Here is a 143,426-nt window from a genome sequence, read left to right as displayed (position 1 = left end):
ACAAATATTACCAGAAATGGAAGATTATTTTATTATTAAGTCAATGCTGTTAGTAAAACCAAAAATATTCCACTCAAAAATTATAACACAGGTAGAAAAACTCTGTCCTGTACGTATTCTGTCATTATGCCTCCTTCTCCTCCTCTCCACAGTAACAGTAGTCATCTGTGCGCAGTGCTCAGCTGGTTAATACCTGCCCTTCAAAGGTATTATTTATAGACGCAGTTACCGTCAGAAAAATTACCTTCAGGTTTGGTAAATCACAATGCACGTGTTAAATAACATATTTGCATTTTCTCCTCCCTGTATTTTGCACACTGGGGTTGAAACGCCCCATATTACATATTCATTAAGGCAAATGTACTAAATGGACAGCACGTATTATCTTACACAGTTGCAAGACGCAAACCTCAGTGCGCTGCGTTAGTAGATCAGCTTGCACATTTTTTGCGGGTGTTCCCTATACGCAAAGTCAAAATGTCACTTTTTTTACCTATTATCAAACAGTGAGTTGAATCAAATGTAATCTCACAGATGTCTACTGTCTGCTTAAAATGATTAAATGTCATGGGTCAAGGTGAAGCCAGTATTTCTACAGACTGTGCTGCTTCACTATAGGCTCTTGGATGTATGTTAAGTCTGCTGCATTAGCCCAAAGCAGGTTTGAAAAAATATTGGATTTAAATGTTGGTTTTGTTCAGGGAAGTATGTTATCATTCTTAGCAGACTGTAGACCTCTGTGACATCACATAAATATATTTGAAGAAGCAATCCACTGTCAGATAACATGTGAATCAGAAATGGGCCAAGAGGGCTGTTGTATTTGATTATATTAGAGTCTACTGCTGCTTTCGTGTAACTGCTCCTGTTAGTGGCTCTCTGTTTTGTTGCATAACAGGCAATTGAGTTTGAAAGATTCAACTTTTTATAACTAATTAAAAATAAATAAATGTGTAGGTGAGCACAAGACCACTGATCTGTGTAATAAATTTCCAGTTCATATTTGCAGGATACCTGAGCCCGCTTGGTGGTTGTCAATACAGGCCCCAGGTGGTCACTAAGAGCAAAACACAAGGTCTGTTCCGAGAAACAAGTTGAGTTATCTGAACAGCTCACACCGATATAAAGCATCTCCAGAGAAAAGTTATCCAGGTAACTTAGTAAGACTTGAAACAGGCCCCAAGACAACCATGTTCCCTATTCAAAGTATTTAGCCTACAGAACATTCATGCTTCTCAGGATTATTGAAAGTATAACTCAACAAACTACAAGGCAAAACCTTGAACAATATTTTAATACATTATGAGAGTTGAGATTTTTCTTCGACCGCACTTGAGTACAAACATTTACACAATATTCCCTTAAAGCCCTATTATCCAACATAGCCCTCAGTTTTGCAGCAACCTGACATATTACAGCGTGAGTGTTTGCACCTGAGTAAAATATTTCAGCATCATTTAATGTAGAATTGCTTACTGTACAAGGATATCCAGCAAAATGCCACACTGCACTGCTATATTACTCACGCAGAATTACTGGGCACAACCTTAGCATAGCTCATTAATTGTAATTGAAATGTTGAATAAACATGGTGACAGAACAGACCCCCACCTTATTTTCTTCAGAAACTACTATTGAAAGATGAGTCATCTCTCGGCCATGAGAGGTGCATGTCATTACTGTATCATTACTGCACAGCTCCAGGAGCACAGCGCTGTTATAATTCAATCGATACTGGCCTTTTGTCTAAACTTTACAAACCAAGCATCTTTTCAAGGGCACACAACATCCCCCGTGGGACAACTACGAAGGCATGTTCAAGTTGACGCGCATTTCTCGACCTGCCGATACAAACAAAGCCTAGTGCCCTGGTTATGCAGAGTGAAGTGCTTTGTGTTAGGGCTCACGTCCATGATAGCCCACAGCAGCTGGTGTTCTCACAGACCACTGCATGGAAAATGGGCTGATTTCAGGATTTAGTTTCCCATGGTGGATTTCTCATTCAGTGCTTATTGGAGCCAGAATCATTTTGATATGGACTTGTGCAAGATTAAGAGCAAGATTCAAGTCTCCAGTCCCTGTTTTGTTAGATTTGGGTCAGTGTTGCTGCCGTTTAGCGACATTATGCAGCGCTGACAAAAGCTGCCCTATTAGCATACAGCTATTTAATATTTGCATCTGAACAAACAATTCAAGCTCTGATGCATCTGTTGTTATGATAGTTGCGTCTGGAAGAAAATAACATGTCGCATCAAACATCAAAGTCATTGCATCACTCTCATCAGTATGGAAAGTCAACATTTTGTGGTTATAGAAAAACCTAAATGTTGCTGATGGTATCTAAAAAATATATTGATGTACTGTATTACATCTAAATATACAAAAACCTAAACAGGTCCATCAATCAAAAACACCACATCTGGTGTCTATCAGCTTTTATTCATTATACACTAATTGAGAAACAAAAGAGTAACACGTTTTAGAGGCACCGCACGGCTTCCTTAGCAGCCTGACACAACAAGCGATACCTAAAGTTTTGATACTTGGATAGCTGTGTTATACACAGAATTATGATGCCAGTGTCTCATAGCTCATCAGCACTCTGGGCACCTCCTTTGCTTATCTTTGCATAACTACACATCCTGGTCATGTTTCCTTTCTCCTCCTGACCATCTGTTCCCTGCTGCCAATCTTCTGAGTGTGCCAGCTTCTGCCTCTACATCCTCTCCCTACTGAGTCAATCTTAGTATTGATATCATATTCTCCCTTGCTCCGTGTCTCTTTGTTTCTGCCATCCTTGTCTCTTTAACATACAGCAGTCTGAAGTGTAATAGAGCTACAATAGAAGTCTTGATTGATACGGGGTTATGTTATACGGTTTATAATTTGTTACACATCTCAAACTTTTATAAACTGGCTTCTGGCTATACGCTGGGAAAAAAATACATTAAATGTTCTTTGACAGTAATAAGGATTAAACGTTGTTGGGATTTAGAAATATGAGCATTAGTATTTAAAGTTATAACTGAAACAAACTGAGCTATTCTGTTTCTTCTGCATTTTTTTAACTTAAATGTAAAGAATCAAATACCATAGCTTATATATATTTAGCTGTGATTCAATAGAAAGTTAAATAAATAAATAAACTTCTGTTGTTTCGTTGTAGAATGTGGTAAATGAATAAATAAAACACTTTCCGTGATTACATGTTTTGGAGCAGGAGTTCAGTAGTAATTACAGTTTCATATGGTTTGGTGTTTATGTGGGTTAGATGGTATGATTATTTTCTCTAAATGAATTAACTCAAAAGGATTTGTTGATTTGCTGTGTAAAAATATTACCAACACAACGCAGATGGTTGCTTAATTAGTCATGTTGTTATAGACAGATAATACTAGTTGTTCATTATTCCTGGTTATGGCAATATTGCTGAAATCAACACCACAGTATATCTCACATAGTGATGTGGTAAATGTATGCAAAGTCATCTATAAATGTAATTGCATTCATGTTTAAATATAATTAACTGTGTTAGCCTAGTATGATTTACATTAAACACATAGATAACCCCTTTCTGTAGTTTGAATTATAATTAGCTTGAAATCATTTGTTAAACTTTAACATTATTTTATACCGTTGTGATACAATTCTGAATTCTTGAATCATCACACAGTCTAAAGTTACTGAGCATCTCTGTTGTTCCTGGAAAAAATAAAATAATAAATAACAGCAATATTAACGGTGGTGTTCTGCCTCAACTTAACAGCCAATCTGGAACCAAGCATTGAAATGTTCAGCCACCAGCTTCCTTTCAAAAAGTACTTAATTGTACTATGAGCAGTCAAATGCAGGGAAAATAAATTGTGCAGTTGTAATACAGTATGTGCAGTTTCTTTGTTAAATCCAAATTCAACCCATATCTCTAAGTAAGCCTTCTTGATCAGGTTGTTCATCATTCGACTACACAAGCTATAGTAAGTGTCACCTCAACATCATGTAACAGAGAAAAACATTTTTTTTTTGCAGATAACATATTTTTATGAAGACAAATATTTATGTGCCTCAGAAGATTGTTGTCTAATTTAAAACATAACCTTACTGTGCTTTTTCCTTGACAGTCCTCTACACTCACCACTTCCTCCTGGAGCCAGCGGCGGGCGTCCACTTCACTTGTATTAAGAACTCTACTGCTTGCCTCAGGCTTTAAAGGAATGACTAATATGCTCTTTGCAAACCACTGAAAGACTGCTGTAAAATATCTCGCCCCTAAACAGAGTGATGCATGTGGGTGCAGTAATACACTGTGGTCAACACATTTAACAGAAGTCTGCTTATCCTGTAACGTTCTGATCAGAAAGCGCTTGCAAACATTATTATAGTGTTTGGGGGGAAAAAGGGTTGCTTTGAGTTTGTTAAATAGAAGCATCAAACATATAGACGTTACCAGATGATATTAAAAAAAAATAGTTTCTTAAGTTTTGTTTTGGAAAAAAGTGGAATTCCATCAGTACATTATGCATAACTAATACATAATTCATACACAGATGAAAATTTCATCAAGGAAACATGATGACTGAGGTACACGCAATTACAAGCTTTGCTCACATCAAAGTAAAATAAACTGATATAAATAAGTGATGGGACGTAAGGAAACATGCATTCAGGCTAATTGATGCTCCATGAGAATACAGAGTATAAGTCGTATAATGATGTTTTTGGTCAAGCAGACTACCACACTGACAAATTACTATAGTATATAACAGCCTGCTGATGTTTGAGGGTTTTTTTTCCCCTACTTAAACCAGAATTTGAAAGTACATTCATATTTTAGCTGGTTCAAACTTTAAGATGCATCCTCCAAACAGCTTCCAGACCACAGCAGGGTGATGAGAGTCTGTTGTTGTGCTGTGTGCTAAACGTGGCTCTGTTTGCAGACCTGACAAGTGTCAAGCCAAATCCATTAGGAGGCATTTGCACCTCTCGCCTAAACAGAGTGTTTCGATATGGCCTCTTTGGTCAAAACAAAGCTGGCAGAGCAGTAATGCCAGACCTCAGAGGATAAAATGGTTTTCTGCCAGGTAAATATCTCACTGAAAATGATCACATCGAAGTAATGATCAAATGAAAAACTTTCTCTTAATCCTCTAGTTTAAAGTTCCCTATTAAGATATTAAATTAAATATATGGCATTTACGTAAACATTTATTTTGGTCAGTATATTTACTTTTGATGTCCTACACCATTCAACATTTACTTGGGTCTAATCAACACATTTTTCTCTCTGATACAAGCTCTGCACTTCCCTTAATGTTCCATTTACAATTTCACTTTTTTCACTTTCACAAAGACATCTGTTTTAGAGGTGAATAAGCCTTTTCAGCTAATGGCTAATTCACCTCTAGAGTCTATTAGTCGGGTGCACTACCTGCTGTGTCTCAAACTGTGCAGCTAATTTTAGATGACTCTCTAGCCGCTGTACATGTAAAACAAGGTGAGTCACAAAAACAAAAACATACTTAATATAAAGCTTGTATTTCAGCATAACACACAAATGGGTGGATTTTTAATGTCACATATTTTCGATCAAAATATATTTTCCAATTTGTAATTGTCATAACCAGTTAGATTTTTCACACTAAAGCACCCGAAAACAAAACTAGCCTTGCAGATAATAATAATTTCCCCCCCGAGTATAACCTCTCACTAACAGTGCAAGAACAAAATCTTGATTAGTTCTCCTGTGATTTGTGTGGTGCTCTGATATATCTCATTTACTTGATAAATATTCCAAAACCATTCCCATAAAACTTTTGATTTCAGCAGTTTAATTTGACACATATCATGCACCCTTTTTGCTGGTAGATTTTGATTGATTTCTCCAAATGAAATATCAACGTGTCATGGATGAAACCAGTTCCTAGATGTTCCTATTGTTCCCTGGAATATTAGGAAGGAATTCACCTGAAAAAAAGAATGTATTTCTGTGCATGGGTGAGGCAATACATCAAAATGCTGTGGGTTTTTTTCCCAGACAGAAAGCAAATACTGATGTTACTTTCAGCATGCACGCATTTCATTTCACCAAGGAATTTGTCAGTTATCTCAATAACACTCTTTCTGTCTGTGAATGCGGGGTTAGATTCATGGTCCTCACTATTATGAGCCAGAAATGTGTTGTTTTCTGTGTGGTACATTGCAATGAGCCATTTCCAACTGTGCTTAAGTTTTTCAGAGTTAGCCCCAGGAAATGAAATGCTCCCTGTATCACGTTGAATGCAGCGCATTGGAAATGATAAATACTTCAGGTGTTATAAACTATAATAAATCTAATAGTCTCATTCAGCAGTGTGGAGAGGAGGGTGGGGGGGCGGGGTGGTTACAGCAGCTAAGTCTGCTGCTCTTCTCCCAATCAATTAGATCTGTGAAATCCATTTCTCTTGGCATGTTTGCTCTTGTTTGCAATCATTACAACCTCCACCCCAAACAGGCATGATAAACACCCTCTGATTTAGAAGTGTTTGTTCAGATCGGAGGGACCTGCTGCTTGTCTTGCTGTTTATAAACTGTGGAAATCTACAGGGATTACACAGGCTCATCACCATCTGTGGCATTACTCCAAAACAGGTCTGCACAGAGAAGAGCTATCAGGGCACTGAATGGAGGAGGCGAAGTCAGACTGATATATAATGGGCTGCTCTCACCTCATCTGGAGAACAATGCCATCGCCATTAATTGGGCTGTTAGCAGTCACACACACACACACACACACACACACATAAATAGTGTCTATGGATATGTATTTGAGGGATTATACAGTTGCACAAATATTGTGTTTGATTTCATATCTTTTAAATATAAAACCACAACTTTTCTCTTTGCAATACATTACTAAGGTAAGACAGAAATTTGTCTACAAAGGTGTTTTTATAAAAACAAAGAGTTCCTTTAGAGTTTACAGTGACCCACAGGAATTTCACATGCACAACAGCAAAACTACACAATACTTCCTGGATCACAATGCTTCATAACAGACATACATCATCTTGTTCTGATTTGTAAGGGAGGGGTTTCTGGTTCTTGAAGTCTACAGGATTACTTGACTTTTTTTTATTGACAGCTATCACAAATCAGACTAATAATGATTGATAATCACTGCTGACACTTATGACAGGAACATTAAAAGCTTTGACAATAATAGAACATTCTCCAACAATGGTGCTCCACTCTAAATGTAGCCATCGGGAAATCAAAATAAATGTGTAGCTCTATTTATGATGGGGTTTAAAGTGTTCAGAATGAGGTTTATTAATAAATTGGCTCACAGATTGTGCATGTATGCCCAGTTGTTTATAAATGCATTTGTATACAGTACAATCTGCATATGAATGTTATGCAAAAGGTAGAAAGGTAGCATTTAAAGAACAATATATATTTGATCTTTGACTATCCATATGCTTTGGGGAGTCCTAACAGTTAAGAAAATTAGCATCAGCATTTCCATTAAGACACTTCTGTTATCTACAATGTCTGTTCTTGTTATCAAAGTAGTTAAAATGCAGCTTCTTATCTCAAAGGCCCTGAGACAAACATTTGTACATAGATCCACTCTGAACTTTGTATGCAAAATCATAATATTTGATTTCTTCTGCAGAGTGTACGTAACTCTCTCCATATCAATAATGAATTGCCTTACAATCATGAAATAACAGTCTCTTCTATATCTAATATGTCATCATGTTAGACCTTACCAGACCTTAGCAAGATGTGGACAAGTTGTCTTTTTTCTCCTGTTTTTATCTTAATCTCAATTTTGTAAAGGTGGGATTCGGTGAGAGATAGGGTTAGATAAATAAACCTTCAGGCAGTATATTACTGTTCACTTGTGATGTCTATTTTACCAAACAGTACATATATTCTGTCTTCACACTGGTGTAGCAGAACAATGCTACACAGATAGCAAACAAAAACTCCCACAATCCGTCTGGTTTTGTGGTTTAATGTTTCTGTAAAACTGACACAACAACAACAAAAACAAATCAATACACATTGTACACGATACATATATGTACATGAAATGATGAAAAAGCAAACACTTACAGCTTTAAAGCAGTCATTAACTTATTGTAGTAGCATATTGCCCTTTTTACAACAACTATGAATTTTAATCAATTGTTGTGGCTAGTTTGATGGCTAATCGCAAATTTTAACGTCTTTCATGTTAGCAAGTGACTAACCAGTTTGGGTGTATTTTCAGATGCCGAATGAAGTTTGAGGTATAGTTGAACCACAATCTTGTATCTTTTTGCCGCACTCTTTGCACACTGCTGTTCGCTTTTTGGCTGTCTGTGTGAAGGCATTGTAGCCAAACGTAATGATCCGAGGGACTCCTGGTAAACTTGTCGCACTCGCCATTGTCAGTGTCTGTCTGATACTGAAGATGCGCGCTTCACACATGGCTCATGTGCGTGACGTTGGCGTAAACTTACATCTAGCTCAGAGTCAGAGCTCATACAAAAAGATGAATGACAGATAAATAATGAGAATAATAATAATAACATGAAATAAAGGTTGTTCGCGAGTCTCGAGCCTCGAGTCGAAGTCAAGTCTGAAGTCTTTTGAGGTTGAGTCCAAGTCGAGTCTGAAGTCACAGTTTAGTGAGACTAGAATCGACGAGTGCTGTTGTGAATGTATCCAAGGACGATTTTACTATCCGTGTAGAAGGTGACTCTGTGCAGATCAATGTCGCTCTCCTCTGTAATCAGTTCAGCCAGTTTGACTGCTAAGACGGCTGCACATAGCTCCCAGGCAGAGGATCAGCACTCAGGTCTAAGTCCTTGAGATCATTGTCTCTCTCCTCTGGTGGGAATGCATTCATTACCTGTGGGTGATTGGAGGCTATTTTGTGAAGCCTGATACTTGACTCTGCCATCATGCTTCTTGCATGTTTCAAGAGGTTGATGGCTTCCTCTTCGCTGGGGACAGAAGTTAGTCCATCATCCACATAAAATTTCCTAAAGATGAAATGCTTCGCGTCTGAGCTGTATTCCTCTTCACCCAGTTCGGCTGCCCGTCTCAGCCCATATATAGCCACGGCTGGTGAAGGGCTTTTACCAAAAACATGCACCTTCATGCGGAACTCAGCAACATCTTTAGTGAGGTCATTATCTTAGAACCAAAGGAACCTGAGATAGTTCCTGTGGTCCTTCCTGACCCTAAAACAATAAAACATTTGCACAACATCGACGGAGATAGCCACTAACTCCCTGCGAAAGCGCAGCAAAACACCTATCAGCATGTCATTGAGATCTGGTCCGCTCAGGAGTGCATCGTTCAGGGAAATCACTTCACACTGTGCACTGGAGTCGAAGACAACCTGAATCTTCTAATAAACTCCAAAAATGGGGAGATATCAGGACTCCTCGCCATGTGTCAGAGATGGGGCTGCTTCTGCTTGCTCTTTCTCAAACATTTGCTTCATGAAGTCTTGCTTGATGAATTGTTCTCTCATTTCTGCCTTCCTCTGAAGCATGTGCCGCAGGTTGATAAGACGCTTCAGAGCATGATCTCTATTGTTTGGAAGAAACTGTTGAGGTGTTTGGAAAGGCAACGGTGCCAGCCAGTGGTTCTCTTCGTCAATGTAGACCTCTCTGTCCATGATTGGAAGGAAGATTGTATCATCAACTGACGGCGCTGGTTTATAGTCATATGGAGTCCTTTGGAAAACTGTATCTTCCAGGTTATCTGTGTTGGTGACTTCAGCCACTTCAGTGGGGTTAAAAAGAAGCTGCTGTGTGGGAATGATGAATTTCTCCTTTACATGGACTGATCCAGTATATGGCATGATAAATGAGGTGCGTCCATTTTGTAGCACATTTGTCCTGTAGACGCTGAACATACGGTGTGTTATGTGGACCATTGCGCTGTTCTTGCACTTCATGCACACTCAGAATGTCCCGTCCTAACAACAGAAGAATAGGGGCACTGAAGTCAGCTAGTCACATTTTGCCGGCGACTGGTACAAGATGAGGGAAGAACCTAGCAATGTCAGGGGTGGAAATTTCTGATCTATCTTCCAGGATCATGTTACACTCAAGAAGTGCTGTCTGGGTTTTCCCGTCTCGATTACACCTGAGCAGGTCTTCAGAGTGTAGCAAGATGGAGGTCCCTTGAAACCAAAGGTTAAAGAAATCAGACTTGGCTAGTGACCGATTACTTTGGTCATCTAAGACCGCATACATTTTCTGAGCCTTGTCTGGATGGTTAGCAGGGTATACATGGACTAGACAGATCTTGGAATAGGATCTGGGACCAGGAGCGTTGCCACAGATCTCTGTGCACTTTGATGTGACTTCAAAGGAAGAATAATTTTCTTGCTCCCGGCCATGCTGTTGGTCATTCACTTGAGCCTCCTCCAACCAAGGAGCCAGACCTGGATGCAGTGCAGAAATGTCTGTCGCTGCTGCATTCCTTGCACTTAACTACAATTTTACAGTCCTTAGCCATATGTCTTGTGGATACACAGCACCAAAAACAGATAGACTTTTCCTTAAGGTAGGCCCTCCTTTCATCTAGGTGTTTGCCTCTAAATCCACAACACTTTGCTAAAGGATGTGGCTTGTTTTGTATTGGACACCGATCATGTGGTTCATCTGTTGTCTTTCCAGATGTGCTTTCCTGGCAAGCCAAGGGAAGGGATGACACGTCAGTTTTCCTTACTGAGACAGATCTCTGACTGTTGTACTTCCAAGGTCTCTCTGTTTTTGAATGGCTGAAGCTATTGGGCATAGAGAAGGCAAAACTTGGGTCAGTCCTGATCTTTGCTTGGTTGCAGATGAAGTCTACAAAATAACTGAATGGTGGAAAGCAAACATGATGTTCTTTGTATTTGGAGCCTTGTACAACCCAGCGTTCTTGCAGACCATATGGAAGCTTTTCTATGATAGGATTGACTCCTCGAGCAAACAGGTAAGTGGCCACCTGCTTTTGCTGACTATACCTCTACCAGTAAGTTTTCAAGTTCTCTTAGATGCTGGCTGTCTTTGTTGGAGATTCTTGGAAAATTCTCCAGTTTCTGTAGCAGGGCATGTTTAGTGACCTCAGGAGAGCCATATGTCTCCTCCAACCACCGCCAAACCATCTCAACACCCGCTAAAAGACTGTGGACATGAGCTGGTCTGATCCTCATCGCTTGCGAAGCCAACTGTGGACCAAGCCACTTGATCAGTAGGTCAAGCTTTTCTCTGGCTGATAAATCAAGCCCTTTTGTAACATCTAGGAAGGAAGATTTCCAGGCCCAGTAGTTTTCTGGATGATCATCGAATTTTACTGGAGCTTCACGTGGATAGTTGTGAAAGCTGGCAGCATAAGACATTGGGGGAGGTGGCGGATACGAATAATGTCTCATAGTTTCATCTTTAATGCTCAGCTTGGAGAGAAGCTTCTCTGTCTTAGCAGGTGGAACAACATGATTTGCTTTCGGTTCAACGTGGTGAGGTGTGACAAGTGGTTGCTGTATGACTGGATCATATTGTTCAGTGTTTGATGGCAAAGAATGAGCCTGAACATACTCACTTGAGCATCCAAGAGCAACCTGGGCTAAATCATCGACAGGCTCAGCTTTGATCTCTGCTGCCACTTCATAGACTGCTGCCTCAGCTGAGGCTGCAGTAGCACTGCTCTCTCTCTGCAACATGTATAGTTTGGCCTCTAAGTCCGCTTTGCATTGTGCTGCTTCAGCTAACATTTTCTGGTGCTCTGCCTCAAGTTGTGCTTTCTCTCTCATCACTGCAACTTACTCCGCTTTGGCCCTTGCTTTGGTTGCTGCTGTGCTGACCTAAGACCTACTTGATCTGGATGATGCCTTAGAGCCTGAGACCTCTGACCTGATTTGCAAACAAAAACTCCCACAATCCATCTTCTGGTTTTGTGGTTTAATGTTTCTGTAAAACTGATACAACAAAAACAAATCAATACATATTGTACACAATACATATATGTACATGAAATGATGACAAAGCAAACATTTGCAGCTTCAAAGCGGTCATTAACTTATTGTAGTAGCATATTGCCCTTTTTACAACAACTATGAATTTTAATCAACACAAAAAATATGAATTTAAACAATATCTGAGTTATACTCACGGCCATATTTTTCCCAAGGCTATAATACACACTGTAGGCTGCTAGCTCATCAACTGAGCAAATGGTGAGAAAATGAAAACTTAAGAGAATTAACTATACCAAAAAACTACCAGCAGGTGGCGATAGTTGCGGGATCAGCACAACATAGATAGGTAGTTGCTGCCAGAAATGTCTTTCTTTGAGCAATATATACCCATGATGACCCTTTGTTAATCTGAGTTTGTATGAATGCCAAGAAATAAAAGTAAAATGATGTTCAGCATGATCAGAGCACAAGCCTGCCTTTCCAGCTGAGCTATATCCCAAAGCTAAGCGCACTGACCCAAAAATCAACTCACTAGCTTATGAAGACTGTCCAAGTGGTTTCCACCATAATTACATTTAGGCTGATACTTCCATCATTCAATTGTCAGTAACTGTGTACAATGCAGTGTAACTGTAACTACAAAGTCTTGGAAGAAGACAGAAGCAAATTAAATTCCTGTCGTTTATCAAGGTAAAGACGATGATAGGAATATGTCCACTAACAGGTACCTGTTGTTTAAAAATAACTACAGAATACATTCTTTTTAAGTTCCCATCTTGTTACCAGCTTATTCTCTAACTTCACAGCTTGCTCCCTTGTACCTATATGTATACAGGATATACCTTATTGTTATGCTGTTACCACAGGATATAGTTTAGAACTCAGACTGTAATCTAAGGCATTACCCTGAATTTAATATTTTCTCACAAATTAAATTATAATTGCAGTTACATAATTTCATTTCAGTGTCTCAACATTGTTTCAGTTTATTAAAATTCATTACAGCAAATATGATTTCTAATAAACAACTTCCTAATTTCTAATCTAACTGTATAATATTTGTAAACAAATTCTCAGATTACATGTTTTTAATTCTTTCAGTCATTTCACAGTCATTATTAAATCTGAAACTCTATGCACAAGCACCTTGTTGAGTCTTTATCCGTCTTCCGTTATGTGATACGGCCAATACGTTGAAAAAGAAAAGAGTCATAATTTTAATGTGCTTTGCCCTTTAGTCCTAGTATTGTTTAACTGGATATTGTTCATGGATCTCAATGCAAAGCAATTGTATCAGTTACTGCTTTACTCCACCTCTAAAATGATGCACCTACCCAATGTTACATTTTATTTTAGTCTTTACAGCACTTCCCAGTTCTATTACTACTGAGTCATAAGAAAACTACCACGAAGGCTTGCATACACCTTATTTCACTACTGTATTTAAAAGTATAAAGTCACAAATTTAAAGCCTTTTCCACACTTGGACACCCCTCTTGTGACCTCATCAACCATTTTAAATTTTTCAAAGAGGCCTTGAAAGCAAATCATTGGTTCAGAGGGCAAAGGGGGAATGACAACTAATTCACCTTCTGCAAAAGTGAACTTGAGACTTGTGAAGATAATCATCTCTCTTTGTAATGAACCTCTTTCATTGGAGCCGAGCAAATTTGAATGGTAGGATGAGACCACAGAAGGAGGTCTTTAAAGAGTGAGTGCAAAAGCTGAACTTAAATGGAAGGTTATTAAACTGCCTTTTATGGCATCACAAAAGACTTGTCATAACACTATAGTCCTGTTGAGAGAAAAATATCTCATAACCACTGTGCCATTTATGGTGCTGAAGGCTCACTTTTTCATTCAAATCTTGAAAACATGATTACTGTTGGTGCTATAATTAGTAATGATATTAGGGTCCTATTAATTTTAGTATTATTATACAGTTTTTTATATTATTATTATTATTATCAATAGGACAAGGACAATGTTGGCCAATCATAGTTATTTATGGTCGTCAGAAAGAGAACTATCAATGGGGTGATGATGATGACTATAATTAAAATTACTATTATTGTTGTTATTGCCATTACAAGTGGTAGTGGTGGTGATAGTAGTTGCAATTGTAGTAGTTGTTGTACTAGTAGTATTAATTTAATTTAAAGACAAAGACTACATCCCCTGCTTTAACAGAACCCCCTTTTTTCTCTCTCTCTCTCGCTACCTCTTCTTTTATTCTTCTTTAATAATACAAAACCATTAATAAATAAATAATAACATCTTAATTTGGTGGCAGTTGATGAGCATGGCCCTGTCTGGCAACTAGTGGAGATTTCAAACTTGGTACTGGAATGTAGACAGAATGACCAATCAGGTTCCTCTTTATTGTGTCACCTCACTGCTCAGTGCCTCATTTCAGTGTCACTTAAATGCCTGAGCTATTGATTGAAATATCTGGCCCATGGTGCTCCAAAAGTAAACTTACAGGCAAGAAAGGCATCACCTCTCTCTCTCTCTCTCTCTCTCTCTCTCTCTCTCTCTCTCTCTCTCTCTCTCCCTCTCTCTCCCTCTCTCTCCCTCTCTCTCCCTCTCTCTCCCTCTCCCTCTCTCTCTCCCCCTCTCCCTCCCCCCCTCTCTCCCCCTCTCTCTCCCTCTCTCTCCCTCTCTCCCTCTCTCTCTATGTCACTAGTTGACAGTTTCAGCTTTCTGTTTTTCAGTTTAACCTCTCTCTCTTGGCGTAGAGAAGAGGGCCCTTGCTGAGCCTACATTACCCAGTATGCTTTGTGGTCCAACAAAGTTATCTGAGGGTGATGATGGAAATGTTGAGCCAGATAGTTGTGATTTTCTCTCTAGGACTGTTCATGTCACTTTGTTGACATTTAATATATTTTTACAGTGATAACAGTATATTATTACTAACAGTAATTGTAGTAATTATATTATGACTATACTCTTGTTTGTTTATTTCTCACTCTTTCCTTTATTTTAATTCTGCAGCCCTCCCACCTGAAACATACCCAACCTAACCACACACAACACTTCACAAACATCACAGCTAAACAACTCAGCCTCCCACACTAACTACTTTAAATGTAACCTTAATGCTTAATGTCTTAAACTGTGTTTCTGCTCTGACACTGTCCAGCTGTCTTGTCTAATGTTGCACCACTAAAAAAATAAAAATAAAACATTGTAGGGGCACTGCAGTATCTTCTCCTTAAGTTTTACTCTTTTATTTTTACCTCTATAGTCTCTTCTACATGTAGTACTGTAGTACAGTTAAAAGGTAACTGTAATTCTTTATTGTGCTTCTTGTACAGCTGTACTGATTTTCTTACACAATTAATACATGCAAATAAATGCAGTTTAACTTCATCAATTTAGTTCAGTTCCACAAGTCTTTTAAGTCTTTGACTAATTCATTAATTATTAATGATGATTTTATTTATATATATATATATATATATATATATATATAGCATCATTTACAGCAGGGGCGATTAGGATCAGACCTTTAGAGGGGCTCAGCTCCTAATGAAAATTTGACATTCAATGCCCTGCAAGTGTTTAAAACCCCCCCAAAAAACCAACAATAATTCAGTGTTTCCCACATCATTTTTATGGGACTATGGTATCCTGAGAGGCTGGGTGATGGGGTGAAATTTTTACCCTTTATTAAGCCACATGCTGAATGATTCAATGTAAATACTGTAGCACCAAACTAACGGAGAGACACTTTTGGTAAAGATGGTAAAAAAGCTTTTACATTTTTCTCATATTCCAAGCCAAAATCTTAACTTCAGTGGCACTTTGATGTCAACAATGTTGTCTGAGGTGGTGATGGCAACGAGATGCGGTTTATCATGTTTGCACTGGGACCTGTACATTTTGGCTTGTACCTGAAGCTTTTTATAGACTTTCTCATCAAAAAAAATGATTAATATATCCCTCCAATGCGTAGTTTAGACCCTTTTGGTGACTTCTAGATGATATCTGATCTTTCTGTCTCCATAAATCATCAATGGCCTCCTGTGAAATGTCTCCTACTGTGACACCTGCCATAGCGCCTGTCACTAAATGTTGATTGTTTGTCCGAGTGAGTGGAGGGGGGCGTGGCTTTCTGTGGCTGCACTGTTGTGACTGTCACCCAAGCCAGGATGCAGTCACAATTGTCCTTTAACTCTTTCCATCCTGCCGCAAAACACTATCTTATGTCATGTCTCAGAGGATTTAAAATCAGACTTAAGCATTGACTTGTAGAATTTAAGCGGTTTATTGCAAAGCACCCAATAAATCCATCATGCATCTCATATTTATACACATATTGGATGTCATCAGCCGGAACACGAACATATCCTGTTTTTATGACTTTGCAAGGCTTTTGCATGCAATGGTCTGTCTTTCACACAACCACTTTTCTCTTCTCACTCCACAGAGCCCGATCTCAAGTCTTTCAAGATTCAAGCTGGCTTTCTGTTTTCCTAGAGCCTCACCCAAAATGACTTTGCACAAACCATCCTATTGTTAACTTTCACTAGAAATACTTTTATCATGACATCATTTCTGAATCTTGATCTGCACTCTTTGGTATTTCATTAATTAAAGCTATACTATACATCCAAATAGCTTTTTGGTATTTGTGGTGTGTCACACCAGTTGCTCATTCAACATTCAACAGTCAACAGTTTCTTGAAATTCAAATTATAAAGTTCTATATAGCACTGAGACAGGCCTTCTTAAAGTAACAAATGACCTTCTTTTAACAGTGTATGCTTGGGAATGTTCGATCCTAATCCTTTTAGACCTCAGTGAGGCTTTTGATACTGTAGATCATGCAATTTTAATTGACTGCCTCAAGCACTGGGTGGGTATCAGAGATATAGCACAGTGCTGGCTGAGCTACTGCATTTTCCATAGAACCTTTTCTGTCACTGTGGGCAATTTATCATCCTCCTTGCCAGACATAACTTGCGGGGTCCCTCAGGGTTCAGTTTTAGGTCCTATCTTCCTGTATATATTCCCACTTGGCCATAACATCCGTAAAACCTAATGTCTTTTTCAGCTGATGTAACTTAGAGTTTCCTCATTATAAACCCTCATATCTCCTTTTGTCTCTTTCCTAGATTTTTTAGACAGCCTAATAGATAAATCACAGATAAATGTGTCATAGGAAATAAGATTATTGTTAGTTGCACAATTTTCAAACAACTGAAAATTAATTTGATCTACTATCTGTTCCACATGAATCGCAGATTATCTTCCAGCCTGTTACACTGAAAAACACCAGTCCAGATGTTTTAATTCACGTTAATATTTAACACGTCAGGTTCTGCCATTGAAACAGACTGACTACACAGGAAAAACTTATGTGTCAGAAATCCTTAGACCATGCTTTACGGAACAGACCAAACACCATTGCATGCGCTTGCAAACCACAGCTGTTGTGTTCACTGTTACTGGTATACACCGACATGATCAGGGAGACATTCAGTGAGTCTACACATCCAGTGCAAATTGGCAGGATTGAAAATGATGTCAATTGTCAATTGCAAATAATGGTAGGGAACACATTTCCATATTTCATTACTGAATTGATTGATCTAAAGGCTCTGACCTCACACCCATACACTGAGCTGAGCACAGGAGAGACTGTTGTGACAAATACATACAGATGGCATACAGTACAGAGATGGACAAACTTAAACCCAACCTGAAGCAGCAGGCTATGACACATCAAACAAAGTAGCAGAAAATGACTGAATTATTGTCTATAAATGCATGTTAAAATCACAGAACTTCACAGGTAGTTATAACGTTATAGCTTTGACCATCAGTATGATATCAGCCTGAGCAGAGCTGAGTGTAGCAGCAGCATGAAACAAAACAGGAGCAGCAATTTAGATGTAATTATGATACAAAGAATAATAAAGCCTGTTATCACAGAAATATTCTGAATGCTTTGCTGAATATAAAAGTAAGTTTTGTAAACAAAATGTTACTCTGGCTATTTATTGTTTGACAACAACCATGATTTGTTGGGGTCACACAGATAAATAACAGGGAGGAAATGATCCCAAAACACATACTGTGATACTCAAAATCATACACATACAAATCAAAATTTCACATAGCTTGAGAGCATCATAATGCAGGTGCCAACTACAACCCAAGATGAATTAGCTCAGCCATAATCCACAACATACAAAACCTGCACATAGCAGAAGCAAAAAGCTCAAGCACACAAACACCAACTCAACAGAGCCAAGACATAATGGAGTCAAAAAGAGTGTATGTTAGCACAGTCAAGCAGTACTTATCTATGAAATGAAGCTGCCGACAGCAGGACAGCTAGCCACTGACTGAAGTTCATCTTTTTTGCTGACAGATGAAAACGGCCAATATTCTTCCCGTAAGCAACATCTTTAGACTGTCCAAAGGCAAGATAGCTTATGCAATGCTACATCAAAAGTAGCAATAGCAGTAAGTTTAAAGCAGCATTATAAAAGAGCAAGAAAGTGAGCAGTGCTGCAGAAGCAAAAGTTTAAATAGCCCTACAATTTGCAAAGGGTGTGTTACAAGACCAGCTCTACTCTATCTCTGACTGACTCATTGCCTTTGTATGTGAATACATAGACATGGAATGGACATTCTTATACAATTCAATAATCCAGTGTGTGAAAAAAAGAAAATACCAATCAAATGACATATGAAAAAGTAAACATAATAAATTAAACATAAAGCATAACGTATCTAAACGTAATAAATAAAGAAAAACTTTTCCCCTTAATCATAGGGGAAAAGAAAATCCTTTTTTTTTTCTTTTTGTTTGCCATAGGGGTTTATGGATCTATGTACCAGAAAAAACATTAAGGCTTGTGAAGGACTTAGAGAATCTTGCCTTATGTATGTCAACTAGGTGGCAGCAAGGCATAAAAGCAGGCTATTTTTTTTTACCGTTAATTATTCAAGGAAGTTTCTCTGAGAGAAATACTCTCTTTTTCAGGGCTACCCTGATTCACAGTTACACATTCATACCTGGAAGCTGCCCAGTACAACCGTCTGATCTGCCAGTAGCTCCACTGGAGCAGTTGGGGTTCAGGGCCTTGCTCAAGGGCACCTCAGTTGTGATCATGAGGGAGTGGAAAGGACTGCATCTTCAATTTCTCCACGCAGCTTTATCCTGCTGGTCCTCTGGAATGAACCAGCAACCAGCGATCAGTGCCTATAGGGTGGATACAGGAGGGATGAAATCATTTTTACAATAATACATAAATTAACAATAAATGAACAAGCAAATAATACAAGCAATGGAGGGCTAGACTGCACTATCAGAGGGGTTAGTTATGTGTGGAGTTGTGTGTAAAAAGAGGAAATTGTCACAAAATGTGTAGGGAGATCATCAATTAATCACTGCTACACATAAACCAATTTGAGTCAAATCGAAACTGTTCTACAACACTCAACTTTGCCCACAATGAGCTAAGGTGACTCAAACCACACATTAGAGCTCACATGCAGAATGGCTACTCTAACTCAGCGCCCCTTTACCACAGCAGAAAGACCCACAAGACCCATAAAACAGAAAATGGCTCATTCAACTGATTACTTAAAGGCACACTGAAATGTAATAAATCTAGGAACGACAGTGGTTGGCTTCACTAGTAGTATCTTTGTTTAAAAACTAAAAGAAACAGAAACACATTAATATAAAGAGGAAACTTTACAATAAATATTTTTACAAAACAATTCATGTAAAATGAAAAATATACCTTGCTAAACTGGAACACAGTCTCCTACCCCAGCAGGAGACCTGCAGGTTTGACTGGAGTCTAGATTTTTAAAGAACCATGCTGATATTGACTAAAAAGATCTCTGTTCTAACAAAATGCAAATGTAATACCATGAGCTAAAATTAATATTTCATAATGCTACAGTTTCATTGTTAAGCTCATGCCTTTAAACATATTTGGAAAAGAGGAGCCTACAAAATTAAACACCAAACAAATGCTGGCCTCAGCTGCTCCCGCAGGTGTGTATCGACACGGGAAGAACCCCTTTTTTATAGATTGTGCCCCTTGCCTGGGTCCTGGTGCTAGACAGTTTCTTACCCTCCCTTCCACACAATTGTAGGATTTGTCATGCAACTCAAAGTATATTATTACATTCAAATGGCCGAGACCCGCCATAGCTGCAAATAAAAGTAACGCTGCAAACAAAAAACAAACGCTGCTGCAAATAAAAAGAAACGCTGCTGCATATAAAAGAAACGCTGCAAATAAAAAGACACACCGCAGCAAACAAAAAAAAAACGCGGCAAATAAAAACAAACGCCGCTGCAAATAAAAGAAACACCGCAGCAAACAAAAAAAAAACACCGCAGCATATAATAAAAAAAAAACGATGCAAATAAAAAAAGCCACAACGGAAGTGGATTACCGGGGACTGTTTTTGCCGAAACACCCGAAGAAGAAACAACAACAACAACAACAACAGGACTACGAATTGGAAAATTGATTCATGGTTGTTCTCAGCTCAGTTGACCAACTTATTAATGATCATGGCTTCTTACTTTCTTATGAAGAATTTTTGTTAAAATTTCAATTCCCAGTCACACCGAAACAATACGCTGTGGTTTTTGATGCTTTAACTCAGGGTGTGCTTCAGCTTCTTAAAGGGACTGAAAGAATTACTGCTGTCCCACAAAATTATACTTGCAATATGTTTGTGGGCGGAGTAGATATTACAAAAAGACCCTGCTCTAACAGATTTTTGAGAAGCTGCTTACAAACCAAGATTCTACCTGGAGGTCAAACTAAATGGGCTGCACAATTTGGAGAAATTAACTGGAATAAAGCATGGTTGGTTGGTGAGTAATTCTGTTTCAATAATAAGGTGAAAGAAATCTCGTTTAAAATTTTACATCAAATCTACCCTGCAAAGAAAACCCTTGAAAGATTTAAATTAGATCTTGAATATGTATGTGATTTTTGTGGACTTGAAGATGAAACCATTTCTCACTTGTTTTATCATTGCACCTACAGTAAACCTTTTTGGAATGATGTTCAACACTTTGTGCAAGAGAAAACAGGAAGAATGATTCATTTCCAGGAAAAACATATTTTTATTTATTATGACGACCAAGACAAAGACTGGTGCTTTTTCTGTCAGTTAGTTTTGAGTTTGGGGAAATTTCACATCCACAAAAACAAATGGGCCAAATCTAAACCGAACATTGTACTCTTTAAACATGAACTGCACCGTTATTCTGCCACAATCAAAGATATCAGTAGTAAGAAAGCTGCCAAAACATACTTTATTATGGAGAAATTTTGTGCCAATGATTTGTAAAAACCTCTGACTGTTTTATGTTTGTGTTTTGTTTTTTATTTTTGTCTGTTGTGTTGTATGTGTTGTTTGTCTTATTGTCTTAATAAAAAATTAAAAAAAAGGTTGTTCTCAGCTCATTTTTGATTCTCCCCAAATGAGAAAATGAGCGCTCCCCCTCACAGTTTGTCACCGGCAACATGAGCAACATCCTCAAAGCCACATAAACATTAGGGAAGACTAACTGCAGGCCAAACTTCAATATGGTTTTCAGCATGTTTGAGGGTGACTTGTTTCAGCCAACATGGGGATGAGGATCGGAACTGCAGACACTTAAAACACGCTGTTCCGCTTATGGGACGGGTTGGAGGTTGGGAGGTAGCCACAAGTCCTTCTGAACGTTTTAAACACCAACCCTTAAACATATATATATTGTTGTATACATTGTTAGAAAGCTTAGGTTGCCCTGATTCATTCAAGACCACTCACGAATTATATTGGTTGCTCACAGCCGTAATAGTATTAGCGATTGGCTCGGCTAGCCACTCAGCTAAAGTAAAAACAGCTATAATCTCTACATACCTTCAAAGTCTTCCCTTTATCCACAACGATCATCTTATGACTCAGGACTTTCTGTACAGCTCGCCAAGTATCCATTCTTGTGAAATATGAAATCCGTTTCCATAACATCGAAATACCTTCCTCAATATGTCCATGTATTTAGTCCAACACGTAACGTAATAACACAAATAACAAACCATATACGGTCCCTTTTACGTCTTTTCCTGACCTACACGTACAAGCAACAACAACAACGACAGCTCAACTTCAAACCTGGGGCTACATCGCCTGACCAAATAACACATTAAAAAGTACATGTAGCGACATTAAACACTACCGTTTTCACTTACTTTCTAGTTCGTTTTCAAATTCGTAGTCCTGTTGTTGTTGTTTCTTCTTCCGGTGTTTCGGCAAAAACAGTCCCCGGTAATCCACTTCCGTTGTGGCTTTTTTTATTTGCATCGTTTTTTTTTTATTATTATATGCTGCGGTGTTTTTTTTGTTGTTTTTTTTTTGCTGCGGTGTTTCTTTTATTTGCAGCGGCGTTTGTTTTTATTTGCAGTGTTTTTTTTGTTTGCTGCAGTGTGTCTTTTTATTTGCAGCGTTTCTTTTATATGCAGCAGCGTATCTTTTTATTTGCAGCAGCGTTTGTTTTTGTTTGCAGCGTTACTTTTATTTGCAGCTATGGCGGGTCTCGGCCACCGTACAAATGTAGTAATAATGTTTTAGATATCACTGTTATAGAATGTCCAGTCCTGGGTAAATGTCATGTGAGATTTAATAATTCATTTCTCTAATGTTGTTTGAAGGGGCATAACCACGCTCTGCACAAGTTTATATGATCTAATTCTCTAGGTTCTTTTCTTCCATGCTTTCTGTACATTTTATGTCTGTTAATTTTATCCCGCCAACTTTTAAACAAAGCACTTGGACATGAATATTTTAGTTATACCTGTGGAACAACAATTTGATCAGAAATCCATTTTTTTTCACTTATGCTTTTATTACCATAACAGCATTATTACCATTGTTCCAAGTTATGCTGAAAAGTTATGAGCATTGAACATAACATCTTTTCCAAGACAGTAAAGCCTGTGAAGAGAACTTCTGAGTTTTGCTGGCAATATAGAAACAGCGTAGTTACACCCCATTAGAAACTTTATGCCACCTAAATGTTGAAATGTATTGTGTGGTATAAAATTCATAATGATTCAAGGAGTTCCAAACATTTTTAAGCCATATGATCTTAAAGGTGAGATTCAAACCTTAAACCAAAACTTTCCTTTTATAAGACAGAATACGACATTTCTGTTTGTATGCATTGTCATAGATCATAGATCATGTATAAAATTAGTACATTGTGGATATATGATTCACATATGAGGGTTATTCATCACTGATTCACTGTAACAGAGATAGTGGCATGCATGCTATTCTTGCCATCACCATTGAAGTGCAGTGGTGCCATATCATAAACTCAGTTTACCTGAAAGATCAGAAAAGGAAAAAACTTTCTTGGTGACTCAGTCTGTGCACTGAATCAACATTATTGATTTCTCCGTTATGTAGTTGTCAGCATACAGTGATGCCAAAAAATATAAGTCAGTTGATTCTGTGGACCAGTGCCAATAGTGTCACCTACTGCAAATGTTGTTTGACAACAAGCAACACAGAATAATATTTAATCATTCCTGCATACAAGTCTAAACAGGAATTAAGGAAATGTAATGTTTTTAATCAATGTTCTGAGTTCTTTCGATTTTATGAACTTCAGTGTTCTGTAAAAATTCAATGACTGATTAAAAAACTGAAAGCATATAAGTCATAAACTGCAATAATACTCTAACATTTCCATATCCATGTCACAGAAGATACAGTTTCTATGTAAATTTAATCTTTTTTTTAATGCATTAAAATTGATGCACTGGGGGTAGATCAACATAATGGGTTAGTTAAAAGTAGGTTTTACTGTTGCAACATACTGTGAATATACTTACTTGGATTAAATATGGATATAAATATGGATTAAAAGAGTTTCTTTTGCTTTGTTTCAGTAAAATTAGTTTAAATTAATAACAAGTTATCCGTTGTTATGTGGAAACATATCATTAACTAAGAAAATAGACATCATATCATTATGATTAATAAGAGAATTTGTGCTGATTTGAAAAAGTTCACTTCAAATGTGCATTATAAATTAGGTTCATTTTCTGCACTTTTCATTAAAACTAATGGATACCTATAAAATAATTATCTTTAAATATACATTTAAGCCTTGCTAATACCCACATTTTCTTCTACTGTGATAAGTGACAAATAAAGTCTAAAAATATTAAGGTACATTTTTGATGGAAGAGTTCTGAGTTCAAAACAGCTGGCCCTTGCTGAATGGGTTAGAAAGTACCTTATATTAATAAACACGTTCTGTCACATTATGGGCACTCTACTGAACTCAATTGAATTCAAATATTCAAGGCATTCATGCATCCATTGAGGCTAATGGAGGACATTATGTGCCTCTTAAGTTAATTATTTTAATGTAAATGTTCACTGGTTCAGATCGATCACTGTTTTGTGCTTAAAGACTTGTAAAAAGAACTTCACAGACTTTCACAGCTGAAATTTTACTTCATTACGTTTCCGGACAATATTTAAATAGAACAATCAGAGGGATACTCATTCTCATGTGTCCAATCCACACCAAGGTTTCTCTAGCTAATGTTCTCCTTGTAATGAATAAAAAATATATAAAGCTCTTTTATTCTGAGTATTTATGTTGTTTGATAGTGTGTCTTAATTGTCCATGAGTATGTCCTTTGGTTTTCCGAATAGCATTGAGCTAAAAGTGATCTTCTCTCATGTCTTTCACAGATAAGGTGTTGATCCATTTTTGTTTCTTGTTCTGACTGAGATACTCCTTTGTTTCATGGATTGAAGGGTTGAGTTACTGGATATTTAGACTGATGATGATATCAATTTTTAGGAATGTTATTACAATATATCAGCTGACAGATTTTTTTTCTTTTTTTCACATAACATGACTGAGTGGCACATTTTACAGTTGAAGAATAGATTTGTCTCTGCTCTCAGGCGTACTAGTAGTGTTTCTTAATTACCTCAAACCTACTTTGGCATTTTTATAATACAATTACTTGTTATGTATTGACCAGCATATACCCAATATACACCAATACCAATATACTGTATATGCAGTACACTATTATTGACCAATATATCAGTCTGGCCAGTTTATCAAACTAGCTTCACAATGAGCAATAATATGTAAGTACAGAACATTCAATCAACATTTCAGACGTCCACATGGGTTTAAGGTCTGGATGTTAAATGGTGACAAAAAAGTCTTATGTTGACTTTTGAGACAAATCTCAATGAGTGTTTTAACAGCTAAATCTTCTCCAGTGGAAGAGCAGAGTGGTTCAGGCTATGGACGAATACAATAAAAGTCAAATCTATCACATTCACCATATCATTTTCAAATTTTAAACAGAGTACGATTGAGGTCATTGGGGGACTGAGTGACCAAGAGCAAAATAATATTCTCATAGTGTGGAATATAAAACAATGAAGACCACAGCATGTTGTGAGTTAGATATGTTTTTTTTTTACATTGAGAGGCCAGTGTAATTATTTTTTCTCTAACCTTATCTCACAACAGTCTTCTTGTTTCTTTTAATAAAGTCTTGGCTTCCTCTTGCTGAGGACCAGTTGAATTTTGGCCTCTTCACCCTCTTCAATTGTCTCCTGAGACCCCACTGCTTGATTTAAACCATTTGGCCTGTTGTATTGTGAGGTCAGGTGTTAACAATCCACTCTTTCTGAAGGGGCTGACTAGTCTGAAATTCATAAATGAGTTCTGCCAGAAAACCCTAAGTGTGGCAATACAGGTTCTGCTTACCATTTCATGTCCTCCACCTACTTTTGCAACCGTGACATCAAACATATGAAACCACTTTGAATCATATATTTTAGACTCTGTTGCTTTCACTGCCAACGTGAGGCTTTCCATACGAGGACCATAAGAGTCATATCATGTAGAAAATCTCAACTCCATAAAGACATTCATGCACTTGACAAGCTCAAAATCCACCGTCAGCACATGCTTTGTGTTCTGTCTCACACATACACACTGATGTCACCGTTTCCGCCTTCTCTAATGTCTCTCATTAAAGATCTCTTTCCTTTGACACGAGGAGAGAGAGATCCTTTCCAGTCCTTTCTGAGATCCTAGCTCCTCCATCCTTGAAATTGAAGGCTGAAGTGAATCTTATCGCCTCTTATTAGCTTCATTCCCATTCTCTCTCGCTCTCTTTATTGCTCAGTGTTAACCTTCTCACTCGGTGGCATTCATGGAGAAGTGGTGTCCTTCCCTCAGTGGAATTATATGAGTTGCAATATTTCAACACACTGATCCCCGACATCTAATTTGATCCCTAGCAGAAGGCGGTTGTCTGCATTGTGCCTAAATCCCATTCCTACACTGAATTACATTTATTTTAATTATCATACATTTCCATTTTGTGTTACTGAGACCTGTTACAATAGGAGTGTATGAATAGTTTCATTCATACAGCTTTCTTTTAGAGGGATTTTCCAAATGAAATGCATCATGTAGTGTACATATTTTTAGGTGTACATAGAAACACCAGAACATTGTCTGAACCCAACTGTCTGATGAAAAATTAAATAATATTCAGTTCCACAGACTCAGAAATCAGCATGAATTCAAGACAGAAAATGTATACTAATTATGCTGTTGGATGAATGGAGCCCAAAAACCATTGCCTTATGCTTTTGTTTATTTTGATTGATATGTTTTGCATTGATGCAAATAAATAGGCCTTGTTTTCCTCAATTCACAAAGAGAAGAGCTGACTCTGCTCCTGTCTGACAGCTGGAGTCGGGAGATGTCTGTTGTTTTGAAAAACCTGTTTCTCTGAAAACATCCTTCTTCAGTAGACAACTGTGACAATGTCCATCAGTTGCATAAAAACAGTTGTTCCCCATCCAAAATCTTAATCATCTTAATCTTAATCATCAGATTCAGAATTGCAATCCTCAGAGACTGTGTTTGTCAGGCAATCAAACTGGCTGCAAGTATGAATTAAAATAAGACACCAAGGTCCACTGCTCATCTATCATCTATCCTCTTTATCTCACCATTTGGCCACATCTGCACATATTGTGTTACATTGTTAAAATAATTTCAATTACTGGTTCTCAGTTACATCTCCCAATTTTGTAATTTTATAAATATTTTTTTCCTCAAAATAGATCAGGGTCATACAGGTCATACAGCGTTGTTGTCATATAATAATAATTTGGAGCTTCTCTGTCTTCTTTTCTTTGTTAATGCTGATATACTTACCCATTAGTGTTTCTGTGCATGACCCTCAGAAACACTGCACATGATTTAGCATTTAATTTCCACATCAAACTGTCAGATCCTCTGTTGCCAAGATATTTTGAAAACCTGTTTTTCTTCACTTATATGTAAATAGCACATTTATCTGTGAACGACTGTACATAAATGGCCTTCTTCAAAATGGATCAAACGTGCAGGCTTTTTGAAACAAAAATATTGAACAAACGGGTACAACGACTTTCTCGTGTCACAAGTTCAACATTTTCTCAAATATCAATTGCATTTGCTTCCTCTCAAAAATGATGTTCTTTATACTGTATTAACTTTTATCACGTGTGACATATTTTGTTTTTCTTTAAACATTGTTTATCCATAATTTCTGCCTTGTAAACTATTTTTCAGCATGGCCCTGCCTGTTCATACAGTCTGGTTTAACATAGTAATACTGTATGTCTGGAGCTGCCCAGTAAAACTACTGCGACATAGTAAGGAGACACTACTGCTGATCATTATTTTTGATGAATAAATATTTGTAGCTGCTGTACTTTGTCTTTTCATATGACAAGTATTTCTTTTTAAAATCATTTTCGTTTCATTATTCACTTATCTGTTTAATCCTCTGTTTTCTAAGAGTTTTCTATCATTTTGCCTTAGAGGTGTGTTACTATATGAGGGCTGAACACTGGAAAGTAATTCTCTCAGGTTGGATGCATTATAATGCTTTGATGAATAATTGCAGGTATTGAACAAGTGATTGTATTTTTTCATTACACATGATATCAGTGCAGCATGCTTGTATACCCACATCAATTAAGTCAAATACGAAGCTTGTTTTTGTCGGCTTCTGTTAAAGTCAAGTAGTGGCATTTCATTTAATTGTGTGATGCATGTCTAATTCAATGTCTTTCCAACTAAAACAGACTTCTGTTGTGGGACATACACAGTTCAGTGCCACAGAGTGGCATTCTGGATCTGGATTGAATAAATTATAGCTACCCAAAGTTGTAACCGTGGTGTCTTGGGAAAAGGAAACAAGATTTCTTGGGTTGAGATTTGGGTGAACAAGATGGGAGGAAAGGAAGCATGTTTTTTTTCTTTTCTTTTTAAAAGCTGTGATGGTTGTAATTTTACTGGTTATATAATGTTGTGATTGAAAAAAAGGTTTAATCTGCCATTTACAGGATTCATTAGGGAATAACAAATTTGATCCAGGCTGTATTTAAGGAGTCGCCTGAAAGACATCTTTGTGCAAGCACCTAAATGCGGTAGACACAATAACCTGAAAAGGGCTCTAACTCTCATGCTAGGTCAGGTCAGTCAACCACAACAATAACCACATAAATGGAGCAGACCCACAGCAACACCGATACAAATTCTGATACAAAGCAGGGTCACATTAGACCACGTAAGTATGTGTCATCTCCTTATATAAAGGGTAATAGTCTGTTGTAACCCTGCTGTGTGTCATATGTTCTATGTCATCATTTTGTGAGACTGCCCCTGTTGACCTGTTAAATTATTTTGCAGTGTTTGCCCTTTTCAGGCCAGTCAGCTAACTCATGCTGGGTCCACCCATTTGTTGTAAGAGAAATATATCTTTTCCTATTTAAATGAACAACATCTACATGTGGAACATCTTGTCTATTACAGCTGAGAAAATAATATTACTAAATCAGATGGCCCAGGTGGTATAAATTGTCGTTGTTGCTCATTTTGTCATATTGCTTTCAGATAAAATCAATCAACTACTTACTTCAGCCCATCAAGCTAACATCCTTCAGATGAAACCTGTCTGTTGTTGTCACTGGGTATTGGGTTTTTCCACATAATCCTGTAAACGTTTATTATTTAGCTGTGAATCACATAGACAAGAATTTATTGGCATAACCTTCTAGGGTGGACAGTGACACACTTGTTCCATCTATTTCCAACAGATGGCTCTTTAGAATGACACTCACTTTGTGACCTTTAGCTTGAACAGTTTTATTCTGTGACAAGGACAGCACTTTCAAGAGCCTCACTATTTCTTCAGTCAGCATGCATATTTATCAGGTTTTTTCAAGAGGAGTTTAATCTAAATTATAGCAAGGTTATCCTCCTTAAGTCCATTAAGGTAGTTTTGCCACTTCTGTGAAGCAGTTCGTGATAAAAATTATTAATGCCAGGGACATAAGATCCAAGTAGTATGAGCACTTAGTGTTAGAAAAGTAGAATGACCAAAAGGAAAGAGTTTGTTTTGGTGTCAGAAACAGCCCCATACAGTTTTGTGACAGTGACCCTTGACATTAAACAAACTTTGCTCAAATTAGACTTTGCTCAAATCAGTGTGATCTTGCTTCATGGCGTCTGTCTCAACTCAACTTTATTTATATAGCACAATTAACAGGAAATAAATACTAAAATAATTGTTTATTGTTTTTAAAACAAATTAAAAACAATAAAACAATAATTAAAAAACACAAAAAAACAAACAAACAAACCATGAAACACTAAAACAGGAGCAGAGTCTCATGCTGGGTTGAAAGCCAAGGAATAAAAATGGGTTTTAAGACAAGTTTTAAAAATGGACAGTGAGGAGGCTTGTCTAATATTTAAAGGAAGTTTGTTCCATAATTTAGGAGCAGTTACAAAAAATGGTCTATCCCCTCTGAGCTTCCGCTTTGGCCTCGGTACCTCCAGGAGCAGCAGATCAGCTGACCTGAGGCACCGAGCAGGAGTGTGGGGGTAAAGGAGCTCAGAGAGGTAGTGCGGAGGCAGACCATTTAAAGATTTAAAAACAAATAAAAGAATCTTAAATTGGACTGTACAGGTAACCAGTGGAGGGAGGCCAGGATGGGAGTTATGTGCTCCCTCTTACGTACTCCAGTTAAGAGGCGAGCAGCTGCATTTTGCACCAACTGGAGACGTGCGAGGGAGGACTGACTGACTGAATAAGCACTTTCAATCAATGTGTTCTCTGCTAATAAAGGTTCAGTTTCATTACTGGACATGGAGTATGAAAAAAATTATTGCAAAGAGTAAATGGATTAATATGTGCAATGCCTTTTTTTTCTATCATGTCCAACAAGTTTTTTGCTCTCTTACTTGTGTGTGAAGGGTTTATAGCATGGTCCATTACCATTTCATTTTTACAAAACATTTTACAAAATCTCCAAATCTGAAGGATACTACAAAACTGTACAAATATTCAATTGGCTTAAAATGTCATGAATAAATGACACACAAAAATTACTCATTACAGTAACTCAGCTCAACAATACTAAAGGTCTAAAGCCCCAGTAGTGGTCCTGAGAGGCTGCACTGTTCATTACACCTCACATTATGAAAGCACTGGGCAGAATAAAGAACATGCTGAGGATGTTTTCCAGCCAAAGGGTCATTAATAGCAAAATGGTTCATCCCCTTAGGAGCAGGAATGAATTTTATTCTAATCTGTCTAGTGGATTGTGAGAAATCTTGCATGCAAAGTTCACATATTGGCTGGAAGTTGACAAAGGCTCATGAAGTATCAAAAATTGGTTCATCTGCTGTGGAGAATGAAAGTTCACAAAAATAGTCAGTTTAATATTTTTTGAGAATGGAAATTGTTGCCTGATGATGGCAAAAGAAAGATGTCAGGAGATCCATCAACATTTTTGGATTCACTTTCTAGGGATACTAAATGTCAAGGAAGAGGATCACAAAGAAATGTTGAGCACCTCCGCATAGAAAAAAGGTAATGAGGTCACCAACATTATTAGGAGCCATCCTTTGAGGATCATGAATGTATGTACTGAAATTCATAACACAGCAGCCAAAAGGTCTAAAAAATTATTAGAAATCCTTTTTGAGAATAAATATTCAGAGGAAATGCCATGATAGCGTTGAATAAATGGATAAGTGACAGCGAGTCAATTCTACAGTCATACCATGGGTGTTCTGTACATATATCGTACATTGCTCTAATACTACCAAAGGCAGTCAAATAATTCATACAGCACCATGTGCATTTGCAATAGCCTACAAAGCAGCACTTCTGCATAATAATCTGAGTCATCTTCCTCTGATGCGCCAGATGTTCTTCTTCTTATTGTTTTTTTTTTTTTTTGTGGCAGTCGGTGTCCAAAATGTCACATTACCGCCATCTACTGGATTTAAACTAAAATCTCCACTGACAAAATAAAAATAATAATAACCCCTTCCCACTTTGCTATAACTTCTGTACTTTTAGATGATTGCAAGAAGCTAAAAGCATCCTTCTACAGTTGCTGCATACTTACAGAAACTCCCACAGCACTCAGAATTCTCCTTGCTGCGTCAACAATCTCCATTTTCTTAGATTTTCTTTCTACTCAAGCAGTACAGTTAATTACCAAAAAGGCCAAAAACTTCCTTATCCTGATCCTTACAAAACAAAATGTGTTATGCTTTTCTGACTGATTTATTCTTTTTGTCTTTTTGTCTCACATCACAATATTTCTTACTTTACTGTGGTTAATTCTCTTCTTAGATCTAACCCTGATTATTTCTGCCTCGTGTACTCTCTTTGGACAGTTAACCTCCCATGCTGTATGATCCCCTTTGCAAAGATGACACTCTGGATTTTTCTCACAGTCTCCTCCACAACCATTCTCTTGAGATTTACAGCATATAGCAAAATCTTTCCTACATACAAACTAACTGTGACCAAACATCCAATCATTCTTGCACTGCAAAGGAAAGGAACATGCTGCCTTACTGGGTATGACGCGTGATGCAAGAACACTCTATTAGGCAAGTACTCCAAATCAAAGGGAAGCATAGCTGATTTAGTTTCATACAATTCATTAACTAATTTGTCAAACGTTTTCATTCCATAGCTGCCTGTCACCCCTTTACACTCTTTAAACATCCTTACATCCATCCATTTCTTGTTATAGGCGTAAAAAAACACGCCACTGGGTATAAATCTATCCCGGAACCAAACACCAAGATTGTCAAGGCTTTTTCCATCTTCCCATCTGTGACATACACTTGACGACTATCAAGCTGAAGCGTTTCATTTCGATTAGTTTAACTTCCCAGTGAGCATTTTCCCTTTGAAAAGACGTTTAAAAAATGGCTATAGTCACTGGTGAAGACGTTCAAGACAGTTGGCAAGACAAACGATTTAAAGACGTTGATTAAACATTCACATTTAGACCATATTTCACCAGGTTCTGCAATACTGGTTTACAGCTAGGGATGCATGATATTGGATTTTTTTTTTATCCAATATCTGATATGCCAATACTTTCCAACTAATTAAGGCAATTACTGATGCTGATACTAATATATGCACCTTATTTTTTTTTCCACCTGGCTGAGGAGACTATCATGCATGCATGCACTGTAGATTGTACAAAGTATGATCACAAAAGGAAGAATTTAAGGAATGTAGTTAGACAATCAAGATTAATGGGAAGGATTTAATCTCTAGTCCACACTCTGGAGCAGAAGATGGTGGTAATGCACTTAATATGCTGGTTGCCAACCACAGCTTTTTTTTTTCAACAGAGTGGTACATCCCATCTCATTTATTGTTGTAGCTGGTGCTGTTTTGTTCATATATGGTTAGTTTTTACTGTAACTGTAGAGGCATTTGAGTCCATGACAAATTTCCCTACGTGGACAATAAAGTATGGTGTCATATCCTGTCAGCTTGGGTGTTTCCTATCTGGGACTATTTCACAATAAGTAATTTTCATAACTTGAATAACACACTGGGGCTCAGTGCTATGGTTGGATCCACACAGAGAACTGGGGCTAGCTGCGGGGGAGGGGGGGAGGGGGGTATGGTTCCACAAGCCTGGGGAGCAAACACTGGCAGCAACAAGGTGAAATAGTCTGCAGAGGAAATCACAGCCGGGTGATGGAGGAGGAGGTGATGAATCGGTCTGTCATCAGTAGAAATGTTAATTTTAGGCCAATGCTGATGACATATTGATATTATCAACAATCCCTATCTACACCTGAGGAATTTGGATGTGGTTTCTTGGTTAGGCTTCATAACGACAATAGGCTATTATTTGCACATTGTAGACGATGAAAAATGGCAACTGTTATAAAGCCCACTGACCCTGCAAGAGGTCTCAAACCCCAGTCTCACAGACCACATACAACTGCACTGATCACTTAGCCAAAGCTCGGCTACACCACACTGTACATCCATGATAGTTGTGTTTGAAATCATTTTAAAAATATTTGTACAAAATAAATATTTTTGAAAAACCCACAATTGGTACTTTTCTAATTAAACTACATTCAGATCCACCCCTACATTTCTATATTTATGACATTTTATATCAAACATTATGTGTGTTAAATCAGCCTACATTTCACCTGGTGCAATATGACTTTAACCAATATCATCAATCAATGTTACTGTCATCTCTCTTTCAAGCTATAACTGAACAAATTATTAAAATGATTGAACGAAACGTTGATGGTGTAAACATATTTTAGCATGTTGAAAAGAGGGTGACAACAGGTCCTCACACTCAAACACATCTCCCACTTTTCAACAGGAAATCATTAGTGGTTGGTGCTGGCTGGGTTTGCCACACTGCTTTTCTTAACAAAAACATCTTGCACCTTCTTTCCTCATGTTCACTCTCACTATAACTCAATGAATCAACTTTCTTTCTTTTTCTTCCCTGAGGCTCCCCGCGGATTCTAACTTCAAACTCCTCATCTTCCATTTCCCTTGTTCCCTCTCCATTTCACAACTCCATCCACAAAGTTACCACACTGACGCACCAGATACGTCCTGTGCTGTCATCTTAAAGTTACACTGTATCCCGGCAGTGGACGACTGGTCCCTCTTATCTCTGACCCGCTACATAAACACAGCGTGTAGTGATGGGACGGGCTAAACACAAAGCCGTCTGATTCGCTGTTGTCTCCGGATGCTCAAAAGCATTCACACAGTACACTCCTGCCTGTATATTGTTCATGTCACTGTCAGTGCGTCCGACCAGAAGCAGTCGGTGCTCGATTAGTTGAGTCTGTTGCAACCATGGCAGACCAAGAGGATAATGTTACCATTCCCAAGTTCGACTGCCTTCTCCAAATGGATCCCTATCTCAAAGCGTACGAGAAGGACTTCAAGCGGAGGTAAAACCGTCTCTAAAGGTGGTTTTGGGGGCAAATTGTCGCCAAAATCAGCCTCCGGCGATGCGAGCTAATGCTTTGCTTACGCTGGCTAAAGTGTCTTCAAATAAATATACATGACTAACAATAATAAGTCGATGTTTGCAACCCACAAAGTCATCTGTGTGTCAGCCTTGACATTTTCAATGAATAGAGGTCGCATGGAGCTGTGTTTCCCCCCCCCCTCTCCTGCGCAGCACGTAGCTTATCTCCCCCCAGTTCTAGCTTGCTAGCTCTTGGAGGATGCTCAGCTTTATGCAACATTAATGAACAGCTACTTGACAAGAGTTGTTGTAACTGACAAGTTGCGGAAGAAGGGGGTTTGTCTCTCAACTTGTCTGACAGTTTAAAGAAGAGGCATGTGTTTCCTCGTCAGGTGATGTACACGTTGCGTTGTGAGGTGGTGCTTTTGGCTGAAACTCTCATGTTTTTCAGGCTGCTGTACCTCACAGTGGCTCAGCATCACAACACACTTTCCTAACTGCAGGCCCTTATTAAAAATATATTTTACTAATGAGTTTTTTTTCTTAATTCTGTGCAGTTGTTATCAAAGCATCATGATGATCATGAAAATGTGTTCTAAGGCTGGAGTTGGAGGCTTGCAACTCGCAGCACATACTTTACACTAGTTGATAGGTTTGCTTTGGCTCTTGTTGTGTGAAAGACCCTGAAATACAAACAACCCCTCAGACATTAATTGACTTAATGCAGTACTCATATGCTGCATGATTTTGTTCCCCCTTCAGCCACGATTTGGCCCCCATTCAAATTAATTATAGGGTGTAAATCTTACTCTGTAAGAGTGTGTGGCACCAGTGATTGTGCTGTGTGTGTGTGTGTGTGTGTGTGTGTGTGTGTGTGTGTGTGTGTGTGTGTGTGTGTGTGTGTGTGTGTGTGTGTGTGTGTGTGTGAGAGAGAGCTAGTGCATTTATTAATCTGGGATTATCTCCAGCATGATTTCTAATCACACTTTCTTCTGCACTTCTAACAAGTATGATGGTTGATGGTAGGATATCAAATCACACTTAGAAGTAGATTAGATTACACCATTTTATGACCAGACTAGAGTTTGTTTGCAAGATGCATCTTTTTACCTGAGTCATATATTTATGCTCTAATCAAAGTGGGATGTTATGATGAATGAAATAGCAGCCGTGTTGGCTCACTGGAAGACATTTTAACAGCTGTCTTCAAGATTTATGTCACTGTCAGTGAGGGCCACACAGTTGGTAATTAACCAGCATCCTACTTTAATTTCACTGCAAAATGCATGGTTTCATCTCTGTCCCCCTCTCTCTCACTCCATCAATCGATCTGTATTCTCCTTTTGACTTATTTCTTCTGGGGCTGCAGCTAACGATTATTTTCATTATCGATTAACCTGCTGACAGTCTATGAATTGTCAGATAGTGAAAAATGCCAGCTATAATTTCCCACAGCTCAGGGAGATGTATTCAGATGCCTTTGTTTGTCCCTCCAAACCTCGCAGATATGCACATTACTATCACATATGAAAAAGAAAAGCAGAAAATCCTCACATTTGAGAAGCTCAAGCCAGGCAATTTTTTGACTTTCCAATTAAGATTGACTAAAATTATGAATTGATGAAAACGGTTGATGATTCATTTTCAGTGGATTGATTGATTAATCAACTTATCATTGTGGCTTTATATAGTGCATTGTTCTCGTTCCTTGTCACTTGAAGCTGAATTATCACAGTGAATATTCACAGCTAATTATTCAGTGAATATTTACTTTTAACACTGAAATCAACATGTTTTTATTCTATGTGCTTAAATTAGGACAGTGTTGCCTCATAATGATCTGAAAGGAACAACCTGGTGTCCTTCACAAATCCAATGACCTTTTGACCTCACTAATCTTCAAAAGTAAATAGACGGGCTTTGTAAGTCAATAGGCTTGTCGTCTCACAGTTCACAAAATTTTCATTTATTATTCATTGATTTTTGGTCCTTGTGTCTTTAATTGCTGTGAGTCCTGGTTTTAACCTGATAAATGATCTGGAGTGCACTTTAAAAAATAATAATGACAGAGTAGCAACAAAATGTTCAAGTTAATGAATATTGATTTCACAATAGTTTCTGTTTCTTTGGAACGGTAGCCTCTTTCCTGCATGTAAGGGCATGTGGCTCACAGACTTGACAGTGTTATTCCTCAGCTCCATCATCCAGCTCATGTACAACTGGCCTTACCTGCTGCTGGATTTCTTTTTTTTAATGAGTGTAATATATTTTGCTTAAAAGTCGACAGTGATAATGAAATACACTCACATTGCTGCGGTATCTGCTCATTGGCAGGTCGTCTCAGAAGCCAGACCTTAAAACTCTGCATAGGGGCCATATAGTTTTATCCGTTTTCATTACGTGTCAGATCTTGTCTCTAATGTGGCAGGTAAAGGGACCACCTGCTTTGTATTTGAAGCATGTGAGCAGGGCTCTAGCCTTGCAGAGAGATGAGCGTGTCAGTTCCATCTCAGACACAGCTTGGGATTGCTAGGCTTCACCGAGCCCTAGACATGTCTCCAACGCTCCTCTCGCTGATGAAAGTTGCACATAAATTATTTTACATGTAGGAGCACTGCTGTGTGAAGGTTAATTCTTGATAAGCCCCCTGTGTTCTAAGCCCCACAGTCCAAACACCATATCATGAACACAGGCATGGAAATCAAGAGCTTTCTCGGGCTGTGGTGTCACGCTGAGTCCTCTTGCCCAGCTGCACAGTGCTAAGAATTCATCTGGCTTATCAGAAATAGACCTATGACCACACAGAGTGATTCTTTAGATTTCCCCACAGTGTCATGGCTCAAGTCTACTCACATCTCAGGTTTATTGACCTTTACCTCGCACCAGTTACAGCCAGTCTACATAAACAGGACACACAGAGTTTTTGCTAGGCTCTTATTCTAATTAGCTATTTCATGGTTGCTGGCGGCTTTATTTTATGTTATCAGGATGGCAGTTTCAGATTGATTGCGAAAAACAAACGTTGATGGTGCACGCAGGTTACAGCCCCAGTGAGCAGTGCTCTGTCGACATGCTTCATTATTTACCCTTCCTGTTGTGCAAGTCTGCAGTTAGTGCAGCGAGGACTGTGCAGCTCGTGGCGCTATGTATCTCGTAAATTGGGCCAAATGAAAAAAAGGAGCGTTGGGACCGTTGCTTATTATGGCAGTAGGATTTTGCAACAGTTTTAGCACGTCGTCACAACTTATTGCAATGTGAAAATGCAGCAATAAGTCTGAGTCTTATGCTCGTTGTGGTGAAAACTGACTATTGACTTGAACACAGCAATTAACCTTTGGTGGAAAACTTATAGTTCCTTGATTTTTACATTTGTCACATTAGCACAGAAGACAAATTTAGCTGAATTATTACAATGACTGGATTAAATTTCTGAAATGGTTTTATAGTGAATAGATGTTTTATGCAGCTTCTTTAAAGATAGCTTTTACAGCATTTATTTTCCTGTCACCTTGCTTGAGGGTCAATTAAGTAACGAGGCTAGCACAGAACTTAAGCTTCCATTAATCAAACCGCCCTGCAAATGTTCAGGTCTCTATTTAGCCTCCTCATTAATGCATTTAGTCAAAGAAGGACATTAATAACATTATTTGAAAGTCAACTTCCCGCCGGGCTGTATGGAAGCCCTTAAGGGTAACTGAGATCAGAGGGAGAACAGCCTTTCCTACTTGTGTTTCTCCAGGCTGTTACATACAGTCACGACACCTCTGATCTTCAGCTGTCACCATCAGTTATACACAACACAACAGGTTGCAACATTCAACCCTATATTTAGATGTCCGATTGTCTAGTTATCTAGTGTGTCTAGTGTATGAACAGGTTATTTAGGTCAGTTGCTCCTTGGGGAGAACTTAATAAAGGAGATACTAAATATAACCAACGATTTAATATTTTAGTTTAGTTGACATTAAAACTGGTCAGATGTCCAATTGAAACATATGTTGTCTTGTTTTTTGTTTCTCTTTTCTATTGCAAGCATCATTTACAGTAACACTTCATACCATATCTAATACTTCCATTTAAAGGTTTCATAGAGGTTTCATTTTAATAGACTTCTCGGATTCATCCAGCTGTTGTAAACCAGTTTGAATTGAATCGTTTGATTATTTGAAACTACAACCGTAATGTAAGTCTCAACTTTGGCCTGGTGGTGGCGCTAAAAGGATTGTTAGAAAATGCAAATTTGTACTGTGTAGATGTTTTGAAAATGAATGTATCTACTTGATGGATTGGATGGACTGGATTGTGAATTTGTTGAACTGAATTGTACCCCCCCCCTCTTTTGTCTGTCTTTTCAACCCAATTATTTGCACTTTACAACCAAAGGATTTTGATCATTTAAATTAGGGTTTTTAAAAGGTTTATTATACACCTTAAAATAAAGACATCCCAAAGATTCCTTTCACATACTGTATGATGCCAAATGAATTGGCTGGAATTGACTAGACTATATGCAGTGAACTTCTCTTGACCTGAGGAAGTTTTGTTGAATCACAAGTTTGTTGAGTATAGTATGATAGCACCTTTTGTTTGTATATTTATCAATTATGGATGCATCTATACGACTCATATGTCCTACAAAATGTTTGGATTTGGCCTTGTCTCTGTACAGCTGGATAACCATGAAACTATCAACACAAGAGCTTTGCTAGTAACATTTCTTTCTTGGACTTTTTGTCTCCTGATCCAGGTCTGGGATTCATGCTGCTCTGTATCTTTGCCCTTTTATATTTTTCCTGCAGAGTTTTTCTTTGGTCCTGAGTTAGTCAAGCTCTCCCTCTGTCACTAGAGATGATGGATGATCAATCCTCATCAGGCTTCAGAGCTGAAGCCATGGTCCTCCAGCTGCTTCTGAACTCCTTTCCTCTTGTTCAGGAAGAGTTTCCCCCAGCTGTTCTTCCATTTTCTGAAGGACCTTTACTTTTGGTTTTCAGGAGAGCTTCTTAAACTGATCTGCTTTCTCTGGCACCTCCTTAGATAGTTTTCTATACCTGAACAACTTCTCTTATTTACTCTCAGGAGATGTTTGTACATAATTTGCTTGAAGTAGAAAATTCTTGCTTGCAAAGTCATGCATAATACAACAGGGCTATATGAACTAAACACAATCCCATTTGAAGGCACAGAAAATTGCAGAAATACTTCAAATCTGCAACATTGCCAAGAATTTACAAGTTGTAGCGAATATTAAGTTAACCAGATAGTTTGAGAAGAAGCAGAAAATATTGATTCAGTTATTTGACAGGTGGTTGATGTCTGTCACTTACAATATTTCTGTGTGCAATAAAATCTGTAAAAGTAATATCTCAGTTGTGCTATATGATATTTCCTACAGTATCTTCAATGATAAAGAACAGTTACCCAAACTGTGAGATAAGGGATCTGGGACAGATTACTGACTCACCTCTATAATCGCCTGCTGCTCCATTACCACTGAACAGGAGACAGGACAAAACTCTTTTGTAATTTCAGGCTGCAGGAATTAGTAGTATTTCTGGTGCAAAGGCAAAATTAGAAATGCTGTGGTATTGCTTCGGTCTATTGAGAAGACTGATAGAGTAATGATCTCTCCAAATTGCCCAAAAAATCATTTTAATGCAGGTTTAAGGTTTTTTTCTTTTTTTTATTGAGTGAGAATGTCAAGCATGAATATATTATAATACAGTACATCACCATGAAACTGTGACACCTATGACAGTCTAGACATGCCTCTGCCAACAGTCCAACAGTCTCCATATAGCATCTTTGAAAGTCATAGGAAATTGCAACTTTTCCCAGCCTGGTTTAACATTTAAATATTTAATGTGTTCAACTTGCATATGGGGAATATATTTCACAGCAGCTGAATGCAGTATTATGTGAGGAATAATATACTGTATTCTCATATTAAACGTAAGTACTCCTATCCTACCATCCGACTTGACACCTTTTAGAAACATTTCTATAATCTTAAAACCCCCTATGTGAAGGATTTGACCATTTCTGACTTTGATGACTCCCGGGAAGATGCTGTGGCTGACAGCAATGCACACCAAACACGTATGCCAGCAGAATCATTTTAATGATGCTATAATCACATAGAATCTCTTAACTTCTTCATAACTTACCAAGAAACGAGATTTTTTTTGAGGTGAGGAAAGAGAAACAGCATGACTTTAGCTCCAGTTCTGCTGTGCGAACGCTGACTTGTCGGTATTAGGAATTCAGGGCCAGTGCTGGAGGAAAAAAGGGTTGCCATATGTGATGAAATGGTCACACTCTGAGGCTTTGCTCTTTGCAGCTTGATGAGAGAGTGTTTTATGGCCAAATGTTGCCTGTGGATATTATGTGCAGTCCCGTAAACCAAAGAATATTGTAGTAAACTGAAGAATTAGCAAATCATAAAAAGGGGACTAGATATAGAGATGAGGCACCAGTGCCGGGGGTAGGGTTGAGTACATATTAACAAACAAGGATGCTCACAGAATATCTAATTAGTGGTAATAGTTAAATAAAGTTTTGATTTAGCCTATATCTTCAACCCTATTGATGACTTTCAGAAATGAAGTTGGTCTTTCTTGCCACTTTAATTGTCTGATTGCGATGTGTGGTCTGCTCTCGCCTCCTCGCTGTAATCTCAAGTGGAAACAGGCACGAGAGATGTGCAGAGAATACTGCATCCATACAGGATTTTTGGCTCACTATTCCCACAGGTCCAACCCCCTGGAACTCATTTGTTATAATCATACGCATGACTTTCATGCATATTAATACTGTGGTAGTGGAGCTCTGCCCTCATGTGAATCTTTCCTTTGTCCTTCCTTTCGGTGTAGTCTTGAAATGGTGACAAAGTGGCAAAGGAGGCATGTGGCAGCATTGGTTGGACTTTAAAGGTTTACATTTGGCAAGCACTGTCTGTATCCACTAGGCTCAACACAGGGAGCAGCTGCTGAGAAATCGCGCTGTTAACTTCAGCCCATCATCACTAGCCCCAGGGCCTTCACAGGCCAGTCTGAGCTTGGCTTCGTGGCTATAGGGGAGAGAGTGCACTTAACTCAGCTGGCTGAAAGCGTCTTTCTGTACCAGGGGGAATCTGATATGGACACCAGCTGGCTGCAGGAACTTAAGTGAGATAAATTGCAAAGTAGTTAGTCTATCCTTCCCAGTTGAAGGTAACAGACAGAGGTTTATCTCCCAGGATATGCCTGTAGTCACACATTCTTGAAGGAAAGAGGCAAGTCTGCATCCTGAGGTGGGACCTCAAAGAGATAACGTTTGCATGGAAACATTATGATGCAGTACCATGCACTGCTACACTGTGTTTGCTACAATATTTGAGAAAAGCTGGACACTTGTAAATCATGTGCAAATAATGGAACTTTGAAAAAAATATCATTCATACAGTACACACAGTAATTAAACAGTTTAATTAGTCTAAAAATCATGAATGTGGTGTGTATATTTGTGTGTATATTTGTCCACACTGAGACACTAAATGGCTGCTGAACAGGTGAAGAAACATCTCATCAGAGTGCATATTTATGTTTGTACTGCAGCTGGACTAAATTGATTGAATTCAAATGATCTTTATCCATCACCCACCATTATTCAAGATGGCTAGTGTTTTAGTGACTGTAATTTGACGGTTTGCTTATCAATATCTATTGTTACCATTATGAGTAGAGAACATGAAAAAACAACTATCATTACTGTATAATTTCCACTGTATTATCCTTCTAGGTAAAGTGTAGTAGCCGTTGTTAAATGAAGATGTGGAGTACCATATAATTAATTGATTATGCTACGTGAACATTTTACATACTTGATAATTGATCTAAAAAAGCGATGGTTAACAGAAGGTTTCGTGTCAGTAATTCAGAGTCAAAGAACTGATTATACATCTTCCTGCATTCACTATATTTACATTGACATTCACAGCAGTGGCACCAGAGAGAAAGCTGGAGAAACTCATTGTTATCCTGAACTGACTGAAATGCCAACTGAAATACAGTCTGAAAATAACTGAAATGCATTTAACATTACAGGGTGATGATTTCTAGGCTACAGTAGGTGTCCAAGAGATTATCAGTCTCAAGAGTAGATTTTTCATTGAATTCCTGTTGTCTGTTCCCTTTTTTTTTATTCAGGTATGAGCTGTTCCAGAAGCAGCTTATACTGCTGGAAGAGGTAGAAGGCGGCTTTGACCAGTTCACACGCAGCTACAATTCCCATGGTGTGACGCGGGGCCCTGACAACAGCCTGTTCTTTAAAGAGTGGGCTCCAGCTGCAGAGGCCCTCTTTCTTACCGGTGAATTCAGTAAGTAGACTGTTTACAACCTGAGGAGAACAGTCAGCTCACTAAACAGTATGTCAGCAGTGTGATGTCCAGGTCCAGGTTGTTTCCCAAAGCTCACAGAGTTTTATTTCTACTCATTTATTATCCTCACTCTCCTGGTCTATGTTTAAAGGTGCTTCAATTCCTACAGAAGTGATTCAGTATAGATGTGAACGCTCTCAAATAGAAGCTGAAAGTTGGTCCTTTAACTTTGTATTTATGATATCAATTCATTTAAGTAATCAGTGTTCACCTTTTCTTCAAATAGTGAATGTTTGAATGGTTTGGGAAAGGTTTATTTTGGCATGACAGAAATTCTTATTGTGTTTTAAAGAAGCATGCAGCAGCCTGACTGATAAAAGTATGTTTCTATAATAACAATTACAATTAGAGTAATAAATCCAATAACTAAAAGGAAATGATACTTTTAATATAAAGTTATCTTCACTGTTGGGGCTAAAAAGGAAAAGAGATTTCAGTGCAAACACAAAGGTTGCATATCTTCACGGTGCATTAAATAAGATATATGACATTACTGCACTCTTGAACACAAAAAAGCCAGAAATTAAGAAAAAATGGAGTCAACCATGGTACAAGGGTATCAGCCCTTTTGATCAACCAACTTGGGAGAAGAGAATGTGGAAAATATTGATTACACAGGATAAACTTGCATACTGAGGGGGGTTCTTTTTTTAAATGTGGGAGTGTTTGTTAATATTTTAGTAGCTGGTTATTTCATCATGCCTGCAAAGTTGTTGGGAGAGTGCAACCTCTGTGTTTGCGCTGAAATCTCTTTTCCCTCCAGTACTAACTTTGGAAGTCATTTCAGGTTAATAGACTTTTAAGTTTTATATTCAGTTAATGTGGGCTGTGAAAATCCAACAAAATTACTTATTTTGATCATCATTAACAAGATTAAATGAGATTTGCTCTCATCTGTCGGATATATATACAATAAGTATGCTCTCAGTGCCAATTTGTTGCCTTTTTATGTCTTTTTCTCTCCTTTATCAAGTCTATTAATGCATTTAGATTATTATTACACACACCAGTAGGATATTACTCTCATGGGAGATACAAAAAATAATAGAAAGTATTAAAAAAAATGTAGACTGTTGCATGTAGCTCAAATACAATTTGTCAGACCACACCACACCACAAACACTTCCCTCTGTGCCGCAGCCATTCTGAAATAACTAACACCCTGCAGGCAATGATAAAGGAAAGCAAATGCTAATAGTAATACCATCAGATTGATACTGTGTGCAAAGCCAGAGATTTATCCATTTGTTTATTGTCCCTACACATTTTATGTGCTAGTTAGTTCTGTTGCTGCCATTTCCTCTTTCCATATTTCTGCCTTTCCTTTTTAATTATCTTCCCAGGACCTTGGGCAGCAGCTCAATTCCAACATTCAATTCTGTGAGAGATTACATTTTGACACGGCTCAGTCATATTATTTGATTTCAATTTCATAGTAAATGTGGAAACAGCCCAGCAGCCCTAGCCATGAATATGGTGCAGGTTGGATGCATAATGCACAGTTTTTTTTTTTTGTAGAGGAGTTTAAGCAAAGGGAGATAAATAAATTGTGAAAAAATATGGCTTGGCCTGCCTATGAAAAGAACTGGTGTTGTGCCCGGTCACTTCTGGAGCATCACTGCCATTATTTTTGCTCATGAATAGCAAGCAGATATGGATTATTGAATAAAAAACAGCGTTCTAAATTGACATGCCGGGATGGTGTCTTTATAATAAAAGTTTTGTATCCTAATATAGTCCTGTCAGTCAATGACAAGTGGTAATGTGTTATCAGCAAGTTAGGAATGTTACACCTCTCCATTGTTCCCTCGGAGATATAATTCATTGAGCAGTGAAGTGGTATTTTTTCAGCTTTTCTTTTAGATGATGGAGCCTGCTGGTTTACTCGCTGTTACCAAAGCCACAGAATACAGGAGAGTTATTCAGAACACAAAAACAACAAGAAAGAATTATGCAAAAGGTTTTAAAGGACAGAGTAAGGAACAAATAGTGTGGGTATAGAAGTTAAAGAAATAAAGAGGCCCTAGGCTGTGACCACAAATTGATATTGAAAATGAGCAAAAGCCCACAGTGGTTACTATCAGTTGCAAGCTGTTTTAGCACCACACTACTGTTATAAGGTAGAATGTAACTGTTAATTGTTTTATTTGCAATCAAAAATAATTGAAGAGACTGTGGTTGGGTTTTAAAATACCTGACATTGGCAAAGTGGTAGTATCAATAAAAGAAACACATAATTATCTCTTTTTCTTTTGCTAAAAACTAAAACTCATGCTACTTACTGTAATAGGAAGCTATAGTCATGTAGTAATTATTACACACATTATAATATCATCTCTGGTATATTATCACTCAATACCAATATTACTCTTGAACATAATGTCACAAATATTTTATTATATATATTTTTCTATTATTGTCCTTATTGTTTTTTGTACTTCTTATTTATTGTTCTTTATTATTTTTCTTCTTGCTGCTCTTCTATTTTACTGTCCACTTTGCTGCTGTAATAATGCAAATTTCCCCACTGTGGGAGTAATAAAGTCATATCTTACCGTATCTTATTATTTTATATCAAAATAATAGGTCAATATCAGTAAGTAAACTGCATGTTACTCTCCCTGCAGCTCATTTTTAGGCATTTATTCTCTATACATACTGTCAGTCTTTCATATCAGTATTGTTGTTTGTATTTTAAACCAATTAATTCGATGTGGTTTAAATCCTCTCTGTTTTTACCCATAGATGGCTGGGACAAATTCTCCCACCCTTACACCAAGAAAGAATATGGCAAGTGGGAACTGACTCTACCGCCCAAGTTAGACAAGTCTCCAGCTGTGGATCATAACACCAAGCTCAAGGTAGAGAACAGAACATCTTCACGCCGATTTTCACACACTCAGTAGGTGCCATCTTGCAGCGGCGCTACAGGGACTTGTCACTGTAATGTGAGAGGGAGATTCCCTGTCATGTGTGGTGTCTTATGAACCAAGTGAAAAGCTGGCATGTCGCCGTCAACAACATGTCATACTCACAGTGCGCAGACGGGAGATTACTGTATGTACACAATCTGCGCAGTGGAGGGTAGATATACCTGAGGAGTCCAGCTGATGGCTTTTATTTCAGTTCCCATCTGCGGCAGATATCCCTCAGGAACACTGTGCTGTGTTTGTTCAGTGCAAAACACAGCCCACTGTGGGTGTAAATGATTGTTTTTTAGCTCTAGTAAATAATTCATCAGGGTTAAATGTAGAAGACACACCTCCCATTATGCATTGTCTCCCAAGCAAACAGTGCGGATGAGAAATAATCCTGAAATGAGATGCCAGGCATGGAATGGATGGCATTGCAGCGCCACTCTCCTTGGGACCGGGTCATCGTTGGCAGACTCCTGCGCCCTGGACAGGCTGCCCAGCTCCCATTGTCAACGGAGGTCAGTCTAAGGACGATAAGAAGCAGATGGAAACGTTGGCACCTGGCCTTTCCTTGTGCACCCCCGCTGCCTATGAATGGCTGTCTTGCTGTGAGCTCCACTTTAGAATTAGTTCCACAGCACTCCCTCGTGGAAGCACAAACCTAGCTCCAATCTCTCTCCTGTAGAGCAGCTTGCCCTTCATCCCCTTTATTCAGGGCCCAATTTGTCTCTATAAACAAGCAGTGTCCTTTTGAGTGTACAGTATTTACAATAAGCTCTTGATGTTTCGAGTATGCAAAAACTGAACTGAAGTGTTATCGAAGGGATCAAACGCCTTTTTTTTTTTTTTCATTCCACACCTAACTTCTCGCATATTGCCTGGTTCTTAGTTGTTTATCCCGTTCATGCACTCGCTCCTGCCCAGTAGTCTGATTTTTCTTTAATGTTCCTAATGCTGGCCAATTTGTCAGAAGGACCAGTGCTCTGACAGGATTAATGCCAGTCCACTTATCCAACTATCTTTTCCTAATCCTATAAACTGTGAAGCATGTCATAAGGGGAGCCAGGCAGCTAACCCCCAGGTGGTCCGGCCATAATGAAAAAAACCCAGAGGGGGGTCTGGCCATGGGCTTGCAGGTAGGTGGCATTGGAACAGTCATTACTTCACAACAGTGGCCAGAATTAGTCGGGTACTAATGCTCGTTTCTGCAGGGGACAAAACAGGGCGAACACATACTGTGGCTAACACTACAGGATCGATTTCTTGGTGGGTTTTTCCAACTCTCACGCTGACTTCCTTCTTTCTTATTTGACTGATGGAGGCAAAGTAACTTGTCAATTAGATTTCCTAACTATGCTTATTTGACCCCCTTCCAATCTTGAATTGCAGACATAATAGATAAAAGATAATGATTTAGATTTCCTGTTTCTCTAAATTGCTCCCTAGCTCAAATCCTGTTTCCAGATGAGCCAGTCAGTCTGTTCCAAACCAATGAAGTGGACCCCTCACAACATAATTACCATTGAATCAAAATTCACAGCAACAAGTATTCTGATCAATACTGAAGCTTTTTCTCTACTACACCACTTAATGTCCTCGGTGCTTTCAAAGAGCCCCGTAGATGTGGGATGTAATAGTTTTAAAGCTGTGAGTTTTTGCATGGTAGAGCAGGGAGCTGTTCTCTGGAAGAGGGTCGCTTTTGTTGTTGACATTTTGAAAAATGTTTGGTTTATTGGTTGAACAATCTGTGCCATCTTTCTGTATAATGGATGGGAAGTAACAGCATGGTGTTGTGATGTACAGTTAGCACTTCATGCCTGGAAGATGCAAATAAACGCTTACTTTAGTATCACTTATATGCAGGGACAGAAACAGGCAGGAGTCACAGAGGACGCTGAGGCCCTTGTTGATTTGTTGCCAGGCCTTGAGGACTGGTATCTTTTTTTTTTCCTCTCTCTTTTTGCCAATTATGTTTTTACTTTTTCAGCACTTCTTATCATCTTTAATCCTTTCATTAGATATTTTTTCAATTCAGATATATCATATGATCCCTATCCTTTGTCTGCTTTTTAGAAAATGTGTGTGTGTCTCCTTCACTTAGCTTATGTAAAGTGTCTTTATTGTCTTTTTCAATGTCCCTCCTCTGTGTCATTGTTTTGAGTGCCCTTGCTAAAACATTACACTCATTTGTCTTATTTTCCTAGGTGGTAGTTCACACCAAGGATGGAAAGCGACTGTACCGGATCTCACCCTGGGCAAAATATGTGACCAGGGAGGAGGGCCGTGTCATCTATGACTGGGTTCACTGGGATCCCCTACTACCTTATATTGTAAGTATGGCATATTATTATCATAATGCTAATAAAATACAGTATACATTTGAAATCTGCCTTACATCTCCTATCTACAGCTGGTGTGGCCATTCTTAATGGGCCTACTTGAAGCTGCTGATGTGAGAGGGTCTGAATGTGTCTCAATGCTACTTTACATGCTCAGGACAAGTGCACAAAAGCAAAACAATAAGAGGCTGTTAAAGACCACCTTGCTTTTTATTTTGCACCATTTGAATTAGATGAGTCCTCTTACTGGCTGTATATTCACTGTATTTACAAGTGGCTCAATCATGTACTTCAAATAGTGGGATCACAAGGCTGGTCGGTAGCCATCAGGAAATCTGCTCTATGTTTAAAACAAATCCCTTTTCAGTTATGTAACACAGACAGAGTTACTCATGTGTCTTTTAATATTTAACAGCCTCTTTGGTGAGATATTGGTGGAGGGACCCAGAAAACCCACACATTGTCTTTGACCTTGTAGTTCGTAATTACTCACCAAATGTATTTTTAGGAAAATGGATTAGACTCTCATATATGATTTCATTTTGTCCAATTTTGGTATCCTCTTCAGCAAATCCACCCTCGGCCAAAGAAACCCACGAGCCTGAGAATATATGAGGCCCACGTGGGCATCGCTTCACCTGAGGAAAAGATCGCATCATACACCAACTTCATAACCAACGTTCTGCCTCGTATAAAAGACCTGGGTAAGACCTTCTCTTCCCTTTTCGGCCTCCTTGATGTATCATTGGCTACTCAAGGCTTCAAAATGAGTGCAGCAATGACCCTGTTGTGATTCTTTTCATCTAAGTGATTGTCAGTCAGAGCTTTTATTGACTCAACTTATCCTGCCATGTACAGGGAGGAAGTGAAGCATTAAGATGATGTTTGTATATATGTCCCTTCACACATCAAATCTGACAAACAAGAGTCGAGGGCTTCGAGAGGCTTTTTTTTTCTTTCCTTTTTTTGCTATCTCTTAGTGTCCGTCTCTGTCAACATTGGTTCATACCCCAGTAGACATGCCATGCAGCCTTGTGTGCCACTGTTCCTCCAGTACCAGTATTTTCACTGGCAGACCTGTCACACTCCCTCTGCACAAAGCCACATCAGCAAGTCAACATCCTGTTTACTGGCATGACCTGAAGAAATCACTGACCGTTGGACAGCGTTTTGTAAAGGGGGCTCCACAGTCTAAGTCACACACACTTCACAGCTGAGAGTGGGCTGCAAAACTGACAACTTGTTTCGATTTCTATTATCTCGCTCTTCACTAGACAGCCAATAGTGGAGAAAAAACATCCTCCTACACCTGGCATCATTCAGTAAAAAAATATCACACTGTTTTTTGCTTAGGGCTGGACATGACCTAATCTTTATATAATGATACATGTTTCCAGTAACAGTAAGTATTTTTAAATACAGAATGATATTTAAATGTTTTTATTATGCTATAAAAGAAATTAAGAGGCAAGGCAATATTTTAACACAACATGTAAAATGAAGTATATTGAATCTTTTGCAAGTTTTAGGTTATTTGTTTTGTATTTCTTTTCCTCTTTTTTTCATCTGTTTTCTCTTCCTTCTGGTTTCTTCACCTTGCCATGATGGACATTATCCAAATTAACTCAGACTAAACTCTCTTATCCTGATGGTGGCGCTATGGTAACCTAATGATTTAAAAAAAAAAAAAAAAAATCTGAACAATTTCTTAAAACCATACATCACCATTCTTCTTTCATGACTAATTTGCATACAGCTTTGATTGAGATGATTCATACACACATACACATGTGACCCAAAGGTGAGAACGGCCTGAAATGGGACGTCTGATTCATTTTCATAATAATCTGAATGATAACAAAGCACAGGATTCAATTGTAACTTTAACCCTAACGGAGCAGTTCCTTGTCTCAGTTTGAAACTCGTCTCCTTAACAGATGATATGAGATGTGGCATTATTTTGCATTCAAATACATGCCTGCTGCACTGACATTATTTAAAGACACAGATACGACTGCCACGGCAAACCAGGAGCAATCTGATAAATGCTGTTTCCCTGGTCGTGTCATCCTGTTTAGTTGGAACAAAACCTGCCAGAGTAAATGCTGTCAAAAAATCTACCTGCAGCAGCTGGGGGAATCTGCACAATAGGATTCTGAAGGAGGCTAAACTCCAGCGTCTCTGCCTTTGCCTGCCATTTCATATTCTTGACTGTGGAGTGAGTGTGTGTGTGTGAGAGTGTGTGTGTATATAATATAATATATAATATATATATAATATATATATATATATATAAACTTTCTCTCACCCCAGTGCTTTGTCACACTCCTTCAAAAGCCAGAAGTTTTTTCTCTCTCTCTCTAGCCTGAAAAGAAGCTGTGATATAAATAAATAAATAAATCTGCTCCACACAACAGTGAAAAACCGCAGGGCCTCCTTCTGGAGTGCTCAGTGGCAGTTTAAAAGCCTGTTGTTCTCTTATTCATAAAAGCGGTTTTTCGCAGGTCGTTTTGAAATGTTGTACATGACCTCCTGACTCTGATAGCTGGTGTTTCCCTGTTGCCACAGCTTGTCTGTAGGATGCTAGAGCTTATGTCAAAAAGGAAATACAAGTAATATTTAAAGTTTGATTGACACGGATCAAGTATTAATACAGCAAGTCGTAATCTCTCTGGATGCTTGCTGCACCAAATTAATGTGGCCAAACATATCAGAGCAGTGGAGAATGTTTCAGTTAATGTTGTCAGTATTTCTGAGTATTCAAAACTATTTTATTATCTATCCTGTGGAGCCAACTGAGCACAACCCAGCACATCATAATACTAATTTGTACTTTTCACAAGCCAGCTAGTGTTATTTTAAAAAGAATCATAATAAAAGAGAAGATGCCAAGACATAATAATCCCCTGCAGTTATAACAGGGAAATGAGGCTATCCAAATACACAGGATACAATGCTCCCTTTAATAAAGAAGCACCAGGATGTCAAGCAACAATGAGCCACGCTGCCATACATATCTAGCACATATTTTCTTATCATACATAATTTATTAGCTTATCCACAGATATTATCTGAATGGCATTAACATCAGTTAGACACATTTTGCTCCATTATCTGATTGGAAAGCTCTAAAATGTGTGTTTTTCTACTCTGTCCCCTCTGTGTCCAGGTTATAACTGTATTCAGCTGATGGCTGTCATGGAGCATGCCTACTATGCAAGTTTTGGGTATCAGATTACAAGTTTCTTCGCTGCTTCCAGGTAAATATTTGGCAATTTTAGTATTGTTGATGTATTTGCCATGTGTTTTTATCGTAACAAATCATTGTGACACTATTTATAGTCAACTGTTTTGTTCAACAGTGGTCAGTGTGGGTGTATTTACAATCTGTAATTGCCTCTCTGTATTGCACTTTTCATTGTAATTGGCAGAGGATTCAAGCAATTCCGAAACAAATCATGACAACCTGTTTATGATATAAAAGGCAAAGCAACAACAGAGTTTGGTTCTTCTTTGGTTTTCTCTACTGAAGAATTTTCAGTGTTTCAGATGTGCAGCACTTTACATGCCTCATCTGCTTTTTTAATTCAAATTATTTCTTAGAAATGTATGTTTATTTGGAATGTTGAGTAACTTCACACAGTCATCAAGACAAAACTGTATGAGCAACTTCCCACTTCATAAAACAGTCACCTCAAATCAAGGTTAGGAAGCTTGAGACCAGCAATAATCTCTCTGTAAATACATTTGCTGCTAATCCAGAGAGTGGAGGGACTCCTAAATAAGGTCGGAGGGGGACTAGTCAGACTATTTATCTTCTTTCAGAGGTCCCCCTTCCTTGCTTAGAGTGGAGCACAAACTGCGTGTAATGTATATAGTGTAATTTCACCCATGATTGATCTCTCAGTGTCATTTAAAACCTGAGCGGTTGAATACTGGGAAGCGAGGTAATGCTGTTACTATTTGTCCTGTTTTGCAAGCGAGCAGATATAATGATAGCTGGAAGGTCAGACAAGACATTGTGGGACAATATGATAGGTATACACAGAGATGTGCTTATAGTGAGGTGTGCATTCATACATACATACTCTCTGTACACATCTGTGGTTTTCTGATTGTGTCTCAGTTCTGCAGTATCCTCTTTACAGACGTTTGAATGGTAATAAAGAACTTTAGAGAGTTATAATGTTCTACAAAATATATGAAATGACAAAACATCTTGGAAGACCCCTTGACAGCTACAGTAGGTACTGATGGACCATCTTTAGACTAAATTGCTCAAGGAGGAGATAATGTTTGTGAAATGATATACTGCTCAATAGTCTCATGGTTATATGAATTACAAACACATTGTAATGAAACTGTGAATTTAGAGTGTTTTCTCAAAACGTTTTGATTAGGGACCCCCCCTCCCCCAAAAGAACCCCCCAAGGTAAAACGTGTCGATCATTATGTTACACAAACCAGGTTTATTGTTGGTTGGGGGAACAAGTTTAAGTTAGGAATCAGATATACTGTTGTTTTATTTTTATTATAATTGGGTTCTTTTTTTAAATCATATGTTTTTATGCTTCCAATTCTTCTGTTAAATGTTTGTTTTTATGTAAAGCACATTGAGTTGCCCCTGGGTATGAAATGCGTTATATAAATACAGCTGCCTTGCCTTGCCTTGCCTTGCCTGGGAGATGTAAAGAAACATGAAGATTATTGTATTGTCAAGGAAATAACATTGTAACACACAACATAGAAACAAATACATATATACTGGTGTTTAAGTACTCTATGTAATGGATTATATGTATGTAAGCATGTGTGAAGAGTTGTGTTCTTGCATTTGTATAGATATATACAGAAAAAAAGTTGGGCAAATCAATCAATAAATTATTTTAATGTAGGGTTAACAACAGGATTAAGGGTAGATTTAAATTTATTCCATGAAGTGAAAAAAAGGACAGTGTAAGGACGTACTGAGCTAACATGTGTGTCTATGTGACTGCAGTCGCTATGGTACCCCAGAGGAGCTGAAGCAGCTGATTGATGTGGCTCATTCGATGGGCATCGTGGTGCTGCTCGACGTTGTTCACAGCCACGCCTCCCGGAACACCGAGGATGGCCTCAACCAATTTGATGGCTCTGACGCGTGCTTCTTCCACGAACCTCCCAGGGGGGAACACAAGCAGTGGGGTAGCCGCCTCTTCAACTACTCCAGGTACTCCTTGTCCGGGTGTAGTGTACTGTACTGTACCTCATCTTGAAATTACTATCAGTTCATCACACTGCAGTACATGAATTGATTTGACTTAAAGTAAACTCAATGGTCATTAAGGGTAGATATTTTTAAAAATAATTTCTTTTGCCTTTCATTCATAGTGAGAATAACCCTTATCCTCTAATTTTATGTTTTGTTTATGTTTTATTAAATGTATGTGTGTTTTAAGTTTTAGACATTCACGGTACATGCTACCATTTCTGGCACATCAAGATAAATTAACAACACAAGCTGTTTCATTTTAGCATAATTAAGTTTATTGGCATCACTGCACAGCATATTTTTTGGATGTGCATTGATGCATATGGTTAATACATGGTGTTTGTTTGATGAGTTTTTATTGTAAATCGCAATTTACATTTTCAGTCTCAGCAAAGTGGGGGGAAAAAACATTCTGAAGGAAAATTAACTAATTAATTAAATTAAGTTATTGGGAAGAAGTTACTGGGGTAGTTGTGGCTCTGGAAGTAGAGGTGGTTGTCCACTAATCAGAAGGTTGGTGGTTCGATCCCCACTGCCTCCTTCTTGCATGTTGAAGTGTCCTTGGGCAAGATACACCTTCATCCTGCGTGCTAACTTGCTGTCATCAGTGTGTGTGTGTGTGTGTGTGTGTGTGTGTGTGTGTATGAGTGAATGTTTGAGTGTGTGTGTTAATGGATGAGTGAGCAGCAGAAACATTGTCAATCGCTTTGGATAAAAGTGCTATATAAGCAGTCATTTAAGTCTTTATGGCGGTTCAGAGAGTCTTAAAGAGCATATTCAATACGGGAAGCTGTGCTATGTAATTAAATCAGAATGCTATTACTAACTGATGTACAGTAGTAGTGAAAATGTACCTGCTCACAATTTTGTGTCATTAGCAGTAGCTCTGCATTTACTCAACAGCGTGGAATTCCTTTACTTTGACTTTGTATTACTATAATTTTAATATAATTAAATCTGACATTCAGGGTTTTTTTGTGTTTTTTTTTCTTTTCTGAGCCTGTAGGAAAGGAACTGTCCACTGACTACTGCAATTTATCATCAACTCACATTATGCTCTAGCTGTGGAGATAAAAGGTGCACGTAATATTACATGTGACACTAAACTCACGAAACAGAGTGCTCCTGCTAACATTTAAAACAGACACAGTATACAGCCATGGCAGTATTAGATATACATAAATGTTTACCGTTGAAGAACAAGAATGATACATGAGCACATCAGGTTTAGTCCTTCTGAATTTAACTAAAATGTGTAAGGACCATATGAACAGATTGATAAATGAGGCCAAATGAGAGATGACATACCACTCTTTATTTATTTTTTTTCTGAGACTATCTGATACGACATGATGTGTTCAAGGTCAAAAGCAAGACAAATGGCCACGCAGTCAGGTTTAATGTTAATCTGATATTCCTAAGGCAGAGAATGGGCCATTAATGGCAAATTTAAGTTTCCTCAAATGCTCTTGATTTCTACCTTTTTACACATTTGGCCAGACAGGTGTTGAATATTAATGTGCTATGAGTAATGATTTGATGTTACAGTGCTGGCAGTCTTTAGTAATGTTCATATTTTCAGCTAATTACAAGTGTGAAGAAAAACATGAAAGGCTTTAAGTCGGCAGGCTGTTTTTTTTTTTTTTTCTAAAGTCTGCTGGTGCTCAGTGTACACCAAAACTATTGATTGGTGTTGTTGTAGGCCCTGTTAATTAAGTATCTCTCCCCTCTCTTCTGTAGACAGAAAATGATCCCAGCGTACATTAAAGAGGAACAACTACTGTGGAGTTTATCAAATGCCTTTTTTGAACTCTCTTTTAATAAGTGTGTGTGTGCGTGTGTGTGTGTGTCGGTAGTTTCCAATACATTATACAATGCTTAGTGTCAGGCATGGGGACTATAATAAGAGAACAAGGTTCTTCTTTCATTAGTTATTGAACTCTCCTCATATCTGAAGCACTCATTAGACACGGTGCAGACTTATGCCATGACTGGGAGGCATATGAGGAGTCATTTGTAAAAGCCCAAAGGAGCTCCGCAATGTCATAGCCAGTTCATTTGTCTTCTCTGCCTCTCACAGGTTGTTTGGACGTGTCGTTTGTGTCAAGATTTTTGTGCTCCCCTCCTTTTGGAAGGAAATGAACCTCGCAGGGTAGTCGCGAACCTCATGTGAAATACAGCCCGTTTTTAATCAAGCAGCCCTGCTATCAGCCATCAGAGTCTGACCATGATGTTCCTATTAAGTTGACAGAAGCTGACTGATACAGGCCAACGGAGCAGAGATATATATTTTTCCCAGTTGCAGCCCCTTTGCTCAGCTTCCACTTGTGAATCTCTTTTCAACCACCTTATTTTGTTGATATGTTTCTCTTCAACTTTTTTTTTCTCATAAAAAATTCAACTCAGTCTGGAGAGAATGGTGTTTGGATAGATTCCTCGTGTCCAATTTGTTAACTCGAGTTGCCTCTCAGTCAAATGCGTCTTCATTCAGTATTAAGAACGCGTGGCTGTGAAAATATCAGTTCCAGGCCATAGAAATGCAAGAAATGGTTGTGTAGTTTCTGAATACCAACTTGATAGAAGGACCAGGCTGCATTGAAACTATTTAAGGACATGTACTGCAAACGTTTGTCCTAGCTGAAACTATAGCTGGTGGATGTCAAGAGGTTCTTGGCATCGCTCTATAGAGAATAGTTTGTACTCCTGCTTTATAAAATGAAATGAATTATTCGAGCATAATGGTGGAAGCTAGCTTGACCTGAAATATTCCAAATGCCCTTGAAACATTAATGGATGCTGTGCTTATTTTTCAATTGACCACCAGATAAGACTTTTCAATCTCTTTTAAATCTCAGAATGTACAGTATATGTAAATACAAGTGCATGCGCCTGACACTTGCTGTGATGAGTAGAAATGAATTAGGAGAGCATCGGCATTATTCATTGGCAACTGTTTCTTTCATAAACCTTTTCAAAGACCTCAAAGTCACCTTGAGACAGTGACCAAGTAAATGGAGCCCACGGTTTGGCGTGTCGGGGGTTGGCAGCCGGAGAAGCCAAGCCTGTTTGCAGATCAGGGCCTTCAGATGAGAGAGTTCTGAGAAGCTTGATGTTGGCTCGTTCTGTAATCCCCCCCCCCTCACCCACCCACCACCACTACATCACACCACCTCTCTCAGGATCATTTGCATCCATTTTTCATCAATCTTTGTGTGGATTCTTAAGATATGAAAAATAGGCCGAGGGCCAGGCTTTTGAAAACTCTTTTTAACTCTTCTCCATGCTCTCATGCTGAGAGATCAGCCCCGTGTTTGAGAACCAAGGAGTAATAATAGACTCTTTGACAAGATTATTCCATACATATGTTTTTGTTAGGTTCAAATATTTGTTAATTATGTGTGGATGGGAGAAATATAAGCAGGGAATTTATCTGTGCCTCTGTGCTGCTGTTGATCCTAAATGAATGGCGACAAAAGATAGTTTATAGACATTCACTAAATGAGATTAACACTGCTTAGATTGTACTCTTAGTATAATCTATGGGAGCTTAAAGAAGGCAGAATCAAATCATTTGGGTTCTCTGATGTATAATATCATGCTAAAACCAGTGATCAAGCTATGTTTTTAATCCATAACCTTGATGTCATGAAACTTAAAGGATTCATTATTACAAGCTACTGTCATATAGTGATATATTCTTTGTATTGTATTGTCTTGACAGTATCAATATTGTGGTGTTTTTCAAAGAGCAATCTGTGAAACATGGGGCAGAAATCATGTCTTGAATATGACTTTTGTAAAGTCTAAAATGAACTAGCATTTAAACTGAAATCAATGAAAATCACAAGTGTACACATGGAAAGACATGGAGGAAAACAAAGAACCTTCCTGCTGATAAACGGCAGGCTTTTATTTTAAAGAAACAGAGCAGAAACAATAAAAAAAAAAATCTTACTCCCCTTTGAGCATTTATCCTTTTACATTCTTCGACCTACTGTGGACTATAGCTGGGTGCCCGGCGTCTGTCTGATCAATCAATGAACTCACACTTGAAGTGTCAACTCAGTCCAAATGCAGTAATTTCAGTATTAAGTACCCATGAGTTATTTCCCCTGCCCCATCAACTCACACAGCAAGGGGAAAAGCTGTTTTTCCCCTCTGGTGAGCTTCAGCTAATGAGCTCAACTTGGCTGTAGGTGTGCATGGCGGTTGGTTGGAGCTGCCTGTAGTGCTTCCAGTAGGTGCTGGATGCAGCCAGTGGTTAGGAACGTATAGCAGCTCTTCACCTTCATGCCCCTGAGCCCCTTAAAACTATCCGACAAATAGCAGAAAAGTTTAATTGCCGGAATATGTGAAAAAAGCCTTCTGATAGTAGTCAGGGGTTTCCTAACCCTTTTAATGTCCATCTACCTACAATACATTCTTACAACATTTTGTTAATTAGCACTTGCACATTTGAAATTAATTGTATGTTCATCTACCACTGATGTGAATCCTACATAAAATATAGTACACACAATATAGGTAAGAAAAAAACATAAAAAGTTCCTTCTTTAACTTGGACATAGTAGTTATACAAAGTGATACTTTGTTTTGTTAGTGAATTCATTCATTCACAGCTAGTTTAAGCAAGCAAGCCCTTTTGTAACAGATGTGGAATTCCATTATAATCAATACTAAGCAAATAGTATGTGCTGTTTTAGCTGCCTGATATCACCACTTACCAAATAAACAGTATTTCTCCCCAGTGAAGACTGTAAGGCAGCACCCTCGCTTTGTTCTGGCTGCCAACCTCTTTTTGTAATTAACCAATCCCAAGAGGTGAGCAAATTGCAACACATGTTGTTGCCATTAGGTGGATAGCTAGAAGATTCAAGAGGTTCAAGAGCTTTTATTGTCACATGCACAGAAACACAGCAGATGGCAACATTGAAAGCAGTGAAATTTGGCTTCTTCCAGCACTAGCTCTAATTAGAATTTATAATTGGAACATAATAAAAAATATTGGAATGTAATGGTTGTTTATTTCTTATGAATAAAAGGGAGTGGGAGAGAGAGAGACAAATTAAAATATGGGCATATATATATTATATTGCACATTGGTGTGCAGGTGAAGTATTGCACATCCATGGTAAACAGATTAGTAATTGTATTACACATAAGTGATGGTTGATGAATACTTGAGATGAAAAATATTAATATTATATTTAGTGTAGTAGGGAAGAGAGTGTGAGTGTTTGGTGGCGTGATTTAAGTGTGTAGGAGCGGAAGAAAGAGACAGAGAAATTTTGTGTGTGTGTGTGTCCATGTATGTGTGTGTTATGTATGTTCACAAAGTCCCAGAGTTCAACAGTCTGATGGCTTGAGGATAGAAGCTGTCTCTAAGCCTGCTGGATCTGGCTCTGATGCTTTTCTACTGCTTGCCTGATGGGAGCGGTTCAAAGAGCCTATAGCTGGGGTTGTTGGGGTCTGTGATGATTTACCCAGCTTTCCTCATGCTCCTCTGGATGTAGAAGTTCTGCACAGATCTCACTTCAGACCTGGTTATACACTGAGCAGCTCCCATATCCTGCTGTGATGCAGCTAGATAGGAACACTCAATAGTGCATATGTTAAAGTTACATGGTACGCTCCTGTCCTAGCCAAACCTCCTCAGTCTCCTGAGGAAAAAGACAGGCTGGTTTGCAGTCCTCACCAATGACTCAGTATGAGCTGACCTCTTAGGAACCTGGATGTAGTTGGGGTTGTGTGCTTCATGCACTTTCCTGAAATCAAAAACCATTTCTTTTCAACATTGAGTTATTGTTCTAACCCCATGATATAGGGGCTCATACATCCTCTCTGTAGGTTGACTCATCACTCCCAGTGATCAGCCCAGTGATCAGGCCGATGGGGGTGATGTCATCTGCAACCTTAATGATGGTGTTGGAGAATAGCTATGATTAGCTGTGGTTGGACACATGCCTATAATTTACATGCTTTTTGTTATTAAGGTCATATCGGTTAGTGACCAAGGGTAATTGGGCATTTGCTATTAGAGCTCCCACACTATGGACCATATTATACACCTTAAAAGGTTTTATGCCACTAGTTAAATACAGTCCATTGTAGAAAACTCCTGTGGGGTAGCATTGGCCTGTCAGACTGCAATTGATTTCTGAAAGGCAGCTAGTACAAGGTAATACTAATTACAGGCTGCTAAACATATAAACAGTCTCACAGGCAGCAGCATATCCCTCCTAGGATGCCAAGCAAGAGCAGCTAGCTGCCAGGCAGTCTAAAAGATGCCAGACAAATGGCAGATATCTGACACAAAGCACAGCAATACAGGGACAGTCTGTCAGACAGCTAGATGAGTTTACCTCGGATGGCTGCCAGCGTCACCAGACTGCCTTGAGGGCCGCTTAGCAATGCTATGCAAAGTATCAAGACTCATTTCTCATGCAAGTCCAGCACAGAGCACATACCTCATGCTGGTTGGCTCATTGAACCCTTTTCTTGTACTGGACTGCAATTTAGTTGGTATTTAATGGAAGGATTGAGAATGCGTGACAACTAAGCATTTTTTCTTTTTGCATACAGATGCAAAATAATACAATTTAAGGTATATCCTTTAAGAATTTACCTTCCATATGTGTATGTAGTTTATCCATAACAATGCGCTTGATGAAACACTTACTGATTGAGTAAATGAATAAATCAGGCTTCAACTAAGAAATGTGAATTTATTGCAGGCGTCTCTCCTGTCAGTGTCTCTGTCCTGGACGCATTAATGGCTGCAGGGATTGGAGAAAAGTTTGAAATGCTTTAAATGAGGCACCTTATTTGTCCTTTTTGGTCCAACAAATGCACACCATCCATCAGGCTGTCTGGCGTCGTTGTTTGAGCATCACACTTCTTGTGGAATGACCTGTCAGCTTCTTAAATTTATTTGGTCTTATCTGCCGCTTACCTGTGATGTTGTGAAAACAGGGACTTAAATCTTTCTCTCTGCCATCATGACAAGTTGCCTTGACCCCTTATGCAAAATTGACTTCCAGAAACAGAGCCTTTTGATATCTACACTGCTTGCAACTAGATGTAAATTCCATAATATGAGTCTTATTCATTTTCAGCTGGAGGAGGAAATAAGCTCTGATAAGGAGCAACTAAGCATGAAGATGATCTGGAGAGAAAAAAAAGTCTGCTATTTGAATTGGCTTGTGGTGGCTTTTATAGCAGTGTGTGTGCTTGCAGGTAAAACAAGACCACATATGATAGATTACCTTATCTTACTCTACAAGCAGCAATATTAGAGCTTTACTCTATTAGGGCTGCTTAACAAGGTTTCACTGTCACTGCTGAGCTTTAGCATGAGGACAGTGTAATATGCAATTTGCTTTTGTATTAACACCACAGACCAAGTGATAACTTCATTGAACTGCATAGATAAGCGGTGTATTGCATCAGGTATAGAGATCTAACTTTCTCACTGTAATTGGACCTGATGATGAATGGCATTGTGGGTCCTAATGTGGCAGTATGGTTTCATCTTGGGCCTGTGGCTCTCACTGGCTATTATCTCCATCCCGTGAGGATACATTGTGTCTGAGCCTTTGTTGGCTCTGCGCACTGGAGTGAAGGACCTAATCTATTTATCACAGGGCCTGCGTGACCACCCAGCCAGGCTGCTATATCGGATCATACCAGGCTCCCTTGTGCTCTTCCTCAAGGGAAGGAGGAAGCACCGATGTAACATGCAGCTTCACACCTGTCAAACAGTGCTGAGGTTGGTCGTCCCTGAGGGATGGAGCACAGAAGGGAATGCATTTAAATATATTTTGGGTCATGGCTTACTTACAAAAAAAAAAACAAAAAAAAAAAACTGGGATTTTGTCTTTTGCCATGGAAGATGTAATCCTCAGGGTTTAGTGTTTGAACATGCATGGGATGAATCAATGATACATTTTAAAGAGGCGGTATTATTGAGAACGAGAATTGTCAAGTGTTTGGGTGGATTTTGCTCTTTTGAGATGTTATTGAAGTTCTGTTGAAGCATGAATCTATGACTCATCACTGCTTCAACAAGTTTTTGACGTGAGGAAATTGCATCATTCAAGCAAAGAAATGTTGAACTGCTCTTCAGCGTGGTGTCGCAACTGAAAAAAAAAATCCTAACAATATTCAGTATCTAACTTTTCTAACTTGAGGTCTGAATCAGATTTGTAAGCTGCTATGTAGATATAAAGAGCCAACCTACTACATTTTTACATTTTTAATAACACAAATCACTAGAAATCCAGCCCTGCAGCATAACCTTTCTCAGCAATCATGTTATTCACTCTATTCATTCTTCTCAGGGATAGTAAATATTTACAGAAAAACATCTTGTGATATTGTTTATTTCATATTTTTTTGTTTTGGTTGCTCAAATGTCACCAGCTTATCATGCTGAGGCAGGACAAGTGGTGGACTATTGTCAGTTTCACTTATCCATCCAATCATATAATAGAGTATAACAAAAATAGGCATAAATGGTCTTTTTTGACAGCGGTAGTAACTCAAAACTGAATATTTGGACATGAGAAGACATTGATGACTATGATGATGTAAGAAGAGAACATTGGTGCATATATTGACTTTATTGCAAATGTTTCTGACCATTTTACATTGGTTAAGAAGCCATTACAATAATGTTTTATGTGTGCTGCCATGCCAGTAAAACATTGTTGAAACTACTAGTGGTGGGGGAAGAAATACAGCATAGTATTGCGATATTTTGTGTGGCAACATTGTATCTATACACGGACGCCAAGTAGATGGCTCTACTTTGTTTTCTGGTGAGGTCAGCAGAGGTGACAGTCAGTGTGTAGGAGGAAGTTCTACTTTGTGGACATAATTTGAAAAAAGATAATGAATTTCAATATATCGCATCATATCACAATATATTAAAAATGGCAAGAATATTGTGACACAATTATTGCGATAATATCATATTGTGGTGATTCCCAACTGTAGTTTTCAATATTCTAACAAATAAATTGTCGTTTAAGTGTTAAAATCCCAGATATTTGGGGGATATTACCTATTACTGGTCCATAATGATTGTATTACCCATGTTCATACTTACAAATACTTGAGAGTATACATTATATTGACTGTAATCTGTATTGGAATGTCCATGTGAATTCCTTATAGACTATAGTCTTCTAAGATCCAACGGTAACTCTACCGGGGTGTTTGGAGTCAAACACAGGGTAATAATGTTATTGTATCATGCTATTATAGAAAGTATATTGCATTAGGGAATTTCAGCTTGGTTTGATAACACATCAGTTAAGTTAATATCACAAATAAACAGACTAGTCCACACAGCATCCCTCCCTCTGAATACTCTTTGTGAAGACTATATTTAAAAGAGGCTAAGAAAATTATCACTGACCCCTCTCATTTCCCGTGTTCTTAATATGATCTGCTCCCATCAGGCAGACGCTACAGGGTTCCAATTAAATACAGGAAAAGATGCCTGCATAGGTATAAAAAAATCTTTCATGGCTCTATCAGTGAATCTCGTAAACTCAAGACATTAGGAAGGTGTGAAATGAGGGGCTGTGTTGCACACATTTGCATGCATTTAATGTCTGCACTTATCTGTGATATGCACTGTATGTTTATTACGGCACTATAATTGTATGTATTTTTTATGTGGCAGCGTTTATGTCCAAGACAAATATCCCTAGAGACAAATAAAGTAATCTCAAACCTTGAAAAATTATGAAATTTTAAAATTATAAAGCAAGTACTGTACTGGATAAATCCCAGAAACATTTACTTTTTTTTAGAAACAACAATGAAAGGAACCGTTAATGAAGTCTTTTATTATATTCATTAACATGAAAGCAGCTCTGCTTCGAAAACTCAATGATTAGGTGAAAGCAAATGTTTGATAAAGAAAAATCTCATCAATGTGCCTCACAGACATACAGTACATACTACTATATGCAAAATGATATGAAATAAGGAATATGTATTGTATACAGTTGTGTATATAGGTACACCATAATTATATTCCTGCAGCCATTGTTGGAGCTGAGTTTACAGACAACATCTGAATCGTGAATTTCAGCCAGTTCATGTTTAATCAGTGTCATAAATGTGTCATTCCCCTCACATTCTCATTTCTTTGCTGCTGCTTCTCTGCATGGCATCCATGTTTACAATGTTTCATTTGGTGCTCATTACGCACTATGCATAGAGACAACCAAATCTTGAGTTTTAACTGATGTTTCCATGGCAACACACCACTGAATAGAAAGAGGTGAGATGTATAGTGTACTTCGCCTTGAGTGGCTGTTCAGATCCGGATGACTTTCCCATCACTCAGTCAGGAATGGGGACTGGGGCCATTCATGGAATTCACCTCCTCCAGCCTCCACCAACACAGTCCAGTCAACAGCCAGAGAAAGCATTTGCATGCTTTTGTAGCACACCGAGAGCAAGAGTACACAGCCAAAAGTTAAGCTTCCATATTCAGATAGTTTGTTGGTTTCCCCCATTTTTTTCCACATGTTTGCCCTCCTGCTTGTAGGACAGAGGAGCTTGTCATACATTGAAGATGGAAGCCAAAATGGGAAGAAGCGTATGATTTATCTCAACCTCAGGAGAGGGAACTCAATTCCCCTGCATGGTGTTTGTTTACCCAAGTGTAGCATGAAATCCTATCAGTTCAAATACACAGGGATGGGCCTGGCTCTGCTAAACGCTTGCCCAGTGGTCATGCAAGTGGTCTGATAGAAATCAGGAAACTTGACTGTACACTATAAGCAGCTGATTTGTCATCCTGACAACTGGATATGTGAAAGACAGCGTCTACTCTGCAGCGTACAGTAGTTAATGAAAACACCATCTCCTGTCACTGACACTCCATCTCCAGTATAATGAAGCTTTGCTTATCAATATGTGAATGTCCTGTAGCGGTGAAAATTAATCTCTGGTGCCTAAAGTGCATGATGAGATGTGTGAATAATTCACAGATTCTTGTTTATCTGACCTTGAGAGTGTGTGTGTGTCTCTGTGTGTGTGTCTCTGTGTGTGTGTCTCTGTGTGTGTCTCTGTGTGTGTGTGTGTGTACCTGTGTGTGTGTGTGTGTGTGTGTGTGTGTGTGTGTGTGTGTGTGTGTGTGTGTGTGTGTGTGTGTGTGTGCCTGCCTGTGTTTGTTTTTCTAGTTGGGAAGTGCTGCGGTTCCTATTGTCAAACCTGCGCTGGTGGATGGAGGAATATCGCTTTGACGGCTTCAGATTCGATGGAATTACCTCGATGCTGTACCATCACCATGGCATCGGTAAGCCTGGTCTATGTGTATCTAGCATGTCAGGACTGGGTGTGTGTAAATGTGCATCCTCCTCTCCTATAAACCACATAGTTTGAATTTCAATTTACATTAAAGAATAAGGACAAGAAAGGTTTAAATGACAGGCCTTTCTCATCTCATGAGTCAATTATCTATTATTGTCTGCATGGGGTGTTTCATTAAAAAAACACATGGTCAGTATTTCTACTAATGGCCTTTTGTATTGTACAGGAATGTAACTGTGGCTTCAAACATTTTCAAAAGGCTCAAGGAGAAAAAGCATTTTTTTTTTTTTTACAAATGATGTCTTTTATTTATTTACATTAGTGAGTCTAAGTCTTTAAACCACTTAATAGTTAAAAAAATGAGATCCTTACAGTCAGAACAGCTCCTCTGTTTTAAATTAGCTAAACCTTCTGAATGGAGGTGTAATTTTATGTGATGCAAAGTTACTTGTTAGGAAAGGTTTCTAGGACTTTTTTTAGTGAGGAGTGCCAATCAACTTTAGCTCAAAAGTTGACTGAAAATGTTTTGTGAGGATGGAAATGCATTTGACATGTTTGTCAGGGCTTCAGGATACAAACACAATGGGCCTCTTGCAGGAATTCATTTTGTATTCTTATCCTAAAGCTTATTTTTTTCTGTGAGGCATTGCAAGTTGAAACAAGCTTTCTCAACTTCACAAACTTGAAACTTGTCATAAATTGCCTGTTTCAACCCAATGAACATCACCTCTTCACAGGTAGGTGCCAGTTAATAAAATGTGATCATTAGCATAATTTATGTCCCTAAAACTGCTGGATAAAGAACTGTTGCCAAAGAGTAAAAACAAGAATTTTACAAATACAAAAGTAAAAAAATCTATATCAAATATACACTGCCTGGCCAAAAAAAAGTCACCACCAAAAAAAAAAGGTCACACACTCTAATATTTCGTTGGACCGCCTTTAGCTTTGATTACGGCACGCATTCACTGGCATTGTTTCGATAAGCTTCTGCAATGTCATAAGATTTATTTCTGTCCAGTGTTGTATTCATTTTTCACCAACATCTTGTATTGATGATGGGAGAGTCGGACCACTGCGCAAAGCCTTCTCCAGCACATCCCAAAGATTCTCAATGGGGTGAAGGTTTGGACTCTGTGGTGGCCAATCCATGTGTGAAAATTATGTCTGATGCTCCCTGAACCACTCTTTCACAATTTGAGCCCGATGAATCCTGGCATATTATCTGAAGGCAAATTTATGGAAGTTATATATATATATATATATATATAAGTATATAAGGGGGATCAATAAAGTTACCCTATACGGTATACCTATAGGAATAGCATGCAATACAATATTAACTTTGTAAGAACAAATAACATAAAAATACAGTATGTATGTTGTTACCTTTACAATTGTAACTGAACAATAACTTTTTTTAATTGGAAGAATTTCACACATTTTGAATAGTCATTGTTGAAGTAGTCACATAGTCTGTAATATATCATTTTCTGATGGATCTCATTCAGAATATTACTAATTCTGTTAAGTGCTACTTATACTCCTTGATTAATATTAATCCTTGAAGTGGCATCTTACTGTGTACCTCTTGTACTTGTGAATGAAACAGGACACTGCTGTTTGAGTGTGAAATGCATTTTACAAAGTGCCCTGAACAAAAATCCAACAATGGCACAACATATGTAGTATTTATGGTAGTGTTTAGACCACTTGCTACTAACAATTTCACAGCATGTTATGTTTAATGATTCAAAAATTAACTTTGTGTGATTCAAACCTGTTGGTGATGAAAAGGATAATGTAATCAAGCTTGAAGTCTTAAGTGCTAATTAGAGAAAACTATTTAGTGTATGGACAATGCATTAAACTGTAATAATCCAAAGGTTAGAATAGTGAAATAAGGTATTTTTAAAATGTGACTATTGTTATTATACATTTATGTTTTAAAGTTGAGTACAGTGCAGAAATGTAACTGTAATAGCACTTAAAAATAGAGGAGTGAAGGATTTCTTAAGTGTAGTTGGTGGAAAACATGACGTGTGTTGACTGTGTGCACGTTTGCTCCTCAGGCGTACCCTTTTCAGGAGACTACAGCGAGTACTTCGGCCTACATGTGGACGAAGACTCTTTGACTTACTTGATGCTCAGTAATCACATTCTTCATACCCTTTATCCTGACTGCATCACCATTGCTGAGGTAAAAAAAAAGACCACACACACACTTTCAGCATCCACTTATTTTGCAATGACACTGCCCAAAGCTACTATTAATTAAAAGCACTTATTCATTAGGCATAGCTTACTTACATATTCATAGGTGTAATTAAGAAGTAATGCAAAAGGAAATGGGATGTCACTATTTTTTGGCCTGTGGTGTAGGATTTTCACCTGATAATATGTGAATTGCTGAGTGGTATTGATGTGATCTTGGCTGACTGCTGGGATAGAAACCTGTGCACACAAAAAGAAAATGTGATATGACATAGTGTGACTTCTCTGCAGGATGTGTCAGGGATGCCTGCTCTCTGCAGAGCAGTGGAGGAGGGAGGACTTGGTTTTGATTACCGACTATCTATGGCTATTCCCGACAAGTGGATTCAGGTGAGATGATTTTCTTTTTTTTCTTTTTTTAATCTACCTCTTTCTTTTCTTTAACCCACAGCAACTTTATAAACTCTTTGTGCTTGTGTTGAAATTCTAACAAATCAAAAGAAAAGTGAAAGTGTTTGTTTTTTTCATCCGTGGTTTAAAAGCAAAGAGAAAGACAGGTCTTGTTAGGAGGCATTAAACACTTGTGTGCAATATGCACTTCACAATGCACGTAAATGTCATTCAATACAATGGTTATCTTTATGAGGCCTATAATGAAGGTTACGATATTGTGACCCTAGTTATATTAGCACAGGCGTAGACCTCTACTGAACTCTATGGGTATAACCCTCCTCCAATCGCATACATGCGATGGCCCACTGGAAAATTAGCATGTACGTAGCCAGCCAATAGGGTGTGCCTGCCTGACCTGCCCTCTCCGGGGGGTATATAAGCAGGTGCATTGCCATCTGCCCTCATTCCACCAAACTTCAGCGTAAGGCGAAAGAGCGGCAGGGCCCTATGTAGAGGGCTACACTGCCTGTAATTCGAGGAGGTTGTCCTCCCCAGGCAGGTGCCTCCCCACCCCATCCGTGAACACAGACGTATATGAGGTCACTTGTCCCAGCGGTGTCCTGGTCAACAAATGTTGTGGGGACCCACAGTACTGCAGGTTGCCCTGCACCATTGGGGGGACCGTCAGCAGCGGAAACTTCTGCCTCCTGAGGTCTAAGTGTAGGCTGAACCATATCTGCAGGTGACGCATGTGCAGCAGTCCCAGTGGAACCACCGGGTGAGCCTCCGCCATGTGTCCCAGTGCCTGCATAACGGTCAAGGCTGTAACATGTGGGCCCCGATGCAGCTTGAGCAGCCCTCAGGCTGACAGAGTTGAGCACAATCCCCAAGTACTGGGCCCACTGGCTTGGGGGGTGCTCTTCTTCCAGTTGATGGCGAATCCCAACTTGGTCAGGTGAAGTATCAACTGAGCTGTGTGAAAAATGGCCCGTTGTTTGGACCTGACCATCACAATAAGGTCGTCTAAATAAAAGAAGACCCTCATCCCGTGGCTGCGCAGCAGTTGTAGCGCCGCGTCCACACACTTGCTGAACATACGGGGGTCCAGGGAATAGCCAAATGGGAGCCTGTTGTATTTGTAGACTGTTCCCTGGAAGGCGAAACGCAGGAACTTCCTGTGTTTCGATGCCACCTCGTTATGAAAATAAGCGTCCTTCAGGTCGATGGTTGTAAACCAGTCACACGGTCAGACAAGTTCCAGCAGCCTCCCTATGGTTAGCATGCGGAACGTTTTGCAACCAATACGCTTGTTGAGGACAAGGAGGTCCAGGATGGGTCTGGAATCCCCCGTCTTTTTGGGAATCAAAAAGTATGGGGAGTTTCCTGTTCCCTGTTTTGATAGCAGGTCCTGAATTTCTCCCTTGAGGAAATCTACCTCCCGCTGTGAGGATAGACCCATCTCCTGTATGCCCCTGAACACTGAGAGGAGCCCCCTGAACTGGAGTGAGTATCCTAGTCTGAGGGTCCTGTCCAACCAGTTTGTCAATACACAGCTGCTCTACAATGCTTCTTAAAACAACGTGAGAGGGCCTGCGGGCAGCTGTGGAACGGTTTTCAGAAAGCTGTGGTACGCAATTTTGGCCATCTTCAGGTATTTATTTATTATATGTTGTAGGGCTGCAGTTAGTGATATTTTTGTATCATCTGCATCGTACATTTTGCTGGTCAATTTGAACACAATATTGGGCAGATTAACTGTTACAGTAATACCAACAATACTATACAGTAAAAAGAGAATGGAATGGAAAATCGAAAGTGCTTTACATAAAATTTCATAAAAACCCCATTTAAATTCAATGCAAAGTAGAATACATTTTTCAATAAGCAAAGCTACAACAATTTGAATTTGAAACTGAGGGATAAAATGGTGATATCATGCTTTATTACCTCTCATTTATAAGCAATTGTATTCTATTCCTATGAAACAGGTCATAATGAACAGATTTCTACATTCACTGTCAAGTGTCAACTGAAGTACCACATTCACATGACATTCACAGAGGTACACAAATGTACACAAGTCCCCTGGTTTTCAGTGAACAGCAGTCTAAAGTCTATTCATGTGTGAAGAGACTCTGCACTTGAATCTTTTTTTTCCCACCTGGAGCTGTGAGAGGATTTTTATCAAGCTGAAAAATGTCTTTGTGATTTCTTTAAAGCAGGACTAATTTCTTTTCCCTTCTTAATCCTACCTGCTGTATGAATGGGAAGGTCATTATTTATACCCTCAAACAGAGTTATGAATAAGTGATGGAAGAGACATAATTGTTATTGAAAATAAAGGCATTTGACTTATTCATTCACAGTGACCCTTTTCTTAGATCAGTTATTATTCCGAGTCTTTTGCATGGATGTACAGTGGAGTCCAAAAGTCTGAGAACACATAGAAAGTCTGTCATTTTTTGAGGATTCAGAAACAATTTAAAACACACGTTATGACATATACAATTAAGGAGAAATATGTTTTTTAAATTTTTTATTATTATTATTTACTATTTTTAGGTCTGCAATCAAATAGAGAAGACGAACATTTCTGGCATTGACCAATTTAACCCTTTGTACAGAAGGTCAGATTGCCTTGATTTGTAACACTTCCATTTAAGTGTTCAGATAACACTCAGGTGGATTTGATGTACTAATCAGAGCCTCGTTCAAGTAACTTGACTTGCAGTCACTGTTCACCTGTGATCAATATAGCTGTGCCTCAAGTTTCCAACAGATTAAGTAGCATTGTGATAGTAGGAAATGTGGCATAACAACTGAAATTGTTATTCTAAGCAAAGAGGTTTTCTCAGCATCAAATCGTGGCTTAGACTAAAGGTTTCTGGGGGGGGGGGCAGTGCGTGTAACTCTAAAACACTTTGCAGAAACTGCTTCAGTTGTATCCAGAGCACGATCAGGCAGACCAAAAGTGACCATACCATCAGAAGATCAATATATCAAGCTTAGTTCCCTCAGAGATAGAACAGCAACTTTAGCACAGATACAGAATTTGCTAAATAGAGAACGCAAGATTCCAATCAGCAAAAGTACTGTCAGAAGAAGGCAGTGTTGTAGTTGTCTCACAGGACGAGAAGCAGTTTCTAAACCAACAAGGCCAAAAGCTTGGGGTGGGTTAAGAAATAGCAACATTTCACAGTGGATGAAAATATGTTTACTGATTAATCCAAGTTTGAGATTTATGGGAGTAACAGAACCTACAGTTAAACATGGTAGTGGTAATATTAAAGTCTGGGGGTGTTTTGTTGGATTTGGACACCTGCAAGACAAGGCATGTTTATGTGTATAGCACATTTCCACAACAAGGCATTTCAAAGTGCTTTCCCTAAAACAGAAAAGGCATCAAGATGGAATGCAAAAGCAACACAAGGCTATATGAAAAGACATCTGAATATAATTTGCACCAAATTGATTACACCCTGACCAAAGAGAAGTATCATTCTTCAGAGACATACTATACACCCTCTGGTGTCCATCTATGTGGATGAGGAGTTATACTGCAGCAGGTTAATGACCCCAAACAAACCTCAAAGCCTTGCAAAAACTACTTGAAGACCAAAGAAAACCAAGGAGTCCTGACTGTCATAGACATTCCATTTTCCATTTGAAGACTGACAAAGCTGTTACATCACAAGAAGCTTTTGAAACATAGTCAAATCGTGTTTGGTTAACATGGGTCATCAGATTAGGCACCCTAACCCTAACCCAGTTTGAATCTTGAAAGCAAAAGGGGAAAATATGTTACATATGTTAAATATTCTGACTATGAAAGTACTTTTTTTTTTTTTTTTACTCAAATTATTAAACTGATATTCTCATTTATAATGAAAAAAATATAGTATTGCATTCAAAACAAATGCAAAATAAAAGTATCTTGACTTAGCCGTGTCAGACTTTTGGACCTTACTGGTGCATTTTCATCTGCAAGTGGGAAGAAAGACAAGCTTTAATAATGTTAACGTGAAGGTCATCTATTCACTGATCCAGGCTGAAATGTCTTTTGAGTTGTTTTTTTTGTTTTTTTTTCTTAAGTGGCGCATTTGAGTAGGTTGACAGTCACCTTAACATTTCACTTTGATTCATTATTCAGTCTGAAATGTCTGTCCTTGCCGTAGCTTTACATGATGTCAAAGCAAAGGTTATTTTAAAGTTTGAATTTAATGCTCTGTTTATTCTTCTCAACCAGTCAGACAACCTGCGTGGAATCAGTAACATTTCTTTCCCAACAACAAATCCTCGTCCTAGTAGCTTTATCATCATCCACTCTGTTACAGGGGAAGCACAGAGGATGATTTCAGTCATCATGAATTGAAGAGGGACCTTTTTTCCTTACTACTAGAGACAGAAAGCCATAAAGAAATGTTTTTAATTGATGCAGTTTCCATTAATGCATTTGAATAACTGGCAACAGAGTGTGGTAGTTTACAGTCAAAAAATGTTTTATACTATGCTGAGAAAAAGCTTGTTTGGAAGAGAGAGGTCTCATGGGTAGAGCCAGTTTTCTTGCCTACTGTCGGAGCTTTTGAGTTTTTTCCATGTTTCAAGAAGGTTACCATCAGTCATACTATATACAATAAGGTGTAGCTATATGCTCTGCTATCTTTCTGACAAAACCTGTCTAATGTGTGTGTAGTCAAACACAAAAATATGCAGACAAACATCTACTAAACAAATACATTGAACAGTCAGTATGGCAAAGTACAAAGCACTGACACACTTGAATTATATGATATGCTGATAAATGCTTCATTTCATGTTGATAAAATATTGTTTCATAATGAATGTGCTGCTGTTGACTTGCAGAAGTGGATGCAGAAGATAAAGAGTTACGCTTTAAAGCTACCCTTTACCTTTGTTACATTTTTACACTTTTTTTGTTTAGGTTAAAATGCTGTTAATAAGGTAATGGCACTCTAAAATATTAGAGAGATCCACCAGGCATAGAAACAACTCTGGAAGAGAGTCTGTTGTGGGTCCATGGCATTATAATACATCCATGATACACAGAGATATCCATAAACAGACAGTATAACGGCTGACAATGACAGACAAAAGCGGGCCACGGCTTCCACCTCGAGCCGTTCCCACGGGGAAAAAGAAAAGTTTATTAGAAAAAGCCACCACAAAGACAACATTGGCTCTGCTTTCGATGAAGCTTCATCCAGAACTATAAGGGGATGAAATGGTTGCAGAGTGTCTGCTTGAAAGGTATTTTTATTTGCATAATCTAACATACAACATCTGTAGCAGGGTATGTATGTGGTCTGGAAACAATATAACAAACGGTAACATTAATCACCATGGCAACAATGGTATACAATGTAACTGGAGGCTATACACATTCAATAAACATAATTGACATAAATAAACATTATAATTTCTCTCAAAGTAATATATCAATGTGTTAATGGTGATAAAATGAGTTGTTGCTATTTATTGCACTAATAACAGAAAACCATTATAAACGTTATAGAAATGCTCTAGCATAATGCTAATGAGTGCTATAACTGCCGTTTAAATTCTATAAATGCCGTCAGTTTTACATAAATCAATAAACAGGTTATAGTCAAACAAACAATCAGTGAAACTTCAATTAACATAACTTACTTATCATTTAAGGACGCACATTAGGGAAAATAGCTGGCAACAATAACCAGGCAGGGAGGAAACCATGGCAACAACAAACTTAGGTTCCGCCTTCAGTCTTTCTAACATCATGTGATAACGTTACATTTGACTGTATTTGTTGTAACATTACAGTTACCGGATCACGTTTTAACTTTCTGCTGTAACAACCTGCCCACTCACGTTACTATGTGTGTGTGCATGTGCATTGTCTTGGTCATCAATATTGTAGTGCGTGTTCGCGGGGGTGGGACATAGGAGGGAAGAGGGGTTGTTGCTGTTCAAGTTTTTTCAATGTGCCGTGAGAAATGCAAGAAAGGTAAGAGTACAGTAGCTTTAATGTGACACTTACTACATTGTATTATGTTATTATTTTATTTAATCTCTATAATAACAGTAGCTGTACTTTATTATTACAGTTCTTCTGTCCTCTCTTCAGTTTCAGATATCAGCCTATCTTTGAATGGTAGCTCAAAATGCCAGAAAGATGAGACTTGAAAGACTTGTTCATTTTTAACTTAAATTGTTTAATATTATATTAAAATAATTTAATGTGGCTTTACTTAACAGAGCATATGACATTAAAGGGGAAATCTCTTCACTGCTCTCCACATTTATCTAATGCTTTACATTTCATACATACTTGAAACCCGAATTTAATTTGGGCAGACCTGCTGGAAAAGGTTTTGATCTGGGAGGATGTGACTTTTTTTTCAACCTCACTTTATGATTAAGATTGATTCATAATTTTATATAAAGTCTATGGGGCTATGAATTGGAGCTGTAACACTAGATTTAACATATGAAATACACCATTACCCAGAACAACAAATGATGATAAAGATTTTTATTTTTTTTGCTAATTTAATCATACTCACACACATTTTGGAAGGGTGATAGCAAAAGCAGAAACTTGACTTTTTAAAAGGGCAACTTTACAAAAACAACTTGAATATTGAATATCGCTACTGAAATAGAAGCAGCACTTTTTATCACTGATCATTACTGGAAAACATGAAAACATCCCTGAGTGATGTGTTGCCGTCCAGTGCTGCTTCAGACTGGATGGGAAATTCTGGGCACCAAATATTCTCCATCCTTACACAACAACTGTTGAAGCACCCTTTAGCTTGCCACTTCAGCCCAAACTGCCACTGTGAAAGTACTTAATGGCCCACGATGGGAAAACATTGTTTATAACAGTGTAGCCACTAGGTATGAAAGTCCATAACTGTATGATGTTGATGCTGTGCAGCACAGGAAAAGAACATGTATATCCAGCCATCCATCCAGAGATAAATAAAGGCTATTATATATTTCCTTATCTGAAAGTTTGTTTTGATCCTGTTTGTTGTTATGGCACCGACATCCCGCTGTACATCTGCAGACGTGCTCTCTCAGAAAGCTTTGTTGCTACCCTGTTCTGGTGCAATGTTTACTTCTTCTGGAGAACTTGGATAAATTCACTGGAATCTGCTCATAATTTATTTTACAGCCCTCCTTGGAGTTTTCCTCAAAGCCTTTTATTAATTAAGTTAAAAATTAAAAATGCTACCCATTCATCATTAGTATGCGACAGTGTTTTTATGAAATCAGCAAATATTACTTTAGAAAGTACGTTTGTAGGGAAGCCTAAAGGGAGAAGGTGATCTCTGGGGATGTGTGTGTTTAGGTTGGCTGCTGGATGAATGTGGATTGTTTCGTGTGTGTGTGTGTGTGTGGGTGGGTGTCTAGAGCAAGTTGAAGCCTTTCCTTCTTTGATATTGGAGAAAAAAAGCTGTTTGCTGAATGCAGGAGGTAATATATTGTAAGATTCATGTAAAGTTCTGCCTTTTTATCAACAAGCCCAAACTGAAAGTTATATTTACTCATATTTTGGTGAAGAAGAAGAGCAGAGTGTGTGACCTCGGCGCAGCATGCATCCTCTCACACTACAGTTTCTTGTGTTTCTCGATGGGGGAAGCCTATGCATCGTTAATCAAGTCTGTCTCTCACAGCGGTGGGTTTTTACTCAGTAGCAGGGATGGAGGGAGGAGAGGAGAGGAGCAGAGGAAAGGAGGGAGGGGGAATGAGAGAGATAGTCCCAGACTTGACCTTCCTCGTTGATGCTTGCACTAGCTGTGCGGCAAACAGTGCTGTACCGCTGAGACGCAAGTCTCCTCCACGGTAACCAGAGGTTTCACAGGATTATTCTCGGGATGCCTCTGGAGAGGTTGTTGCTGCTTTTACTTTTCAAACAATATTGCTTGCAATGCAATATTCGCTTAGATACTTCTTCTGGTTGCATTTTTTCAATTAAATTTGTTGCCTCCCTGAGGAGACTTGACTTGAATCGTAAAGCTGAAGGAGAGCAAGTGAGCAGCGAAATTCATGTATTTCTGTGCAGGGAAGCATTCATATGAACATGCCTTGGTATAGTCAGTGAAGTGCACTCAGGGCTAGCCTTGCCTCTTCTCACAGAGTGTCAATTAGGGAAGGATTTGAATGGACTGAAGTGGAGCCTCCAGTGAGGTGTGTGTTGCAGAGAAGGAGACAAGGAGCAGGGAGGACTGGCATTCAGGAAGACAGACAGACAGAAAAAAACAGAAGGAAAGAGAGACAAATAGTCAGAGCCACAGAGCTGTGAGCTTATTTATAGATTCACATGTGTGCACGAATAAATCTCTCTCAATTCCTCGAGCAGGGCCTCACACTGTGTTTTGTCCTCAGCATGACTGATTGATATGACTCATTTACTGGCTGCAGAAGGCTGTTAGGACCAACAAGCTGTGAAAAATTAAGATATCCTAATGAGAAGACCAGATAAGGCGCATAGCACAAGTTTGGATGATTCAATCTGATTATAACCATAAAATGCTGTCACTCCTAATGGATAATGTTACAAAAGCCCTCTAATTTAACAAGCACCCTTCCCTCCAGCTACAATAGATTGAGATGTAATTGAAACAATTAGAGGAGGAGGAGGTAGAGGGCTCACTGGTCGCAGCTAGGATAAGGGAATGCGATGTGGAGAATTCTCCAGCATCCCTCTGCTTCTCTTAGCTCTTCAACTTGACTGACCTCCGAGTCAATTGTCCCATTTTTTGTTTCTGTTCCTCCATTTATTTTAATTGAATGAAAATATAAGACTGCACAGCTCTCTCCTTATTAGTTTGAGAAATCCATTTCTGGTCCACATACTTTGCTCTGTCGATCATACTGGAAACGCTTTCAATTAACATAAGTTAATAAAATTCAGGCTGCAGGCAAGCGATGATGGACTACAGTTTGTTTACGTAAACATGTCAGCGGCTTCACCGCCAGTCTTTAAAGGGCGCCCACTCTCTTTGACCCCCTCGCCTGGCGTCACCCGCCGCTCGTCTTCTATAACGGCAGCGTTAAGGCTTCATCTTGCTTTATTTTATCGGCTAATTGCCCTCTGTGGCCTCCCTGTATGGTGTTAACTGGTGATGCAGGATTTAGACAGCAAACGCTTCTTCAGTGAGGCTTATTACAAGAAAACTGAGGTGAGCTAAAGAGTGGCTTTCAGCTGAGTGAAGACTCCGGCAAAGACATCTGTGTGGGCAGAAAATTCATTAATTTCCCAAACTGTAAATATATACACACACATATATGTGTATATATATATATATATATATATATATATATGTTGGGCAAACTTTCCCATTCATTTGTGTATATATACTGTGTGAATGTATATATGTGTATATATATATATATATCTTGCTTCTCTACTCACCTCTGGGGCTGGCACGATATGTGTGAGGAGAGGATGTCCCCATAGAAATGCAAACTCAAACACAGTGTTTGCAAAGACAGGAGAGGCAGGATGCTCGGGCAAGAGCTTCACACTAAACACATCTCTGCCAAAGTCCTTCCCAGCACCGTGCGATGGTAGTAGAGAGGCTCTTGAATCAGTCACAGCATGTCAGTTTGCAGTGAGATGACCTCATCTTGTACTGCGAGATTTTTTAAATTTTATTTCTGGCTCTGGCTAATTAATCTGGGCACTCTGGTGGCTCCTGACAGCAGGCTTGTAAAGTAAGATTTGTGCACTTCTCATTATCATTGATGAAGTGGAGTGTCAGCAGTGCCAGTGAGCTCGGCTGGTTTGGGCTGATGTGGGTGAGCCGGTGGTAGAGAAGTCGTCAGCCCAGTCACCCCTGTTTCAGCGCTGACACTCCCACTTCCAAATTAATTGCTTCCAGACCACTTTTGCGGTTGAATTGAATTGTAATGATTCATAAGGAATTGTAAAATGTCTGATTGGATGAGGAGGCAGCAAGGATGATCTCGGGGGGTATATCCTGCACATTCCAATGTTTAGCTTTTATATTGAAGCTGGTGAGGAAAAAATGAGTCAGTTTCACATACTGACCTGGGGTATTATTTGAGATGTTACCAAACCATCTGCCTTAATAAGATACTTTTCATTCGGGAAAAGGTTTTGAGAAGGTCTTGACCCATACCTTGATGTCTAAGAAATTGTATTTATTATCTATTCATAGTATTGATATTTTTCACACATGTTTATGTATAAGTATCTTATAAATATATGTATGTAGCTCATAGCTCCTTGATGGTTGACTGGACTGCAACAGCAACACCATCCCTACACACTCCAAAGACTATCATTGACCAACTGTGTGAGCCACTGACTGAGTGATGAAGTTAGACTATTGATTGGCTGAAGCTAATTATCCCAGAATGCATTCCAAATCAACCAATAGCAAGCGGTAATGACAGAGATTAAGCTGTTGTAATTTTCGTTGTAGGACTGTTAATTATGTGTTTTTGACCAAGTCTTGTTTCAGTCCATTTTTAGACCTTCACTCATTTTCTAGTCAGCCTTCAAAGGACATTTATCATTTATCTTATAGTCATACTTACCTTTACAATATACCATCACAGTAAACTTAAGGCTTGAATTGTAAAGTCATTTATTTTGTGTTGAACATTCATTAAAAACAAGTAGCTCATTCACAGTGCCAAATAATTAATGCTTTTCTAAGCATTTTATTTCATTTATTAATCCCTTCTTTTTGATTGTACAGTGTGTATTCCACCTGTCCTTTTCCTTCTTTCCTATTTTCTTACATCTTGGGGAGGACTTTGTGTAAGCCCCATTGGCATTGTTCTCCCTTGCACATATCCAGTTAGTTTTAATATTGTATGTCTTTTTTGAAAAACATCTTTTCAAGACCTAGATTCAGAACTACATTATTTTTCTAAAATATTTACCCACACTGCTGACAGTAATACTCCTTTACAAAATGTTTAGAATAAAAAAATGATCAAACCCTTGGTTTTCTCCTGAACTTGCTCTAGCTATACATAATAGAAATAAACTTTTTTCTATTGCTAGAGCTTCTGGCACAGACACACACTGGCAGAACTTTCGACAGCAGAGGAATAGTGTCATCACCTTTTTAAAAGAAAAGCTAAATCCAGCAGTTACTTATCTGCCCTCTCAAAGTGCTGCAGTAATGGAACCACATTCTAGAAATTTGTAAAAGAACTCATCCCCCACACTGCTCCTACCAATAATTAAAGGTGAAAACAAGCCCAGTGCTAATAAAAGTGACATAATTGAAGCTTTTGATAACCATTTCATTGCATAATGACTCACAAAATGCTCACAAAAACCCAACTTCAACCATAGTAGCATGTTTTTTTACTCAACATTTAAACACAGGAAAGTCTCTCTGTTGAGGATAATTCTCCTAATAACCTCATGGAAATCAGCTTCCATTGCATAAAGGTGGTAACACAACTATCAACCTATATCCAAGCTGTCCCATCCGTCCAAAATCACAAGTACATGTTCTCCTGGTGGATAATAATGTAATCCAGCCTCAGCAGTCAGGCTTTAGACAGGTTCACAGTACAATAACTGCTGGAACTGCTGTTGTGGATGACATTATCGACTCAGTAGGTAAAAAGCATCATCATGCCACACTATCCGTAGTATCTGCTGATTACAACATTTTGTCTAATAAGCTGCTGTCTGTGGTTTGTGTTTCAAGTCATAACTGTTGCATAGAGTTCACACTGTTGTTACTGTTGGTTTCAGATTAAGCCTTCAAATTACCATCCAACCCACTGTAGACAGGATTATGGAGATATCATGTATGCCATGGCCCTTAAGTCAAGGCATGTTATCTAGTACACAGTGCCATTGAAATCATACACAAGACCACATGCACATATCTGTGTGTTCATTTAGAAGGCTTTCCTATCTTAGTTGTAAATATATTAAACATCGGATTTAGACGTTTTTCATACAAACTGGGGAAGATTGGTACTATGCACTATACTACTGGAATGAACAGCAACACTGCTTGAAGTTGGAGACACTCACTTTAATATTTTACCTGCTTCATATTGTTTGTTTATTATTTTGATTATATTATTTATATATGATTTGTTTTTGTACATGTGTGATGATTGTTTTATGATTGTCACATGACTTAACCATCTTATTGTGATCCTGTGTATATGTAATCTGGTCTGGTAAGCCTTACCTGAATAGGTAAGGCTTAATGAACTTTAACAGTGATAAATGATACTAAACTAAGCTATAGTATCTAGAACATTTCGATATGACAAATGAAAACACAATAACATTTTTTTAAAGTTAACACTCAAAATCACAAGTAAATAAATTGAACTATGAACAGTTCTGAGACAGTGTTAGGTGTTTTGAAATCTGTTTACATTAAATTCTTGTACACTGGAAGAAACCTGGCTGGGATAGGAAAAATGCAATCTTTGTCAAAGGCTGCTTGTTGACTTGTAATTTAAAAAGTGGTTATATAAATTATATTGATGTTTTTTTAGTTTTGTTTTCACAGTGTAAGCTTCTGAGGCAGCAGGGCCCCGATTAGTTCAAACCATAGAATAGTTGAGCTCGGTTTGAGGGTCTGACACAGCATACTGAACTCACAGTGAGTTAAAAGGTCTGAGAATTTGTAGATGAACATGCAGATGATAAGTGCCTTGCTGAGGTTTTCTAGCGGCATTGGCAATGACAAATATGGCCACACAAGGCTAAGGTGAAGAAGAGTGAATGTGAACAGATGGTGATATATAGAGTGGGGTAGCCTCTATTTAGGTGGAGCAGCCAGTTCATCTCAGACATATTGATCGGCACAATTTATTCTCTTTACTCAGAGGATTATGGCTCTGTAGAGTAATATAAAGGTTTCCTGACATGTCAATCAGCTGTCACGGTCAATTCCACTGAGCAGACTTAAGCCTGTCACTGAGATGGACTTGCTGACTCCCCCACCAGTCAGACAGGCTGCATGTCTATTACCAAGGGTTCTTGTAGGGCGTAAGTGCAGGGTTTTTTTTTTTTGTTTGTTTGTTTCATTCAGGATTGATATTGATAGCTTCTAGCTTTCTAGCTTCTATGTAGTTTATTAAAGGAGATCTATTATGCTCATTTCCATTTCTATATTTTATCAGAGTACTCTCCTAGAGTAGTTTTGCATGATTTACAATTCAACAAACATATTTATCTTAATACTGGCTATTTGTGCAGCCCCTCAGTTAAGCCTCTGTCTCTTCGAAGGCAGTCTTAGCTCCTGTCTCTTTAAGCACCCCCTCTTCAGCCCAAGCTTATAGAAGCCTTGAAGGCAAGTGATAATTTTTCACCTGATGATGGAAAAAAATGAACTTAGAAAGATTATCCTTTTCACCTGTTTTTGATTCATAAACACAAGAGAGAACATTTTTCAGATCTGACTTAGAGATGGTCTCTAGAAAAAAACAAAAATCTTACTAACCTCTCAGGACTTCCATAACTCTGGAGTGTGAGAGTTGGGAGTGTTCAGAGCAGGTATTACTTCTACATACATGTTTACCACATTATTTGGCCATGTTTAATATGAACAACCAACACTGTAACATTATATTTATGACTGAAAATATGAAAAGCATAATAGGTCACCTTTAAATGATGCCTTTGTCCACAGCTGTGCACATGGTTTATGTTGCCCTGTGCTCTCGCTTGCTTGTGTAACTGTGTGATCAGGAGCAGCCCTCGTGACCATATACAGTAGCAGCACTGTGTGGGCAGATGTGCTTTTGGTGACCCTCTGTTTCCTTCTGACCTCTGAAAATGACTCCCTGGCAGGAAGTGTGCATGTAGGCAGGCCAGAGGCAGGGCATTGATTCCATGGTTGGATTTATTGTCGAATCCCTCCGTTTGGATGAGAGGCTTTGACCTTGCCCATCTCAGGTGGGGAGAGCTGATGCCTTACTACCCATGGTCTGTGGTGAAGTTATTAAAAACTCCATTACCGCCATTCAAAGGTAGACATAACTCACAGTGCGGATATAGAGATGTCAAAACAGAGATTGATCTGAGAAAGAAGTGTAACCCAGAGAAAACTTAAGAAAGGTAGAAAGACTGCCAGAACAGAAATACTGAGCTTTAGACATCAGTCAGACCCTGAATGGATCTCTTAGCTGTACATCTATCATACTCTTTTTTCAATAAGCTTTCTCTGTCATTGTGTAGATCCTAAAGGAGAAAAAGGATGAGGAGTGGGACATGGGCAATATTGTCCACACACTGATCAACAGGCGTTACGCAGAGAAAAGCATAGCCTATGCAGAAAGTCATGACCAGGTAGGTTATTTTCTATATGATCCTACTACAGCATCAGTAGAGTCTGCATTACCCCGCATTGTGGATAACAGAACATGACCTGCCTTTCCAGGCTCTGGTTGGGGATAAGACTCTGGCCTTCTGGCTGATGGACAAGGAGATGTACACCAACATGAGCTCCATGATTCCCATGACAGCCGTTATTGACCGCGGCTTGCAGCTCCATAAGATGATCCGCCTCATCACTCATGGCCTGGGTGGAGAGGGTTACCTCAACTTCATTGGTGAGTGATCATGGTAGCACACAGAAAATCTGACAATCCACTTATATATAAATTATACTCTATATTACAATGAATAATGTTAAGTAGTCAGTGAGTAATACTGTATTAGTCTTGTTGTCTACAGATCAATAGGATCCTACCTTTTGGTAAGTCTCTCATTTAATGCTCAAATGATTAGTCCATTGACCAAGGGTGTAACTTTGGTTTGAGAAGTGTGGGGGGCATAAAACAAGGGATCTGGGGGGTCCTCTGCCATAAAAATATTTTACATTTTGGGACTATGGTGATAAAAAAAATCCAGGAAATATTTAAGTTGGTCATAATAATATATTCTTGCAGAAAGTAAAGACTGGTAAAATTAATCTGGACTGGATTAATACAGAGAGGCCTCTAGAAGTCTCTTGTGTGAAGTGTAAAAGCTTTATTCTATTTGTTAAAATGCAATAAAGGGGATGTCCCCCCTGTCCCCAGTGGAAATTACGCCCCATCCATTTACAGAAAAATATGATCATTCAAATCACTTGACCAACAAAAATGCCAAACATTCTTTGTTTCTAGCCACTCAAATGCTTTTTGTTCTCCAATATTATATTAAAATCTAATATATCTAATTAATTATTCACCAAAAAAAAAAAAAGAAAGTTGCAGCTATAATATACTGTGCATATATTTTGCGCAGCTGAATTTATCTGCACGCATTCAAACTCGAAACTCTGGCATTAAATTTGCAAAACAATGTTGAACTCACAATCCAATAGTCAATTTAGCTTTACATCGTGTACTATATGACATATGACACAACATATCAGATCGCATCATATTACATGTCATATTGCTATTTGCGGTCACAGAAGCATATCTTATCTCCTACAATCACACGATCAGATCATATTGCTGTATATAATCCAACCTCATGTCTGTGTGGCTCCACTGTCATTGAAATGCTGAACAGTCAGGAGGCGATGGAGGTCATGAGTATGAAGCAGCGTCCTTCTGTTTGCCTCTTTTTTTATTAAAATGGGGGAGGGGAATAATTTCAGATCCCTCTCATGCACTGTATTCTTCTCGAATTTGAGATTCTCCCTTCAGGCAGACACAACAATCTTTAAGTATTTACCCAATAAATATAAACACACATTTAATGGCCTGTGCATCCATGTCCTCCATAGATCACAGACAGCAGTATACATATTTAATTGATAAGACTATCCTTTCTTTGTTTGCATTTCTGTTAAGGATGTTATGTTTTCTGCTATTATGTCATTTAGTTTTGGACATATCATTATGTCATAGTGTATATATGAGGGTTTTTTTTTACTTCAAGGTAAGACCAGAAAAAGCTTGTACCTTTTTGAAATCTTGATTCATTAACACGTAAAATAGCTTAATGTAGCCCTTGTTAATGTTTCTTTTTTTTCCATTTGGGGAAAAGTGCTCAGTTATTAGATTTGTTCGATTTCTTTCATAGATATATCTCTGAAGTAGCTTGCCACCAATGAATCATAGCTTAAGATAAGCATAAAAGGAACCTTTTGAAGTGGGGTTCACATTGGTTAATACTCACTTTCCAGAGCTGATTGTGAAATACAGGACAAAAGATGTCTAAGATCAGATAGTCTCTTTTTTTTAATGGATCTAATTCTCAGTCACTGTTGAGATGCTCCTCACTTTCAACACATCATCTTAGCTATGGCAAGGCTCTCTCAAGGCCTGCTGGTAAAGATAATAAAGTGATAATTAATGATGTTAGAAGCTGACCTTGGTTGAAGGGAATGTATTTCCTTGCTTAATGTAAATACATCGTACACTTCCACAGCATTTTAGCTCCACCTGGTGACTAGGTGATCCAGTCAAACTCTGGGTCCAATGAATAAGTATATGTCTGTGCTCACAACAGTTTACAATCTTAAATGAGGAACAAAATAAAACGTCTTCTGAATTTCTGCCTGGATAGGGGTGTGTGTGTGTGTGTGTGTGTGTGTGTGTGTGATGGAGGGGGGGGGGGCACAAACAAAGCAGCTGTTCTCGATGGACAGCCATAACAGGGCAGCTCATAATGAACAGGGTGTCAGGGAATTGACCTCATGTGGGCGTTGAAGGACATTTGATAGTAATTACATTCAGTTCTCTTGCTAAAGTATTGCTAAAAGGGACACTCTGTTGTGCTCAGTGCTTTGTCTCCTGTCGATTTATACATTTACTCTTAAACAATCAGTGCAGTAGGAACTGATGAAAAAAAAAGAAAAAATGTAACTGTCAATTTGACAATGATATTATTAAGGCAATAAATCATATTTTGTGAAAAAAAAAGATAAGAGGATTTGCCCATTCACCATCAATCCTTATATCACAAATCACATATATTATCATAAATTCCATAAATGCACTGTTGTATAGATGTGTGTCAACATATTAACAATTTTTAATGAATTTACATTTAAAAACATGGAACACCTGAACTGGACACCTTATGTTGCCATTGCCAAATCCAATTTTACTTTGGAACTTACTTGTTATTCTATGACACATGACTTTTCCCACTCCCTCTGTTATTTCGATTCCTTCCAAATATTTATGATGACTTATATGCTCTTTATTGTAAATAGTTAGGAAATTCAATGGGGCAGTAGTGACTTTTGTGTAAATCTTCAATGCATCAATTAATTCATCAGTTTTCATTCATATGTTGCATCATAAATTTAGGGAAAGGAAAACTACTCTGTGGTATTAACAGGGAACAGGAAAAGTAGTCAAATACAGTAAAATGAGATGTCCCTTTTCAAAAAAAAAGGCTAATTGTGTTTTATTTTCATCAAATCAGCTTCAGCAGAATTGCTCAAAATTCAAACTTTAATTTTTCATTTATGTCAAGCAGTGCTGAGCGGTTTGAAGAGCAGAGATATAGAAAGCAGACTAATATTAAGGCGGCAAAGAAAGGAATATTGTTCTCTTTTGAGAACTGCTGTCTGCCACACCAAAAGAATAGTGTCATCATCTTTTTGATAACAGTAATAATGTATGAAATCTAAAACTTTTCTTAAGAACACAAAATCAGGGGACTGAAAAAAAAATCTACAAAGACAGAGTGCAAAAAAGTTCGACACCAAGAACTTTCCAAAGTTCGGGCCACTCGGTGAGCATTAGGCAAATGCTTAAAAAAGAGAAAGGAGAAAAAAAAAAGAAAATCAAGTAAATCCGAGATGACATGCCGTGTTAATGGATCAATGACGGCCGACTCATTTAGCCAGTGCTGAGCAAGAGTAAATTGTTTGAGCAAGCAAATCAATTTGAAGTGCCGAGCTTAGAAAAACCCATTTATTTACTCATGACCAATGGCAAACACTGCACAGCAAAAGGACAGAGGGAACATCCGTATTTGAGATGCTGAGAGATGGATACTGTAAAGGATGTTGGAGTGTCAATGACATTAAAGCACCAAGTGGCGTGGCAGTAATGAAACGCCTCAGTGGTTTTATCATTACATCAGCAGGGACAGAATGGAAGCACTCGCACTTCCTGACTTTCAGGCTCACAGAGACTCGAGATAACCTTGCAGATTTACAGTCTAAATTATTGAGCTAAAAACTTCTCTCTGCACTCAGTATTCATGAAATGCTACAATGCAACAGGCAACCATTATACTGCAGCCTTGGATGGTGAATTGAAAACCAGCGCTTCCTCCCCACACATTTCAAACAGATAATCTCACTGAGAGCTACAATAACTGGGCTTTCAGGCTGGTGGTTTTGGATGAATGTGCCAATCCCTCCTCTGCTGTTGGACCAGTAACACTTATTTAATGTGCAAACTGGGAGTGGGAGTGTACGTTAACACTGCAACAAGAAATCAATCTAGCAAGTGCAAATAATCATTGCATCATGTCTGAAGCTTTTTTTTTTTTTCTTTTTTTTTTGGCATTGCATCTAAAACCTTCTGTGACTCTCGCCTTCCAATCCTCTCTGATTCCCTCATTGATCTTCCTTTACTAGAATCCGTCCAATGGAAAACACATTGATCCTTGGCTCCTTCTTGTGCTGCTAATTACTGAGGGGACTGTGTCACTGTCAGGCCCTTATCTCATGCAGGGCTGCGTAGAGGAGTAATGGGACGTGCCAGCTGAAAAGCTGTCTGACATAACCTTGTGTAAACATGGTTGCCCTGAATTAATCATATCATTATTGAAAGCAGCCTAAATTCACGCATGAAGATTATTCAACAAACTTTTAGATTGTTGAGATTGCTAAAAATCTGGAACATGAGCAATCCAATGATAGGACAGGCTTTTTTAAACTACACCCTAAATTGTAAACTCTAGACTTTCCAATGATTTTTCATTTTAATTAGCAACTCTGACTTTTTTTTATATGCCTCTGTGCTGGTCACACCACAGGGGCATAAAGTACTGGTGGCATTATGTTTTTGGGTTGTCCATCTGTCCATACATACGTTTGTTCTATTCTAGTGAATGCAATATCTGTAGAACAGCTTGAGGGAATTTCTTTAAATTTGGCACAAGCATCCACTTGGACTCAAGGATGAACTAATTACTTTTTGGTCAAAAGTCAAAAGTGGGACTTCATGTATATCCAGTTCTCATGAATGCGATATTTCAGGAACACCAGAAGGCGAATTTCATCAGGTGTGCTCACTTTCAATTTTACTTCTAACTGAGTTAATTGAGATCATCTGGCCTAGTTGTTACAACCTGTCTGATGGTCCATGGTTCCTTTTTTTTGGTCTGACTTTGTTGTGGCAATGCTGTTGTGTTCCTAAAACTCACAACAAAAAAAAACAAATAAAAAACATCCAATTTGTTAACTGGAATTATCCTTTAATGATCTCCACAAAAAACATCACTTGTATATTTTATCCGAGAACCCCTTGCAGTATATTTTGGATCACAGAGCCCTAGGTATATTATGAGACACAATTGATTTATTTATTTATGTGTATATCATGGTAGGAATCCATCATCATTGCACAGAATATGCTATCTGGTTTATTTCAGCTGTGAGGAAGCAGAGGAAGGTGATTATCACAGTGATTAATGCAGGCATAAGGGAGGAACGTTGCTGTATTATCCAAGAGGAGAGAGAAATGATTATCTCATGGAGGTGTGTCCAATGTATTTATTTAAAACTGAAATGAAAGGAAAAGTCAAAGGCCTCCACGGGGCACTGAATCAACCTGCACAGGGAATCAATCATCTCCACTAGTCTTTATAAAATAATAATACTGGAAAACTGATAGTAAATACAAGTTAAAGAGGCTGGTGCACTTAACACCGTTAATGAAGTGTAACTCTTTTGAAGCTTTTATGAAAGTACAGGCCTGCATCTAAGTTAGCCATCTAGGGCAGAGATTGTTGTTTTTGTTTGGGGTTTTTGCTCTAACCCTTGTTAGCCTCGTACATCACACACACACACACACACACACACACACACACACACACACACACACACACTCATAGAGCAAGTGGGTGATAAAGAATAGCATAATGATGCCTGCTCATTAATGGAAAAAGTCCACTTACAGTAAACCTTTTCACACTGTTAAGTAACTGTTACTTTGCAATTTTGGGTACATTTTGTTGTTTGCTGGCGGTCCTATTTGTGCAGGGCAAGTGTAGGCCGGTAGAAGATTTGACACTGTGTTGAAATATTTCGAGTGCAGCATGGAGTAACAGCTTCTTTATATGCTCATTATTTTGCCCTGACTGTGTTCTCATCTGTAGTTCAGTTCTTTCAGTTTGAGCCAAAGAAAAAAAAAAGATCCATTGTTGCCTTTTGGTTCTAGGCCATTAAGGGTTCATGCTGACTTATTACAAACAAACCAAGAGTCATAAACTAAAGTCACGTGGACTAACAGGTAACTTATTCATTGGACAGTTTCGGTGACCTATTCTGCTTCATCAGTGCTGCATGGGCCTGTGGGGTAAAATGAAAACAACATTAATTTCATTGACTGACAGCAAGTGATGCTGTGCTTACCGGCGCTTGAAGTCAAAATATATTTCCCCTGGTGGTCACAAAACACACGCACAAATAGCAATAGGTGGTCATGAGCAATAGTTCACCCTTTAATTTGTATTTAATAATGATGAAATATTAGGAACAGCAACTGAAATGACATGTATTGTACTGCTGTATAATTAGAAGAAATTATTGTAAACAGCAAATGAATTATGTACAATTGTTATTACATATCTATGATCAATATCTGTGATCACCGTGGAAGTGAACATTGACCAAAGGAAACGTTTTCACCTGTAAAGTATTTGTCACATAAACACATGAAAAGGTGCAGTGAAAGCAATGGCTTCACTCTGGCCTGCAGCGGTACAATGCATCATGGAGGTTTCTGAGGGCTGAGGACAACCTCCACACAGAAAGAGCTCAGCTGGCCAAACAACAGTAATAACTACTGCATCACCATGCCACCAACTGTAGATCAGCCTGGATTCACAGTTAGTATTCAATAAATCAATATATCTTCCCATTCTGTACTGATAAGAAGGGATAAAAGGACAGACAGCTGGCAGATGTCAATCAAACTTTTAAAAACTGCTGACAGTTAAACTTCACAGAGAGAAAGCAAAATGTTTTCTGCAAATTTCATACTTTTTTTTTTTCTTGAGATCCTACCAAAGCCTTTTCATCTAGCTTCCACAATTTGTTTACTAGTAAATTAGCAGCAGTGGATTTTATTGCAGCTGCTAATAGCTCCTCAATTTCTACCGTGCATTACATTTTGGGACAATAAAGTCCATAAACAGTACAACTATAAATCAAATAGATTCAGTATGCACACTGACATCTTTGTGAATACTAATTATGTCCCTTTTTTCAGAGTGGATGCTCTACATGCTCAAAACATGATTAGTATATATAACTTTGCGCATGGTTGAATATTTGTGTAATGTAGCTGTACTTGTAGCTCATATCTTTATAGATCTGTTGTCAGTGGCATGTTTGCCCTGTAAAGCACTTTGTAACTGCTGTTTTTTTATCAGTGCTACATAAATAAATAGGTATTATTATTATTGGCAGTAGTAGTAGTTGTAGTAAGTACAACAACCTTTTTGATGGTTTGTCAACAGTGCATTACACACTGTTACATTGATCCATTTCTCCCTTTTTTCTTTGCCAGAAAATGTGCAATGCTACTGTGGTTTCTATCACTCTAACCACCTACACACACTGTATGCAACACAAGGCAACACAGAGCCCATTTCCTTAGGGGATGTCCAAAGTCATTCTGGGAAATTTAGGAACTCAAAAGTACTGTTGATGTTGATGCATTGAACATCACATATTGATGCAGTGAAAGTGAAATCTGTATTTAGATTTCTTTTTCTCTCTCCTGAAAAATGATATCCTTGAGGTAATCATGGAGCTTATTCCTAAAGGTGCTCCTTAAAGGGTGAAGCCTCTAGCACAGCGATTGACAGTATTCTTCAATACCATTGCTTCCACATGACATGTCCTGGTGGCATGTGAATGCTACCTGAACACAGAGAGTGGCATGCTTACTGTGATTTCAGTTGTAGAATGAAAAAAAAAAGTATTTCTTGAAGGAAGATTGTCATATTGTATTATGTCCTGTATATTTTTCCATTGTAATTCTGGTTCTGTGATTACAAGTGCAACCATCAATACAGCTACTCGTTTCCCCTGTTCCACAGACTGAAATATGCCCAGAATGAGCTTATTCAACAGAATGGGGCAGCCCTAATGAAACAGGAGCATTGATACATACAGTACAAAACCTCATCAAATAAGTCTTACTTGCCTGATGGAGGATAACTTGTTACCAGGCTCCTCCTGCCAGCTGGAGTTGTCATGTGCCCTGCTGTTAAAACTGTTGTTAAACCTCACACAGGCTTTTCCCTCTAACACAACCAGTAATGATGTGCCACTCACTTGCCCATCCCCCAGCCCTCCTTTAAAACAGAATAAAAGGGACAGCCAGACCCCACACTATCCATTAACACCAGATTAACTGCAGACATTAAAGAAACTTGGTTTCTTAAATGCATAGCCAGCTTTAAATGGTTTGCTGTGCACCTGCATCTTGGATATTGTGCACAACAGCTGCTATTAATCCTGTACACACCACTTTGCCCCTGTCAAGACCCAACCTTTGAGAGGCAGTCTTGCCACTGTGCCTGTTTCACCACTGGCCTGCAACAATGCCCCCCATTACCTGGGGTTGTACATCTCAGCACCTGAGTCATTTCCACATAACACAGTTGCAAAGGGTAGCTTTTTCAGGGTTAGGGGTCTAAAGGTCTTAGTATGCTTCAACCTAATTAGGTCTGATAGCCTTCACACGTGTCTGACCATGTCTGCACCTGTTTTGAAAAGCCACACGAAAAGCCTTTTGTTATAAACAGGGGTAAGACGTGATGGATCATACAAATGGGGATAATGGCCTTTAGGACAGTTTGTCAGCTGTCAGTGGTGTTGTACTCGGTTGTACACATGAAAAGTGATGGAGGAAGTGATGTTAAAATGAAACATGGGCAGTGCAAACCCTGATTACATACATACCTCTGGACACCTGTCCCCTTCCTGCATGAAGTGACTGTGATTGTTAGAAACATACTCAGCACATGGAGGCTTTAACAGTACACTCAGAAGTTAAAGTGGGCTGAAAGCATTCTGGCACCTTTGATTAATAAGGAAATAAATGTGATTGTCAGTGTCATACAGTACATAATAATTTTAAGTAACTTATTTTCATGTGGTACAGCATAAAGTGCCCTCAAATTGGGCAATTGAGTATTTTCCAGTTAGAAAGTGCATCATTAACATTAATGTTACTCTCAAAGATGGAGAATCATGAAAGAAAGAGGACAGAGGAGTAAGATGATAGATTATGTTCAAGGGTAATGACTGCTCAGCAAATGACATTTAATAAACTGGAAGAAATGTAAACCTTGCATACAATAAGTAAGGTTATTTAACAATCTATTAATTGTTTTAATCAGTCAGTGGATTTGTGTTATTGGAGTTGGCTGGTTAATTGAAATGCAGCACAGCCCAGAGTAGCAGCACACACACAGAACAGGATTTGCCAGATTGTTTGCGAGTTTCTCAATATGAATATTTCTAACAAATATATCCATTTATTTCTGTCTCATGCAATAAGTTAGGATTCTCTGTATGCAAAAGTGCTACACCACTTGGTGTTCATCGAAAAGGATCACAAAGTCACTCTTTTTCTTGTGAATGGCAAAACTACAAAATGTATCTCAAAAGCCAAACAAATGACATCATTGCACAAAAAAATACTTCAACACAAATCTTCACAGAGTTACAAACAGGCAGTTGCAATACTTAAAGAGATTAGAAAAAGAGTTAGATTTACTTAAGGCACAAGAATAAGAGAGAACAAATATTGCCTGGTTGTGTACTTTAGGTGCTTGGTTAATAATTCTTCTTTTTTTGGAATTGGTGGAACTTGATCTAATGCAGAAGGCATCACTGAGGCTCTTTTCAACTGTTTAATAAGTCATAATGCAGAAGGCATTACTGAGGCTCTTTTCAACTGTTTAATAAGTCATTGCCTTGATGATGCCTTTCTAAATGAGCGTTTGGTTGCGTTTTGCTCTGATGGAGCTTCGGTGATGTTGGGGAGAAAGTCTCTCTTAGGCTGAAAGGCAAGTTTCCACATCTGATTGGCTGGCACTGTTTAAACCACAGACTGGAGCTTGTCTGTTGGGGATGCTGTCAAGCACTGCACTGAAATTAATAATTTAAAGTTAGAGTTTTATGGATAAATCATATTGTCTGTATCACCAGTCCCCCTAAAATCTGAGAGGACTGAGCTCTGCAGCCTCAGAAATACAGTAGACATCCTGATTATAAAAGACTGGTTGAGTCCTAGGGGTGAGATGGGTGGCTTCATCATATAGGAGCTGTTTGGACAATGCATGGTGCTCTTTATTGTCATTTGTGCAAGGCTAGTGAAGATACTGAACAGAGTTCAAATAACAGATGCATGTGTGAGGGATCTGCTACAAAGCTGTCTTCAGATGACTTCACAAAGAACATTGGTCTTATGCTTCATGCTCTGGAGAGGCTCAAAGATTTGTCTAAAAGGTTGCAGTAAAGGGACATAACATTATCTCATGCTGAACATGATCGTTTTTTGGCAAGACAACTCATTCCTGGACAATACTACAGACAGGCTGTTGAAGCTGTTGAGTGTGAAAGCTTCCATTGGTTAACCGTGCAAAATGACTCAAAACAGAAATCAATCAACCCCCATAAATTTAATGCAGCATTCACTGACAACATGTGCACATGAATGGTGACTGAAAATTAAACATTAGTTTAGTTCTTATGCCAAAAGCATACTGTGACGGTCATCACCTTTACCAGTGTTTTATAGGGGGGTGGAGGGGGGGGGGACATAAGACAGCTCTATGACCTTTTTGACATCAGCTTTTCTGGGGTCAGACAGAGATTTCAAAGAGCATCCAGAAAATGCTGTGACTTAAGGGGTGCACAAACTGCAACAAGCAGTAAGATTACTTGCTGTTAGCAGTGCTGAGAGGATTCTCTGAAATAAACAATATAATAGTGTCACTATGGACACAACTACAAATCAACAAGGTATCAGCACTGATGTCCATGTCTTTGGTTGGGCCTTGTTTGGATCAGTGTGATCCAGAAAAATATGTCAAGAAATTGGTGCTTTAAAGATGGTCAACTGATCATGTAGCCTGTCCACAAAAAAATAAGTGGACCGGGAGCTTACAGTAGAAATCAATTATTTTGAGGTGAGTCATTTTTCCCTGCTGTATTGCTACACTGGGTCTAAGGGTTCCCCACCTGCCAAATCCCACTTTAACCCCTGAGTGCAATGTATCCTATTATATCGATCAATAAGAGGGTCTCGGACACATAGAAAACCCAACATTTCACCATGAATTTTGTTCAAACTGTGCAGTAGTTGTGCAGCAGAGGAGGGTGGTGATTTAGACAGCTTAGAAAGTTGCTTTAACTTAGTTATTTCTTCCACCAGTCTCTTAAGACACTGAGCAGTTGGGGAGATTGTCACTTAAGACACCTCCTAGTGGCAGCAGAGCACTCAGGAGATCTCCCACATATTTTTCCTTGAGGACAGTCATGCCCAGCAGACCTATCAGTTGTCACTTGTAGGTAGGGCCATGATACAGCACGCAGTGGTTGTAACATCCCTGGTGAAATAGCTAATTTGCTGTCCAACGCCTTTATCTAAGATGGTAACCTTAATCTATAAGAAACTCCTGCCATGATGCCTTCATGCACTCCTAGATTGCTTCGGGCACTGAAGTTATGAAAATGTTCTTGGCGATACCCTCTATAAAAAACCTTTGCCCAGTGAAGAGGGTCTTAAAGGTAAAGCTTACCGCTGATGGTCTTAGACACAGACTGGAGAACACATGGGAAGTTCACCTCACCATCATCCTAGCATGAGAAAAGCAAGAAGGTGTAGTCTTCAGTCCTCAAGAGATGTGAAGTCGTGTTTATTTACTAAGGGAGGGCACACTAGCAAGGATCTAGGCGGGGATCCTTACAAAACTGTGGCTGCACTACAGTGTAGTGATTACACTGGAGCTTCATCAATGGGCAATGAAGGGAACAATTAAACCACCACTGTCTTCGTATAATTTGATGACAAATCCAGGCAGTCCATATCTTACATTATATGCCAGTAGCAGAAGGCCACTGGTGAGCAAACTGAGACAGGAATGAAGAAAAGTTGATGAGGAGCAGCGCCACTGCTGCCCACTCGCAAAGGTTGGATAGACTCGCCCCCATTGGTTGAGCACACAGTGCAAGAAAATGTTAGTCTCCTGTGGAGCAGAGCAGCTTGAAGGACATAGCCTGTCTGAAATTGAACTACTGTACCATATGGTATCAGTTATCTTCTTATTCTTTGAAAGAGAATATTGTGAGAGTTACTGAGAACAGATTGGTGTGAAACTTAACCCAAGAGTCATACAGTCCCAAACGCCATCCCATGAAATTTACAATGTTTGATTTTTTTCACAAATCCTTCACTAAACACAGTATACAATATACAAACTGTGCTTGGTGAGATTGTTTCCTTAGGAAAATAACAATACAATAATTTCAGATGCACAATGAATTGTGTAATGTACACATACTTCTTGGTGGAGTGAAGGGGAGACAGTCTGCCTTTGACTGCCAGTGGAGCAAGTCTGAGGTGTAATTCTCTCCTTTACATTTCAAGTTCAGCTGTGTGGGAGGCTTGTTATTCATGCAGATGTCGCAAGAAAAGGCTCTCCCTCTCTCTTTCCCTCTCTCCTCTCTCTCCTCTCTCTCTCTCTCTCTCTCTCTGTCTCAGCATGTCTTTGCTGCCCTAATTCCTAGGCAAGTGCTGCAGTGGGCTTGTTCTGTTGGCAGTCCAGGCCTTATTGTTTGCTACTTCTTTAACACCTACATAATGTATTCCATTAGAATCTGCTGTCAGTTCCACTTCATACCATCACTCAGATTTTTTTAAAGGAGGTGGGGGCTCTTAGCACCAAATAAACAACTAGCCTCTATTCTGTTGTCATGCATCTTCCTCTGTCTCTTGTCTAAGTGTTTCTTCCTCTGCAGGGAATTCAATTATCCCGGCTGTTGTTTTATGATGTTGTTGTGACATCCAATGACGGATTCATTATCTCATCTCCCGGCGTGACAGGATAGTACCATCAGGACTGTTGTTTCCTACACTTCTGCAGTATGCACTCAGCTTTACATCTGGACTCTTTCTCTGTCTTTGATGCTAGTCTGAAGTTTTTACCCTAGCCCTTGCTTGCTTTCCCTTTCAATTAAAATTAGATGAACAATATCCTGGAGTCGTTACATTCAAAATAAAATAGTAGTGGTCATAGTTAGGTGGCAGAATATTTTGAAAATGTAGGTAATGTTTTAATAAACATGAATTAATCAACAGTGTGATAAAGACAGATCTCCCTCAGAATTCCCTTGGTGTGCTTACTTTATGTCTGACTTGTGAATGATTCTCTGCAGTTTCTCATTTCCAAGATTGACTTGAAGATGCTCTCTGTTATGGAGAAATATTATATAAATATGTCTTGGTGAATTATTTTTACATATATTAGTTGAAAAAGTGAGACTCAAATGAAAGCAATGGGATTCATTTGCACAGTCTTTTCACTTGTGTTGGCTTTTTTTATATATATATATATATATATATATATATATATATATATATATTCATGAAAAGGCATGTTCCTGGGTGACATGAAGGCTGGCACTCTGCAGTTGGTGAAAATGTTGCGAGAGCTTTGGGGCTCTGTTTTAATATGGAAAGTACTAACCTCTGCTGGGGTTATAAGAAGGTCACAGACTGTCGCTGACTGTGGTAGCTTTGATGTCTGTCTTTTTTTGTCTTGTTAAAAATTGAACAAGACCTCATATAGCACGGCATGGTACTTTAGGCTATGCTAATTTACAGGAAATCTGCCTTTCCCTTCATTATGTACATTCTCTAATAACATTCTCTGTGTTACAGGGAATGAGTTTGGCCATCCTGAGTGGCTGGATTTCCCCAGAGAAGGGAACGGGTACAGTTACCTGTATGCCCGGCGGCAGTTCTACTTAGCAGATAAGAAGGACCTCCGCTACCATCAGCTCTACATCTTTGACCGGGACATGAACCGTACTGAAGACAAGTACGGCTGGCTGGCTGCCCCACCTGTAAGAGCATCACACACTCACTGTACAATAGGCTTTGTTCAGACACTCTGAGTGACAAAATCACATGAGCATGTAATGTCACAGCACCATTTTTTGCCACATACGGAATATTTATAACCTCAAGCTGTTATTCATGAATGACTTGCATTATGTAACATGATTTTTGGCCATGCCAGAATAGTGGGGTGTGAATGACAGGGATTAAATTACACCATTGGTTGGCAGAAGGTGTTTGAAGATAAGTTTCCCAGGATCCATTTTGCACCAACTGGCAGCGATGACTAAGAGTAACCTGTTTGAATTATTACTGTAGGACTGTTAACATGTCACTTTATTAAGTTTTAATACTTTTTTTCAGGTGAGAAAAAAAGTTCTATTAGCTTTGAGTTGAGATTATTTTGTCACATTACAGTCAAGTACACTGCTGTTCCAATTGCAGAATTATTGTACTGCGTCCTCCCATTCTCGGAAATTTGCACTACCGATTCAAACTTCCTAAGTCTGAACTAGCAAGTACGCAATCTGAACTTCACGTACTTGGTATTGAGGAACACAGTGTGTCAAACTGGCCCGACACACTTCCTACACTCTCTGGTGTTACATACACAGTCCAGCCATATTCCAAGTTTTGACATAGTCTTGCTTAAGAACAAAGTGAAATCTAAGTGGCACTGTTGAATTGTTGTTTCCAAATTGGAGAGTTTTTGCAAGTGGAGATGAATGCACCATAAAGAGAGTTTATTTTAGATGTGTCTTCTTTCTGTAGCTGCTGTGAAGGTGAACAGACATCACAGGTTTCACTCTCATCCAGCAGCTTCTCTTTTTGCCTACAATTGAAGCCTGTAGGGGGGCGGGGGGATTCTCTTGAGGGGCTAATATCAAAGTAATGGGATAATGCAAATGGAGAGTGTGGTTAAATTGATGGGGATTAGAAGTAAATCTGTGTAACTGATTCAAAAATACTTTCCCTCACATCCCAGAGAATCAGCCCTCAGATTAGAGCTACTTCACCTTGCTGCATTACAGTCTGACCTACGTATCCCTCCTCAGCAGACAGACAAATGCAGTAGAGTAGTAAATGTATAATAGAGCATAATTAGAGACATGTCTGGTTCTACAGGATAATTTCTGCACATCGGTCTATCAGTCAGAAGTGTGTTCTGACTTACTGGAACCTTTTCAAACCTTTACAACTGGATGAATCAGCTTTAAAGGCAAAGGAGGGAATAATGATCCCTAAGGACGCTACTGGCAGGGAATATGCATTTATTTGGCATCAGTGCTACAAGGCTGTATTCATTTTTATGTGAAACCATATAGTGGATGACAGCTCCAATAAGACATAATCTAACTGTTCTTTCATTAAGATATTATATAACACCAAATCGTTTATTATCATTATTTTTTCTCTTAGATTATATAATGGCAGTGTGAAGGTTATTATTTTAGCTAAGGTATGTTATGTGTAAAACTCAGGGCAGCTTGTGTAAGGAGCATGAAGCCCAATCATTAAGCCGTATTATACTGTAGATAACTCTGACACCAAGAGTTCACCCTGTTGAAGTGTTCATGAGTAAAACTGAAAAAGTGCAGTATTTATTTACTTATGTCTTATGGAGGGCTGGAGAGGAGGTGCAAATAATTAGTTTTCATGTTTCTTTTGCTATGATCATAAAATGACAGACTTTGTCTTTGATCACACATGTGAAAAAAATGTGTTATATTAAGTTGCCAGATAGTTAATTGTTATTTATCTAAAAAGGGTTTTGACAGCCTGTTGTCTGGGTTTCAAAAATCAAAAAATCATCACTAAATAATGACAGAGAAAAAAAGATTGTTGAGTAAAATGATAATTACATTGTCTCAAGTGAGTCCCACGACAATTTGAAATATAACAATCCCTAAAGTGTTCCCTCAGCATCCATCTATTTATTAATGCAGAGCCGTTAGACAACCTGTGTGTGCCACTGGTAATTAAAGACCAGTTGGAGATGAATATTTTTGAAGTAGGGTAGTTTAAGTGGTGTCAAAGTAGACACATGAATCAAAGTAAGCGCTATGTAAAACCAAACCAAAGGTATGCAAGTGAATTGATGACTATAGCTGACCCTGCACCTATACCACTCTAAAAAAGCTGAAAATGTGCATTTGTCTCTCAGAGATTTCTACAATATCACCAAAAGACTTGAAGTAGAACATCACTCACACTCACACACTCACAGATAACACTGATAATTGCTAAGATATTCTGCAGTAACCAGATGAGTCTGACTCCTTTGTACCACTTACACTTACACTACCAAGGTAACCGTGCTAAACAGGAATATTTCACACTTCATTTCAGTACTTCACCATTATGGGAGGGTCCAAGGGCGTTTTGTCGTTAAAATGATAATCAGAAGAGGGGCTGTAGGCTGTACTCCATGATGTCCTACTATATGGGAACCTAACAGAAAGGGACACACACAAGGACCTTTCTTGAAAGTATAATTTGTTCCAATGTCTTTAAAGAGAAGTGCAGCTGTGAAGTCAAAGTTTGAGCATGAACTAAAGCTCCAGTTGGTGCAGAGATAACGTCACTTTAGGTGTCCAGCTGTATTAACATGGAACTAAAGCAGTTCAAACTAGCAGACAAACTGTGGCATCACTATGCAGTTTGTTCTATTTATTCTGTAACAGTATAACTGGTGGCATGCAAACATAAAGTGTATGATGGGACCATTACAGCTGCCTGTGGGATAGTTTTGGTCATTGATGACAACTTAATTTGACATAATAAAGACTCTCTGCGACATTCAACTTTCAGAGTTTTGATAACATGAAGGACACTTTTCTAATATTGAGGTCATTGGACTTCTTGGGATTTACTGTGCTTTCACTGCCTAGCCAACTTGTCAGTGTGATGCTGCAGGGAGTGACTGCAACAGAAGCTTGTAAAGTTCTCAAACCTCATCTCAAACTAGAAGACATTGCTTTAATATCAAGTGACACTTGATATTTACATCTTGTGGAGACATTTTTGTTGTTGCACATGAAAAATAATCATTTAAATAACAAACAAACATTTTCTAATTTAATCTGAATAATTTACTGATTAACACCAAATCAGTTTACCACAATTGCATTTATTTATTTACTTACAAGTATAAATGTGAATTTACTCTATATGCTAACCGGGTCACAAATTATATACATGCACCAAATTTGTTGACGTTTCATGTGGAAATAGATTCTGTAAAAGACCCCAGACTGTCAGCTCCTTTCTTAACCTCTCTGCCGGTCCGGTTGCAGGGGTGCTTATCTTCTCGTTCAGCCATGAATATGCTGCCCTGAAAATGGCTTGGGGAACAAGACACTAAAAATAGGGGGTTGGGTGACATTGATAATCTCTGCTAATGACACGTTAATAGTAGCTCGCTCTGCAGGAGAGTGGTGGCTTTATCATGTGCAGCTGTCTAAAGCTGACAGTGTGTGCATCGCACCTCCCCGGGCCACTGCTTTCTACTGATGAGTGCCACCTGAAATTTGATGTGGGAATGTAACTCTGTCTATTTAGAAATGTGTAGTCCACTGATATAATGTTCCCCATTGTAACTCTTTAAATCCAAGATGAAAAAGGTAATGATTATTCATGAAGAAATATTTCATTAGCTTTTCTTTTCTCTCCCTTTTTCCCCCTCCAGGCCTACGTCAGCGCCAAGCATGAAGGGGACAAGGTCATTGTGTTTGACAGGGCAAATGCGCTCTTTATCTTCAACTTCCACCCCACTAAGAGCTACCAGGGCTACAGGGTGGCTGTACAAAGTCCAGGAAGGTATCCTTTTAGCCCCATGTGTCACGTCACTGTTTGTTTTCTTTGAATCTTCAGACATTGACTTTCCCTTTTTCTTTGTCACGCCACAGTGCACACTCACAGTGCCTCTTAGAGTAATGATGTCTTTGTTAGATGCTTCTTTTATACCATAACATGACTAATCTTTTAAGCTTGACAAAATTACTGAAGATATTTCAAGGAAGAGAGTAAATGTCTGTTAAAAAGAGATGGTCCCAGTCTCCCAGAGGATAAATCCAGGCAACTTTGGTCATTGTGCTTTTCATCTAACACCTTCAACTAATACAAATTTCCACTTGTCCAATACTTTCTTAAAGGATTCTATAAAACATATCACCACATTCCCATCAGTTCAGCCATACTGTAAGATTCACCATGATGATGTTAGGGTGTTTACTGGGATGCTGGGATGACTGTATAGACTTTTAAAAGATCATTTTTCCTTTTGTCAACAAACCTAATCACTTCGGGACAATACCAAAATCAACAATGCTTTCTCAGTACTTTATGACTTCCCCAGTTCAGACACATCCATTTATTCCTCATAAAAAATGTAAGTCTTCAAGATGTAAATCTTGAAAAAAGTGCAACTCAAAAAGGATTAAATTGTGCATTTGTAGAGAGGCTATATTAGTCTTTAGCTACACAGACAGTAGTAAGATTAATTCATTGATGTTCTTTTGATGGCAAGAAGAAGAATATAGAATGGCACTAGACTTATCCATAAAGGGCATCTGCTGCATCATGATATGCTGTTGTCCTATTTGCTAGCAATGCATGCCAACTACCAAAAAAAATAATAAAAACAGCAGGATTTTTATTACACTTTCTACCCAGATGAAAACATCTCAGCTCATGTACCTGGACTATCCTCTATGTCTGTACAGCTTGTCCAGTGTGTGCAGCAGGGGCTGATTGATGTCTGATCAATAAGAAAACATTGCATGATATGGCCAGTGTGTGTTCGCTTCAGAGTAAATTCAAATGATGGAGTGATAGAGCGTAAAATGGGTTATTTTTTACATAATACAGCATCAGGCACAATCAAGGGAAACAAGTAGCTAATCTCCAATGTGTGGACTAGAGCTTCTTAATCAATCAGATGGTTTTGTGTACAATCAATGAAGTCCAATGGTCATCAAACAACCTCACTTATCTTCACAGCTAATTGTTGATCTGAGTTTGAAAGCTGGACATGATTCTACTGTGAGTACAGTCTTCAGGGGATTGAAAAAAATAATAATCACTGTTGAGAAGACGTACATTCTTCCAGGCTGAGAACTGGATCAGGGATCTAAAGACAGTGTCAGATGTGTTTAAAGTGCGTGTGACTTGTAAAGACCTGCAATTTTAATGGAAGTGTTTTCTCCAGGGCTAATACTTTTGTTATATAATTTTAGCAGTCACTGTTTGAGAGGAATATGAGTCAACTGTTTATGGTGGTGTTGTTATGCTATTAGAGAGAAATAATAGCAGAGCCCAGTGATTCAGAAAGCACTCTCTTTAGCTGCATTGGCTGTCTGTCTTCACAGCGAGCAGCGCAGAGGAATTTAATGAGTCCCACAGTTGTGATTACAGCAGGCTTAATGATCAGGGATGTGAGGGGGGACAGAAAGCTGACAGATTTGTGTTTATTATAACGGACATCACTCTCTTCTGGGGCCCACTGTAGCTCATGCCAACAGTTTCCCGGATGGATACGAAGCTGTGTTGTTTTTTCAGCTATGACTTAAGTAATGCGATGTTGAGTCGAAACCAGACAGAGCTTGTTAGTTTTCTAACAACAACTCCAGCAGTTCAAATCACTACGCATGAACAATTCGGTCTCAAATTATTATGATTCAGTCGGCTGACAATGAGGTTGTTAAACAGCAGTTGTTTCTTTGATTTTTACACATTTTATTTTTGATTTCATTTAAAGTTGAAGCTACTTGCTAATTGACCTAAAATAATACTAAATCTAGGATAATTCTGAAGACATATCATAATGTCATAATATCATAAAGAAAAGAAAATACAGGATCAGCATGATGATATTATTAACATTCCCACTGGTTTAATACAGCTTATTAAATTCTTCCTGGTTATTACTGTACATGATCTGGCAATTATCATATTATATTATTGTTGGATAGATGTTTCGATGATAATGTCATTTTATAATGACTATCTTGGGAGGATGATTGTTAAAGTGAATAAAAGCAATGAAAAAAAAAGAACATTTCTAATCTCTATGCCAAGTGTTAACAATCAACAATAAAAGATGAAGACAAAAACATGTTATTAAATGTGGGAAGCATAGGAGAAACAATAATCATGTTTATTTGATGATTAAAAAAAACAACAGAAACCCCCTAATCTCTTAATATCATGCATTAATTGTAAGCTTGTTTGATGTGCAGTAATTGTACGTTCTGCCTTGTGTTTTCAGCTCTGCCTTGATGGGGTGAAACTTGGGTACGGCACTAATAGCCTTGCTGCACAGTGTCTGTAACACCGTTTTTGAGGGGTTTATTTTCATTTAGGATGGAACCGCATCTTTTCCTCCTGGTGCTTCTTTTGATGTTTAAGGAGAGGCCTCAGACACTGGGTGGGTTGAGAGGAAATGCAAATAAATGTGAGGGCAAAGCTCTTGCTGTCATTATACAGAGAAGCAGTAAACACATAAAGGCAAATGTGCCGTGTGTGAGTAAGGTAAATGCGCCATGTGTATGAGGAGATGCAGATCCTCCGATGGGAATGTGTGCAGAGGATCCAATTAGGGGAGAAGACAGATGAAAGTGCCACTCAGAGGCAGAGGAGGTAAACAAGACAAGCTCAAAGAGTCTAAAAGTGCTTTTTCATTACACTCAGCTGTCATATACTTAAACTTTCTTCTACCTGTGTGAGGGTCAGGGATGTCACTGTGGAGACCCATACCACTCTCGTATCTGAAAATAATAGCCAGATATAGCTGACCATGGTGTGTGCACCACTGAAAATGGATCCTATAGGTAGTGTCATTTCCGTTGGCAAAATAGCAAGAACCGTATTATATCAGAAGGTGTCCCTCACCAGCAAAAAAAACCCATTAAGTTAGCTTCTGTTGCCCTCTGTCACATGCGGTATGATTGCATGTTGGTCTGGATGGGATTTCAGGTGGTCTCTTTGTGTGCTTTTTGTAAAACTTTTATTATAGTTGTAAAACAAAAGAAAACAAACACACAAAAAAAAGACCACAGATTGTCAACCAGCAGCAGCACTATTTGAAAGTGCATCTGCAGTTCTACATAACGCTTCAGTGTGCTGGTTAATTATACATAGAAACTCTAGGAAAAATTGTTGTCAATATAGCACTGAAAATAACATACAGTTGATGTTGTACAGACGCATTGCAGCGTGATAACTGCTGTGTTTTAGTGTCTGGGGTATAATGTTAAACTGAAAGTCTGTTGTCTTAACTTTCCAATAAATAAAAAAATAACAACTCAACTGCAATATAGTCATTATCCCTCTGTACCAGTCCTTAGTTTGAGGCTCAGTGACTGTTTGGCCTCTTCATATTTTTCGACAAGCTTTTCTTTTGCTTCTTATTGTCCTCTTTTGAATGTGTTTTTTTTTTCTCCTTGAGGAACAGGAAAGGAAGCGTAGTGAAGCACCTCACCGAAAATATTGGCCATTAAAATGCAGTCAACGTCAGCTTTTCGACAGGCACTCAAACCATCAGTGTTTTTTATTATTTTCTCTCTGACTTGTGGTGGAGGCATTCTTCAGGCAGTGGGCTTTATCTGCCTGGTTAGAGTATTTGAAATCCCAGTTGGATCCCGTCATGAAAGCTGTACCTGTCAGGGCAGATTGGTCTTTGATTTACACTGTGCCAATAGGCAGTTGAGATTGTGTCAGGTCATCATTCTCCTTTTCTGTCTGAGACGTCCCTTGAATGCCGTTTGGAATAATTCAACCACACGTGCAGTGACACTAACTAAGTAGAATTTAGAATAAAATACAAACTGTCGTGCATAGTTGACAATAATTTACTCAGATATTATCTAGAATGGACCAGATAGTGTCACTGAAAATGAAAAAAATATGCATCTATTTATCACAACTCTCTGCAGCATGCTGTAAGATGAAACACATGTACAAAGTTGCATTACTTTTCTCTGTGTGGGGTCCCATTAGTCTCTAACTCCACTAGATATCATCTACAATCTTCCTCATAAATCCAAAAGCTTAATCTGTGATTCCAAATATTTTTTTCATGTTCAAATGGTGTAAACAAACAGAGCATATCTTTTTTTCAGGCTCTGAGTTGTGTATTACATCTTGGATATTATTTTTTATAGTTTTAACCTTCAATTATATGAACTATAACCACAAAAATCTCATGGGGCAGAATACACAAGCAGTGAGACGATCAGACAGCGTTTAACAGACCTCTTAACATCTTCAAGTATGCAGATGACACAGCAATTGTAGGTCTCATGCAAATAAAAATAAGACGCACTACCACGTACAGGTAAAATAGGCATGTATCAGCTGCAAAGACAATCTGCAGTTCAACACATCTAAAATGTATTTTTGACTTTAGCCATCCATAACTGGATATGGGACATGAACACATACTCACATAGTAAGACTCTTCGTTCTCCCGACAGCTCAATAAATTTAGAGTGAGACTACACCTCATGTTCAGTTTTTACTCTGTAATAATTGAAAGCATTTCCACATTATTCATAACAGTCTGGTACAATGGTTCAGACTGTCAAACCCATAAAAAGACTCCAGCAGATAGTCAACCAGTCATCTAAAATCATTGGCATCCCGCTTTCATTAATAAAATCTTTCTCCCAATCACTAACTATGAGTGACACAAGAGAGGACACAATTGACTGACATTTCAAGAGTAAAGCTGTGTGTGTGCAAAGTCTGTAAACTTTGATGGATGTTTACAATTGAGTTTGGGTAATAATTCTTCTGTTCCTCTAGTTTGGTTATTAGGAGGATTGGTTTAAAATCATGTCTGATGGTGTAATTGCTTATGTTTGTTGCCAAGTCTAACAAGTCATTTGGTAATTGGAAGGAAGCCTAAAACTATGAAAATAAAACCCACATTTCACCAAATTCAACAAGGCATAGCATATGATTCTTATGAAATAAAAAAACTTAAATAAATATAAAAATAAAAGGATGTTCGCCACTTTGTATGACAAAGGTTGGTCTGAATCTCCCCAAACAACATAATGCAGAGCAGAATTTTGTTGAAGGATGAGAAGCAGTACTGTAAGTGTAATACTCTACTAATATACTACAAAGTAATGGACATTGGTCACGGTTCTGTCCATTGTCTGTCTGTGTTGTTGGGCTTAATGGGAGAAGGACAGAGAAGATATATTTCAGTCTGCTCCCTTAGAAGAGCCAACAGCACTGAGTGTAATTTGAAATACTTCTCCTGGTTGAGAATGTTCATTTAATGACCAGATTATTGTTATGGTTGCATTTGGCCCCCTGACATACGAAGCTTTCTTGAGCCTACTTAGCTTGTTTTCTGGGTTTTTGGTTTCTGTTTGCCCTGTGTTTCCCTCTTGCGTTCCTATACTCCCCCTCAGCCTGCCTTTCCCTTCACACTTTTCCCTGCATTCAGTCTCATTAGCCCTGCCCTGCTCCCTGTGTCTTCCCCAGCCAATCAACTCACAGCCTGCCCTTGTGTCTTGCCACCTGTTCTTTGTTGTTTCATTACTTCAGTTTGTATTTAAGTCCTGGTTTTCAGTTTAGTGTTGCTGGATCCTTTGTTCTGGTTCTGCTTGGTTCAGTTTGCTCTGTTTGGTTTTACGTTGTTTAGTTCAGTTCAGATTTTCTTTGCCTGCACTCAAGCTAAAATAAAGAAAGTATTCTTCAGTTCATAGTACCTGTGTCCTGCATTTGCGTGCATCTCCTGCTACTCTTCTTGACAGACATCCTTTTATTTTGAGATTAATAGTTTTTAAGGGTCCCACTTTACATCAGGTTGTATGAGTTTCATAGAGCAGCTGCTGGTTGGCTTCAACCATCTCTTATTCCTCTGTGACAGAAGCTCTTTCTACCATTTCTTCCACTGATGTAACTTGCACAGGCTGAGCAGAAAGCATGGAAAAGCCGACTCTGAAAATGCATTTAGAATGCTTACAAGGCCATGCCACATTCTTCAGATGTGCACACACATCTCGCTCAGCTCTTGTTCACCCACGCCAGGGTACTATTACTTTCATAAAGACAGAAAAAAATGACAAGCTGATAGAGAAACCTAGTGGTGGCTTGGTCTGCAATCATGGTCATGGCCAGATTGTTTTCAGGTCATCAATGACTCTAATCATCAAGCTTTCAGATTGCTTTCTTTTCTTTCTACTCATTGGGCAAAATTGATTGTGTTCTTAAATCTTCCCCTTCATTCACAAAGGTTGTATTGATTACAATACTTTACAGCTGAACTACAAGCTCTTGTTGCAGCCGTCTGTAGCCACTAACAAAGACTTAATCGCTCAAAGCTTCCAACTACCAATTTGTGCTGGTTCTCACTTCCTTGTAGAGAAGTTTGCCAGGGAGCTCTGAATTACTGTAACTATGCCTCATTTCCAGCGCGCACCATGCACATGCTATCCATGGGACTGGAAATGCACAACAAGAGAGTGGATTAAGCGATTTGGCCGCCCTACTGTAGGCAAACACGCATCGGGCCTCCATTGTGCCTTATTTTCTATATGTGAAAATGCAAATATTGGCAGTGGTAGATTAAGTGCTCTGATCATTTAATAAAATAAAATTATAAGTATCACGTGGTATTAATGGACAGTACAGTACAGTAAAAAGGGTGTTAAATACCATACATCAACCTGTCTCAACATGTGGAACATTTATACTTGTTTTTAGAATTTCCCATATGGTCCACAATACAAAGTTTGATTTTATAATCTGTATATATATAGTTTTATGAAGTGTTGTAGTGTTATTAGCACATCAAATCAATTATAAAAACATTTTATTTGTAAATATTAACAGTTAGACTTAGAATTAGTTCATGTTCATGTAAAGATATTTATTTTCTGTAGTACAAGACTTATTTCTCGCACATAGATTATTGGTTTCCCTGAAGCATTGTCACCCCTGAAAGAATATTTCCATATTCCTCTGATAATTATTGTAAAACCTCCATTGCGAAATGAGTTTGTTCTGTCAATAAAACACCATGGCAAGCGAGAGCAGAGGAGGTGTGGAGGAGGGGATCCTCCTCCTCAGCAGAAACAATGCACAGAGCAGCACTTCTTTTTAATCATCACTATCAAAGCAGACAAGCAGGCAGCAAAAGCGGAATTTTTCCGGCTTTGGGGCAGAATGAGGCAGTGTTTGAGGATCACACTCAAACTCCACAGTATCGCCTATGGGGATATAAGGTGATTATTCAGCCAGCCAATTAGGGTTGCTGTTTGCATGTCTGCTTCTTTATCCTGGTGTTTGTTACAGTACCACTCCTCACAGCTCCCTGAGAGACAGGAGTAAATAATGCATTGCAAAGATGTTTACGGTATTTACATATTACATGGACATCGAGGTGCTCATGTAGACTACTAAGCATTTCAGACAGGCATGAGCCAAGCTAGATTTTTGCCTGCAGAGAAATATAATAGAAAATATATATTTATGTACATGCTTGTCAAAGTGCACTTTCTTGCATTTTAAATTCAGCTTTTAAAATGTCTTAAATATTTCCTCTGACATTAATAATTACCTTCTAACTGATTCTGACATCCATCCATCCATCCATCTGACAAAGGGAGGAAGGTTTTTTTTTTTAAGTCCGCCAGCTAAATTGTTTCCTCAGGCAGACTTTTGGAACTGTTTCCCAACAATTTAGATATCACATGAGACAGTATTCTCAATTTCTCCCAGCTGAAGGGCATAATTCATCATGTGATCAATTTGATGATGCACTTTTGTAACAGCTGAATATATGCTGAAGCCCTCACTGGAGCATATGGCATGATTTACATATTATATTTAATGTAATGTATTTCCATCTTGGTTTCTCTTCAGGAGCACACATATTTCATGAAACTGTGGTACCCTTTTATGGAACACAGCAGAGACATTGCACAAAAAGAATGAGGAAAAAGTCCCTTACCCCTCCACCTCCACCCACACAAACAGCACACATACTACTGTTTCTACTACTACCATTCTCTCTGTGGAGTAAAGAAGCATGCAGTGTCTTTCAACTGATAAGGACTTTCATGTAAAAAAAAAAATCATGTGCATGAGCAACATACAGTTTTGACAGTATATGCAGTATTTATATAGGATGTTAACCACATAGATCCAGGGCTATATCTTTAACTAAATATCAATAGTGATGAATGCTTGAGCAGTCTTTTCTTTTTTGTGTTATATTAGTTATTTTAGTGATATCCTCAAAAAAATTAAAATGTGATTCAAAGTTGCAAAGGAATAAACCTCAAGCATTTCTGAGAGAAAATACTTTATGTAGGCACTGTATTTGTTATCACTCATTTGGATCACTTTTTTTGATTGAATTCATTATTTATGCAGTGAATTAGATAAATTAGACAGGCAGGCTGGATGGTTGAGCCGTGGTTGAATCACTTTTGTATTTATGTTAATTTCAGGCAGCGTTCCCTTTGTCTGTTAGGGCTCCGCACTGTCACTTTGCAGTGCTGTGAGGGGGAGATGAATGCTGATGGATGTGAGGATTTCAATGAGTATAAACCAGCTGAGCCCTGCTAAACCAAGTCTGCACACCAAAAGCACTGCTGCTAAAACCTTCTCTTGTGCTTCTTTTTTGTCTTAGATCGTATAATCTTGTTTCCCACTGTCATTGCGCCTTAACCTCCATTTTTGCCAGATACAAAATCAAGCTGGATACAGATGAGGCTCTGTATGGAGGTCATGGACGGCTGGACCACAACACAGAGTTCTTCACTGAGCCTGTGCCCTTCGCTGATCGTCCCAACTCCATGCAGGTAACATATTTTCAACATCACACTTTTGACTAATCAAAGGTAATCTTTTGTTTAACATAATCAAGTCCTAAATATGGAGTGTACTCAAATTACCAGTCCAGGGCCATTGTAGTGGAGTCTAGTCTTTAGACTACTTTTCTGATGAGCTGTATCACCATCCCACTCTGCATACTAATTCTAATGTTGTCCTTAGGATGTGGTATATTCACACTGTGAAAATGACAAAATTAAGTACTACTCAAAAATGTCAGCATGCATACTAAATGATTTTTGAGAGTGCTTTGAATGGACACTATTGTCCCAAAATGCAATGCACATATATAATGGAGGAGCTCCTCATGACTGGAAAACATGAAAAAGAGTTGTGGGCGGTGATGAGACATCTCAGAAAACCAAAACATTAGGTATAAAAAACTGTTGGACAAACATTTTTCTCTCTTTTGAATGTTGCCATCAGATTTACAAAGTCACATGACTCACATAATTTCCTATTTTTACAGCAAAAGACAATGAATTTGGTGCGTAATAACTGTCAAAGTAGAATACTGTAGATAGAATAGATTTATTGATTCATTGTATTATACTTGCAGCTTTAATGTATTGTGTAGGCTGTGGCTCAGGGGTAGAGCAGTCATCCACAGATCGAAAGATCTGTTTGATTTGAAACCAACACGCTTATGGGCACACACACCTGGGCAAGTGCATTTGCTATTAAGACAACGTGGGCGCAGGGCGGGAATGTAACAACTGCGTCAGTCTGAAACTAACAAACACATATGCGTCGCACCCGCCATCCACTGTGCCGACCGCAAGATGGAGCCTTTTAACTTGTTGAACTAATGTGTAGCTAATAGCATTAATAATGACTGCATTCTGTTTAGGTGTGTTTTTTCTATGCATCCAGGTATAGACCTTTTTATTATAGCAGGAAAACAGATGACTTTAATGATGGTTCCCTTCCATTGACGTTTCCCAGTAGACTACTTCAGTGAACACAATGGATCCCAACACTGAAGCATAATGCTGCCATTATTTATGTTATTAGCTGCACCTGTGTTGAACAAATTAAAATGTCTGCTTTGAGGAAATGCTGCTGTGCTGTTTCTCAACACCGGACCAGCTCAGTGAAACACTTAAAGCTCATGATGCATGTTTTAACAGGACTGAGAAGATTAAAAAGTATCCACCAAGCAGAAGATAACAGCTGACTCATGGGTGATACCAGAATATATTTCTTGAGAACTTCCAAGTTTACACAATTTAAACATTATTAAACATGGCAACACTCGAGAGGGTAACTATATTGCTAATACGACAATGGCAGCAGTAACCTATTGTTGTCGTTTTTGTCAGTGTTTTACTTCATATTCTGATACACTCCACCCACCTTTCATATGATTTATTGCATCTAGCAGATGCACAGCATGCACACATACACATTTTATTTAAATGTTCTTTTTGGAGCACTGCCAAGAGTTTATACCTGAATATACAATGTAATGTTCTGCACACTTACATGCATTTATCAGTCAGTTCCTGCACATGAATCTCTGGGATTTGTGCATTAATACTTTAGAAAAGAACCTACGCAGAAATAGATCTTTACAAGTAAAGTAAAAAGAAAGTATTTGAACATTAACTGCTTGTGGCAGTGTAAAATGTGATGAAATAGCTGTCAGTTTATTCATGTTTTGTCCTTTTTATGTTCCATGTTTGATTTCACAAATCAGTTTAATTAACCCAGAATGGAGTTTGTAGTGAGAGGATCTTTTAAAGCCATTTTAATGAGGTTTAAGTGTGTTGCCATAAAAGAGAGCTGGCTTCTCTGGCACAAAGCCACCATCTCCCTAGTCTGGACCTCTCAGCTTAACCACTACTCTATAATTTAGTATCTCCTTCATCAATATGATTTTTAATGCAGAATCCAGAAAATGATCAAATATGGCTATATCTGTTCATCAGGGGAAAGTATTGATTGTTTGTGGATTCTCCACATCATTAGACTTTGTGAATATCATATTTGATGTCTATGCATTTTACGTTGCTCAAGCCTCCAGTTATCCAGGACTTATGTGAGAGAGTTATGTGAATATAATATCTACCACTTTTCAGAATCTTTGGCAAACAATTTGCATTATTCATGGTGTTAGAACTTACCTTTTCATGTGCATGCTTCTTAAACTTGCACAGTGTCACAGAGGGGAGAAAAATATCTGGGAGAACAAACCACTGAGCTTCCATCGTGAAGACTGCTTAAGGCTAATGGCATGAAATAGGTTGGGCCTTGAAAAATAGAAGGAAACATTGATATGCATTTTAAGCATAGTGCTTGAGGATCTTCCTCATGTTTGCCTCCTTTTTTTCTGATGTAATTTTTTTTCTCGATTAAAATGCTGAAAGGCAGTAAGATGTTTATGAAGGTCAGGGATGCACTGGAAATGATCACCACAGACACCCAAATAGTCCTGTGAAATGTATCTGTAAATCAGCTGATTCCAAGCTGTAGATGTGTTAATGAATCCAATTAATGCAGGAGGACAGTGATATCTGTGAAGTCCTCTCTACAGTCATGATCTCCCTCCATGGTTTGTTTGGTAAGGAAATAAATATTTCAAGGCAATCCACTTAAACTGTTGCTGTTAGTTGCAGCATTGACATAGCACCTGATAAGGTGTTTGTTTATCTGAACTCAGCTTGAACCTCTTCAGATCAATACTGAACACGTTGGTGCATTTAATGGATAGCAGATATTTTTCTGTATTAACTGTGGGAAGGAGTACTTTAATGCATCAAAAATGTGTTTGGAAAAGCTTACATTGCTATTAAGAGCATCAATTCAGCATTATTTAAGTTTCCGTCAGCCCGGGATAAAAAGCATCTTCCTCTTTCACACAGACAGCCATTCTCCATCATATTAGCTTAGGTTTCATCAGTTAAGGATTCAAATTCCACATTCTCTTAAATCTTTTCTAACTCTTATTAATTTAAACACCACTGCTTCACCCTTGTCCCTCTTGGCCAAAATATGAAGTTTAGTTAACAAGTCATCTGCTAATGTTGGCACCATCATGGATAAATGTGGAATGAAATAGAGTGAGAGGAGTGAAGCCGACAGGGAGGGAGGGAGGGAGGGAGGAAGCAGGGTCTGGACTCTTCTGTACATACTGTATCTCCTTCACAGACTCCTGCGTAGAGATTGCACAGTGAGACTGTATTCTTGCATAAAGATGCTTCTTCCTCCCCCTCCTTCTTCTCCTCCTCTTACCTACCTTGTTATGACAAGAATAATCAGACAAGAGCCTCTGCGGGGGCTGCAAAAGGTGCCCACACCATCCATGTTTTATTTAACAACTGTTGCTTTCAAAGTCTGCGCAAACTTCTTCGCTTCTGTTTTTTTAATGGGTCTGTCAGTTCTCCTGCTTCCTCGTTACTGCATGATAATAAACTCATATCCTGCAAGAATGCATCACTCCTCAGACTGAGAATGCACATAATTGGATGATGTCAGCAGAGGGACTGTAATGCCCCATGTGTACAAATCCGGACATTCATCGTTGCCATGTGATATCTCTTTAGCCCTTCAACTGCTGTTCACATGGAACCCTTCACTTTTCTTTCCTTTCTAAAAAAAAAATCAGTAAAGAAATTAAAGAGCAAACAACCAAACAAAACATGGTAAACAGATGGTAAACAATTTCTACAAACTATGCAGGAAAATGCTCCATATTGTAGTAGACAGTTTTAATATCAAACCTTCCTATTACAGTATTTGATGCAGCTTTTACACATTTCTTGCTAAAACAGACTTGAGTTTGTGAAAATATTCATATTTCACAGTTAAATTGACAGCAAATTAACACTCCATATTTTTGACTGTAAAATAAGTTGATTCATTGCCGGTTAATACATATTAGCATACAAATTTATGATAAAATGTAAGTTAACCTGCTCTGTAAGTTGTCACATTTACAGTTTTGTTTGTGTTATAACGTCAAAGGCAAAGCGCTAAGAAACGCTGATGAATAATTAGCTGCTTCAGAACCTTTTGATAAACTTTGCATGCATCAAAGGAGTTGTCTCCTTTGACAGTTTCACTAAAAGAAATTAAGCTGAAGTGAGGAAGAAAAAGACAGTGAGGGGAAACATAGCAGGCTGGTGGCAAATGATCAAAAGACGCACGTTTCCATCAGAAACATCTGAGGCCTGATGTGGAATTCTGAACTAACAGAGTAAAACTGTGACAGAATGCAGAGGACCTGCTTCACACTATATGTGAAGCAGGTATATGTGAAGTACTTAAAATACATATACTTGCCGTGTATACTGTATAATAGAGAGGTAAGAGCTTGCATTGATTAGTATGTGTGAGTTATGTATTTTAGCTTTTGTACAGACATTCATTGTTCCTAGGTGATGTATCCTAATGATTTCGGTGATCCCCTGACTTCTCAGCGTTTTTGTTTTCGAGAAAAATGCCTCGTCAACTATCAGATGGGTTTCCATGAAATGTACTGTACTTATCTATTTCAAGCAAATGTTGCCATGCTAATATGATAAACTAAAATGGTGAAGATGAGAAAGATTATCCTGTACCTCTTGACTGCAACATCAGCATATTAGCAATGTCATTGTAAGCATGTTAGGATGCTGATGTTAGCATTTAGTTCAATGCGCTGCTGTAGCAAAGTACAGAGATAGCATGGCTAATAGAATAGCTTAATGTACACATTGTTAGTCATGTCAGTCACGTAAGCTTGGTGATTAGGCTGACCGTGAATAAATCCAAAGTTGTTTTTTGTTTTTTCTTAATCACCTGGATGTTGTCATTTTGGTCCTTTTACTGGGGTTAGAATATCAATTTAAGTGCTGATCCTGAAAAGTGTTAATGCTACAACTTACTTTCAACAGTTAAGTTGTTGAAGTATTATAACCAGTCAAAATGATGACCAGGATGTAAACAGAAGCAGAATGTTCCTGTAGTTGAGTCTTAACTCATTTATATCTAAGCCACATTTGTGTTGTTACAATGTCAGATCCTTGGTCCTTGCCTAAAATATAACCTGCATGTACAGAAGTGCTTACAGGGAGTTGATCCTTGTTAAGTGAGTAATGGAGCAGAACAGAGACATGTCTGGAGAGTGAAAGTGCAAGGGTAGTCAAGCCATGCTCTTGCCAGCAGCTGGTGTCAGGAGACAGAAACCTAGTGGTTGATATATTCCTGTAAAGGACCTCATGAATTCTTTATCAGCATTTTTGAACATTGATCAGATTGAGTATTAGCTCAAAGGCTGGACTCTGCTCTTGAAGTGAGTCAAAAAACTAATTCTCACATGGAAGTGTGATACAAGATGATACAAAAACACCCATGCAACAAAAGAATTCAAGAAAGGGCCCAAACCTAGAATATGGCATGGCCCTGAATGAAATTAAATTTGACATTAAACACTTTGCCAAAGTGATTGATGAAATTACACCACTAAGTGTGGTTGTCTGTCAGTCACAGACTTTTGTGTTGCGGTCCAGCCAAAAAGGACAAATGGACTTAACTTTTTACGAATACAGTAGCTTCCAAAAATCTGCTTGGCCTCCTCCTCATCTAATTTTGTTTTGCAGTTTTCATAATTATCCTTTAAAATATTCAGATCTGCAAAGGTTCTGTTGTTGGATCTGGCTGCTGGTAGCTACTGCTGTTGCTTAGATCTGAAATGTCTGCCAGTGAAGGCAAGGCAAGTTTATCTATGTAGTACATTTCAGCAACAAGGCAATGCAGAGTGCTTTACATAAAACATTGAAAGCATCAGGACAAAGTGCAAAAGAAACACGCCACACAAAAGATATTAAAATCAACTAAAAACATTCATTAAAGAGCCAAAAGAATAGAAAACAAAAACAAGCTAAAATAGAGTTAGACAGATAAAACAGCAGAATAAAAGCTACAGTGCAGTGAGAGAAATGAATAATTACTTGATTGAATAAAAGGCTCTTTAGCCTTGATTTAAAAGAACTAAGAGTTGCAGCAGATCTGCAGTATTCTGGGAGTTTGTTCCAGATATGTGGTGCATAAAAACTGAATTATGTTTCTCTATGTTTAGTTTTGATTGCAGGAACAGAAAGCAGACCTGCATCACATGACCTGAGAGGTCTGGTTGGTTAATAATGTAACATAAGATCAGAAATGTATTTTGGCCCTAAACAATCAGCGCTTTGTAAACCAACATTAGTATTATGAGATCAATTATTTGACAGACAGGAAGCTTTTATAAAGATCTGAGAACTGGAGTGATGTGATCCACTTTCTTGGTCTTAGTGAGGACTCGAGCAGCCGCGTTCTGAATCGACTGCAGCCTTCTGAATAATTGCTTTAAGGAGACCTGTGAAGACACTGTTACAGTAGTAGAGTCTACTGAAGATAGTGAAGCAGTTAACACCTACTCTAAATGACTCATCAGAAAGCAGCAGAGGCTTTATGGACATAAAGAAAAAAAACAAACCCAGTGAGATGTTGGAAGACATGAGTACATACTAAGACATTTTCAGTCAAATTAGTGCTGCACTAAAGAAAACTGAGATTGTGATCTTCATTAAATCATAGCTAAGGTTAACTTGGTACGTGAAGTTATTAGCACAGATGTGACAGATCAGCAGGATGATCGTCGTTGATTTCCCCGAGCGCTGAATAACCTTTCCATTCACATAATGGAGTCATCTACTTAAACGGCAGCTAGCTTGAGTTTTACAGTCAACAGCTGAAGTGTCACAACTGAGAAGTTTCATAAGAAATAATACATACACTTGCTCAGTTTATTGCACTTAGGGATTTAGGCTGTTAGAGAGCATTAGGTAGATGTTGCTGTATAATGAACATCACTGAGTCAATCACTTATCTATCTGTGCTACTGTAACACTGCCATTTAGCAGTTATGATCTCATGTCACTTGTCCATAGTGGCCACTGTTCTTTTACATAAAATGATGATCTGGCATTGACCAAAATGAATACTATACAAGTAAATACAAGTTAAAAGTATTATTTGCTTGTTTTAGATTTTAACGTTGAAAAATTAACAGAAAGAAAATTATGTCTTAAGATAAATACATCCAAAATTCAACACAGCAGGATACTCAAGTTTGTTGTATTACAACTGACGTATACATGATTTTTAGTAAATGGATTAAAATCTGCACAACCACTAGCAGGGTTTAATGTAACATTTTTCCATTTTTTGTGATTTATTAGACATAATACAGTATGTACAACATTGGCTTTCCTTTTAGATTCGGTTGTTTTCCTTTAGTTTTGATATGTAGTGTTTAGATATTGATTTGTAATGTTTAGGTATTACAAATATAAATAAATACAATCTTTTGACATGTTTGAACCTATAGTAAGCATAGTTAAACAAACAGACAGAGTAAGAGATGTAATAGCTGTACTTTAGGAGAGATTTCCGTAGTAAAGGTTTAACATTGTGGTAATTGTATTCTACACCTTAAATGGTATGTTGTTTAAACACCTTGGTAATGAACACTTAAGCATAGAGCTGTGCCTCCTGCCGACTCTGCTGCTGTTAAAGTCACACAGAAGACATGCGGTGAGGATGCTTACCAGCTAGCGAGTCAACCGGCAAACTGTACAAAACATATCACTGCTGCTGTTTTTCTTTGTTTTTTTACATGTGTGGCCCTTTAACCCTTACATCTGTGAAACAACAGACAGCTCTACCTTCATCTCAACAATCAATTACGTTGTCCTGTGTGATCAGATAAATCCGAACCATAAACCCTGCAGCTTTATGAGTTGTTTGTTTAAGTAAGTAAGTGTGAGTGTGCAACAGGTCATGTATACTGTGCGTAAAGTATGTATGGTATTTTATACCATCACCATGCTGTCAGGAGTAATGTTAATTACAAGGCCTCCCAGTAATTGCTGTGCTAACACTTGAGATTATGTGCTGATCTTTGTTCACAGATGGATTTAGAATTTGTCACTATTGCTATCTATTTGGTGGAAATAAAAGCTGTTGACATATTCCAGGTTAGGCTCAGTGGTAGCTTTTGTTCAAACAGGTGCAATGATTCATTCTGCCTTTCCTTCTCTCTGCGGTGTGTCTGCATGGAGACTCTCCCACTGAGACTGTTTAATTAGTCACCAATGTCTGTGTCAGTGTTTCAGCGCTGGGCTGCTCAACTCCCTCAGTGACAAACTGTTGCCAAAGAAACACATCCACAGCAAGCTCAGATCCACTGATGCCGAGGGGCGGCTTGAAGAGTTCAGGGGGTGATTGAATTGTTTACAGCTCTGCGCTCGATTTCAGTTTTCTGTTGGGAAATATAGCATCATTTATATCTGCTTGGCTTTTCCTTTGGCATAAATCTAAAATGACTAATGGTACACAGTGGTTCCTTGCCTTCAAATGACACTGAGAATATCAAAAGGATTGATCAAAGACTTTATTAGCAGCACCACTCCAAACTAACAGCCTCAGTGAGATTCCTGTAAGGAATCTGCCATTTCCTGACTTTCTTCTTCTTCTTTTTTTTTGTGATAAAAAAAACGTATTTTTTGCTGACGTGTTTTCTTCAGTCTAGCAAAACTCGGGAGATTCTTTCAGCTCAACATATGCCTACAGGCGGACTGCATCTTCACAGAATCACAAATTTACAGTTGATGCACTGCCAATATGGAAAGATGATGAAACAGTTATTGCATTGATTGGAGAGTTTAGAATTGAAAAATTTAGATTTTTTTTTGCCCTCACTTGAGGCAAAATTGTTCATTTGAGGATTGTTCACTTGAATGCACAAGCTTTTAATGAAATGGAATGTTAATGATATGAATCTGAGGCAGATTAAATCACTGATAAAAAAAATAATAATGCTGCACCAACTATGCCATGATGTATATTCTCCATAGATCAAAGCTTAAAAATATATGCTACTGCACCAGTCACACAGGCTCAACTTTAAGCATTTGTGACATCTAAGCTCACAGCAGATCTGCTGACTCCAGTGCCACCCAGAGGTCTTAATGTAGCTGCAAGTCTGTCACACTTTAATTATACCTCTCTAACCTTGACGGTCCTCTTCGATCAAGGCTGTGGTGTTTGTGTACTGTCTCCACCGAAGAGTTATTTTTCTGCTCAGATCTGAATATCCCCTCTAAATACAGTCCATATCCTCTTCTTCACTGTCCTGTCTTTTTTCCCCTCCCCATTTCCCCCTCCTCTTCGTTTATCCATCACGTCGACCTTGATTGTGAGGAGCGATCACTCCTGATCATCAAGGCACCACCAAATGCCTCTGTGTCTCACTTTTTGGAATGGATGAACAAAAATCAGAGATTTGTTTTCATAACCAGTCTTCAATTATCATCTCACTTTTCTCCCCACTTTCTTTCCTCTCTTTGTCTCTCTTTCTCTTTCTCTCTCAGGTCTACATCCCCTGCAGAACAGCTATTGTCCTGGCCAACGAGGAGGTAGATTACTGTTATTAGAGGGTGATTGTCTCCACAGAGACCAGGATCGAGAATGGATTCCAACCCCAAACTGAGTGTTAACAATCAACTTCGTCTTATAGTGTCAACCTTGCACACCACCCAAATCCCACTTTTTGTGTATAAGTCTTTTTCTAGATGGAAAAGCATTGTGAGCTTTTCTGCTTTCAAACACCATCTGCAACCTTAGATGCTGTGTAACCCCATTTACTACAGATCGGTCCATTTGGGAAGCGTCCAACCTAACCAGCAGCTAGATGCTAAAACTCAAAGCCCTGCCTGTCGAATCCATCCACCACTAGCCAGTAGTCATTTATAGGCTCCGTTGAATTTGCCGTGTCATCTGAAAACACATGACCAGTCACTGTAGCAGAGGAAAGCAATACAAGTGTTAATTTATTCATGCATGGTAAAACCTCAGAGACATTTTTATTTTATTTTATAAATGTTGAAATACATTCGACTTGGTTTTAATTATTTTGTGTTTAAATACAAATAATATTATAGTCATTGTCAAAGACACAAAGAGATTTACTGTATTACCAGCACTTGAAAATCTAAATGTCTAGGTATTTAATCATTGGTAATCCATCTTTGTTAATTTGCATTGTGAGACCATTGTATAAAAATATTGCAATTTGCACAAAGTAATAAGCTGCTTTGAATTATTATACTTCTAATGAGTATCTAAAGCAATTGTGTTGTAATGTTTGAATTTATGCAGCTACTGGGAACATTTATGTGGTTATTTATGGCACAGTTATTAAGCCAGTAATTTGCAGCTAAAGAAAAGTGATAAAATCACCTGATTTAGAATGTTCACAGTGTGTCGCATAACACACATTACACAGTAACAATTTCAGCTGAATTATAGGTTATTTTTCTCCACTTTACAAAAACTAATGCTCAGTTTTCTCTACTGTAGATCACAGCTGTAGTTTGTGTCAAATTCACTGCACTTCTGCTAAATTCTCAAATTCTACTAAACACTGATACTGAAAATTAACACATCATTTTGTGTGGTAGAAAACAGTTTTATCGATATGACTCACACACTTCGCTACTTTAAGGTACTATGATTTATGTGCACCATGTTCATTAGTTCTGTAGTGCTCCCCTGGGATGTTCCTGAAAAGCACAGAAGCAGCCTACATTCACACAGAGAATGACGTGCCTCCTCCAATTAGCTGTGACTTACGTGACTTTTCTCTCGTCGTACTTGATGATTGAACATCTCAAACAACATCTGCAATGTTCATTTTGTGTTCCCCATAGCTGTTACGTGAGAAGGTTGTTGATTAACTAAAATTTGGAAGAACTGTAGAACATCATTGATGGTAGGTGACTGTTTTTATGTCTTCTGAACTCACTCACTCAGGCAAAATGTGCAAAATCATTAAAATGGTCTTTCGTGTGACAGTTCATCATATTTTAAGGTTATGTTTAGCAAATGACTGTGATAAAAAAGACTTCCCCATCCTTTGTGTTGCCTGTTTTCAAGCCTCCCACCAAACGTCTCTTGTTCCATATGAATGGATGTCTTTTGACTATTTTCAGTATTCTCTGCACATTTTAATAACGCAGTAAGTGAAACAAGAGCTGACTTAGGGCACCCTAAATAAAAGATTTGATTTGATTTACTGCCATAGACACTGTAATACTGTGATGTACACCTACAGCATTAGTGCAGAGTCTTAGTCATTTAAACCAGTGTATTTTATGTATGCTATACTGTAGCATACTGTATGGCAGGTTTTGATCTACCTCCCCTGCAACTGAAGGAAAAACACATTTATATTCAAGTCCATCCTCCTGTGTTTAGCCAAAAGTATCATGAACATGTCATTTCTTTTTGTATAACACCAAAGCATTCAAAAACGCCCTTTCCCACCTCTCGAAAAGTACAGAGATGATCACTCTGCATAAATTTCAAGCAACGAGGTTACGAGACTGAAGTGGAGTGTTTAATCATCCCTCATCTGACCCAGTGTCATTGTCGTTTTACCGCTGCCAAAATTAATTGTCTGCATTTATTCTCAAAAGTAAAATTGATGTCTGATGCACAGTAACTATTGTGGCATATTTCTTTCATTATTACTAATGATAACAAATCAGTATCTGTCTGGTTGCAAGAAAAATGTGGATGAACTGAGTGTGCAGCTTGACTACTGATTGTGATCCATCCCACACTTCTGGATATCCAGCATCCCCAGAGCATATTGTGATGGGTCCATCGTGTAAATGTGCCAGATTTAGTCATACAAGCCAACTTCATCTGCGGTCTCTCTCAGGGTGATATAAAAAATAATGATGCTTACAAGAAATGATGTACAAATTATAGAAATATATCACATTGCAACTGGTTCCATTAAAGGTTATCTTGAAGAATAATTATGTTGCAATCACATTTACTTTTTGTCTGTTTTTTTTTTGTTTTTTTTTTGGGGGGGGGGGGGTAATTTTTGCTTGCAAATATTTGAAATACTGAATATTTTTTAGACTCTCCTTTTTAGACAATGCTCTTAATCAAGGTGTAGTGGGCAGGTTTTTAACTTTTACCTTTTTGTCAACAATTTTAAGTTTTTGATCAAACTAAGGGAATTAATATATCAAATGAACTTAATTCTTGCCTTTTCAAGCAGCTTTAAGCAACCAAGTCCTGATCTGTGCGTAGAAGGAGGATACTGGACCAGTCTTCAACAAGGAAAACCCCCAAAGAAGTAATATGCTCTGCCTTGTGAAGTTTCAGTTTCAATTTGGTGACCAGGGAAGCTGTGAAATGTTACAGGACCGTACAGAGCAGCTGCCTCAACGATTCCCACAACATATATAAAGAGGTTGAAAGGCAACTCATGGAGACGATAATACTTCAATTTCTATTTTCTTGGCATCGACACTTTGTGTCACATATAACACCAGATTATGTGTCTTTGTGTGCTGCATCAATACAAGCAGCTTCTGAAGAGTAGCTGCGCCATGAAAAGCACTTTGGGAAGATCACAATGTAGCTTTTGTTGAGGCTGTTTCAGGTGCTGATTCAATTCTGTGCTTGTTTTTGAAGCTGCATTTTTGTGGTTCAGTGTGATTTTTTTTCCCCCTCTGAATATATTTTCTCTCTAGTTTATCTACTGGCCCATACAGTACTTAGGGTTCACTTAGGGTTCAAGTACATGTTTTGAAATATGTTTCTGCAATTTTTCAGCCTTTCGTCATCGTCGAGTATGTAATAAAGACACATGCCAACAATGCTTTTTTTTTAAATACTGTAGTGCCCATTAACTATTGTATACTATAGTAATGCAGTTCAATCCATTTACCAAAACACTTTACAGCACAATGCAACACCACTACATGTTAAAACAACATATTTCTGACAATCTCAGCAAAATACATTTTTTTTAAGCCTCAGAAAGTTAAACAACTATTTCATGTGTATTGCCCTGAATTATAAGTGTTGGTGTTTTGAGCACCACCTCTAGACATGATTGTCATGAAATATGCAAGATATATACCACATATTGTGTTGTGTATGCAGGCACATACTCCAAGAATGTTAATGCCTATAGGGAAGATTCCAGAGACTGAAATATTGTCTTAGTCAGAATTGGTGGTATCACATGCACAAAAAGGATGTTTTCAGAGTCTGACCCATGAGACGACATAAGTCAGGAAAGGATTTCACAATGTGTGCTGCTGCACCTTCATCACACAATGCCCAAAATGATATTTGATTCTGTTGTTTATGTTTTCCAGATGAATGTGTAATTGTATAGACCAAAATAGACATTATTTCTACCATTTCTTTTTTAAAGATTTTTTCAGGCACAGACACCTTGATTGATAGTGGATGGACAGGAAATAATGGGAGAGAGAGAGGGGTGACATGCAGTAAAGGTCCTCCGGCCAGGATTCGAACCAGGGTCCGGTGTGTACATGGCATGTGCTCTAACCACTCGACCACCTGCGAACCATTTCTATTATTTCTACCACAAACATCTCAGTCGCATATATTAAGTTAATTACATTAATAAGCAATAAATGTTCCCTGGTTATATAGTATTTCATCTGTTGCCACCTGAATGGCAAATGTCATATGCCTTAATCTAGACAGTGCATGAAATCCCATCATTTCCCTGTCTTTCAGTTTGTATGTGAATATAAGAGTGTTGAAGCAGCAGGGAGAACCAGCATCTAAGAACCCAATTTAACAGCATGTACCCTCCCAGACAATTTCTGTCAGTCAGTTTATTCAAACCTCAATCTGGCCAGTTGGGTCAAATATGAGCACATGTTAACTATTAAACTCTCCTAAACCCTTCAATGTTAAAGTGTTGTTCATAATTCACTATAAATTTGAGAGGTTCGATTCTTTTAAAAAACATTTTCCATCCTTATATTTGGCACATACTTCATTGTGAAATGTGGATTTCAGCTTACAGCAAGACTGCTTGTTCTGCCCTCTCCTGAAAATGTGGAACAGGGAAGAAGAGCGTGTACTCTTCAACATTGTCTTTGACGAGAGGTACTGAAGCCTGTGGTTTTCAGGAACGGCTCAACAAGTATTACCACCTGGGGAACACAGTATGGAACCTATTGCTCTCTATACCAGCTAGTTGTTCTTTTCTTGAACGGTAAGACACTACTGTCTTCAATAACTTTAGCCTCCTCTATGATATGGTCAAAAGATGCTTAGGTGGAACGAATCATAGGAGCATTAATGATTTGTATTTTCTGCATTTTATTGTCATGTTTGGAACACAAAAAGGGATGTCACAAAAGTACTTAATAAAATATTAGCAGGTATCTTTCACTACATCTTAAGTCATAAACTTGTAGAACCAGAGGATACATTTTTTTTAAATTAAGGTAGTTATGGAGATGTCCCAGCTTGTACCTCTTATGTGTTACAATTGCATTTGAGTCACAGAACTATGCGTCCATTTCACTGAGAGAGAAAAATTTAAACCCAGAAGCTCATTTAATAACACTTATCTCCAGAATCTGCAAATGCACTTTTCTAACCATCTACAGTAGATGAAAAAATCACTCTGCTGCAAGATAAAAAAGATTTAAAACCTATCTCTAAAGTTTCAAATATATTTCCAATTCAGGTTGCCAGACATTACACATTGTATTAAATATAAAAATGTAATGTTATCATTAAATATAATATAATATAATACAATATAGACAAATATACACATCACATCAGTCAAATTGGACATTGACAGTCATTACTGGCCAACATCTGTTGGGATTGGGAAACAGTAGGACAATTTTGGTAAGAGGTTCAAAATCTTATTTATTGTGAGGAATGCTTTTTTTTTATCTTGATGGGTTTTTTTTTTGGTATCTTGAGTGTTTGAGATTTGTTTTTGTAAGATCACATGGTATTTACTTTTCAGAGAAAATGATGCTTGGCTGGGCTTTATTGGTAATACATGAGAGGCACAACCTGGGGCTAGTTTTGGAACTACAGTATCATAATGTTTTGTTTTGTTTTGTTTTGGGGTCGACGGAGGCTGAATTGTATTCAAAAGCCTCCAGTGTTTGTGTTAGAAGCAAGGCTAAACATGTGACCAAGCTATGTGTTTATTGAAAACGTGAAGATGAAATTGATATCAGGTTTTTTTCATCTAATCTTTGGTAAGACAGCAACATTTCCAAAATGCTGGAGTAATCCTTTGATGTCAATACCGAACCCTTGCAAACGAGGGATCCGCCTTCTGGGTCAAACCAATCTTAATCTTTACTTATCTCATTGTGATTGGTATGACTGTAAACAAAACTGGTGTTTAATTTGGGCACTCTTAATGGAGTACTCATCAGCAAGCCAGAGAGAGAAGATCAGTGTTTATGGAGGGACTGTTGTCAGGGCCAGCAATGAACAGAGAATGCTGATATTCTTTTTGTCATTACCCTCATTTTTTCATCTTCATGCAGAACATTGGCAGTGATTGGTTCCAATGCAGATCATCAGGACCCAAAAAGTGCCACTTTTTCCTATTGTACAAGGTAATTAACTGCATTGTCCTGTTATCGCATGTCTAGTCTGTCCTCATTAAACAGCTTGGATTAAAACAATCAAGACCCTGTGAACAAGCTGGGAAACATTGGCCTGCTGACACAAAATATGCTCAGGTGCTTAAAATAAATTCAAACCACAATTGCTTTACTTCAAAATCACCTTATCACACTGATACTAGGAAATCCACAATTGGCCCTCAGGGTGAGCAGCAGTCAACCATAAATCTAGAAATGTCAGATAAAGCAACATATACAGCACTTCTCTAACCAATTATGTCTTAGTAAGCTTTGATACATGTAGTAGTTATTGTCAAAGCTAAGAACGGAATCATGAAGCTGCCCGGATATCCAACAATCCTTCTACAACTCTGCAAACTTTGCAGCTATTCAGCAGGGCCTAAAAAGTAGCGATCCGGTTGAAAGGAATCTCTCCATCCTCTGTGGAGCTTAGTCATGACTGGTCTGCCTTCCTCTTTGTATGCTGGGCCGTCTGTTCTATTCTGACAATTGGATCACTTTATGTTTATAATCCCAAATCCTGGTGTAGATTTTGGGCCTATATAACAAGAATCAGGCTGAAATAAGAGGATCACAACATGGTAGCGTATCGCTCCGCAGGCACAGCACAACTCAGAGAACAGAGTGTAACAGCTTGGTTTCTCTTGACTGAGGCTTTTGCAACTTTCCAAGCAATCCATCATCACCCTGTGTCGTGGTGATGTGACTTCTTGTATGCCACGATGACAGGAAGGAGCAGCAGCAGCAGGCCAAAATGTCAACAAATGCATAGTGATAGAGCCAAATCTAAAATTAAGGAGACAACCCAGGGTGTGTGTTACTGTTTCTGAACACTATCCAGGATGTCTTGAAGGTAGCTACACTAGGTGCTAGAGGGGCATTTGCTTGGAAAGAACGCCATCTAGTGGTTGCAGATAGTCCTTGCAGAATAGGAGGAATGATAATTCGATATCCTGTAACAATGGGGTGGAGTCAAAGACAGCTGGGCGGATTTCCCAATGTCCGTGTCTCTGGGCTGGAAGTCCGTGTATGTGTACGTTCGTGCGTGTGTGCGTGAGTGTATGAGACCTTCCCACTAAACCATCTGGGAGAAGTTACAGGCTGATGAAAGCGTTTCCTTTGACTGTAGTCGGGATAATTGAAAGAGGCTGAAACTTTTTTTTCTTATTTCATAAGGTAAGATGCTTCAAGTTTTTATTTGAAATTGAAGTTAGCCTATTTCTCTTTATTTCTCCTGAGTGTTACATTTATGTTTGTGTAGCTTTTTATTAATGGGGGACGGGGGGCACAGTTCTGCCATGTGTATTCTGCAGTAGCCTACAAGGAAGCAGTTCACATGGTCTGAAAGGAGAGGGGAACCATCTGGCTGATGCAATATAACCTGAGGCTGCCTGAGAGTGCTTAGAGAAGCTACTGTGTCATTTTCCTTCATAGCAGCGGTCAGAAAAGTTGCATGTGCCGAACAGAGACCTTCATTATTGATAAACTGCTGTTCAGTCAATTAGAAGCAGTTTTGTGCGGATGTTGGCAGCGTTGAAAGAGTGCGCTGTGAGCGTGGGGAGGAACATTACCTTTTATAGCGCCAAATCTTTTCAGGAGTGTCATTTCCACCCATGGTATGGGTGAACTCGACTCAACCCACTGTAAAAGTAAATATTTTACATATTTTTGATCAAGTGTTAACAAGCACCACGTGTAACGTGATTTTAACTTGGCTCAAACTACAACAAAAAAGATCACATCTGTGTGTAATTTACATTTGACGTGACTGTTAAAAGAAATGTAGGATAAACTCATATAAATGCACTTTTTGCTCATTTTTTAATGTTTTTAAACATATTTATTAAACATTAAACATTATTATCTTGTGTTTTTAAAACAATAATAATTAACGTATTAATCATCTGAAACTAAACTAAGCCAAACTACTATGTACTCAAAATAAGATTTTATTAGATTGTAACAATCGTTTATGAGATAATATCAGATTATCAAAAGGAAATTGACATATCAGGTTTGTTTGGCTGATGTCTGTTGAACAATAGCTTGAATTAGACTGTACCGTCCCAATTTTTTTTAATTCCACTTTTGTTGTGATGTGTGAGAAAGATACATCTTAAACAATTAGATCTGAAAATGTCCTGAAAGATAGTCAATCAATCATCTTAAACAGCAGTGTGTGATCACCTGCCAAATAAATGTATGAATGAATGTATTATTTTTTTCATTGTTAGCAGCAGTTTTACTCACACAGAATCAGCCAGGAGTCTAAGGACTGTTCCTACAAATCAGGGACACACACAAGTGAAGATAGGGTCTCTGGAATACCTACCCGAAATGTTTTGGGGATGAAAGTCATTATGTAGATGTTCTATTTGGTGTCACTGTGACACATTAATGATTTTACATAAAGTCACAGAGTTAACAACAGAGTGAAAGTACATAATGTAAACAGTAAATTAGTCAGAAGCCTGCAAGGTCATGTCAGCTGAGCTTTAACAGGGGGACTGTTGTTGACACTGCACCTGGCTTTAATCCCGGGTGTCAACATCTCACAGTTTACATCATGAATGTTACTATTATTGGCTGCACTGTGTGTGTGTGTGTGTGTATTTAGCCCCCCCCCCCCCCCCCCCCCATACTATATTTAATGACTGTTATTAGTTTTTAAAATGTGATTGCTTTATTGCCCAAAGATTTAAACAGATAATGTAATTTAGTGTTGTTATATAATGAAACACAGTTATCCCTCTAATTTTGAAATGCACGGGTGTGCAAAATGCACGCTGTGTAATGTTCACCTCACACTTCCCATCATGTGAGTCAAATGTATCCTCAGAGTTTTACATTCATATATTAAAATGTTAAGAAATTGAGATATTAGGTCCACACAGTAGTTATTAATCTGTCTGCTTGCCTCATGAAAAGGACTCCATTTTCTCTCTTTTTTTGTGTTTCTTTTCCACAAAGGTGAGAAACAGTGTCATCGTGTTCAAGACCTATTCTGAGGCTTCTGTCTGTGTGAAGGTATGAACTACTCACCAAAACCCAGAAAACAGTGAAAGCTGTTGTTCCTTCTGTGTTAGATTGGGGTGATGGTCGTAGCTTTAATGTTGCAAGGTCAGCGTGGCCCTCAAGTGTCACGATAGCCTAAATGGAAAAGGAAAGTGTGTTTGGCTTGTGTAAGCTGTCTTTTTTTATGATGGCCCTCACGTGGCAGTTTTGTTTGCTCCATCCCCAGTTACACCACGGGAGCAGGTGGGCTTTTTGTAGTGCTGCTAAATACCCTTCACATGCCAATTGGGAAACCACCAGCTCTCTGCTGTCATTTTCTTTTAAATTCAGACAGGAAAAACTGTAATTAAAGGCAGTTAGCGCCCTTCGCAACTGATGTTGGAAAAATGTCACGTTGTACACCCACATCTTCAGGTTAATGTGTTTTCCCAGACGCAGGTGGTTCTGCAGATGTTGGTCTGTTGCATGTAATGGATGTAACATTTGCTGCAGGTCCAGGATTAATGCATGATGCAATGAAAGTCAACTATGATTTTAGGATATATTGTTAGAATTATCCTCAATTTACATAGAGAAAATGAATGAAACTGTACTTTTTTGTATGAGCCACACAGAATGTTTGATAATACCCATGTATATCTAAAAAACCAATACGTCTATGCCAGCCTCATCATTATATATGGGTCAGTAACAAATAAGGGTTGGCAAAATAAGCAATCCAAAAATATATTTAAAAGTGTCTAAAAACCAGCGTCAGGTTTGTTAAAATATACATTTAGTATTTTTGTTGGTTTTATGTAAATTGAAATGACATTTGCACCTTTTCTTTACCAAAAGTAAGACTTCTGAAAATGTCAAATGGTGTAACCACAAAAGAACAATGAGTTTTAAATATTTTATCCACCTACAGTGTATTTAAGTGGACTTATAAAAATAATTACTTCATTTAAAGAATATTGAAATGGTTTCTGATTTACATGATTCCCCAGTTTAAATGTAATATTTAGAACAATTGTATTCCATTACCTTTATATAATATAAAAAAGTATGTGTGCAAGGTATTCATACGTTTATTTTCAAATTTGAACCCCTTTTTAAATTTGACTAAACCACATGGACACAAAAGAACATCATTGACCCATATGCCAATTTGTTTGTGACTTGACATTATTGTTCTGGGATAACTATTACATTCTTTTTACTTTTCTTCTACACTTTTCTTTACTTTTCTTGTACAGTATGTAGAATTATTACAGTGCTGTACTTTTTATGGGGATTGATTGACTGATTTTTGATCTTTCAGTGGTGATGCTTGAGGCATGGAGCATCAGTGCATCAACTTATTCGACAGCTAGTTCAAGTCATTGTTTTCTGATTTGTTATCACTACCACTGAATGTGTTGCTTCAGGTAAAAACTTGAAAGGCACCTTGCTGTCTTCACCCTTCCTTGGAAGGAATTTCAGTGTGACTCTGCTGGCTTCTCCGTGTGTATAAACGAGGTCACAGCTACTATAAAAGAACAGAAAGAGGAAAAAAAAATGCTGGCCCAAATAGTGTAGTGAAGAGCATGTGACTGACTGCTATTCCAAATTCACATGCATGCTCCTGTGTGTCACAAGCAGGTGTTGACTTTGGTGATTGGCTGTGAGGTGGGCAGGGCCCTCTCCTGCCCACACTCCTTTTTTAGCTCAGCCACTGCATGTCACATCATGGGCATGTTGTGGCTCTATGCTGAGTCCTGGACCAACGACTGTTCTTGCCCCTTTTGCCCGGGCTGCGATGTGACAAATGTTCTCCTTTGACAACATATAAGGAGTCCTGCTTGCCTTCACATTTGTGATTGATGTGAAAAGTACACGTTTACATGCTGGACTTCCTTTTTAGTTTGTGTGCAGTGTGTTTTAATAGCTTTTATGCACATTCAGTCAGAGTTGTTTTGGCTTCTACACGTTGTATTGCTCTGTAGGTCATCATAACCTAGACAGACAACACAAAACTCTACAAAACCTTGAATCTTGTCTCATTTTAGAGGAATGTTACTGGTATTTGTGGGCATACTGCATACCAGGAACTTCTGATATCACATACCTCTTTGCATCTGCATATTATTCACAAAGTAAGTGAATGATGTTGTCTTATGTAACTATTCATAATACAGGAATATATAAGCTTAGGAATATATATCAATATACAAAATATATAAGCTTGGTCTTGGTCAAGTATATATAATATGTAAAATGTCTTTTATTCTGTTGGTCTTGTATTCATGACTTGACTATAATGTCAGAGTGGAGCCTGCCAGAATGAGTCAGTCTTGTATCGGGGGAGGATAGCTATCGTCACAGCTGCTCTGAGTGTCTTGAGCCCCCAAGCCATGTGATGTGTCACTGTTCTATTTGAGGGCTAGACACCTGAATGGTGTCTGAGAGGCATCTGTGTCACGTGTCAAACTAGGCCATGTAAACGTTTCTCTCAGCTCTATTCATCTAAAGCACTAAAGCAGACTGGAAATGAGTCTGTAGTTACACTTCAGAGCAGAGGGAGCAGTTGAGTGGATTTATAAACTGAAAGAAGAATAGCTGTACATCTGTGAGGAAAGAGGATCTTTTACTTTTGTGAAAGTGAGTACGTGTCATCATTGTTTGGCAGATCTATATCTGTCTTTGCTGTGCTGTTTTAGTAGAGGCTTTGAAATTGGATCTTGGACTGCCAGAATTATGCCCTGCATGATAATAATTATTTTTAATTGTTTGGCAGCTGATGCTGTTATTAAATTACTGCCAACATCATGCTTTGGTTCACCTTTTTTAGTTTTTTTCATATGAGACAATGAGAGATGAAAAATGTGAGTACTAAGCATAATTTAACTTTTATAGTTTCTGAAGAAGAAATGACTGATGTGACTTAATTTGGCATGAAGCCATTTGATGAAAGAAAACTAGTTTCTCATTAAAATCATTTTAAATCTCAAGTTGGCTCATCCATATGACATGGAATGTACTCTTAACCTAGAATAAAAGAGCAAAGTGAAAGAATATAATACCTTTCAGTTTATCTCTAGTAATTGAAATGTGAAAAATACCCTAATAGTTTGGATTTATTTGCAGTATGCAGAACAAACTGTTATATTAATGAAGCAGTTATTCAGAATGTAGAACGCGGTATGTGCTGCATACTATGGTAAATACATTCAGACTAAAAGCTGATTCAGTGCTGTTGAAGTGCAATGTACTATGTTAGTGTGCAAATTCAACAGCATTGCGTATGAAGGTGAAGATGCCAACACAGTCAAAACTGTTAAACTTATTGTTACCAGAAAAACAACCACATCTGAGCTACGTTTTAATGATGGACAACAAAACGAGTGACAGCAGTTTAGATTAACAAAAGCAAATTAACAGAATGTTCAATAGTCCGAACGATAAAAATGTGTTTATGAGACAGTAAAAGAGAAAGTAAATGGGAAGTTTATAGTTTGTCGATTCCTATAAAAGGTCATTTTCATCAGGATCTGAACATTTATGCAAATTCCAACCTACAGTACTTGTTGCATACCATACTGCGTTCCTGTATATGCTAATAGTATGAAGTATTCAGTCTAAGTGTGTAACCTATTTGAACACGTAAGCTATTTTTTATTGGCTCCTGTGTTAAATAAGTTGCAATTAGGTTTAAAAAAAAACACATTTGTACTTATGTATGCCTCATTAATCAGAAAATGTCCCCGAGTTTATCATTGTCATGGGGATTTTGATGTGCAAAGAATTATGGGATGATTTTGATTGACCACCAGATCCACACTTAATATTATTCCTTTTGGTAAATGCTGTATGCATACCTGCACTTTTTACAAATAATCATCACACATACAATGGCATGTTATTTGTGTGAAGATTTTAAACTCAGCTGTATATCTAAGGTGATGTTTTTATGTGTTCTGATTCAGGGGTTTTAAATAGTGACAGTTTGCTACATGTGACATCAAGGGGGAAAATTAATAGAAATCATTTGCGACTTATGTTGATCTCTACAGGCAGTGAATATGAATTTCAACAAATCTCCTATCCAGAGTCTACATCCTTAAATTCTGTTTTCCTGTCATTACAGTATGTTAATTACCATCATGATGCAAAATACATCAATAGAGCATGTTCTCATTTTGTTTTGTTTTTGTGTGGTAACATCAACCAGATGCTCATAGTACTGTCCTCCATCAGTGCAAGTGCAAGTAGATTGAGCAGAGGAATGTTGGATTGTCTTTACTCTAAATGCCAATAGACAAAAAGCTTTTGTTCTAAACAAAAAAAAGAAGAAATAAGAACAGTTAGTATTAAACAACCAGTAATCAAAGTTAGAAGCTCAAGGAAAGGTTTGCCTGATATGGAACTGGAACGATACCATTGATTTTGTTATTTTTTACATTTACAAATGCATAGTAATAATATATAACAGTAGTAATTTCAACACTGTCATTTTTGTTTTGTCAACAGGCCAGTTATCCTCTCTAGAGCAGAGTGAAGGCCAGGATGATTCTGACGACATTAAAGGGCATTGGGAAGCAGCTTCTGCGAGTTAAGGTTGTGGACTGTAATGCTGACGAATCCCACTTTTGTCGATGCCTCAACACATTCGACCTGGTTGCCCTGGGTGTTGGCAGTACTCTGGGCGCTGGTGTCTACGTGCTGGCTGGCGCTGTGGCCAGAGAAAGTTCTGGACCAGCCATCGTCCTCTCCTTCCTCATTGCTGCCCTCGCTTCTGTCCTGGCCGGTCTGTGCTATGCCGAGTTCGGAGCTCGTGTCCCCAAAACAGGCTCTGCTTACCTCTATAGTTATGTGACAGTTGGAGAGCTGTGGGCCTTTATCACCGGCTGGAACCTCATCCTCTCTTATATCATCGGTGAGATACTTTAAATGAGGATGGAAAGGAGCTGGCTGCTACACGTGATATATTTTAGTTACATAAATACTTTCCTCCACAGGAACTTCAAGTGTGGCCAGAGCATGGAGTGCAACCTTTGATGAGCTGATTGGAAAGCACATTGAAGTGTTCTGCAGACAATACATGACCATGAATGCCCCTGGCTTCCTGGCAGAGTATCCAGACATATTTGCTGTCTTCATCATACTCACTTTGACAGGTCAGGGACAGCCGGGATATCTCTCTCATGTTTTATCTCTTTTTTGTTTTTCTTTACAGTAGAAGCTTTCATCTTTCACACTCTCATACTGCTCTCTAACTGCTTACAGGTCTGCTTTCATTTGGAGTGAAGGAGTCAGCCTTAGTAAATAAAGTGTTCACCTGCATTAATGTACTGGTGCTGCTGTTTGTGGTCATCGGGGGCTTCATCAAAGGAAACCTGAAAAACTGGGACGTGAACCCTGGAGAAATCCTTAATGTCACCAGCAACTCTAGCCTGAAGTAGGTGAAATGAAGGGCTTATTCCCAAAATTGAATGGGCCCATTGATATAATAAATAAACAGATCTTTTCTTTTTTTACTTCCAGTGTGTCCACTCCCTTACCATCAAAGGAAAGTCTTGGTGAAGGCGGTTTCATGCCTTTTGGCTTTTCTGGAGTCCTCTCTGGTGCTGCCACCTGTTTTTATGCCTTCGTAGGGTTTGATTGCATCGCCACCACAGGTGAGAGGAACTACATTGAACTAATATTCAGTACACCTGACATCCATCCTCTGACATCTCCACTTATGTTTCCTCTCCAGGAGAAGAAGTGAAGAATCCCCAGAGGGCTATTCCTATAGGGATTGTGGCATCGCTGCTTATCTGCTTTGTGGCATACTTTGGTGTGTCTGCAGCCCTCACCGTGATGATGCCTTACTACATGCTAGACAAGAACAGCCCTCTCCCAGTGGCCTTTAAGTATGTGGGCTGGGAGGGAGCCACTTACGCAGTGGCCCTTGGCTCTTTGTGTGCCTTGTCGACCAGGTAAGGGGCTCTCCCACTGCACCTCAGCATTCGAAGTCACAGAGGACTTTGTAATTATTCAGCATGCATTTTAGGAGTAAATAGTCCATGTCCAGCCCATTATTTATATTTATTTTATTCACTTTTGTTTAATTCAATATTTAAGGTGAACTAGTTGTAGTATTAAGAAATAAGTGTCTTCATACCCCTTTCATGGCCTGAATGGATTACATAATCTGGAGCTGATCCATTTCAGATAGTTTTATTTAAAGGTTATTTGGTTTTTGTGCATTTAACTGAAGTTATTTGTTTTATGTAAATGTGCCCTGTGGAGGTTTCTTATGAGCAAACATTTTTCTGTTTACATATATTGTTAGTCACTGAAATCCATTGTTTGTTTCCTGGAGGTCTAACGTCCTGAATACATTTCCTTTATCATGAAACGCTTGTAAAAGCAGATTGTGAAACAGGATTTAATCCTGCATTTTAAACACCCACGTTTACTTGATTGCAATCTTCTTCTTTGTTATTGCCTTTGTTGGCACATTGCTGTGTTTCTTGATGCGTTACCATAACCTTTAGATTAATGGAAAATGTGAAACCATTGGCAGAACTACACATTACTTTTCCAGAGTGTGTGCAGATGTACTTCCCTATGCTTGAGCAAGAGAGCAAACAAAACAGGTTCTACAAATTGAAATGCTACTAGTGATCAAAAACTCCACAGGTTACATTTAATTCAACTTCAAATACTTTTTGGGACTAAAATTTGTCTATAAAATGGGCACATAATTAGGCATAACTATTGATTATTTTTTGCATGTGTTGTTACAATGTTTTAACAAAGTCTAAGAATATTTACTGAATTTAATATATCCTAAGCAATTTACAGTGCTTGTCCTTTATTTTGGCCAAAAATATGTGGACCGAGGCATTTTTGGTCTGGTTTTTCATGCCTTGGGGTCCTTACTTCCAGTTAAGGAAAATCATATTTTATGTTTCAACATACCATTTGGTGTAGTTTGGTGTAGAAGATCAGGACTAGAATGCACAGAGCCCTGACCTCAACCTGATCCAACACCTTTGGGATGAATTAAGATGTAGACTTATCAGCCAACCACAGTGACTGACTTCTGTAATTGTGGCTGAGTGGCAGTAAATCCCAGCAACCATCTCATGGAAAGCCTTTCCAGAAGAGTGGAGGCTGTAACAATGCTCCAAATGAGATGTTCAACAATCACTGCATGTCATGTTCAGGTGTCCACATAGTTTTGGTTTGCACTCTATATACATGAAGTTGCACATGTAATTACTGTGTTCTTTGGGGCATTTTTTAAAAGGTGACTTTATTCAGAAACCAGTCTCCTGTTACATGTTCTAACTGTGTGCATTCACCTGCATGGCATGCTTTTCTCTGTCTCCCTTACTAGTTTACTAGGCTCCATGTTCCCAATGCCGAGAGTGGTCTGGGCTATGGCAGAAGATGGCCTGCTCTTCAAATGTTTGGCTAAAATCAGTCCACGAACCAAAACCCCTTTAACAGCAACACTAGCATCAGGTGTTGTGGCAGGTGAGGTCACAACCATAACCTACTCACTGGTTGGGGTTCTTGTCAGAATCCAACAAAGACACTCTTGGTCCACATGGCCTCAATAGAAGCACTCAACCAAAACCAAAATGGGCATACAGCATAAAGATAGTCCTGCAAATTTAAAATTTTAAAAGTCATGTACAAAACTGGCACAGAACATTTTTGAGTACAACATCCTGTTTGTCAGGCTGAGTGTGTTGAGGCCTTGTGTAAAACCTGAGTTCTGAAATATTACTTTAAGTTATAAATCTCTACCTCCTCCTCCTCCTCCTCCTCCTCCTCCTCCTCCTCCTCCTCCTCCTCCTCCTTCTTCCTTCCTTCCTTCATCCTTGGCTCAGTCTCCTTGGCTCCATGTTTCCACTGCCACGCATTATCTTTTCTATGGCACGCGACGGCCTGCTTTTCTCGTTTTTGGCACATGTCAGCGAGAGGAAGACGCCCGTCATCTCCACCTTTGTGGCAGGGCTTATGTCTGGTAGGTAGCTGAGATGAGGCCAAAGGTACCAGTGCTAAACTGTGGAAGGAGGATGTAGAAAAATGACATGTGGTTGTAAATAAATGGAGCTGTACATTAATAGTTGCATACTATTACTCTACAGCTAGCTACCATTATACAGTTTTATAAATATGAATTATCTGCAAATACACTGACTGGAGACATTGCAGTGCATTGTTAAACTTATGGATTTGTTTGAAGAAGTGTATCATCTTGCTAACATTGTGTATTTTTCTCCTGTGTCCTGCAGCGGTGATGGCTTTCCTGTTTGACTTGAAGGACCTTGTTGACCTCATGTCTATCGGCACTTTGCTGGCTTACACTCTGGTGGCTGCCTGTGTGCTGGTCCTCAGGTAGTCCTTATCTCTCACTTTATATATCAAGCCTAAGGCTGACTGCAAAATAGAAGATCACCAGGTTGAATAGCACCATATCTATCTATCTTCTCACTGAGAAAAGTCAATGGTCAGTCAGAGGCTCTTGAGTCATGTCAGATGTGTTTAAGTGTTTAAGGAACCTACCTTTTCAGTTTCCACTTGGTCAAACGTAAAATTTTCAAGTACAGGATCATGGAGTCTTTGAGGATGAGAATAGATACTGAGACTTTATTGAGGTCAAATATAATTTTAATAATTCAGATAGGTGTAAACGTGGTTAGGATTTTAATAATCTTCTTGTGAATCCTCAGCATTAATGCAGAGCAGTTTTGGGAGTCACACAGTTTCTATGTCTGATTCTGACCGTTTTTCCATGTATGAAGGTACCAGCCTGAACTATCCAGTGCAGCCTATGAGATGGCCAACACTCAGGATGAACCTGAAATTGGCGAGTCCTATAATGAAGGGAAAATTGACATGTTACCGCAGCCAGAGGATCACTTCACCATGAAGAACCTCCTTTTCCCTTCGAACACAGAACCGTCCCCTCTGTCTGGTTTTGCTGTTAGCATTTGCACCAGTATACTTGGTGAGACACTTAGACACACAAATAGCTCAGAGCAAACTGTATGAATAATGTAGCTGGTTACTAATACAGCACAAAACATCTGATGACTGTTTTCTCCCCCTGCAGGTATTTTGGTGTGTCTCTTCAGTGTTGTAGCTGTCCAAGGAGGGTTTGCACCCTGGTCGGTGTCTGTCCTCACTATTCTCATGGTGGTCTGTCTAATTGTCACCTTCATTGTGTCGAGGCAGCCACAGAGCAAGGCAAAGCTTGCCTTCAAGGTAGTGTGTTCTTCTATCAAAGTGTTTTTTTATATTTGTTCATGGTTGTGTGACACAGAATGCGATAAGCGTGATGTGCAATTACTCTGCAGATCTCAATGACTTTCATAAAAGTTTCATAAAAAGGCCTATAAAAGGAAGTGATTCAATTGTAGTTGAACTGCTGCACTGTAAGTGTTATAAAACACAATTAACAGAGCAAATATCAATAAGCAAACAGTGCAATGAGGAGTATTTACTCTTCAGACTGTTACTCACCCTAAACCGACTACATTTATGTTGTGTAACCTAAGGCTTAGGACTACAAACTTTGTGCACATTATTGCCGACTATTTACAAAATATGACGCAACTTTTTGAAACGTTTACATTCTGTTCATTTCAGCTCATTACTGAAATGAACTTGCAGGGACCCGAAACTTCTTTAAAAGTGGAATGCTACTATAGTGAACATTTCATCACTTTTGTTTCACTGTATGGTAATGCAGTCAGATTCAGTGCAGCTGATTTATTGCTGTACGTTTTCAAGTTGTAGTAACATGAACAATGACTGGCTGCCTGGAAAATAGTAACCTAAGATTTCAAGCTTTTTTAAATAGTTGGCACAAATGTAAATGTGTTCATTGTTTAAGTCTATCTAGCTTTAATTTTGGGTGTACCAGATAAACCAGGCTGATTTGAGTGGAAATGTCACACAAAATCACTGCAAATTGTATTTAAGTTTGATGTGCCAAAATCCACATGGAATAGTTGAGTGTACAGTCTGTGCCCCAGCATACTGTATTTATAGCACTATGACAACATAATGCACAAAATGTGTAGTTTTGTGTTTTGTTTTTAATCACATTCAGAAAATATGTGTACATTGTGTTTAAGAGAATACACATAACAAATGTCTGCCTTCAAGAAAGGTGTTCTTTAGTCTAGGTGCTGCAACATCTTATTATAGTCTTCAATAATTATTCTTAATATTATTTTGGATTGATTGTCAGGAATTTCCCTGCAACATCACATTACCGACTCAGTCCCATGACATCTATTTTTTTTTATTAATTTCAAAATGATTTTATGTCACTAAATGCATGCACTATCTCTTCACAGGTTCCCCTGCTGCCATTTATCCCAGTCATCAGTATGTTCATCAATGTGTACCTGATGATGCAACTGGACAGAGGAACATGGATGCGCTTTGCCATCTGGATGGTCATAGGTGCTTTGAATTTAATGCAAACAAAACCAAATGTTATCTTTACTTACTGTTTGATTTGAAAATGAATTAACATGTCTTCCATTATGTGTCTGTACCATTTGAAGGTTTAGTTATCTACTTTGGATATGGTATTCGCAACAGTGCAGAGGCATCGTTGACCAGGTCTGATACCTTCGTTCCAGCCTGCACAATTAAGGGAGAGCCCATGGCCACAGAGAAGGAAGCCTTCCTGCACAACACTAACACCAACGGAGATGATGATGATTCCTGAGGAAATGGGAGGTCCACTAATCTTCTCTGGTTCTGTTCTTCATATAAACATTCACATCTGTTAAATTATCTGAATTAGCTGCTAAACCATTTGATATGGAGATTCTATCACCCTTCTAATCAGAACTTTGAGTTGTTAATTGTTTGGTTGTAAATGTAACCAAAAATGTTGTCTAGGATGCAAAAAGGCGAATTAGAGCTTCAGCAAAAAGCTTTTTACAAAGAATCTCTTTACTCCTGAAAGATTTTTTCTCTTTCAAGGTAGTTTCTTTTGCACTTTGGTATGATCAATTTCCTCTAACACAGTGAAATCCCAAAGGCAACGCACAAATAGTTTTAACAAAGTTGAAGTTTTATTAAGGCATCTGTTTATTATTCACCTTCTAAACTTTTTTCAGGTAGTTCTCAGTTTATCAGAATGATGACCCCATTGCAATAACATTTGACCAACTTATTTTTAATGGGAGTTTAGTATTTGTTACTACTTTTCTACGCCATTGTAAAAGACAGAACCATTGCATAAAAAAAAGTTTAAGTCTCATCAAGTTTGCCAACATTTAGCAAATGTTTTGGTCAGTTTGTAACGTACCTTCGTGTGGTAGAAGGCACAGTGCTGGCTACTGTGTCCCTAACCCTAACCCAAAGCCTGTGAGAGATTATTTTTTAAATCCACATCCTTTTATTTCATACAGTAATTGATTACATTAAGAACAATGTGTTGAGCAAATACATACCTCAAACACATCTCATTTTTTCTCAAAAGTACAACTTTGTGTGTTGAAAAAATGTGTTTGTTATTGAGGGAAGATAGAGAAGGTACCAACTGTGCCTGTGTATTAATAGTATATCTCAAAGAAATGCTGCATGGTGCTCTGAATAATGTGCTGCAGTACTTTGTGATCAGTGCATCTCTGTGTGAAAGTGTTAATAAGAGGTACATTTTGTCTTGTTCCTCGCAGCACACATTTACCACAGATCAAATACAGCAGGGATGTTTCCATCAGGGAGTTGCACTTGTCTAATTTAGCCAAGGATAAATTTCTAAAAAAGCCTCCAATGTGAATGAATTTATCAGAAACTACAGAGTATATTCTGTTTGTTTTTAAGTGCCTCCTTCTGTAATGAATGTAATGTCTTTGAAGATATAGTATTCCTATCTCACCAGCTAATATTGTGAAATATGTTGTCTGTATATAATGTACACTATGGATTTTAAAAGCTTACAGTTTAATATATGAGACATTTCACCTTAGTGAACCATTTTTTGTGTTTAATTTGCATACATCTAAATTAAATTAAGCACAAAAAATACTGAACATCTGTGGTTTCTGTAGCAGTATTTTGGTTTTCTTTAACTTTGAAAAAGCCAAAATGATATATTCAGAAACTGCACTATCTGTGACAGCATGCCTCAAGCAGTTAAGATGTACAATGTATTTCTAAGTGTCTTTGCCTGCCATTCATTATTTAATGACATAAGGGAATGAAGGTTGATTGTGAGTGTGTGTAGATTCCCAGGGCAGCTAAAATCTCACCAAGACATATCAACGTATGTGTGCTGACTACAGACTGGAAATGCAACAAGGTGAAAAATTGCTATTTATGATGCATTGGGAGAAAATATTGATGTAACCTGAGGCTAAATTCAGTAGGATTTAATTGGATTATACAACACACAAACACACTATTTATTGACACTGTTAGTATAGATTTTTCTAATGATAGAATTGAAGTACAAGTTAATGATGGCTTTGTATATAAATTCAATGTATGTAATTTATTACATTTTAAGACGATATCAAAGCAACATTGTCAAATAAGATTGTGCTGAAGAACATTAGTTTTTCCATCCAGATTTTGTTTTGTATATAACATTTACTACACACTATGTTGTCATTGGTTTCAATGTATCAGTCCTTGTGCAGAAACTAGCCTTTATGTTCAATTGGTAGATGTTTGAATCTACATAATTGGATATAAGCATTGTATTGTTGATTGTTTTCACCTGTAAATACAGTTTTCATTTTGAAAGTTACTGCCATTTTTGCAAATTTTGGTTGTCTGTAGGTAAACCACCAAATAGCTTAAATCTATAAAATATTCTTTTGCAAGCATTGCAGAAAGGAAGACTCCCGTACGAGTTGGATGTAAAATATTAGGCCTCAGTTTCACTGACATTGAATATGCTTTTCATTATGGAAGCTGTAGCGACATTGTAGGCTGTAGAAAAGTCAGGCTTCATCTTTACCAATGGATTTTTGTCCATGACACCGTCTGTTTCATGTAAATATTTGCATGCTGCACTAAATGTTAAATTTTATGATGCTTGAAAAAAGATGTAGATTTTATTGTACTGCTAAATTATGAACAGGTTTACAGATATAAAATGTGTCTATGTATATATATATGTATGTATATATATGTATATATATATATATATATATATAGTCATGTATGTGGTTATACAAGTGGTGAAAGTCAGCTGCTGAGCATGTGTAATCTTGATAATGGGTGTGGTTCCTGCTGTAAATAAAGAATGCTGTAAGTTAAAACCACTGAATTTGCCTTTTGATTTTTAAAAGATAATAAATGCACACATCCCACTAATATGTTAAATATGCTGTTTGCATTACATTGCTATTTGTTTTCTGCACATTTTCCTATTTTTCTGTATGTGTTCAGGCAGAAGATGAATCATATGATTTTATCTAGGTGCTTATAATAAATTATTTTTATTTCGTTTTTCACTTAAAACATGAACAAAAATAGGCTATAATATTATATGGGGGTAAAATATGGGCATATATGAGTCTTGAAATTCTTTAAATTAAAAAAAGTTATTTATTCTGTAAACTGTGATGGTACTGTATTTTATTTTAATCATGATGGGAAAATTAATTGAAGGTTTGGCCTGCAGGGGGCGACCTAAGCCTGTCTCGTTATGGGCTGGGTTGATTCTCCTCTCCTCCCTGTTTTCCAGCGATGCTGCAGACTGTATCTCCTTCATCACGGCTCGAGCTGGATGTGTCCCTCCTTCATCCTCTTCCTCTTTTACCTTTCTAGCTCTTCTCCCGCTGATTACCTGAACGAAAACGGTAAGGACTTCAATTTCACACCGGGGAGGACGGGTGTTTTCTCTCCCCTTCTCAACCTCAATCTCAGATCAACGGCAGTGCTAATTGGATTCATTGACACTGATGCATCTGCTGGTGACACTGCAGATGATCCTGTTGTTGCTGCTGTTTGTATATCAACGTTGTTATTTTCAGGTCATTGCGTAATGGTTTCTAGAAGTGAAAATCATAAGGTAGCTGTTGCATACAGTCAAGCTGAAAAAAGGTAACCTCTCAATAGGTGGACTCATCTCAGCCTGTGTGTGTGTGTGTGTGTGTGTGTGTGTGTGTGTGTGTATTAGTGTAGATGTGTGTGTGTGTTAGTGTGTGTGGAGGGGTTAGACCTTGGTTTATGTTCTTTCACCTTTGCTGATGTTTATTTTCCAGTGTCGTCCAGTAAAGAGCAGAGATGCCTGTCCTTCCTCTGTTTTGTTCTGTTCGGGGACATGTGATGCACTTTAAATTTAGAAACTGTAAAATGAGGAACAAGGCAGCATGTGTTAAATGAATGGACACCAGCAATAGTGAAGTGAGTGATTCCTACTGGTGTGGTCTGACTGACTTGAATCATCCAAAAGGGGGAGTGTGATTTTTTTCTTATATTATGTACGATGTGAGGGCCTTCACAGCCCCTCCGGCTTTCATTATATATCTTTTGATTATAATAACTTAACACAAAGGGCATTAAAATTACATATTTTTGCATTAAAATAAGATAAATGTACATTATCATGTCACATGAACATGTTGCCAGTGTGCATGTAGCCTCTGTGCTTGGCCTGTGTCTTATTATAAACACATATACATGAACACCTTTGCTGCTTCAATTTGCCTTAGTCACAACAACAGGAGATATACCGTAAGCTTTCGTTGGTTACACAAAGAAGGCAGAGGTACTGAAGCGTTAAAGTGGGAGGGAGACTGGTGCCTCCATTTTCATTCATCCTCAATATTTCATGAGGATTCCAGTTTAAACATCAAGTGAAGCTTGGTAGACGATTGAAGGCCTTGCTCCGCTTCGGAAATGTGTTACAAATTGAACTGTTATACTACAATAGATCTGATGATTTTATTTTACATAGAGAAACAAGTTGATTGAGCACACACACACACACACACACACACACATACACAAGCTCTCATGCAAAGATGCACAGATTTCATAAGAAGCCCTGATGAAAGTCTCGCTGCATATCAGGAGGCAGGTGGCGGGGTGAGTTGCTCAACAATGGGGGGATGGGGAAACATGCTCAGGGAAGCATGTTGTTAGAGAGAACATAAATTTCCTAAATCTCGGTGGTGCCATTATGCTGTCACAGCAAGAACATTATCAGCTGTTGCAGTAGCAGGGAAACCATTAAATAGAAGAAAAATACAAAGAAATACTAAAAGGTAGAGGCAACTGGGCCAATTCAGGAATGAGCCTATCACACTGACAGGTTGCATGGACATTATGGTGTGTGATTGGAAATGGCTAATGGGGTGGTAAACGAAGTGAGGAAAATCACTCCAGTCACTGAGTCTACTTGCAACGCACTATTTCGGTCAGTAAGAGTGAAAGCATGCTGTTCGTTCTCGCCTGCACTCCAGAGATTTGTGAGGAGAAAGAGGTTGGAACAAATTAAAAAGTTTAATTATCTCTGTAATGCTTTCATTTCATTTATATGAGTCGACTGTGAAGTGGAAAATGATTAAATGCACTGAGTAAGAACATCTTCACTCTCCAAATTAATGCAAATAGGAAAAAAATCATATTTTTCATATTAAGTGAAAGCAGAGTTTGTATGTTAAATTTCCATTTGTCGTTGTTTACCACTGTACTTAAGTCATAAGTCATAAGTGTGTCATATGTTGTACACTACTGTATCAGTGCAGTGGTCTGCAGTACATCGATTAGGAGTCAGAATTCAATTTAAGGGATGGTGAAACAATCATGGCTGCAGCAGGAACAATCCTTCTCCAGATTGCAGCATCCGTCTTGAAAGTTAGTTTTCCTAATTTGTCATCGCTTGTCAGTGTGCTATAAGAATTTCTCTTTATGCTTAATCCATAACTCGCTTATCCAGAGGGATGTGTGGTGTTTTTATGTGGTTGACTAGTGGCACATTTACTATACAGTACTGTGAAACCTGATTGGGAGGTGGGGAGAGAGGCAGGTATAAGAGAATCTGATTCAGTGGTCTCTGTTCTGCAGTGCAGATGCTGAGACAGCATTTAGTGTGTTAGCCTGTACTGCAAAACAGAAACTGAAGTATTGAGACCCTTTTTGCATTTATGGTTAATTGCAACTCCAGAAAAAAAACGGAGGAAAGAAGAAAACACAGCGTATATCTTTTGAATTCATTAGTGTTTGTTCTCGGCATGCTACAAATCCTATCATCACACAACAACACAATTTTATTTTCACAAGAAGGGAAATGAGATGCCATCTCCTGCTGTGGAAGTGAATTTATTAGGACATAAATGTGGAGTGAAGGCATAAAATGGAGCAGTAGTCAGTCAAGTTTCATGCTAGTCACCTCATGTGTCTAACAAACAGACAGTAATTCACCAGTTCAGCTTTGTTTTTGCCCTGAGCTGTTTAAATGCTCTTATTTCAGTCCAGATTATGTCCTTTTTAGCAACAAATACTGCATACCTGGAAAGTAACCACTTTTAACCGGTAGTAACCGGGACATGAAATGAGAAGTTTGACCCAAAATCTATCAAAGC

The 143,426-nt window shown here is 38.4% G+C and overlaps 2 protein-coding genes across 2 annotated transcripts; both read left to right on the top strand.

The window, feature by feature from the left end:
• The first annotated feature begins 34,141 nt into the window (after positions 1 to 34,141).
• gbe1b (glucan (1,4-alpha-), branching enzyme 1b) lies at positions 34,142 to 119,900 on the top strand. The gene is made up of 16 exons (XM_053321012.1): positions 34,142 to 34,325; positions 42,529 to 42,698; positions 45,504 to 45,619; positions 47,878 to 48,003; positions 48,581 to 48,716; positions 51,182 to 51,272; positions 53,012 to 53,221; positions 64,468 to 64,583; positions 66,670 to 66,797; positions 67,103 to 67,201; positions 81,417 to 81,527; positions 81,619 to 81,790; positions 95,333 to 95,517; positions 99,201 to 99,331; positions 108,222 to 108,339; positions 117,769 to 119,900. Exons 1-16 carry the CDS (start codon positions 34,228 to 34,230, stop codon positions 117,829 to 117,831), a joined length of 2,070 nt encoding a protein of 689 aa, XP_053176987.1. The 5' UTR covers positions 34,142 to 34,227; the 3' UTR covers positions 117,832 to 119,900.
• Positions 119,901 to 131,418: 11,518 nt separating this feature from the next.
• On the top strand, positions 131,419 to 138,243 carry LOC128360563 (high affinity cationic amino acid transporter 1-like). Its single transcript, XM_053321016.1, has 11 exons — positions 131,419 to 131,788; positions 131,871 to 132,029; positions 132,139 to 132,310; positions 132,397 to 132,530; positions 132,611 to 132,833; positions 134,243 to 134,382; positions 135,150 to 135,252; positions 135,660 to 135,865; positions 135,971 to 136,122; positions 137,223 to 137,331; positions 137,436 to 138,243. Exons 1-11 carry the CDS (start codon positions 131,419 to 131,421, stop codon positions 137,600 to 137,602), a joined length of 1,935 nt encoding a protein of 644 aa, XP_053176991.1. The 3' UTR covers positions 137,603 to 138,243.
• The last annotated feature ends 5,183 nt before the right edge of the window (positions 138,244 to 143,426 follow it).

The sequence above is a fragment of the Scomber japonicus genome, chromosome 6 (assembly GCF_027409825.1).
Source record: "Scomber japonicus isolate fScoJap1 chromosome 6, fScoJap1.pri, whole genome shotgun sequence".
In the NCBI taxonomy this organism is placed as follows: domain Eukaryota; kingdom Metazoa; phylum Chordata; class Actinopteri; order Scombriformes; family Scombridae; genus Scomber; species Scomber japonicus.
This window is presented reverse-complemented; position numbering and strand designations above follow the sequence as displayed.

What these genes read in the sequence shown, in the direction of transcription:
- gbe1b (XM_053321012.1), top strand. Translation starts at nt 34,228, where the DNA reads ATGGCAGACCAAGAGGATAATGTTACCATTCCCAAGTTCGACTGCCTT. An exon ending in CTTTCTTACCGGTGAATTCA is followed by an intron (nt 42,699 to 45,503) that starts GTAAGTAGACTG and finishes TTTTACCCATAG; the next exon opens with ATGGCTGGGACAAATTCTCC. An exon ending in GCTGTACAAAGTCCAGGAAG is followed by an intron (nt 99,332 to 108,221) that starts GTATCCTTTTAG and finishes CATTTTTGCCAG; the next exon opens with ATACAAAATCAAGCTGGATA.
- LOC128360563 (XM_053321016.1), top strand. Translation starts at nt 131,419, where the DNA reads ATGATTCTGACGACATTAAAGGGCATTGGGAAGCAGCTTCTGCGAGTT. An exon ending in TTGTGTGCCTTGTCGACCAG is followed by an intron (nt 132,834 to 134,242) that starts GTAAGGGGCTCT and finishes CTCCCTTACTAG; the next exon opens with TTTACTAGGCTCCATGTTCC. An exon ending in CATTTGCACCAGTATACTTG is followed by an intron (nt 135,866 to 135,970) that starts GTGAGACACTTA and finishes CTCCCCCTGCAG; the next exon opens with GTATTTTGGTGTGTCTCTTC.